The sequence below is a fragment of the Pristis pectinata genome, chromosome 7 (assembly GCF_009764475.1).
Source record: "Pristis pectinata isolate sPriPec2 chromosome 7, sPriPec2.1.pri, whole genome shotgun sequence".
NCBI classification, from domain to species: domain Eukaryota; kingdom Metazoa; phylum Chordata; class Chondrichthyes; order Rhinopristiformes; family Pristidae; genus Pristis; species Pristis pectinata.
In genome coordinates this window covers 86,512,508-86,656,686 of record NC_067411.1, presented here as the reverse complement: position 1 = coordinate 86,656,686, position 144,179 = coordinate 86,512,508, and the positions used below count along the sequence as shown (strand labels likewise).

The 144,179-nt window shown below is 40.4% G+C and overlaps 1 protein-coding gene across 1 annotated transcript; it reads left to right on the top strand.

Annotated features, from left to right (window-relative positions):
- The first annotated feature begins 25,050 nt into the window (after positions 1-25,050).
- On the top strand, positions 25,051-128,864 carry LOC127572527 (small conductance calcium-activated potassium channel protein 2-like). The gene is given in 10 exon segments (XM_052019893.1): positions 25,051-25,770; positions 26,074-26,169; positions 59,731-60,149; positions 100,659-100,800; positions 103,999-104,109; positions 111,723-111,850; positions 120,443-120,512; positions 128,470-128,554; positions 128,557-128,595; positions 128,598-128,864. Coding segments are annotated over 10 exon segments (1,968 nt in total). The 3' UTR covers positions 128,756-128,864.
- Positions 128,865-144,179: the final 15,315 nt, after the last annotated feature.

The following is a 144,179-nucleotide window of genomic DNA, read 5'->3' as shown; positions in this document are numbered from 1 at the left end:
CTTATACATGGCTCTTCGTGTTTCTATTGTTGCTGGTACGTAACATGCTTCACTGGCTCATTCCCTTCATTTTGGCAGACAACAAAGATGTGTCCCTGGTGGCCATCCATGCAACAACTTTGACTTAATCAGAGGTAGGTTCTTTCTGATATATAAAGACAGAAGCAGCAGCATGATACTCCCACTAACCAGTTCCCAATGCTTACATTAGGATCAAAGGCGATTATCTTCAGGAGACGATCAGAAGCAACTTCAATCCTTTGAGGTGCCTTGGAATTAGTAAAGTCTCATTGCATGAGTTAAGTGCCACAAACAATTAATTATCAAATACAGAAGTGGATTCAATTCAGTTTGAATATTATTTCTTTATTCTACTTGCTAAAACATTTTATAAAGGTTTTAAATTGGTTAAAGGTAGTGTTGGGTCAAAATGGCCTTGCAACATGTTAGAGGAGCAATATATTTTGTGTACTTTGTTTAAAGTAACTTGTGCAGTAACATCTTTCATTCATATGTGCATTCAAGGGTCACCTTTACCAAGGTTGGTTAAATCAACTCAAACGACTACAATCTAGGAGAAAGATGCTTGAAAGAGACTATAAATTCATTGAAAAACGTAAATTGAACACTTTCTGGCCCTTAAGTCACAATTTATATTAATGACAGAATAGTATAAAATAGTTTGAGCATTCCAAGATAAGTGGGAAACTGAGCAGTGAGGAGGATGCAATGATCCTGAAAGGGGATACCAACAATTTAAACAAGTGGCAAGAAGGTGCTGGACAGAGTATAATCTAGCAAATTGTGAAGTTATGCACTTTGGTAGAAAGAGTAGAGAAAAAAAACTATTTTAAATGTTGCGAAACTAGTAAGTGTTGATGTATGAAAGGATTTTGGTGCCCATGAGATGTAAAACATAAGCATGCAGATATAGAAAGCAATTAGGAATGTTAGCCATGGAGGTTGAAATACAAATGTAAAGAAATCCTAATGGGATTGTACAGAGATTTGGTGAAAGTCATTTGGAATACTGGGGGCATTATTGGTTTCTAACCCTCATGAATGATACTCTTGCTTTGAAGCTATTGACCTGTCAATACAGTGACACTACCTTGTTTTTTTTTGCACTATATTTATTTTTGTAATTTATAGTAATATTGTCTTTGCACTGTACTGCTGCTGCAAAACGATTCACATTACATGCCAGTGATAATAAATCTGATTCTGATATTGCAGAGGAGATCACTAGATTCATGGGAAAGGGATTTATTCCTGGGTTAAGGAGAGTTTCCTAAAATGAGAGTAGGATTGGCCAACATTCCTGACCCGGATCAACAGGGAAGGCACTGAAGATTCCCTCCATTTAGGAGCCCAGGTTGCAAACTGTTATCCACTGGCAGAAGGTGATTCCCAAAACCACACAACACATGGCAACTGCAGTAAACCCAATTCAGTTGCTTAAAACACACTCAATGGGATGTTGAAATTTGAATCCCAATATAGATGAAAATGCCTGGATACACAATGACATGATTGTTTTGCCTGTTATTTTGTAAGTAATGTGTGCATAGTTTGAACAGCTTGGCTGTTGAGTCAATTCACAAATTTAGCAAGGTCTCATCTTTGTGGCCCCAGGATTTGGTTGTTCAGAGATCCCTTTATTTTCTAAAGTGCTTTTATGAGACTGAGACTTTGACATTGAGACAGCTTTTCATCCTGGACTTTCAGAACAGTGCGGGATCTGAATTAAGTTGAAACACAGCAGCTGGCACTCAAATAGAAGATGTGCCATGTTCAAATATGGGGATCTAGAACTTCCTTCACACCACTAATTAAGACAGTGATGTGCAGTTTTTAAAAAGAAAAAAATTGGTTTAACCTGTTGATCAATATTACACTGGTATCTGTGTATCAAACCTTGATGCTTTCTAGGAAACTTGACTCCTGACTTTAAGGGGATTTTCATTTCCTCTTGATATCAACAATCATGCTTCAAGGAAATAAAGTCCTCCTATTAAGATATGAGGTTTTTTCCTGTGAGTGTACAAAATAACATGGAACTTAACTTTGACCTCAGGAAAAACCAAGAAAGTGTGCAAAACCAGACAAATCTCTTTTCTTGTGGGACTAAAGGTTAGAGCAGAGGGACATTTTGAGAAGGGCTGTTTAGCAGTTAAAGTGCTGTGCTTGAGATCTAAATGCAGAGGCTTTGATAAGGGAAGCTTCAGCAAGGAGACTGAGTGGTGACCAGGTATGGTAAGTCAAGGTAAGGTCTGTCCTTCTTTCTTTCTTTTAATCCGGTATTAACTTCAGAGGTAGAAATGGCAGTCAGCAGTGATATGCTCCTCCTGTGAAATGAGAGATCAGGGAGAAGTTGAGTCCCTGATGATTACTTTGCAGGAGCATGGAGCTCTGACAGCATGGATCTGTTGGAACAGCAATTAAACTCACTGAGAAGCAAACAGGAGGCAAAGTGTTTGAGACATGAGTTTCAGGGAGATGGTTACACCGTGGCTTCAGCCACATAGATGGGTGGCTGCCAGAAGGTGGCAGGTAGTGCAGAAGATCCCTGTAGCTGTTCCCCTCTCTGACAAGTACACTGCTTTGAATACTGTTGGGGTTGATGGTCTCTTGGGGGGGGGGGGGCGGTGGGGCAGGAGACTAGGAGCAACAGTAGCGACTAGATCAGTGGAACCACGGCTGGCTCTGTTTAACAGTGGGGAAGGTCAAAGTTTAGAGGCTTAGGTGAGCAATAATGACAGGGGACTCTAGCTGGGGGCATAGATGGGCATTTCTATGGCCATGAGTGAGACGCCAGGATGGGGTGTTGCCTTCCTGGTTCCAGGGTTGAGGATGTCTTTGAATGGGCACAGGACATCCTGGAAGGGGAGGGTGAATAGTCCATATTGGTACTAATGACATAGGCAGTAAGAGAGATGAGATCCTGCAAAGTTAATATGGGGAAATATGTAGTAGGTTAAATAGAAGGAGCTTGGGTTATAATTTTAGCAAGGGTAGGAATAGGAGGAACAAGGAAATGAGTGTGTGGTGGAAGAGCTAGAGCGGGTGGGAAGGCTTCAGGTTCTTGGACCATTGGGTCTTTTCTGGGCAAAGGTGACCTGTACAAAAGGGATGGGTTGCATCTGAACTGGAGGGGAACCAATATCCTGGCAGGGAGATTTGCTAGCGCTACTCGGGAGGGTTTAAAATAGTCTGGCAGGTGGGTGGGACCTAAAGTAGTAGTCTAACAAATGAGAAAATTGAAACAAAGGGGTTGGAGCAAACGCATCCGTTAGTTAGGATGGAATGCGGAAGATTGGATGGGCTAAACTGTATTTGCTTTAATGCAAGAAGACTGACAGACAAGCCAGATAAATGAAGAGCATGGATTGGCACACCAGATTGTGATGTTATAGCTATTATGTAAACATTGTTGAGGAATGGACAGGATGGACAGCTCAGCATTCCAAAGTGTGCGTCTGGTGTGACAGGTGAGGTTAGTGGAGTCATCGCACTACATATTAGGTAAAATGTCACAGCAGTACTTAGAGGATATTACTGGGGGGATATCAATAGACTATATGGATAGAACTTAGAAAAAAAAGGGGCTGATCACTCTGGGATTGTACAATCAGCCCCCAAATAGTCAGCAGGAATTAGAGGAGCAAATATATAGAGAGATCGCAGATAGGTGTAGGAATATAAGCATTGTAAAAGTAGGTGAATTTAACTTCCTAAAGTAGGTTAGGCTGCACTTGGAGTATTGTGTGCAGTTCTGGTCATCATTACTTTGAAGGCTTGATTAAGCTAGAGAGGGCGTGGGGAAAAAATTCACAAGGATGTTGCCTGGATTGGGAGGTTAGAGTAGTCGGAAAGTTTGCATAGGCTAGCTTTGTTGTCCCAGGAGTGGAGATGGAAAAGAGGTGACATGATAGAGGTGTATGAATTTAAGAGGCATGTATAGCCTGAGTCTATTTCCCATGATAGTGTTGTCTAAAAGTAGAGGGCATAGGTTTAAGGAGTTTAAAGAAGATCGGAGGGGTAAACTTTTCTGTCGAAGAGTAGTTGGTATCTGGAATGAGGTGGCAGCAGGAACAGTAATTTGAGAGACATCTGAACAGGACTTGAATTAGCAAGGTATTGAGGGATATGGGATTAATGCAGTCAAATGGAATTAGAAAAGGACAGTCATGATGGTTGGCATGGATGTAATGGGCTGAAGGGCCTGTTTCTATGCTGTACAACTCTATAAATAGGAAGAATGTAGGCAGAATACAAAATGAACAATTGCCAGATGCAGATATTGCCAGTGAAATTGTCCAACCTCCCTCCCAGTCGAGCAGTCCACAACCTTGCTGCCTTCAGCTGATTTGGAGGAAACAGCACCTTTTCAATGACAGTCTGTTACCAACTGGAAACTGGTATAATTTGACATGAAGGTTCTTGAGATTCGGCAAGCAGATACTATGAAGTGCCTAAATTTAAAAAAAATGCAAGGAGGGAGAATATATAACATGAATCTTTCTGAAACAGCTGTTGCACCTCTAATTTAATTGGCCGATTATGCAATATGAATGCAAAGTGTTTTTTTAAAAAATAATCACTTCATCCCAAGAACTGATCATTTTGCAGTTAACTTTCATCCTCGGTGTTCCTGAAATAATGTATCCTTGTGTTTGGTGGGGGGAGCATGTCTCAATTATCTTGTTCCAAATGTGCCTCCCTGCTTGTGACTAAATTGAGTAAGACCTGGTTCCTTGTTAGTCTGAAACATTGAAACATATCTTTACAGTAAATGATCCTGAACACTAATTAGTTACTTTTTTGATATGAAAGATCCTTTGTCTCAAAAGAAAATAAAGTCTAATTGAAACCACTCTGATATTAATGCTCTTCTAATCTGTGTTTACACAACAAATTAAATCCTCTGTTTCTTAATCCTACCCATTAAATTTCCCAGTGTACCTTCTCTTAATCACCAATGCTTCTCTTTTTTATCTCCAATATTTTCCCCTTTCTTTCTTGTTAATGATAAATGTCACTCCTACTCTGTCCTGTAGCCATATCCCAGCAATGGTCTTCATTGTTGTACCTTACAGTTTGACTTTGGAATTGCCATCCATTCCATTTGATCTTTATACTCAATGAACTTTTAAAAAATAATGCTCACTCTGTCCACAAACTCTAATCTGCTCTTCTGGTCCAATTTTTCACTTGAACATTTCTTATTTATCTCTCCTGGTTTAATTGCATCTTTTAGTCTTCTCTACCTCTCAGTGAAAGCAGTTTCTGTCTATTATTCTATTTTGCCCCTTCCTTGCATGGTGATTGAGATGAGGCTGATGGGACAGTAGTTGGGTCTGTGTGAGCAGGATACATCTTGGCAATGTTCCTTTTTTCAGATAGATCTCACTGCAGCTCTAATTGAACAGCTTTGCTAACCAAGTTCAGGGCTACAATCAGGATGATGTCTGGTACTACTGTCATTGTGGTATCCAGTGCTTTCAGATGTTTCTTTTTATCACATGGGGATACCACCTGCAAAGAACAAGAGAATTTAGACCAACATAAAAGATTTTGGAAGGTAATTTGCTCAGTCATTAATTTGAACTTTTGAGGACATACCCAACAGATGCTAAAAAGACATCAACAAAAGTTTATTGCAACAATGGCCACCAAGATAAAAGCTCTTGTAAAACAATACAATCAAGTAATGATTACTATGAAAATCCTTCACTTGATAATATATATTAAGTAGCAAATGGCAAGCAATAAACATTGATATGGATTGTTGCTTTACCACAAAATTTGCAATCTCATAATTTTAAATAAAGAAATTAAATGGAATTTATTGCTGACACATGTACTATGTCTAATATATTTAATGTTGCTGTAGGAGTATTTTTGGGGTTAGCACATCAGTATTATACATTTGTAATCCACAATTTGCATTAGTACATAAACAGAAAAATTGTTCATACCAGTCACGACACAGGAAGTTCAGAAAACACGGCAAAAAGATCCCACTTTTAAAACTGGTAGTAATAAAGGAGTAAGATCTGTCATCCAGAAATTGATGTGGTTGAGAAGACTCCTCACACTCCTCCTGCACCACTGATTATGGCAACTGAGATCCACTGGCTGTCCATATTGATGACTAGAAAAACATCCCTTTTTAAATTATCTTTGTGTAGAACAGTCCTGCTACCTCAAATTTTAAACTATTTCAACAACACAAAACCCATACAAGAGTTGTACTCTCCCTAGAAAATGAGTAAACTTACTAGTTGTACATATGGCACCTCAGATTTTCTACCTATGACATGGTACTTTATTTAATTCTGCTGTACAGGTGATCGGAGAAATGTGTAGAACAAATTATCCTAACTACTTTTGGAAAGTTGTCATGGTAATAGAAATAAAAACAATGCATAGTGCCTTGCTGCTATATCAAGATGTGGATGGACAAGGTGTAGCAGAATCAACATTAAAGACTGGCTAATATTTAAAAAAAATTAAAAATATAGCCTCAGGTGAGAGCCTAGCATTTCATAATTATGACCTAAACTCTTTAACTTTGCATACTAGCTAATACACTTAGATTGCATGTCAAACCTTGTACTTCCTTGTCTTGATGTTCTTCAAGTAAACATGGAATAAACTTATTGAGTCACCAGGGAGTTAGTTCATAAATATTAACTAAACTACATAGTTGTAACTCCTTTAGTAGCTTTGTAGATTTCTAATTATAGCTTCGACATGGAGATCAAGATGGTTGCAGATTTAACACTGATCCAAATGCTGGCTAACTTCAGCTGGCATACAGGTGCAAACACTTGTGGTTTCTTTGGTCCTGCGTAAGGGGAAAATTGCTATTTAGTGACCCCTGCTGGTAGTGTGTGGACATTGGGAAGAACAATCTTGTCCTTTAGTTGAACAGGCTGCTGGCATCACATGTGCTCACTCAAGACTAATGATCACTTCAAGGGTGCCAAACATTAGAGGAACTGTAAACCAATAAGAAATGGAAAAACTGTACACTTTCAGAACAGAAGAGAAAATTATCAAGAAAGATTAAAATGCATTTAACTAAATTTCTGTGATATTTAGAAAGAACTGTATACACTTGTTTATTCTGTCAGGGATTTTGCACAGTATATTTACCTTTTGACTTTTAAATAGGCTTATCTTTGGTATTTCATTAGCTGCTTTAATTCTTTAGTGTCTTAAAATTTTATTAATCATTATAAACATTAATGGAATATTGCACGAGGATGTCACACTGGCTCAATATAGCAGGTATAACAGGCATTATTTAATATTAGAGAATTTTGATCAAAATTAAACTCTAATGTCAAGCAATACTTTCGAACCATCTGTAAGATTTTCTTGTCCATTGACCCAAGGGTATCTGTTTGCTGCTTAATTATTGCTGTGTCTCCTCTGGGGCAGTGATAGTTGTAGAACACTGAGCTTCTCAGCAATAATTATGCCACACTCATTAAGCAGACATTTCATTAGGGTTATTGATACACTGCAGGGATCTAATGGTTTTAGAAAGGCAAAATTGACATAATAAATTAGATCTCTTTGAAGATTGCTTTTCCTTTTCACTTAAAAGTACACTATTCTTAATTCAAAAGTTACTTATGTCCATTTTTCTGATTCATTTTAGAACAAAAGATCTCACTGCTGTATTATTTACTCTAAGTCTTTGAATAATTACAATTTTTGGCTCTCAAAAATTGAGCTCATCTAGAGTAGAGTGTATTTAGAGTCCTGTTCTGTGGAACTTTGCATACATATGTATTGTGGTGACCTGCTGACTCTGACCTTCTGTGTCTGTGTTGGGTAGCCTGGGATTAGCCATACATTACATAATGTTCTGATGAACTTCAGTGAGCTGCTAAGGAGATTGATTTCACTGAGATCGATGAAGCCATGGGGACCACCTGCATGGGGATTTCTCCTGCTGGCACCATCGACCAAGTCTAATTTTATTTGTCTCCGAATGTGATGGATGGATATAGGGTTTTAGAGTGGAACCATAAACACAATTTCAGCACTGGACTCATCTTGTGCTTATTATGTATGAAGGATGTGAGTACCAGATGCTGTGCTGGCTCTAATATGTGAAACTTGGTAGAGATCTAACTTGTATAAATTTCCACATTACAGCAGGGCTAGCATGGACTGTCCAGCCAGCTTTGTCATTTATTTTTCTACAATCCATGCGAAGTGGCCTGTAGATCCAATTTTAGCAGGCTCACTGGCTAGATATTCATTCTTTATGGTGTTTGCTAAACATGCAATAGAGCAATGAATGCACATGAGCTTCACTTCTGAAATCTAGTTTCATTGGCTCCATGGAATGTCTGAAGTGGAGTTCAAAGTGCACACACCACATACATCAGAGGGCCAGTTTCTATCCCATTCAGTTCCAGCAAGGAACAACTGGTGATAAGGAGCCCTACAAAATTAAGATTTGTGTATTGAGTTGGTTGATATGTAGATGTTATGTTTGGTAAACCTGAAAGCCAAGAGCAATAAAAAGCTTTAAGTTAGGGTGGGGGTGGTGGAGTGGCATGTTGGATTGGAAGACATTGTACCACTCATCTAGCTAAGCCTATGAACAATTGTTCAGTTTTTCAAATATCCTTCAATTCTCTATTCGCTCCACTGACTCTTGGGGCAGGTAATTTTCCTTCTGTTTAACACAGCTAAATCAAAAGCATCTCTAAGGTATCCCTCATCTAGACCCAAGCCCATATTGTCTGGCCCAAGTGTCTGTTACAATTTGGTACACTTTGTTGGGAGCTGGCTTATGCTCCCTCTATGCTAGTATAATTTTCCCTTCCATTTCCTATGAATCCACATCTGAGTCAGATGGAACAACAGATGTGAAACAAAGCTACATCTGCCTTAAATAAAACGCTTGGGAATTGGGTTAGGATGCAGATTGTCTAGAATTCATGCCTACAACCTGCTCAGCCCATCAACATTCAAGCTCTTCATTAACTGACAGGGGCACTGCTTCATTTCTCATTTAAAAATAATGAGTTGTACATTGTTTCTACAATATGATTATCAACAATTATTTTAACACCTGCAAAAATGAAATCATGCCCTTTTAATTTAAGCAGAACATTCAGTGTGCAGCAGTAATCTTATTTTAATAAGACCATTGGTAATGGAATTCATTGAATTTTCACCTAAGTTGAGTTGAATGATAATATTAGCTTAATGTTGAAGTTTTGCAAAGTTCAAGATTAGGAGAACAATAGAGACAATGGATTAATTTAGAAAGATGATGCAGAGATATTTTTTAGCTGAAGGGAAGGGGGAAAGAACTTATTTGAAATAAGTAATTCAGGGCAGTGGGATTAGTGTTTGACTGTTTGAGCAAAGAGCATTCACAGACAAGGCAAAACAGCCATCTTCCAACTTGTACATTTTATGCCAGGGAATCCATTCTGTTTGATAGCACAAAATGTGCTATATCGTAGTGGCTGCTCTTTCAATGCACTTATCACTACCAACCAAGCATGAATTTTTGGGCTTATGGTCCTAGTGGATTTTAAAACCATAGCACTTTACCAGTTCACAGGAAATGTGTAGCTTTAGAGATGGCCATCTAATTTCCCATTTTCTCTATACCTGATGTGCTGCTCAGTTGGGTAGATACTGGTGATCACAGGGTCATCAGGCCACTTGTTTCAATCCACACCCACCCCAGCAATGAAAACACAGCAGAAGCTTGAGACATTCAGTGTGATATTGATGTCTAAGTACTCCCTCTAAGGACAATATGAAGAACTGCCTCATAAAATAATCCTTTAAAAGGACTCTACAACACCCACACAGCCATTACAAAATTCTAAATGGATGTTTTTATTGAAAAAAGAGATAGTGCTTAGCAACTGGAAGCCTCCCTGAGCACAAGAATTAGGCCCTGCTCCCAGGATGTACTTGACAGCCAATGAAGCCCCATCCCAGTCTCACAGGCTATCAAAGCTGCCATTTGGTAGTCACAAAATACAAAATCATTTAAATCAAAATTAAAAACAAGCACACATACATATAAATTTCAGTTGAAATTAAAGAAAGTAAATTTGCTTCTACTAGCTATTCTATGTAGAGCTGTTTCTTCCCATTGAGTGAAATGTATCGGCCAGAGCAGGTGCAGGTCTAACCTGGTGCAGACCATCTATAAATTCACCAACGACACCACTGTTGTTGGTAGAGTACAGGAGTGAGCTAGATTGGCTAGTTGTTGAGTGGTGTCACAACAACAACCTCGCACTCGGTATCAGCAAGAACAATTGATTGTGGACTTCAGGAAGGGGGAGTTGGGAGAACACACACCAGCCCTCTTTGAGGGCTCAGCAGTGGAAAGGATGAGCAGCTACTGCGCCCAACACGTTGATGCAATCGTGAAGAAGGCACGCCAGCAGCTCTACTTCATTAGGAGTTTGAGGAGATTTAGTATGTCACCAAAGATTCTTACAAATTTCTACAGATGTACGGTGGAGAGCATTCTGGTTGCATCACTGCCTGGTATGGAGGCTTCAATGCACAGGATCGCAAGACGCTGCAGAGTGTTATAGACTCAGCCAGTTCCATCACAGGCATGACCCTCCCTACCATTGAGCACATCTTTAAGATGCAATATCTCAAGAAGGTGGCATTTATTATTAAGGACCCTTGCGATCCAGGATGTGCCCTCTTCTCATTATTACTACTGGGGAGGAACCTAAAGACTCACACTCAGCTTCTTCCCCTCTGTCATCAGATTTCTGAATGGTTCACGAACACTACATTGTTATTCCTTCTTCTTTGCACTATTTATTGTTGTAATTTATAGTAACTTTGTCTTTGCACTGTACTGCTGCCACAAAATGACAAATTTCACTTCATATAGTTCAGTGATAATTCTGATTCTGAGACTCAATGAGTAAAGCTGAGAAGATCTGTGCTGCTTGATTTCCCTCCACAGAGAGTCCAACATGGGTGTGCAGGATCAGCATTGGACAGAGTGGAAAGCTGCACTGCAGCTTGCACTGTCCCCAACTTCTGCCAGTTAAATGGGTAAAGCCCCTTCGGTCCAAGAGGATTGGCTTTCAAATAGATGATCAGGGCCAGTATCACAATACAGTTTATTTTAAGATCTGGCAGTCCCTGCGATGTTGTTTTAACTGCAGAATATCTTCTCTATGGGAATGATGTCCTTGTATGATATGCACACACATCCAGGTCCATATCACCACATGTCTCCACATCATCTACCCATCAAACTAAAGATTTGGACTTAGCCCAGGGCAAGCCAACCAAAGGATGTTTATAGGATCTGGTGTATATTTTTTTAAAAATCCTTTGCAAAGATAACTGTAATTTAAGCACATGAGGTAGAGAATCCCCACCACACAAGTCCCAACCAATTCTTCCAACAGTAGCCTTCCACCCACATTTACAAGGGCCCTGATGTTGCAAAATCTGATGGAATCACCACAGAAGTGTGAGATTAGGTGGTAATTGTGCATTAATTCTAGAGGTCCAATCAGAAATCTTAGTTTCATTGTTACTTTCAGGAGGATTGACTCCCCAGACATTAGAAACCACCTTCTACTCACTCACTTGGTTATAGACTCCTTACCTGCTGTTTTAAGAGGAATTATTTTGCCGCAGACCAATGGTAAAAATGAATGGATTACTGCTACTCTGAGACATACCCAGGTTCTCTCTGAATGGTATCTTGGTTATTTCCACCAGATCGTCTTCAATTCATTCCAGGATAAATTATCTTAAAATGTCCATAGTCTTTGAGCACGTTTAACAATACACAAATTTTCTAATGGCAGTTTGTTTGCACTCAAGGGAAAAAGGATCAAATTACTGGGGAAGCCTAGTGGTGCATAGGAGTGGTAGGGGGAACAGTGGGCAGTAGAATTTTTGCCCCTAGCCTCTCCTCTAAGATAAATGGAGATTTAAAAAAAATCCAAGAGTCATGTGCTGCCTCAAAAGGGTTATGACCTATCTTGATCGGGAATGGAGTTTGAAGGGGTTAATTTAAGTTAAAAAATCATTTCAGATATCAGTTGGCTGTAGTTCATTCCCTGGATTGATTATTTTCCTTGCATGTGTAGTCTTCCTATAAATTTCCTTCACTTGTTATTTGCTGCTTCCAGTGCAAAGTGGAGTGGGGAACCCTATAGCAGGGCTGCCTTCAGCTGCCAAGATACTGATCTCTGGAATTCCTTCACCAAACATCTGCAAAAATTCTTCAAAACCAGCGATTTCTCCTTGTATGGTTTGGTACCAATGATTATTTATTTTACAAAACCTTGGTTAGTAAGTACATTTCTAGTTCCTGATTCAATACTCCATCCAAAAAAAAAATTAAAGTAGGACATTTTCATTCTTAATAGAGGAATGCAGCCATTTGAATGACATAGGTGTATGCAGCAGAGCAGAGTAGACGGCAAGCGTACTTGTTACGACACAAGCCATGTGAGCACCTTCGTGGTCCATTGCTTATACGATGATACAATCTGACAGGTTCAGTGCTTGGACTATGTGTGCTGCCAAGAGGATGTACTGATCCCTCCGAAGAAACAAGATAATAGTTATGACAAGACCATGCTCTGAGTGAGTTATTAGGAGAAGGACTAATTGTAGAAGATCTTCCATATTCCATCCTTACTGATCAAACTTGCTGAGGTTTGTGTCTTTTCCTGCCCTGGTGTTGAAGTTGCTCGGAAGGATTGCCTGTCCCTCCTGGGATGTTGAACAGAATTCTTTCATGGTAGGAACAGGAGTCCTCCTTGGTGGCATCCAAAGCTTCCAGTTTTGGGGTGTAGGCACTGATGACCATGGCATGTTGGTGGCATTTACAGTGAGCTGAAGGGTCTTTGGGCAGCTACTCATTCCTCAGGGAGAGTCACCGAGACACTGTACTAGCTTATTGTTGATGGCAGACCTCAAGATCACCTGAACCTCAGTAGTTGAGTTGCAATACATAGATGAGGATGGTGTTTGCCCACGCCAAGAGGCCGAGTTCCTAGCCATCATCGCATTGCTCATTGAAGCATATGAGAGTATGGGCCTTACACTCGACATCTGCCCACGTTGTACAACACCATCTTCTGTCAATAAAGCATCACAGTGAAACCCTGGAAAATGAACATCATTTGTCATATCTTTGGAGCTATCTCTTGACAAAGGCTGACATTGATGATAAAATTCATCACTATCTTCAATGCACACATGCATCCTTCAGTCAATTGAGCAAAAGGGTGCTTGATGATCAAGACTTCAGGCCTGGCACAAAATTCCCAGTCAACTGAGTGGAAATGATCCCTGCCCTCCTATATGTTTCCGAGACTGGGATAACCTACAGCTGGCAGTGCAAGGTACTCCAAAGCTATCCAAGGCACAAAGCATTGTGAGCAACCCTCATGTTGATGCCATTGTGTATCATGCAAAGGACAAGTTTTGGGTAATTCCAGGAGCATGGCAGAGCCCATGAGGAGTCACAGCTGAGGGGCGAGGTTGGTGTGGATTCTGAATGAGAGGAGGTATGTAAGAGAATGACCTGAATGGACATCCCAGACCCAAGCTGGGAGCCATGCAGGGATCTATATTATTACAATACGGTTGTTGTAAGAGTCCCAAACAACAGATGCACCAAAAGTCAACTTGACCCAATTTCCCATTCATCATGCTAAAGGAGATTCTCATGAGGAATTCCAATATTTTGACACATCTGACACAGAAAAGGCATCAGCACAAAGTGTATTCACGACTGGAATTGCCAGAGTGAACCCACATATTGTCACAGTTGAATTGCACTGAGGAAATAACCAATATTCATATGTAGCACAGAAAGTTAAACACTGTGTGTACTCATTTCCAGCCAGTTATCTTGTGGAATGCCACATAAACTTTCCATTGTTACTGGACCACTCATATCGGTAGTGTAGCGGTTAGCGTAACGCTATTACAGTGCCAGTGAACCAGGTTCAATTCCAGTCACTGTCTGTAAAGAGTTTGTATGTTCTCCCCGTGTGTCTGTGTGGGTTTCCTCTGGGTGCTCCGGCTTCCTTCCACATTCCAAAGACATCCACGTTAGAAAGTTGTGGGCATGCTATGTTGGCGCCGGAAGTGTGGCGACACTTGCAGGCTGCCCCCAGAACACTCTACGCAAAAGATGTATTTCACGGTGTTTCGATGTACATGTGACTAATAAAGATCTTGTCTTATATTAGATGGAGGGAAATTTCCACGAGTTTAGAGCAGTTTGCTGTTGTGTTGCCAGTGCTGGTGGACTTGAGCTAATTCAACTCCATCTCTTTCACTTTGCAAAAATCAGGGTTACTCAGCAAAAATTCCACCTGCCTGCTACTGTCTCAATTCCAGAAAAGAAAGCCATGTGACATTTTTCATTTTTCACTCAACTCAACATTCTGTAAATTCTCAAGATACTGAACCCTTATTGCATATTTCTCTAATTTCTATTCCAAAGGCAATATTTATGGGAATATACATATCTGAAAAATCATAAAATTAATTAACCACCATTCTGACTATATTTTAACTTGGAAGTAGAATTTTGTTCTGATGTTCATGGTGTTCTGCCGGTAATGTAAATAAAAATAATCCCAGATCAGTTCTCTCCCATTTCCTATTGCTAACACTTGGGTTACACAAAATTTGTGGTGATAGTAAGCTGCCTGTGCTTGGTCCTGATAACTGGCGTGGTGGTAGAGGAGGCAGAAGCAGCCCCAATCTCAATAAAGCTGCCAAAAAAAACAGTCACACTCCTGGTTTTGCCAGCTGTCAAAAAACAAGAATGTCTCTGAACGCTTCTGACATTCAATACTCAATTGAAAACCATTAAGAGTTACTCTATTAGAATATTCTGTGCAAAGATTTTCATTAGCTTCTATTTTAGGAGCCTCACTCCCTTTTACACTTACTAAATTGAGTAAACAAATGATTAACCCAATAGTTAAACATACAATATGAATATGGTTTCAATTTTGTAAATTTTTTGGATTGAATAAATTCATTTTATCAAGTCCTATCCAATCCAATATTTTCTTTCAACCATCCAGAATTGATTTAGTTTTTTCTTTATGGAAAATGAAGGGAATAACATGCTTTCATGATCTATTCATTGATAACTGTTTTTTGTCTTTTGAACAGTTGTCTAATAAATACAATTTGCCTAGATCATATTTTTTTCGATAGTTACAGATTAGAAATTTTTTAAAAGTTATTTTACCTACTTTTCCAATACCACAAAACTGAAATTACAGAAAAAATGTTAGGTTTTAATCCTTATCAGAAGGGCCTGATGACAATAATTTATGATCTGATTATGAAAATACATTCAGAGGAACTTGATAAAATTAATAATGAATGGGCTGGAGGTAAACTGGGCGCCTCACTTGGGCTGCTGAAGTTGGCGTCGGCCAACAGCAGGTGAATGTCGTCGGGCAGCTGTTCGAGGAAGGCCTGCTCGAACATCAGGCAGGGCTTGTGTCCCTCAGCCAAGGCCAGCATCTCGTTCATCAGGGCTGATGGAAATCTGTCCCCCAGGCTGTCGTGATGAAGCAGGCGGGCGGCGCGCTCATGACGAGAGAGGCCGAAGGTCCGAATGAGAAGGGCCTTGGAAGCCAGGTACTTATCTTCCTCTGGAGGAGACTGGATGAAGTCTACGTCCTGGGCAGCTGTCTCCTGGTCCAGGGAGCTGATCACGTGGTAGTACCGTGTGGAGTCGGAGGTGATCTGCCGCATGTGGAACTGGGCTTCGGTCTGGTCGAACCACACGCAGGGCCGAAGCGTCCAAAAGGTGGGCAGCTTGAGTGCCACTGCATTGTCAGTCACTGTGTGGGTCCAAAATCCATTTGGACCATCAGGGTCACCAATGTAGCGGCTGCTACTGCGATGCGAGAATAAAGACACGAGTCTGCAAGCTGTAGAACAAGACTGATTTATTTACCCGCCTTGCGTGGGCCTTTTAAGTGGCGTGGTTCCCGCCCTCCGAAAATGAAAATGACGTACGCACTAAGTCATCAAAACTTTTCGCGCGCGTGGGTTCTCTCCCGTCGCTCAGGGAAGACAAAGGCCCAGTGCCATCTTGGGCCTCACCGCTCCGATGATGCACGCCCCGACCGCCGAGCCGGTTCACTTGCGCGGACGGTGAGTCGCCACACTTAAGGGGGCAATGAGAGTGGGATGGGTGGGGGGGTGGGGGTGGAGGAGGATTGAACTAGGGAGTCATGTAGAGAGTGGTCCCTGCAAGTCACTGCCCCTACCATAGGTGCAACACCTGCCCCTACATCACCTCCATCCAGGGACCCAAACAGTCCTTTCAGCTGAGACAGAGATTCACCTGCACCTCCCTTAATATCATCTACTGCATTCGGTGCTCCAAGTGTGGCCTCCTCTACATTGGAAAGACCAAACACAGATTAGGTGACCGTTTACACAGAACACCTGCGCTCCATCCATAACCACGATCTGCATCTCCCTGTTAACAGTCACTTCAACTCCCCCTCCCACACTATCACTGATATGTCAGTCCTCGGCTTCCTCCGCTGCCAGGAGAAGTCCAAATGCAAAATGGAGGAACAGCACCTCATTTTCCATCTTGGAACCTTGCAGCCTAATGGCATGAACATTGAATTCTCCCACTTTAAGTAATCCCCACAACCCACCCCCCCCCCAACATCCACCCCCAACCTTGCCTCTCTTCCCTAGCCCCTTTTTTTCTAGCCCCTTTTTATTATCTTCCTTACCTTTGACCCATCCCCTGGTGGATCTGCGCTCCCCTCCTCCCCCGCACCTGCCTATCACTATCTCTTACCTGTATCTTCCTATCACCACCTTGTGCCCACAGCACATCCTCTCTTTTGTCCACCGATCACTGTTCTGCTTTTCCCTCCCATCTGCTCCCATCTCCCTCTGCTTCCCCTTTTCCTATCTTCAGTCCTGAAGAAGGGTCCTGACCTGAAATGTTGACCGGCTGCTTTTCTCCACGGATGCTGCCTGGCCTGCTGAGTTCCTCCAGCATCATAGTGTTTTTCATCTAGATTCCAGCATCTTCAGTCCTTTGTTTCTCATGTATTTAGCCCAGGTAATTCATTGCTTTGAGACTAGATCTCATGCTATTTTCTCCTTCTGCAGCTTCACAGGGGCTGTTTTTTGTCAGTGATAGCTTTCAAGTAAATTGTGTTGTTTAACAATGAGAATCCCCAGTGCATCTGTGTAATTACAGTGTGATAAATTTAATTTTCATTATGAATGCAGACATTAGGAATTTATAATGAAGATTGCTAGAACACAAAGATGAATGATTTTTATTATCAGATATTACCTAAATTACAGAATGTATGATATTGATATGATGACCGAATTATGCACGTACACACTGGTGAAATTATTCTTAAGCCCTCTAATTTTACTAGGCATTTTCACAATATTTCTTTGCGTCTCCATAATCAATGAAGGGCAAATACAAATATTGAGCTAAAAATGAAATTAATTAATTAATTATCCAAGTGAATTTTGATACCAAACCTATTCTACACCTCCACATTGCTGTTGTACTATATAGTGGGGAAAACTTGAATGTAACATATATAAAAACCTCCAAGGACAGAACAGGTTCCAAAATCATAAATAGCATCATGTTAATGACACATCTATTACTAGTTTACATCTAGAAACTGGAAGAACATTTACCTCTCAATATCACATGACACTCCAATTATGTAAAGAATCTTTTCACATTATGTCAAGTAAAACCAATAAGATTTCTGAGCTTTGCATCATTTCAGATATTTACATAAAATGTAAGTAGAATGACGCACGGGTAGTTTTTGCATGTGCATATTAAGTTTTCTCCATGACTTCAGAGTTTATTGTTGCTGAAGCTTCTAGTTGTCATTGAAAGTGATTGTAAGTGGATTAGGTAAGTGAAAAAGCAATATTATGTGAACAGCTTGTAAAACTGGTGGTGGTGTTTGTGAGAAATTGGTTTTGGTGATATGTTCAGGGACCTTGACAACATGTCTGAAGTCATTAAACTTATTGTGGCTTCTTCATTCACATCCTCCTGCTCAAATCCTGCCATCCTCAATGGTTGCCGCCTTCCACTACTGTTTCTCTGGAGGATCCTTGCCCCTAAGGGAGAGAACCACTCTCCTCCTTCCCAGTTCACCTATCAAGACTACCAAAATCATTTTAAAAGAAAGGGAATGGGAGCCTGCTCTTGCCCAAGTGTAGTCTGTTCCTCCCTGAAGCTGTCAAGACCCGTGGAATGACATCCACCGCAAGATGCAATCACAAGGCAGCTCCCCATTAGAAGGCTTGGGTTACCTTTGATCAGTGCCAATGAGCTTGAGCTGGTACCTTCGTGATCCCAATTCATGATCTGAGCTGGAGCCCTGAAATGGGTTAAACTGAAGTGGATTATTCAGTTGGTGCAATACCAGTGTCCTTTTTGCAGTGTTATCCAGTTCAGTCACCATCACATACAATTACCAAATCTTTCCAAGTAATTTACACACAGCTGGTTATGCATTATCTTAAAATATAAGTTAAAAATTGATAAGCAGGAAAGACTTCTGATAGATATTCATGCTTTTTATCATTTCATAGAACTTGTTCTCTTTAGTTTAACTCTCCCATTAATGCATTTGATCTTTTTATTAACATGTATTGACAAATCTAATTTTTACTATTTAGCTATGGGTGTAAAACCTAAAGAAATGATCCATGTCAGTGTTATATCTCATTACTACATTTATCAGCCAACATACTTTTCATTGGCTTTTCTGCATGGACTTGTAATTAGCAAGTTTTAGCAGTATATCGCCCTCTACAGGAGATCAGGGACATGTGTGAACTGGCAAATAACAATGTGTTTCTTCACTCACAGGCTGAACAATCCTTACTGAAATAAATGGAGTCCAAGCCAGGAAATACAAGTTAGCATATTTTATTTCTGTGTGAAATCTTCTTACAAAATTAAATACCAAAAGGGCCATTGAGAGAAAAGAAATTATTAAAAATATCCAACAAAACTGAAGAAATGAGGGCTACACAGTTTTCAATGTCAGTAAGCTTGGCAGTAAGTAAGAATTACCACAGTTTTACAATTGAAAGGACAATCTTAGGCTTTTCATTAAGACGAAAGTACTGTAGGTACTCAACATCTTAAATATAACAAAATGCTGGAGTGCTCAATGGTGTAGGCATCTTCTAACAACATTGTTAACATTTCAGGTCAATAATCTAACTGAACTCAAAGATAACCTGTTTTATATCTCAGACCTCAGTGCCATTGAACTGGGTGGGGCCAGGGAGGAAAGATCAAAAGGCATGGTCTGTGGCAGGGTGCTAGAAGTTAAATGACTAAGGGGATGATGGCACAAAGTGAAAAGAAATTTAAATGACACCAAATCTACAACCCTCTGTTGGATTGTTTTTGACAAAGATTAGAACAAGTTAGGATTGATTGTCATTGACCCTGGGAGTAAAATCATGTTGTGGATCAGCCACATTGTCAAAGCCCTTGGAAAATTCATCCTTAATTCTTTCTGTATCCATTTCTACTTTCTCTGTTAGCTTTCCGAAGTCTTTTTGTTATTACCTTCTCTCTCCCTCCAACCCCTTTCTCTGTGCCACTCATTTTTGTTCTCTACATACATCTCCTCATTTCTGCCAATGCTTCTCTTTCATTTATTTCTAACATCATTAAAATTAATATGTTGGATGATTCTGGAGAAAATTACATTTGTCCCTTGTACAGCAGGTTATTAAAGTGAAATCAGTATCATTAATGGAACTAACATATAATGAAATTGTAGACAAAGGAAATAAAAAAGTCACTATTTCCAATTAAATTTCCAACTAAATATTAGCAAATTATCACAGTTAACTAGTGAAATTATGTGTCAAGGAACTCTACATTGTACACAGATTATTTTTGAATTTATTTGAATATTATTTATTTCCTGCATTCCTGGTGGTACATAGGAATTTGAATTTGAACTCTTCAATTTATATTAATTTCCAGCAATTAATGAACAACAGGGAAGCTAAAATAAAACTGAATTATGCAGAGTACTTATCTGCTAATGGGAATTTGTATTTGAGAAGTGGAATTATTATTTAGCGAGCTTCAGTGCAAAAGTAGTAAATAATTCCTTCATTTGCTATTCTAAAGTTTGGCAGTACAGGTATATGCAACTGAGCTCCATTGGCCCAACTAGCTCATTGTTCAATTAAAATTTACAAATTACAACTAAGTTAGAACATTGCTTCTTCCTGAAAGACTCCAGAATTTGTCTCAAATGCTTTACCAGAAAGATTACTTCATTTTTTCCCCCATGAAGCAGGCTTTCTGACGTCAAGAGAAAATATCAGCATAGATGAATCAGAGGAAATCATATCTTCCTCTTTCATCTTAAGTGTCCTTCAATGTAATGGGAAAATTTTTAACTTGAGGTAATGATGCAAGCCTATTGGATTAACTGCCCATATACACCACATATGCTTCACCATCAAAATTGAGCTTTACTGCCAATAAATCTTAATTATGTTACAGTGCTTGTGTCTCAAGAAATGCAAGTGCTTATTAACTTGCGTCTTTGGGGTCAGAACCTACCACATACAACAAAAGATAGAAAAAATTGGATTGATTATGTGTCGTCCATGGCTTAAGGTCATCCCTAAGCACTTTACATCCAAATGTAACACTTTTGAAGTATAGTCACTGTAATTATCTAGAAAACTTGTGGCCAAATTGGACACAGCAAGCTTCCACAGACAGCAAAGGAACAATTACCGGTCAATCTGCATTGGTCAAGGCACTGGGGAAAGTTCTCCACCTCTTCTTTAAAACCATGGCATTTCTTTTACATCCACCTCTGCTTGGTTTAATGTCCTACCTGAAAAAGGGTGTTGCAGTCCCTCGGTACCACAATGACGCATCAGCCTATTTTTTTGTTTGTGTCTGTGGAGTGAGATTTGAAGCTACAGCCTTTAGTCACAGAGGCAAGAGTGCTACCAATGGATGGCAGTTAAAGTTTGCCATCATTGTAAGGTGCAGGTTTACTCATAAATTCTGAATGTGGTTTTGCATTGTTGTCACTTGGGTATCACTTCTTCAAATTATACAAATGTAATTTTGGAACCTTTTACTTGAAAAGCTGCTGCAAATTCCAAACATTAATGAAATATTCAACTTCACAAGTTAATTTCAATTACTGTTACTATGACAGCAATGAATGTAATCTTTTAGGAATAAACTATGAAAGATCCAAATCAACCTGTTCTTAAACAAAACAAATCTGCTGGAAATAACAGACTTTGAAAAGCTCTGTGAACAGAGCAGTATTGCTAAAGGTAAAGTAAATAGGATGTAATTTGAATTAATTGACATACTTTATGGTCTACAAATTGTTCTTATCACTTTCTCCATCATTTGTCCCATTATCATACTGCACACGACCGCATTTGTAACACAGCTGATGTGTCAATGGGGAGCTGCAATCGCAGTGTAGGTACCCATGCACGTTGGAGAAAAAAAGATTCTGTAATTCGGTACAAGACTAGGTAATGCATCATTGAGGTTCGATTGTGTAATCCATCACTGGGGTTATTTTAATATCATGTTATAAACTGTGACAATGACACTCCTCTCATCAATTTAGGTAACATTGTAGCATATATATGTAAAAAAATGATTTCCCCTCTTCCATTTGTGTTTCATTTTGCCAGTGGAGATTCACAGAGAACAGAATGGAACTGTTGCCTGTAGAATGTGCCGTTCAGCAAAAGTAACCTTGCATACCACACTGACAGAGTGAAGGACCACATACTGACTTTCCCCATCTCCTTATTCTCAGTAGTGTTTCCGGTTTACTGGCACATAATTAAGTCATAAATTATGTCACATTTTATTTTGAACATCTTCTTCCCCTCCACCATCAGATTTCTGAACTACTTTGTTATTCCTTGAACTATTTATTTTGTAATTCATAGTAACTTTATGCCTTTGCATTGTACTGCTACTGCAAAATAACAAATTTCACGATATACAAGTCAGTGATAATAAACCTGATTCACGTGTAAGGGATACTATACATAATCATACTTAATTCCAGTTTCTTTTCACTCTTTATCGTATTTAATGGTTATTAGCTTTAAAGCAAGTTTCTTGTCTCAATTTAAAGCGTTAACCCTGAATTAAACAGATTGTGGTTTAGAGCATTGATCGTCCTTTGCTGGAAAACCCTGCATAGGTAAAGGGATAACACGATGAGATTATAGACTGAATGGGACTTTTAAATCCAAAAAATTCCCTCCCTTCCTCAACACCTCCTCCCTCTAGTCCAAATGATCGCGATTTATCCACATTAGACGGTGGCCCCGAACACATGACCTCTCTTGGTCTGTCAATCAACTAACAGTCATCCGTTATCCCCGAGCCTCTTTCACGGCCTCTATTCACGATCTATGCATTTTTTTTCCTTCCCATATGTTCCACGTTACTATCAGACAGAGTAGGTTCGTTGCATAAATGTTGATTGAGTCAAAGATAAAACCCTACGGGAAAAGGGTCTTTAAATTTCACACCGATTTACTGAAAATATGAACCCACATTTCATGAACCAAACCCTCATTGTCAATAAGGGGGCTTGCATAGAAAGCATGGTTACACTGTTGTAATGTATTTCCCCATCAATAACTGCAACTGTCGCAGTTTACGTTTTGAACCTACTGTCAACTCTGTGTCAGGCAATGAGTTGGGAGATGGGGTGAGATGTCTGACTGCGCTCAAATTAAACAATTCACTTGGAAATCAGAGGCTATTTGAAAAAGAGCGAAGCAGGCAGAACTTATGACCAAAACTACAGGAACTTCACTCCAGAAAGGCAGAGGCTGACATTACTGCAGGTTGTCCAGCCCATTGAAAGTTGTTGTGGAGTTTGACGCCATCTAGTGCTGGAAGTGTCATTTGTTGTAACAACAACACAATAGTCTCAGGTTCAACGTTATCTTGCGAAGCTTGAAGTATTCTCCACTATCCACGCTGTAGATATTCGATACCGTTAATAGGTGTTGCATTATTTAAACATTTAGTGGCAGTTAAATACGGAACACGAACATGAGAACGTCCTAATCTATTGTATCTGTTTACAGAAATCGATTCATAATATTTTTGTACGGAAACCCACTTTTATAAGTGTTTTGCTCCACAAATGTGCCGAGACAAAATCATTTTAATCATCAATTTTTCAAAAAAAGGGGGGTGTGGTGTTGGGGAAACTCATAAGAAAATTTAAATCATTCAAAGACCATCTAAACAAAGACAAACCTTTTCAAGTGATTTAAAACATAATACGTTAAAAGTGGTAACACGCTTCGCTCGTTGAAATCCACCAGACCGTAAGGATCTTTATGGTTCATCAACAAAAATGTATTAAATTAGCACAATGATATTCTTAATTAGGCAGCTCCTTATAAAGGGCCGGGAAATACTTTACACATTCACATAAAAAGAAAATATACAATTGGTTTGCTTTACCTAATGAAGTGGTGATAACATGTTCAGTCGACTTCCAAATGGTAAAATGTAATTTACCTGCAAAGACTGCGGCGCTTCGGTTCAATATTGAAAAGCCTACCGCTTCTGTGGCTCCGCCATAACAGAAAGGGTTCCCTGCTTAAATTAATTATTCAGTGTCACTCATTGCAAAAACTTAAAAGCACCTAACAGCCGGTTACGATCCTTGCGGGTGACGCTGAATAGTTTATCAGGAAATCGGATACAGGTGAAGAATTCAATTACTTAATGGAACCTAAGGTTTGTGCTGAATCTTTTCCAGGACCCCCCCTGTAGATCAATTGCTATGCGTTGCATTGCACACTGAATAAACTATAAATCTTTCCCATCGTTATTCGCTCAGCAGTTTTAAATGAAAAACCGCAGTATTTTTATAGACTGGAGACAAGGCAGGGCGAACTTAATATAAGATTTATTGGATACCAATTTGCACTTGCCTTTTGACTGGAAAACCACCAATCTATAGCTTGGTTTAAAACGCAGTGTGCTTTATTTTAAGAAATTCATAAACGTGTGGGGATTTTATGAAAGATTTAATATGACACATGCTCAAAGTATGCCACACGTTAGCTTCCAATATTACGTCATCCTAGTTCAATAATACCGTTCAGTAACAGCATATATTTGTCTTAGACTGTCTACTTTTGGAATTATAACAGTGGTGTAACAATTCCCAATACATCGAAACATCTTACACACCTATCAGCTCAAAATCAACGCACCCATTCATAAAGTTTGGCTTCGCCGCCCAATTTTTAAGAGTTTATTTCCACGAAATGAACCCACTAATTTCCCCCGGAAATATCAGGTGCATTTAAAATGTTTGTGTGGCGCTTTTATTTCCCTCTAATATCATTCGGATCCTGTTGTCTGCTGCAGGAATCGATGAAGCCCGGACCGGACGATGGCTGGCGACTTTGGACTGCCAAGATATCTTTGTTGTGGCTGCTGAGGATGGTGGATTCTGTGCATCCAGTTTGATCGCCCTGCCTTGCATCGGAACAATCTTGCAGAAATAACAACTCCCTGCAAAACTGCGGGGGGAGGAAGGGGGCTGTGCATTCCCTATTTTGGAAGTTAGCTCTGCAATAATCCTCTTCGCTTGAGATCGGCTGCATTGAACTCCGGTGAGCAAGTTCCCGGGGGCTGGAAGCCCGCAGCCCGGTGCCAGCAGCGGCTGCAGCCCAGCACTCGGCCGCCAGTCCCATCGGAGTGCGCGCTTCTTTTTTCCCTCCCCTCCTCCCCATTACGTCATGCCGATTGTTTTGGTCCGCCCGGCCAATCGGACGCGCTGCTTGGATTCTACGGGAGCCGGGATGGGCCCGTCTGCGCGCCAGGATTTCCCCATCCGTACCATAACGCATTGCGCAGGGTGCACAGCCCGATCCTGCGGCTTTAACAGCTCTGACATGGAAACCCCATTGCAGTTTCACGATCTTATCCAGGAGCAGCAGCAGCAACACAGCCAGCAGCCGCACGAATGGATCAGGTGCAACTGCCCGCGTGTCTGCGCCGCTGGCGACAGCCGGCTGCTGTGTAATTCCTCGCCGGTCACTTTCAGGACCAATTCTCCCCTCTCCTCGTCCTCCAGGCAAGGCAGCCAGCTGAACGTCAGCGAGCTTTCCCCGTCCTCCGCCAGTCATGCCAGCTCTTCCAGACACTACCACCAGCACCGGCAGCCCAGCCCCACCAACAACCGCAGGGAGAGCAATCCCTTCACCGAAATAGCCATGAGCAGCTGCAGGTACAACGGCGGCGTGATGCGGCCGCTCAGCAACCTGAGTTCGTCCAGGAGGAACCTGCATGAACTGGACTCGGAGTCGCAGCCTCTTCAGCCCATCTTCACCACGGTCGCCCCGGAGATCGTGGTCTCCAAGCCGGAGCAAAACAACTCCACCACGGTCGTTTCTTATGGGGGCAGCGGGAGTGCCGGTGGCGGAGGAGGAAACGGTGGGAATAACAGTAAATCCAGCAAAAAGAAAAATAATAACATTGGCTACAAGCTGGGACATAGAAGAGCTTTGTTTGAGAAAAGAAAACGATTGAGCGACTATGCTTTGATCTTTGGTATGTTTGGGATTGTAGTGATGGTCATTGAGACTGAACTTGCGTGGGGGGCTTATCAGAAGGTAAGCAAAATACAGTAATTGGCTTGTACTTTTGACATATTTTGGGGGCCTTTTTTGGTCTTTATGCAGTTGCCTCATCACCAACCTGTAGTGCATCTGAGCAAACTGCTTTGTACTTTCGCATTGGCGGCAATGAGCAATTTAATTTTTAAACGCTTATTATAAAATTTAATCAGTGTTTAACTTTACATTGTGATATGCACTCCGAGATAATGAACATAACATCTTTTTTTTTAGGTTTTTTAAGGTTTAATTTTCCACTAATGTTCATCAACACTCAAATGTATTTCTTTTATATTACAGGGATCTCTATATTCATTAGCTCTAAAATGCCTTATTAGCCTTTCTACCATCATTCTGCTTGGTCTGATCATTGTATATCACGCGCGGGAAATTCAGGTAACTATATTTTTACTAAAATAGTAACTCTTTAATCTGACAGGCGGAGATTAGTAAGCATATGGTCGATTGTGTGGTTATTTGAATTATAGTTGAATCAGGACATTCAGATTCCTGGTCAATTCGGAGTTAAACATAAAGATTCACGAAAAGGGATCAAGATGGTAAATTGATTCAGTTGTACTGTCTTTTAAACTAGAGGCAATCAGAGGCGTATTACATTAATATTAAGAATATTCATAATTTAATTTTGGTTTAGAAAAACATGGTTGTTTCCAGAAACTAAATCCCATGGTTTAAGATATTTTAAAAAGACAAGTAATAAGAAATGGAATTAAACTGTCAGTGATTTCTCATCATTCTGCCTGTCTTGGATGAGGATTGAATGCACAAACCACAATGCTAGCATTTTTCAAAGCTTCCAATATTTCTAGTACTAAAATAACCACAAACAAACCATATTTAATGTTACGCATAATATATTGCAGATAACTGTATTTCATTCAGTGGAAGGTAAAATGATTATTTACTGTATACGTTGTATAATGATGTATCTGTAACCAAGAATACGTCCCATTTTCCTCTGTAATATTATTGATGCACCTTTCATTCATGATTTCCAGATAAGTATATTTCGGGCAGTGGTTTGTAAAGGAGTTAAATTACGGCAACTGTGGCAATTGTGCTGTTCTATTTTTTTATTTCGGGGGTGAGAATGTATTTTCATATTAAATTGGCAATTGCCTAACAGCATCAGTGATTACTTAAACGAGCAAAAGAAGCGCAATTAATCAAGTGCTTTGCTTACACGATTCTTAAATGACTTTCTATTCAAGTATAAAGTATTTCGAGATTTTTTTCTAAACCATTCTGGACTAGATACATTGTTAATGGGATACATTGTTTGATTCCGATTGAGCGCTTCCTTAGGCAGAAAGTAAATCCTCTGTTCTGTGTTAGGAAGTAAATTGGGCGCGTAAAACAGCTACATTTCCCCGAAGGTAGTGGTTTGATCTTAACCGCTCCATCATTCCATTTGTGCCTTCTTTCTGTAAAGTAACATGCATAACACTGAATGGCTTCACATGGAAAAAATACAACGCGCGACTCTTAGTTCCAGTGCAAATCATGTAAATACGTAATCTTTTTAAGTAGTGATAGAATATTTAAATGTGATAAAGAAACTATTCGCCCCTTTGGCAAGCAGATTTTTAAAAACGTCGGTGTCGCTATCTAAATGTTTGCATTAATGATTTCACGGAGGCGAGTCTTTAAATACAATACCAGCAGTGCATTCACATCGAAACTGCCATTGCAGATTTATGAAACATAGGATCTATAAATGACCTTCTGGTGATGTTAGAACACGAAGCAAAGTATTTAATAACGTGAGAATATCCCGGACAATGATAGTATTTACTTCGGGTGACTATGCAACCGACTTGCAATCTAACGTTGGTGCTAGATTGCTCGAGGTGGATCTGACGTTGAGATACAGGAGGAGAGGGGGCGGGCAGGGGGTACCTCGGAGCGCAATAAAGAATTAATTAAATAAGGCCGAAGGGAGAGGGACGTGCGCGACGCTGAAGCCGTTTTCAGTCAACTTTTGTGGCCGTGGGATGGTGTTTCCCTCCATTGGATTCCACACTGCGATCGAAGTTCGATAAAAAGACGCGAGTCGGCACCGTGTAGAACCCGTTGTTCAGTCGAATAAGTCAGAAACTAAATAAATGCCGGGGTGGGGGACACTGACATTCTTTTGAGTGTTGTAATAGTTCAAATGATTAACTTAACCACTAGAGAATGCATGTGATTCCATCACCAATGGGAGTTTCCTGCATCGAGCGCAGGGTCCCAGGTGAGCGGGGTATATCTACATGCTGTAGCATGAAGTGATGCCTCGCAAGGTGGGACCAATGGTCGCTTTCTGCCCGGGCTAAGTGAGCGGCACTAACCTGCTTTAATCTGGCAGAAGGGAAGTAATCATTGATAGAAAGAAGCAACACATTGCAGATACTGGAGATCTGAAGCATAAAGAGGAAACGTTAGAAATATCCTGGGAGAAAGAAGCTGCAAACGTCTGATGAAATATCTGACAACGAGCCGACCCGAAACGTTAGGTTTATCTCTCCTACAGATGGTGTCTGACCTGCCCCCAATTCCAGAGGTCTGACCAGTCCAGTCACTCTTTGAAGAAGTCTCATTAGCGTTGTTGGGAACTGGAGAATGAGGGAGGGACGTATTCCACCCATTGTCCAAGGACACGGGTTTGATTTACCATTGAGAGGAAAGGCATAGTTGACTAACTCCTATAATCTCGGCCAACAACACGGTGGGTGTGGATTCTAATTGCATTAACGGGTTTGGCTAAATACACTCTCTCCACATTGTGAAAGTTGTTAGTTCGACATATAAAGTCATCTTGGCGATAGCTCCAGTGAATAAGCATGACATTTTGACAAGCTGGAGGCGGGGATGATGTTTCCCCTAACTGGGGAATCCTGAAACCAGGGGCCACAGTATCAGGTTGGGGGAGTGGGGGGTGGGGAAGACATTGAGGTCTGAGATGAGGAGACATTTCTTAATGCAGAGGACGGTGACCCTGTGAAATTCTCTACCAGAGAGGCTGTGGAGGCCAAATTACTGAATGCATTTAAGAAAGAGATAGATGTCTAGACAAGAGGTAGCAAATGGTAAGGAGAGAGAGTGGCAGTTTGGCAGTGAGATAGAGGATTGATATTGATTGGCAGAGCAGGCTCAAAGGGCTGAAAGGCCTACTCCTGCTCCTTTGTTTTGATGTTTTTTAAAAATTGTTAGCTCGTCATTTAGTGAAAAACAACTTGCTCATTAATATCATTAATTAGACAGGGGAACCTGCAATCCCTTGCCTGGTCCGTGGTTGTGTTATACGGTAACTTTTATTGTCCTTAAGATAATTAAGAAAGGGCAATAACTACTGCTGGGCAGGTATCACTGGGATCCTAAATTACAAAACAAAATGCAGTAAGCAGTGGCTGATGTTTGAACAGTCAATGTAATTGGATTCTGAACGTTGGGAACTGCTTTCAGATGTGTTAGTGTTCTCATCGTAGCAGCTGATAGTGTCACCAAAAGAAAATTGAAACGTGGTTTGGAAATAAGTGGGTTCCGGTCATAGTTATTGAAGTGAACCTCCTCCTACAGTGGTTGGACTCAGAAATGATTAAATAAATGACCTCTGTGAAGTTTCCTGGGCATTTTGAGATTTGAAGCAGTTGTCCATTTCTCCCATCTTCCCAAGCCCCAGTGTGCCATAGTTGTCGTCCAAGTAAGAGAACGCCAGAGAAAGAGACATTGTGGCTTTGCCCATTTTCCAGATTGGGTACTTCCCATCAAATCTGTAAATAATTAAAAAGTTACTAACAATAAAGAACAGCCATTTTCAATCATTCAAATCTCATGATGATCAGAATTTTCTTTAGCAATTTTTAGTCTATTTCTGCTTTTGGTTTTGAATAATTCTGTTTGAATATTGAGTGTCCTGATTTTCAGAGACTGATTCGGAGACATCTGCTGCTACAAGAAAATTAACATTGATCACTTTCCATGCTTTCTGCTCACTCAGCCTCTTTATGTAGTAGAGGGGAGGAGATTCTCAGGTGGAGGTTATTTTCTGTATGTTATGGAGGAAAATCCAGACATTCTTTATAAGTGCTTTTTCCCCTTGCATTGCATATAAAGGAAGTAACACAACAAGAAATATTGTTTAAAATATTTAAAATCAATAGAATGACAGATGGGTGAAAATGTTTCAGAATTAAACAAAATTCATTGGTAGTTTTTGATCTTAAGACCTTTATTGTGAATTTTCTGATGGATAATGTTTTTGTGCCAGCAATTTGGAATTTAAATGTTAGCACACAGATTCCAACTTCATTTTAAGCTTCCATATTACAAGAAACTAAGAAAAAACCCTGAAAATATCTCATCTGCTTATAGTGCAGATTCATCCTTAAGTTCAATAACACTGACCAAAAAAGCATTTGAAAATCACCATGATAATTGGTGCTGGGTATCATCCACCTGGTCAGTAGTAATAGAGACATACTTCAGTCTAGAAACTTCTCTCATTTTTCTTTCCTAAAGCATCATCTTTCTGTCCCAACTGTTTAATTTTTCCACTCAATAATACATGGATTTGTTTCTTAAGGATGATAAGCTGTGTGCATTTCAGTTAAATAAACAGGAATTTAGGGTTCATGTGGTGTCAGCAGTGGCTTGCTGAGGGCATTTTCCTCTCCCTGAGCAGGAATCGTGGCGTCAAAAACCATTTGAGACATTTGAGTGTGAAATACTCCCAAACACTCCTGGTGCAGTACAATTTGAGTTGCCTTTTTGCATGGCCTACACCTGCTTCCAATTCTTAGTTTGAGGCCCATCTGCTTTCTCACATGTATGTAAAACTGAGACTATTTCATAAATGGTCAGGAAAATTCTCCTTGGTGTCTTAACCAATATTTGTCTCTCAACTCATAGTAATGACGTAGCATACGTCCACAGAGAGCCAATGGATAGACTGTTCTCAGATTGGATTCTGCCACTTCCCTTACAGAAGTGAGAATAGTGGGAAACAGGCTGTAAAGCACTTAAAGAAATAGTGCGGTTGCGTAAAGTTCCTTGTAAAAACAGGTTCTTTTTATATTTTTTTTACTATGTAAACCAGGCAAGTCATGAAGTTCCCAGATTAGGTGTTCATTCTCTGTTGAATGAGCGAATCTGATTTGTGTAGTAAGAAAATGTCATTGGTTTCAGTCTCCCAAGGGTTAGGAAAGGGAATGATGGCTGCCCAATGATCTCTCCGAGTGTGGACCCAAGGGTGGGAAAAAAAAGATTATGGGCTGCTGTTATTTATCTGTTTCTGCACTTCCGTTTGTTCTCACTGCCTAGCCTGTCAGATTTTGCAAGCAGAGCATTGTCTGACATTTTAAATGAGCCATTTTGGTTTGTGCCACCCAGGACTGGATTATTTAGTTTGTGTTGTGGCATTAAGTCTGAAAGGAAGGTAAATGTGTGGAGGTTTTTCTGACAAAAATACTTGACAACAGCCATTTGGTGATATTTATAAATTAGGTGTAAGCATCAAATTTAGCTGACAATTGGAGAAAATCTAATAAAGATAATTTTGATGTGGCTGTGCTTGTTTGTTGAGACACACCAATTATTAGGGGAGCGACTGGCCGCGTGTCATTCACACTTGATCTAGTGATAACATTGGCACTGATTGCATAGAACTGGTGAGCACACAGCAGCAAACTCTGGCTGTGTACCGTATATGTCATTCTGTGAAGTCTTCCACGGGCTGAAAGAATGTTTTTCCAATTAAATTACAAAGGGAAGCGGGGCAGCAGGCAACACCCCGTCATCGGGAGCGATTAATGTTTTCCTCAAGGGAATCATTAGTGAACCCCATGGACGAGGCTCTTTACTGCTTCCAGATATACAGTCGCCGAATTCTGAGCAATCTAATTCTTTTTTTTAAATTAAATCATCTGAGGCTTTTTGAAAAGATAGCAAAAAAAAAAGAATGATTGTGCATGCGGGCGTTGCATTATTGTAAAGTTGAGGTGTTGGAGCAATGTGAAACGTGCCAAACGGCTTTAGTTGGGCCCTTCCTCCGCGATTCTGGGAACAGATGCCAATCCTCGTTACAATCACACCCATCTCCAGAACTAATCGAGTCTGCAGTCAGCAGCGAGAGGACTGAGAACTTGAGGGATGGGAACAACCGCGCTCCTCTGCGCTTCAGATGCCGTGTGAGCCGAAGGGCACCAACTGGACGCGGGGTGGGAAGAGCGCTGGTCTCCAGAGACGGTCACCAGTGTTGTGGACATAGGTCGACACAAAGGGGCGATTTCACCGTAGCTCTAACAAGCCAAGTCTGGAAAACGTGAGATACTTCAACTGGAAGCAATACCTTAAAAATCTTTCTTGAAGCAAGCAATTATACTCGTGCATTTCACATGCATAATCTGGCAAGGCGAGGAGCCATTCCGGAGACACACATCGCCCCGAATCTTGACACCAATGAGGATGACTTGTAATCACATTTTCGCGATATGCTGGCGAACAGTTTAGCGCCAAGAGTTTGCACTGTCTAAAACTGACTGAACGCGTGCCTCATTCCGCAGTGTGTGGGTGCAGGAAACTGGCGGCTGGGGGTTTTGTTTTCTGTTTTTGCCAAACGAAAAATAAGTCAGTCCCCTCCCCCCGGGAAAGCTGTTTAGATGCATCGAGGATTGTTCGAGAGTCTAAGTAGTTTGATCTCATTGTGAAGTATTGCGGGCACGGTCTGCTGTCTACTGAAGTATTTGTCTTTGGCTGCAGTTCTGCTATGTTACGGTTAGCAGTAGCTGCAGAATCGGTTCACAGTAGATATTGTCATACTGCTGTTGCCTGACATACGATGAGGCAACAGGGCAAGAACCGCGCTCTCACTATTTAGCACTTGTGTCTTTAAACCTTGAGCAAGACCTCTTTCTGAAGTTCCCTAAGAACCACCAAGCGGGTTTCTAAACCTGGATAGGTGTTACTTTTTTATATAATCACAACTGAGTGTTTAATGCCTTCATGGACATAAAATTGGCCAGTTTATTTAAGGTGCGAGTTGGATGTTCTCTTAGACTTTTGTTGTCAAACAACTTTCAGTACCCTTCAATCTCAGGGTCCAAAATCATTTGCCTGCACTCCAGCATTCTGAAGAGTGGACGATGTCTCCACCTGGTTTATTTTAACCACTTATGCCTGTTGAACACCAGTAGCCAGAGGGAGTTAAAAGAGCCAGGTCCAATGGCAGGGAGGTCCACTATCATTGGAGACTACACTCTGGTGCACACTCACACACAGAAATACGGATACTTCAATATATTCTGACCACACACTCATGTGGATAAATAGGTACAACTCTTGCCCACACCTGCTTCCAAACCCTCGCCTCCCTCACCTTGCACCGTCCACCTCACCCTCTTTCCTAATCCCCCTTCCCTTGGTCCTCCTTCCCTATCTCTCGCCTCTCTTAATCCCCTCTTCTTCACTAACCCCTCTCTCAAAGTCGGTGTCAGTAACCATATCAAGTAGCGAGAACAGCCTTCAGTATATGGTTGGTGGAGTAGACACTGAAATCTGACTGCCACCCCAGTGAGTGAAGAACACAATGCAAGACCAAGCAAGGCAGGCTGGTCATATCGTATGATGTACTTGGGCATGTGATGGGCTGCTTTGAGTTTCAGATTAAGTTACAAATGAACATACAGATCAGGAATTGGAGTAGGCTAGTTGGCTCCTTGAGCTTAGTCTGCCATGGCTGATCTGATTGCAATCTGAACTCTACATTCCAGTGTAACCACAATAACTTTTCACCCCCCTCACTTATCTGTGTACCATTGCCTTAAGAATATTTAAAGATTCTTCTTCCACTACATGTGAGGGAACATTTTAAAGACATATTAGAGATTTTAAAAAATGCCTTATCTCTGTCTTAAACAAGTGACCCATTATTTGTAAACAATGACTTCTAGTTCTAGAAGCCCCCATGAAAGGAAACATGCTTTCTGCACCCATCCTTTCAAGAACCCCTCAGGTATGTTTCAGTCAAATCCCCTCTCCCTCTTCTAAACTGCAGTGAATACAACCCTAGCCTGTGTAACCTTTCCTCTTTGGAGAACTTACCCCTTCCAGGTATTAGTTTAGTAAACCTTCTCTGGAATGGTTCCAAACATCAACATGCTTCTTTAAATAAGGAGACCATTTTTGTGCGCAGAGCTCCATATCTGTGGTCTCACTGATGCCTGGTATAACTAAAGCATAATCTCCCTTCTTTTGTATTCAGCTCCCCTCACAGTAAACAAAAGCATTCTATTAGCTTCCCTAATTACTTGCAGAACCTGCACACAAGCTTTGTTAAAGCTCCACTTATCCTTGCAAGGGTTGACTGGTGGCAATCTTTAAAGCATGCCATTTATATCCTTGTGTGTTACAGCCGTAACATGAATATTACAGCTCCTATAATTCTTGACTTTTTTGAATAATGGAAAAACCGACAACTAGAACCAGATGCTATATGTGCGGGGGCTTGAGTTTCACTTTAATATAGCTTTACAATTGAACATACACCTTTCTGTTCTAGGAGAAACAGCATAGTTTTCTCTACAACCAATTATATTTGCACTAGATGATTAAAAAAAAGAACAAAATAATGGTGATATAGTTATATTAAAACCATGATTCTGTTTTTTGAAACTGGCGTTTTGAAGACAAATTTTAACAATCTATAATCACTTATGAATTAAGGATGCTTAAAATGGTAAATTGCATAAATTAATACTGGAGTAAGGATGCAGAGTACTGTGCAGACTATATTATGGTACTTCTTGAATTTTTGAGCATTTTTAGTGTTGTGGAGAATGATCCATTGCCATCCATTTTATTTGAAATTCACAAAATGGAAAAAGGACATCGACCGTTTATGCCCCTCAATGCCGTATTATATTTAAAGTCTTGTTAGATTATTGCAATTATGCTTCTCTAATCTGCTGTCTTTCCATTTGCACTTAGGGATATCCTTATTGTTAATTTTTTTGCAATATCTCCATTGCATTTATATCCTTTGTGAAACATAGCAAATAAAATTGCACAAGATGCTTAAAATGTGATATGATATATGATAAATCTGCAGCACAATCTCGGTAGATTCGTACTGCACAATTCTAACTATATTTTCCAGTGTCCCACAGTGAGGAAGTGGGACTTTTCATACTAATATTTAAAATTATACTTCTTCAGTGCAGTTGGAAAGCAGGTTTAAATTTAATACGAACAGGCTAGTTTTGCTGGGCTTGGAAACCTAAAGGCAAAATTAAGGCAAGAGCAACTGGGTTAAACAGTAATTGCTTTGAAACCAGAGAGGCAGGAGTTGTCCCTCTGTCTTTTGGAACACACAGAGGCAAATAAGTAATAACTTATATTGAGTCAAATTAACAAACAGTGTTATTTACTATATATATAAAAAAAGAAAAAATGCTAATTAATTCATTTACATGATTCAATAGACATCTAAACTGAGTTGTTATTGAAATGATGGAGCATAAGTTCTTGATATTTTAGATGCTTTGCGAAGCAACATTTATATTACATTAACTGAATGCAGAATAATGCATTGGGCCGATATAGATCTGAAAATCAGATCTAAATACAAAGCATTTTAGGTGGCAGTATAGCTGTACAAAAATGCAAGTAAAATGGTGGAATGAATGTAAAGGAATGTTTTGTTATAAGTATCTATTTCTTAGCTGTTGCGGTAGAACTAAGATTAACATTTCACTTCTGGGTGGAAACATTAATATCACTTGTTTGCAGTCCATCAAGCAGCGATGAAGCAATTTCATTTTAAAAATAAAACATCTTCATCTCTAACCTATTAGAGTTATACAGCACGGAAACAGGCCCTTCAGCCCAACTGGTCCCTGCCAACTAAGGCACCCATCTCAACTGGTCTCATTTGCCTGTGTTTAGCCCATATCCCTCTAATCCTTTCCTATCCACCTACCTGTCCAAGTGTCTTTTAAATGTTGTTAATGTACCTGCCTCAGCTACTTCCTCTGGCAGCTTGTTCCATATACAGACTACCTAATGTGTCACTGGTCTTTAAAAACTGAGGGATTCAATTAAGCAGGGTTTAAAATGGAAGGATCTTGGGTAACCAGTAAATTGCTTTTGGTCTACTGTCACCAAAACAGCAGATAGAAGAGAAAACTGTTAACTATGTGACTAGCTGCAGGTTAAATATGGTTTTGGATTCTAGAAGACTCTTAGTTCTTCAGATAATGACTTGATATCTTTTACATCTACCTTGTATGGTGCTTTGATTTAACAACTCATCCTGGAACCAGTTGTACTGGAAACACATCACTTCCTAGTGTATAGGTATGGCAGCACAGATTACACTCTCAAAAATGGAGAAGTGTCTGATTAACAATCTTTAGATTCAATGTGTGCAGCCAATGAGCTAAGGTTGATATATCTAAAACAGAAGGAAATCTCACCGTGATGAATGGTCAGCAAATCAATACATGAACATATAAGATAAATCCTGCAAAAATAAAGCAGAAAGTCACTTAGAAAATGGAATGCATTACAACATTGGCCATTGAAGTTGATACCCTCTAATTATTTAAAAGGAAACTGAAGAAAAAAGGGTGTAGAGAAAGTACAAGGGAATAGAATTAGAGTAGATAACTCTAATGTGAGACTGGGAATGGACAGGCATAATGGGTTGAATGCTCCCTTTCATCTTGAAATTTCTATGAATTCATCACATCAATGATCAGAAAACACTCTTGAATTGGATTTGAGGTTGAGACTTCTCAGAGGTTAATGTAGTGAAATAACACTCTACTTTATCATGGTACTCTTGAGATGTTCCTGTTCTATTAGATATATTGTTTTTCATCAAATGTTAAAGTCTATAAAAGACTCTTATTAATAAAGCTCAATAATCTAGGATAGGTTGCAAATGGATGTATAATGTGGTGAAGCATTGTTCATGGCTGTGCATGTAGAGATGAAATATTTGATCATTAGAAATAGAAAATTTTTGATACTGTTCTGGTAGTAGCAAGTTGGATATTCAAAAAGAAAACCCAGAAAATCCTGGAAAAACTCAGCAGGTCCTGGGGAAGGAGAAACAGAGCTAACACTTCAAATCAAAAGCCCTTTGTCAGACCTGGGAAAGAGAGAAAAAGATTATTTTAAGTTGCAGACTTCTAATCAACTTAAAGCTAACTTGTTTTTCTTTCTGTCCCAGTTTTGATGCAGGATTTTGGACCTGAACTGTTAACTCTATTTCTCACGGTGCTCTATGGCTTCACACTTATGCTCTTTGTAGTGTAGCGGTTAGCATAACGCTTTACAGCGCCAGCGACTCGGGTTCAATTCCTGCCGCTGTCTGCAAGGAGTTTGTACGTTCTCCCCGTGTCTGCGTGGGTTTCCCCCGGGTGCTCCGGTTTCCTCCCACATTCCAAAGACGTACGGGTTAGGAAGTTGTGGGCACGCTATGTTGGTGCTGGAAGTGTGGTGGTACTTGCGGGTTGCCCCCAGAACACTCTATACAAAAGGTGCATTTCATTGTGTGTTTCGATGTACACATGACTAATAAAGAAATCTTATCTTAAGTAGATTGAATATGATTTTTTTTGAAGTGGTGTGATTGCGGAATTAAACATTTTACAATAAAATTGATACTGATATAGTCATAAGATGTTCAGTGTCATATCTGTGTAAAGCTTTGACCTCAGCCTTCCGCTCAATAACAAGTATATCATTTTGGATTCTGCTGGTGGGGTGGGGGTGGGGGGGGGGTAGCCTTTCAGAGGAGAACAGCAGAAGCAGCCAGGTCTGTGTCACCACAATTGGCTCTGCTGCATAGCAGGGGTGGGTGAGGACAAGGAGAGCTGTAGTGATAGGAGACACGATAGTCAGGGGGACAGACAGGAGATTCTGTGGCAGAGAACGAGACCCCTGGGTGGTGCATTGCATCCCGGGCTCCAGGGTCAAGGATGTTTATGAGTGGTTGCAGAACATTTTCAAGACGGAGGGTGAGCAGCCAGTGAGCGTTGTAGACATTGGTACCAATGGCTTGGGTAGAAAAAAAGCTTGGAGTGAATGCAGGGAATTAGGCAGAAGGCTAAAAAAAGCAGGACCTCAAGGGTATAAACTCTGGATTACTCCTGGTGCTATCACTTGTGAGGGTAGGAATAGGAGGACAGTGCAGATGAATGCATGGTTGAGAGCTGGATCAGGAGGGAGGGATTCAGGTCCTTGAACCATTGGGATCTGTTCTGGGGTAGAGGTGACCTGCACAAGAGGGATGGGTTGCACCTGAACTGGAGGGAGACCAATATCCTGGCGGAGATATTTGCTAGAGCTACTTGGGAGGGTTTACACTAGCCTGGCAGTGGGCTGGGCCCAAAGTAGTAGTGTGACAGGTGAGAAAGTTGAGGCCAATATAGAAATTAAAGTGAGCAAGTGCAAGAGCAGAACAGGTAGTGAAGAAGGGGTGATAGGCTAAACTGCATCTATTTTGTGGATAGATACATGGGACTGGGATATTTTAGCTATTACAGAAACATAGCTGAGAGATGGGCAGGACTTGCAGCTCAGTGTTCTGGGGTACAGATGCTGCAGGTGTGACAGATGTGGAGGTAAGAGAGGGAGGGGGAGTTGCATTTATGATTAGGGTGAACATCACAACAGTGCTTAGAGAGAAGATTCCTAGGGGAATGTCAGTGAGGCATATGGGTAGAACTTAGAAATAAGAAGGGCGTGATCACTTTGATGGGATTGTATTAGAATGATAGGCCCCTAAATAGTTAGTGAGAATCAGAGGAGCAAATATATAGGGAGATCGCAGATAGATGTTGGAATAATACGGTTGTAATAGTGACTTCCCTAGTATTGACTTGGACTGACATAATGCTAGGGAATTAGATGGGGCAGAATTTGTTGAATGTGTCCGAGGAAGTAGAGGGAGTTACACTCAATCCCCTCTTGGGAATGAAGCTGGTCAAATGTCCTGAAGTATCAGTGGAGGACCACTATGGGACCAGTGACCATAATTCTATTAGTTTTAAATAGTTATGAAAAAGATAGGACTGGTCCACAAGTTAAAGTCCTAAATTGGGGCAATGGTAATTCTGTTGGCATTAGACAGGAACGTGCAAAGGTTGAATAGGAGAGGCTGTTAGCAGGTAAAGGGACATCTGGCAAGAGGGAGGCTTTTAAAAGTGGGATGGGGGAGTTCAGGGCCAACATGTTCCTGTGAGAGTGCAGGGCAAGGCTGGCAGGATTAGATAACCCTGGCTGACGAGGGACATTGAGACTCTGGTAGGGAAAAGGAGGCAAATGTAGGCAGCTGGAATCAAGTGACCTCTCTTAAGGAGTTTAAAGGATATAGGAGGACACTTAAAAAGGAAATCAGGAGAGCAAAAAGAGGACATGAGATATCCTTGGTAGATAAGGAGAATCCCACGAGGTTCTTTAAATATATGGTGCAAAATGGTAACCAGGGAGTGAATATGTCCCCCTAAGGATCAGTGTGGTCTTCTACATGTGGAGCCACAGGAGATGGGCAAGTCCTTAAGTGAATACTTTTTGTCTGTATTTACCGTGAAGAAGGTCATGGAAGCTAGGGAAGACGGGGAAGGGAACAGTGGTTTCCTGAAGCATAATGATATAATGAAAGATGTGGTGTTGGAGGTTTTGAGGTGCATAAAGGTGGATAAATCCCTGGGGCCTGACCAAGTGTACCCCAGGACATTGTGGGAAGCAAGGGAAGAAATTGCTGGGGTCCTGGCAGAGATTTTTGTGTCTTCCTTAGCCATGGATGAGGTAGCAGAAGACTGGAGAGTGGCTAATGTTGTGCCTTTATTTAAGAAGGACTGCAAGGAAGACCCCGGGAACTACAGGTCTATGAACCTAATATCACTGGTGGAAAAGGTACTGGTGGGGATTCTGAGAGACAGGATTTATCTGCATTTGGAAAGGCATGGATTAATAGAGATAGTCAGCATACCAATGTTATAAGTGTTCTTTCCTAAGTAGTGAAGTACTTTTATTCTATTAATCCTTTAAACATGGAATAGATTTCCTAAATGATCAAGAACATTATGCAATTGTTGCATCAGTCCTTACAGTTTATTAAATATTCTTTTGCATTTTCCATAGGGAAGGACTTCTTTAATGTCTGTTAGATCTTTTGGTAGTTATGTTGATGAATGAAATAGAACCAAATTTGAGGCACTTGAGGCAAGTTTCTTGGAATGGAGGCCAGAGACTAGTGGTGTGCCACAGGGGTCGGTGTTGGGACCCTTGTTATTTGTTATTTATATAAATGATTTGGATGTGAATGCACAAGGCTTGATCGGTAAGTTTGTGGATGACATGAAATTAGGAGGTGTTGTTGATATTTAAAGAGGTCATCGTATATTACAGGGGGATCTCGATCAGTTAGGGAAGTGGCAAATGGATTTCAATACCGATAAGTGTGGGATGATGCACTTTGGAAAGTCAAACCAGCGTAGGACTTATACTATGAATGGTAGGGCACTAGGGAGTGTAATGGAACAGAGGGAGCTAGGAGTACAAGTGCATAGTTCATTGAAAGTGGCGTCACAGGTAGACAGGATGGTGTAAAAGATGCTCAGCACACTGGCCTTCATCAGTCAGTGCACTGAGTATAGGAGTTGGGACATTATGTTGCAGTTGTGTAAGTCATTGGTGAGGCTGCATTTGGAGTACTGTGTACAGTTTTGGTCACTTTATTATAGAAAATATATGGTTAAACTGGAAAGAGTGCAGAGAAGATTTATGAGGATGAGGGCCTGAGTTCTAGGGAGCTATGGGGCTATAGAGCCAGGCTAGGTCTTTATTCCTTGGAATTTAAGAGAATGAGGGACGACTTTATAGAAGTGTTTAAAATTATGAGAGGCATAGATAAGGTGGATGGTTACAGTCTTTTTCCAAACTGGGGGGCACCCCCTTGGCCCGCAACCCTCTTCTAATCCCTCTTGTAATCCTGTTGGGTGGGACTATCCTTATTTAATCAGTGATCAAAGCCAGATAGTCACCTGCAAAGATCAGAGTTCCTGTTCTTGCATGATTACCTCTGGAATCCCCCATGGATTTATCCTTGGCTCCCTCCTGTTTCTTGTTCACATGCTGCTCCTTGAAAAAGCAATGCCAGCTTCAATATGTATGCTCACCTTGCCCAGCTATACTTCATCATCACCTCTTTTTATCCCTTTGTTGTCTCTGATCTGTTCTGTGGCTTGTCTGACATCATTGCATGAGTTGGAAAGAATGAAATCACTATCTTTGATCACTGCACAGACTCCGTTCCTTAGCCATTGACTCTAATCTTCCTTTTACAACTGTTTGAGCTGAACCTTGTGTTTGACACTACCCACTCCATAGTCAACACCGCCTCCTATCACCACCCCCACCAATCCAGTGCGGCCTTTGATTCAGCAACTCCTTAATTTAACAGTACTCAGCCTTGTTCTTAAATACCTTTATGGTCTCCCTTTTCCCTAACCCTTTAAGAACTCTGTGCTCCTCTAATTCTGGGCTCAGGTACATCTCCTACTTTAATCACTCCATTTTTGACAGACATGCCTCAGCTCTAGAATTCACTCCCTTTACCTGTCACTCCTCACACACCTCCCTTCCCATATGCTGCTCCTTGGAACCTACCTCCTTATTCAGCTGTCTTAATATATTATTTTGTGGCTCAGTGTCACACTTTTGTTTGATAATGCTCCTCCTAAGGATCTTGAGACATCTTGCAATGATTTAAGCTATATATATGTGTAAGTTGTTGGTGTTATAATTGTCATTTACTGTATTGAATTTTATATCAGCAAAAGCTCATTTTTGTCTATGGCTGTCTGTTCTTTTGGGAGTTACATTGTGATGAATAACAAAAGATTGTGTGAGGTATTGATAGTCATTAAAATGGCTATTGAACATTGAGAACATACATATAGGTCCAATACAGGTCAACATGCTGCCCACTGTCAGGTAGATGACAAAGCAAATCCAAGCAGCAACCACCCCTTAGTTTTACATAGATACAGTTGCCTCTAACTTCTCAGGATTAAGTTGTAGAACATAGAACAGTACAGCACAGGGACAGGCTCTTTGGCCCACAATGTTGTGCCGAACTAATTCAATTAGTAATCAAATGCCCAACTTCAGTACCGTATAAAATAATGGATTGATTATCTAGAATAAATTAGAAAACCATTGGAACCATGTTAATTTCTGAAAATGCATTAGAATTGGAGAGTTCTTGCATTATCACCCGCCAAGAGATCTCAGAGATACAACATATCATAATATTAATTTTTGCTGATAGGTGAAGCAGTGGCCAAAATGATTTCCAGTATTTTTAATATTTGGATGACCTTCACAACAAATGGCCAAATTAGCTATTGTAGTGGACTGTACCTAACAGACACAGACTTCACAAAGTTAGAGTAATTTATGCTGCCAGGATGGGCTAGTTGCCTGATTTGCTCACTGCTGGAAGAACTATCAGCAGATCAGTCATTACATTACCTGTTTAATGACTTTTACAGAAAATGTTGCTGATGAAACTCAAATGCAGCATTCTTGACAGTTTTGGCATTCACTAAATATCCCAGGAAAATGAGGCTTGTAACTTGAAATAAGGCATGAAATGTACTTTATGATAATATATTGCTTTAATTAGGTCTCCATGTGGAATTGAACTATTTGTTACTGTGGAATAATATATCTCTCTAATTGGAAGTTTTCAAGCCTAAAATAACCAGAGCTTCATAAATAGTTGGTGCTGAAGAATGAACATGCTGTTCAAGAGGATATGGTAATGTCATTTTGATATGTGTACATTTACTATGGCAAATAGCTTTTGGAGTTTAATCCATTCTCAGTGGAATATTGAAAAAGTCATTCAGAACACAAGAAAGGTCCAAATCCTGAGCAGAGGCATTGCTATAAGCCCTTCTTCGCAGCTGTATTAAGTAATTAGGGTTTTTTTGTCTGATAGCCTCAGATGTTGGCATTCCCAACAGACCACATTGTTAAAGAACTGTCATTTCCTAACATTACTTCTCTGACTGACTGTTGACGCCAGAGGACAGCAGGATGATAATGGATATACTAAGACAGATGTTTCGAAACTATGGTATATTTACCCCGAGGGGTACACAAGATATCTCCTGGGATATAGTGGAGAAAGTGTGCAATGTTCTTATATAGCTGATATTTACCATTAGGGTCACGATATTAGAGAAGTGATTGGGAAGATGGGCATTTTACTGTCACTTTAATGATGAGTCAGCCGTTGAAAAGGTGAAGTGATCTACTCTTACCATGGGTGATAAGTGGAAAGAAATGGAGCAGTTTTAAGAGTTTTAAGGATTATTTAACAACATATATATAAATGACATTTAAGAAGCTGGAACATAAAGCTTCTTCTAAACCTGGAATGCAATAAAGAAACGTTTTGACAACCTCTTCCCTGGGATAATTTTCGACATTTCTATATGTTTGAAACACTATACAATATTCAGGATGTTAAAATCCGTGCACTTTGTGTTGTGCTTTCATTTGGTTTTATGTCTGGTTGATGGCTTAAATGTAATATTTTTCTATTGAACAGAATGTTATAGTTAAACCAGTTAATTTAAACATCCTGTGCAAGAGCCATCCATCAGTTAATATTCCTCCTCTAGAGTGCACAAAATTGGAATCGTAAAATAATTTGCAAGGTATTATTTATCCATTTAGTCTTGAGTAAAGGAGGACTTTAATTGGAGACGTGTACTTTGTTTTCATTGCATAAGCTGGCTGAGTATCCTTGTGAAACTTGGATCTTGCTTCTTTAATGATACATTAACTAGCTTTAGTTGACTAAATTCAAAACAAAACAACAAACGCTATTGCTTACCAGTGCTCTGTGGCAGGCCATGCAGTTTTAGTTGTTCAGGAAGCCCTGTACATTTATAGGCTTCTTTCATAAATGAGGAAAGAAGCTTTGTCTCAGCAGAAAGAAACTGCTTTTATATCTGACAAAAAAAAGAAACGTGCACTTAAAAAGCTTCTTTATAATTTAGTAAAATATCCCAAGGTATTTCACAGCTAAATTGTAAATCAAATTTCAGCTGTATGCCATATATCTAGATATTAGATATAAAAATGAATTAATAAAAGCTTGGCCATAGAGGTAGGTTTTATGAAGTATCTGAAAGGAAGAGAGGATGAGGAGGTGAGTCTATGGAAGGAATTCCAGAGCAAAAGACATAATTGACTGCTGTATGGTGATGGAAACGAATTTCTATCTGTGGGATTTCTCACTGGCTTTAAATATAACGGCACAAGAGACTGCAAATGCTGGAATCTGGAGTAAAAAAACAAATTGCTGGAGGAACTCAGAAGGTCAGGCAGCATCCGTGGAGGCAAAGGGTTAGTCGAGGTCCTGATGCAGGGTCTTAACTTGAAACGTTGACCACCCTTTGCTTCTACAGATGCTGCCTGACTGAGTTCCTCCAGCAGTTTGGTTTTTGCTCTAAATATTATAGTAAGTTTCTATATTTTAGACACCTGAACAAAAATGGACCTTGGACAATGAAGTGGCAAGAAGTTTTTTCAGAGGTATTCTGTAGACTGAATTTTTTTTTGTATTTTTTTATTTACAGCGTGGTAACAGGCCCTTCCGGCCCAACGAGTCCGCGCCGCCCATTTTAAACCCAAATTAACCTACCCATACGTCTTTGGAATGTGGGAGGAAACCGGAGCACCCGGAGGAAACCCACGCAGACACGGGAGCACGTACAAGCTCCTTACAGACAGCGACGGGAATCGAACCCTGATCGCTGGCGCTGTAATAGCGTTGCGCTAACCGTATAATGTATAATGGAACATACCTTGAGTGAAAGTAAATCATATTTAATAGTAAGAACTGCATAACATTGAAAAAGAAAATGAAGAAAAACTGGAAATGCTGGAAACATTCAGCAGGTCAGGCAGCATCTGAGGAAAGGTGCTGCCTGACCTGCTGAACGTTAATATTTCAGGTCTCAGAATGCTCAGTTCTGAATGTAGAACAACAGAGCACAGGAACAGGCCCTTCAGTCCATCAAGTCTGTGTCGACCATGATGCCAATCTAAACTAATCCCATCTGCCCGCACATGGTCCGTATCCCTTTATTCCCTCGCCTGTTCATGTGTCTGTCTAAATGCCTTAAATGGTGCTATCGTATCTGCTTTTACCATCTCCCCTGGCAGCACGTTCCAGGCACCTACCACTCTCTGTGTAAATTAAAAAACTTGCCTCATAAATCTCCTTTAAACTTTCCCCCTCTCACCTTAAAGCTATGCCCTCTAGTATTTGACATTTCTACCTGAGGAAAAGACTCTGACTAACTACCCTACCTATGCCTCTCATAATTTTATATACTTCTGTCAGATTGCCCCTCAGTTTCCAACACTCCAGGGAAACCAATCCAAGTTTGTCCAACCTGTCCTTGTAGCTAATATCTCTAATCCAGGCAAAATCCTGATGAACCTCTTCTGCACCCTTTCCAAAGCCTCCACATCCTTCCTTTAGTGTGGCAACCAGAACTGCACACAATGCTCCAAATGTGGCCTAACCAAAGTTTTATACAGCTTTATATGACTTCCCAACTTTTGTATTCAGTGCCCCAACTGATGAAGGCAAAGATGTTGTATGCTTTCTTTACCATCCTATCCAATTTGGTTACCACTTCCAGGGAGCTCTGGACTTCCACTCCAAGATCCTTCTGTACTTCACTGCTCCTAAGGGTCCTGCCATTTATTGTATACTTTCCTCTTGCATTTGACCTCTCAAAGTGCAATATCTCACACTCGTCTAGATTAAACTTCATTGGCCATTTCTCCATCCAAATTTCCAACCGGTCTACATCCTGCCGTATCTCTTGACGACCTTCCTTGCTATCCACTACTCCACCGATTTTCTAAAAGAAATTATTACTCAGACCGCCTAGATTTTTGTCCACATCACTAATATATATTACAAACAACAGAGGTTGCAGCACACTACCTTGCAGAACGCCACTGGTCACAGACTTCCAGTCAGAAAAACACCCTTCCACCACTACCCTCTTGTCTTCTGTGACCAAGCCAATTTTGGATCCAAATTACCAATTCACCATGGATCCCATGTGACTTAATCTTCTGGACCAGCCTACCATGGGAGACCTTGTCAAATGCTTTACTAAAGTCCATGTAGGCAACATCTATTTGTGAGACTGGACCTCCCCCGCACAAAGCCACGGTGACTATCCTTAAGAAGTCCATACTTTTCCAAATGCGAGTAAATCCTGTCCCTCACAATCTTGTCCAATAATTTCCCTACCACTGATGTAAGGCTCACCAACCTATAATTTCCTGGTTTGTCTCAGTTGCCCTTCGTAAATAAAAGAACAACTTTGGCTGTTCTCTAGTTTTCTGACACCTTGCCTGTGGCTAAAGAGAACACAAAGATCTCTGTCAAGGTCCCAGCAATCTCCTCTCTTGCTTCCCTCAGTACGCTGGGATATATCTCATCAGGTTCTAGGCACTTGTCCACCTTAATTTTTTTAAGTCAGTCCTCCTCCTTAATATCAACATGCCAAAATATACCAACATACCCATCCCTAATCTCACCATCATCTATGTCCTTCTCGTTGGTGAATACTGATGCAAAATACTCATTTAGGGTCTCACCCACTTCTTATGGCTCCATGCATTAATTCCCTCCTTTGTCCATGAGGGGACATATCCTTTCGCCAGCTACCCTCTTGCTCCTAATATATGTATAAATGCCTTGGGATTCTTCTTAATCCTACATGCCAAGGACATTTCATAGCACCTTTTATCTAATTTGTCATCTACGTTTTGTCCTGCTTCCTTCGGAAGGGTCTCTGACCTGAAATGTTATTTCTGTTTCTCTGTCCATGTATGCTGCCTGACCTACTGAATGTTTTCAATATTTCTGCTTTAGTAACAATAAAAAAAGAACCGCTTTGCTGTATTTTGATCCACAGTAAGACATAAGCAGTTGAACTATTTTACAAAATCACAATATTTTATGATAACTAATGCCAGTACTAACATTTTCATCAAATTTTGTGCTTATTGGAATTTAGCATTGGGTGAAAGTGTTATTTCATTTTCAGGCCAGTAGTAGCACCAAGTCCCATTGGGTTAGGGATAACAGAGCCAAGTGTTGCGTAAAGCCACAACTGCTCTGTCCCAGCAATATGCTTCAGGGGTGTTTCTTGCAACCTCAGAGAAACACTGCCTAGTAGTAAAAATGTGACATGTATCTAGTTTTGCTCACCAATCATCCTTTCTGCATTTGTCAGGTTGTGCAAAATAAGGGCAGTGTGTGTATCGAGGATCCATTCCAATCTCTTTGTCCCAGAAAGAGACCTATATGATACATCAGAGTTTACTCCAACTGATTTTGCACACTTATGTCAGAGCACTGGTAAGAGGTCATTTACCAGACCAATACGGTAGGATTGGCTTCTCCAATAGCAGTCGTCAGATTGGAGAGCACTGGGGAGGCGACTGGCTGGGTTAAACAGTCTGCCCAGAAAGCACATTTGATTCTAAAGATTCTGGCAAGGCAAAGTTAATCAATTCTGCATTCTAGGTAAAGAATTGTACTAGAAGGGAGATTGGGAAGAGGACCAGGAGTTGGTTTAAAGCTGTTGAAATTACCTTCACGGGCCGGGCAGCTGAGTTCCTCCAGCATCATCATGTTTTTCATCTAGATTCCAGCATCTGCAGTCCTTTATTTCTCTTCTCTTACCTTCACGGGCGATAGTTACCACTAGAAAACTAGGAGAGTTGTCTCCTATCTGCTGAAGTTGATCCCAATTCCTAGAAATAAGCCAAGTGTCTATCCCACCAGAGCAAAGTTTGCATCTTTTAAATCATATGGAGGAAATAAATGTATTTTTATAATAAAAGCAGGTAATGCTGGATATACTCAGCAGGTCAGGCAGCATCTGTGGAGAGGGCAACAGATAGCACTTCATAGTCCATAGCTCCCTGAAAATGGTAACAAAAATGGATAGGACAAAAGGAATATCTGTGATAGGGTGAGGCCAGGGTTGCTGTGGGGATAAGCTGTTGATGAAGTTATCTGATTGAAAGGTTAGTGAGGGCCATTAGAGATAGAGAAGGCCTCCATTGCTGGTTTGAGCTGAGGCAAAATCATTTCTACTCTGGCAAAAAAATCATTTGCCTGGCTGAACTTGTTCTTACTCCAATTCTCTGGCCCCAACCATGGATATAGAATCCCTATACACCTCCATCCCACATCAAGATGGTCTGAAGGGCTTCTGCCTCTTCTTCTACTCATTTGCCTTGCTCAACTCATTTTCTCACATTGAGAAACCTTTCTCCACCCTCTCTGCAACTTAATACTAAATTCTTTTCTCTCTTTCTGAGTTCTGATGAAGGGGCTTTATCTTTCCTTATTGTTGACATAAGTATCCATTTCCCTGTGCAGCTAGTTTTCTTTTAACCTACCAACTCTCCTGCTGCTGATTCTCTGTGGGTTGAATCCTAAAATAAAATAATTTTGTTTTAAAGCAAATATTTATGATTACAGTCATAATTTTATATATACACACACATATATGTCTGATTTATATTTTAAAATTGTATTATAGCAAAAGAAATGGAGCACATACAGTATATGGGGAAGAAACTATTTGTGCGGAACAGCAATCCCCAGGCAGCAGCAATGAGAAAACAGCTACCTTTTTAGTTCTGATATTATTTATTTTCTAAAGCAGTGAGTCAGCATGTGTCCACCTGCCCATTTATTTTGAGGGACACCATGTGATTCTGAATCAGCCATGGATAAACCCATCACCAAACTGTAGTTGTTTCCCAATCCCAGGTTTAGAAATGAATTGAATATGTTGGAATTTTCAAATGATTGCATATTCTTGTGGCTGATAGATTTTTAAAAAAATTCATCAAAATATGCAATAAACTCACACAGATTGCTCACCAAACATAAAATGCCCTCACTAGAAATTGTTTTTTTTTTTCAACCGCCTTAGATGTAACTGAAGACAAGCAGTTGTGCGCCCAATATGAGTAATATAGTACTTCTTCGAAGTCCATGAGATAAAAGAATGAAAGGGATTACTAATTGTGTAAAACAGAATTATGATTAGTTAGCAGTGTTAAGAAAATGGTCTGTAAAAGATCAGATCATTTCAGCATCTCTGCATTGCATAAATTAGCAGCAAAGGGAATGAAGGTAAAGTTAATACAGTTGGAACTGAAACAGATCTATAATTAGAAATTGGTGAGTAATTAATGAGAGAAGGGATTTAGTTGCTGTGGTCACAATTCTAATTAATTACTTAGACAAGTTACTAGATTAGATAAATAATCAATCTCTTACTTCAGAAACATTTATCATAATTGCTCAATACTATCTTATTGTCATCTAATATTCCAAAATGCTTTTAACAGTTGATTTTTTTCCAAGTTAGTCATCTGATGATATTAGTGCTGGTTGCAACTGTTTTCCTTCATTGTACACACCTGTTGCATTGCCATCATCGGTAAGTCACCCGTTCACAATGTCGGAGAATTTACGAAGTGTTCCTTAGAGAAATTATTTGGAAACTCCATCACACCTCAGAGGAAATGAACCCAACGCTACAGGCCAAAGTCCAACAATGAACTTGTGACATAACAGTTGCTGGGAGGAAGGTACACCAGAGCTCCAGCAATTAGTTGATACTCACAACATGCGTGTGTTCTTCTTCAATGTCAGGACTATCAATGGCCCAAACACCCGAGGGTCCACCATGCCCAGAGGCAAGACAGGTCTGTGGTGGGTGTTTTGTTAGGATTACCTTTGATGAAGGATAGAGAGACAGTTAACACCTACTCAAAGGAACACCTAAAAGAACTCCTCAACCTCAACCTTGTCTTTGACATATGTTGTCTCCACCATACTGCGCACCTTCCGGTCCACTCTTGCCATCATTCTTTGACAACAAGATATTGAAATGGCCATATGCCAACAGAAAACAAAAATGTAGTTTCTGGAGCAGATGGGATCTCTGCGAAAGTTCCAACACTTCATGCAGAGGAACTTCAATCACAAATTCACGACCTCTTTGCCAATGTATCGGAAGTGAAGGACTCACCAATCTCAGAGGTACCATAAATGTGACTATCTTCAAGAAAGGAGACAAATCTGATTGTGGTATCTTGTCGTCTCCCTGCTGTATGCAACAAGGAAAGTCCTCATCTTGGTCCTCCTCAACCATCTCCCCCTGGTGGCTGAGGAGCTGCTTCCCAAATTATGTGCAGTACTGTCCATCTAGAAGCATAATGGTTGTGATTTTCACTGAACAACAGTGAAAGTGATTATAGCAGATAACTCAGACATGCAACTTCATGGGCACCTGGCTTGCAAATTGGGAAAGCCCCTAATAGGAACAGCACAGTGGTGCAGCTAGTAAAGCTGTTGCCTCACAGCTCCAGTCACCTGCCCAATTCTGACCTCTGGTGCTGTCTGTGTGGAGTTTACACATTCTTCCTTTAACTGCATGGGTTTCCTCCAGGTGCTCCGGTTTCTCCCACATGGTTGCCCCTAGTGTGTAGGTGAGTGTTGGAATTTGGAGGTAGTTGATGTTAATTTAGGATTAGTGTAAGTTGGTGGTTGATGCCTTTTGCCGACTCAGGTAAAGTTAACCAAAGGAAATTTCTGTGCTGTACTTCTCTCTGATTCTATGAATCGATGGGCTGTGCTGAAGCTACTGGTGCAGATTTTCAGCACCAAGATGCTACCTGTGAATTTTTAGCCTTTTCTGCTTGTTTATTTTTGAAAAAGGTTGAAGTTTACTTCTGAGCAGTTTCTCTACAGTGAGGGAATGAATTTAAGTCAAAAGATAAGATAAGATAGGATATCTTCATTAGTCACATGTACATCGAAACACGCAGTGAAATACATCTTTTGCGTAGAGTGTTCTGGGGGCAGCCTGCAAGTGTCACTATGCTTCTGGCACCAACATAGCATGCCCACAGCTCCTAACCAGTATGTCTTTGGAATGTGGGAGGAAACCAGAGCACCCGGAGGAAACCCACGCAGACATGGGGAGAACGTATAAACTCTTTACAGACAGTGGCTGGAATTGAACCTGGGTTGCTGGTGCTGTAATAGCGTTATGCTAACCGCTACGCTACCGTGCTATAATTTGGTAAAACTATAACAACATTATACTTCTATAAAAGACACATTTTTGCTTGACTTGGTGATTAGGTTTTTGAACATATGTATGATGAAGGATGAAAGTACCCTCAGGAGATATACATATTACACCTCCAAGTCTACCTCTCAACCTGGGCTGATCTTATATTGTTACGGGCTGACATTGGTTGAGGAGTTCTCAACTCAAGAAATGTGCCAGAAGGATTTCTGCTGCTTCAAACCTGAACTCAGATGGCATTGAGGGGAAAACATTTCAATGGTTAGGGTCATACCTTACACAAAGGAAGATAGTTTTGACTGTTAGAGGTCAATTATTTCAAGCCCAGGATATAAGAATATAAGAAAATAGGAGCCGGAGTTGGCCGCTTGGTCCCTCAAGCCTGCTCTTCCACTCAATGTGATCAGGCCTCATTTTCTCTTCTGTGCTGTTTCCCTATAGCTCTCAATTCCCTGATCTTTCAAAAATTCTCGAGATACCCCAAGTGATCTAGCCCGCACTAGCATTGAGAATTCCAGAGATTCACCACTCTTTGTGAGTAGAAATTCATAACTGCAGGAGTTTTCAAGGCAGTGTTTGAGGCCCATCCAGCTGCTTTGTCAATGGTCTTCCTTCCATCACAAGATGGGAAGTGAGAATTTCCGCTGATGATAACATAAAGTTCAATTCCTTGTAGAACCCCTCAGAAAATGAAGCAGTCCATGCAGCATGACCTAAACATAATTTAAGAATGAGCTAATATGTAGGAAGTTACATTAGTGCCACGCAACTGCCAGGCAATGTCAATCCTGGACAAAAGAGAATCTAATGACCTATCTTTGGCATTGAATGGCATTACAATTACTGACTACTCCACCATTAACATTCAGGGTATCACCATTGACCAGAAACTCAACTGGACCGGCTACAAGAATATCTGCAGGTGTAGGTTAGAAGGTGGGCATCCGGTGGTGACTGACTGACCTGACACACCTACATTAGCAAGATATAGGTCAGGAGAGCAACCGAATGCTCTGCAGCTGCCTCCAACAACATGCAAGAAGCTCGACATCAGCCAGGGCAAAGCAGTCCACTTGATCAGCACCCCATCAACTACTCTAAGCATTGATACCCTCTATGGCCAACACACTGTGGTCGCAGTGTGCACTAACTGAAAATTCACTGCCGTTAGGCAGCAAAGCTACCCTGACAGCACCTCTGAAAAACATGACCTTTGTCATCAAAACATATTAGCACTGCAGGGATTTGCAAACGCCACCAATTACAGGTTCATCTTCAAGCTGCTCGTTTTTCATCCCTGGGTCTAAATCCTGAGATTCCATACGCAATGGCTGGGGAATAACTGCACCCAGCAGGACTCTAGCAGGGCAGTCTGGGATGGGTAATAAGTGCTGGCTTTGCCAGACAAGCCCAAAGCCTGAAAAATAAATAAGTATATATGTAAGCCTGATTCAAATAATTAAATGAAGATAATACCAGAGAAACAAAGGAATGCAGATGCTGGAATCTAGATGAAAAACACGATGATGCTGGAGGAACTCAGCAGGCCAGGCAGCATCCGTGGAGAAAAGCAGGCGGTCAACGTTTCCTGCACTACCTATCACCACCCTGTGCCCACCCCGCCTCCCCTCTTTTGTCCACCTATCACAGCTCTGCTTTTCCCTCCTATATGTTGGGCTTCCCCCATTTCCTATCTTCAGTCCTGACGAAGGGTCCTGACCTGAAACATTGGCTGCCTGCTTTTCTCCACGGATGCTGCCTGACCTGCCGAGTTCCTCCAGCATCATCGTGTTTTTCAACTAAATGAAGATGATGTTTATCTTGCCTGCATTGTTAGTTTTTGCAACATTATTATCACCCAGTCACGCAATAGGGAAATACGCCCCTTGGTCCATTATGTTCTTGCTGACCATCAAGTACCCATTTATACTAATCCCACTCCATTCTCCCCACATTCCCATTATGATTTAAAAGGGACCTGAGGGGCAACTTTTTCATGCAGAGCGTGGTGAGTATACGGAACGAGCTGCCAGAGGAAGTGATTGAGGCAATAGTACCATTCAAGAAGCACTTGGATAGGTACCTGCAGGGGCGGGGCTTAGAGAGATATGGACTGAACACAGGAAATAGGGACAAGCTGGGCGGGCGCCGTGGTCAGCATGGACTCGTTGGGCCGAAAGGCCTGTTATTTGCGCTGTATTGCTCTATGACTCTATAACTCTCCCCAGACTCTACTACTCACCGACATACTAGGAGTATTTTATTATTCCTGGTATATTTTATTATTCTTTATGATTATCTATGCCATGATTGTTCTCTTGATCTCTTTGTATTACATGTACAATCATTGATGTTATATATTAATATGTATTAATTTGGAAACTAATAAAAAGATTGAAAAAGAAAGAAAAGAAGGGGTAATTTACAGTAGCCAATTAACTTACCAACTCACATCTCTTTGGGATGAGAATCTCTACACAGTCACAGCAAGTACGGGCAAACTCCACACAGACATCAACGGAGCTGCAATTGAATCCAGGTCTCTGTCGCTGTGAAACAGCAGTTCTACTAGTTGCACCACTGTGCACCCTGCACCCCTGATCATCTGTGAGAGTTTTTCATTGTTGCAAATGACAGAGTTACATTTCTTTAGTCACTCTGGTCATTAATATGCTGTCTTTCTGCACTTCTGATTGATCTGTTTGTCTGGTTTAGAGTTGAATACTGGTTTTGAATTATTTTATGTTACTTTCACTTACTGTTCTGGGGACCTAGCTTTTGTCAGGGAACAGCTCCTGTTGCAAATTCAGTGATTTGGAACATCCTCTTTACAGCAGCAGAACTCAGGTGCTGCAGCAGAATAAAACATGACCAGATCCACAAGGACATACTGTTGGGTCAGCTAATATAATTTTTTTTAATTTAAGTAGGTCTGACGTACAAAAAGAGTTTTGGTAGAGATGGTCTGGTGTATGTATTTTCCTGATATGCTGAGATGAAAGACATCTCCTTTTAACAGGTCTAGTAGTCTAATGGTTATAATCCTGCATTTGAAATCCAGTGTATATCAGTTGTCAGATTGTCTTGAGCAACCCTCCCTCTTCCATGTATCACTGCACCTAATCCAGAAGCTTCTAATTCTCATCCCAACTTTCTGACTTTGAGGGATTGAATTTACAGGGGATTTTCTTACTCATCCACTGTAACGGTCTTTATACCTTAAAGTTTCCCCAGTGCTTCATTTCACAACATCAACAATAACAGCAGACATGGAAAAAAGTCCACTGACAATTATCCTGTGGGTTTTCAAATTACTTGATTGTAAGGATGGGAAATAAACAATTTCGGAATGATTCACCTGCATTCTAAGAACGAATAGTAAAAGATGGATGAAAGCAAAAAGGAGATGAGACAATGAACAGAAGAGGTTTCTGATTTTTCTTTTGGTCCGTAAGGTTGGAGCCCATGGGATCCAAGGCAAGCTAGCAAATTGAATCCAAAATTGGCTTGGTAATACGAGACAGAAGTGTTGCTTTTATGATTGGAAACTTGTGACCAGTGGTGTTCCACAGGGATTGGTGCTGGGACCCTTGCTATTTGTTATATACATTAACAACTTGGATGTGAATGTTGAAGGTATGATTAGTAAGTTTGCAGATGACTCAAAAATTGGTGGAGTTGTTGATAGTGAGGAGGGTAGTCTTATGCTAGAGGATGATATTGGTCAGCAGGTATGTTGGGCAGAGCAATGGCAGATGGAACTTAATCCTGGCAGGTGTAAGGTGATGTATTTTGCTGGGTCAGATAAGGGTAGGACATATGCCATGAATTGTAAGGCCCTAGGGAATATTAAGGAACAAAAGGACCCTGGTGTACAAGTTCAAAGATCTCTGGAGGTGGCTGCACAGTAGATAAGATGGTGAAGGAGGCATACAGGATGCTCTCATAGACCGCCCTGCTTCATAGATTATAAAAGCAGGGAGGTCTTGATACAACTTTACAAAATATTGGTTAGGATACTGCTGGAATATTGTGTGCAGGAGATGACCTGCGATGGAATGTTTCAGCTATGAATATAGGCTGGATTTGTTTTCCTTGGATCAGAGGAGGCTGAGGGGGAACCTGACAGAGGTGTACATAATGATGGGAGGGATAGATAGAGTAGAATTTAAAAAGCTTTTCTTCATGGCAGAGGTGCCTAAGACGAGAGGGCATAGATGAAGGTTAAGAGGTTTAAAGGATATTTGAGGAAGAATCTTTTTATCCAGAGGTTGATTACTATCTGGAACACACTCCCTGGGAAGATGGTGGAGGCAGGTACCCTCAAAAAATATAAGAAGCATCTGGATGAGCATTTGAATTGCCAAGGCATAGTAGGCCACGGACCAAGTGCTGGTCCAAGATAGGTACTTGATGGTTGTATAGGTACTTGACCAAGATAGGTACTTGATGGTTGACATAGACATGGTGGGCCAAAGGGTCTGTTTCTGGGCTGTATTTCTCTGTGACTCTAAGGTGAGGAGATGAATTTCTAAGTACATTTTTAATGAAAAATCTTCCTTCCTATCCAACAACAACAATAACAACTTGCATTTATGCATAGTAAATTGCCCTGAGGTGCTTCATCTGGTGTGTTATTTGAAACCAAGTAATATACAACTGAAGGTGGGAAATTATAAAGATTGACTTGAGGTAGTAGAGTGATGGAGATATCGAAAAGTTTGTGAGAGAATTCCAGTGTCTGGCACCAATGCGGTTTCTGGCACTGTTACCAGTGACGGAGTCATGAAAATAAGAGAGAGTAAGGACGACGGGTGAACAGGATTTGGAGCAAGTTAAGTAATGGACGTCAGAGCTTTGGATGACCTCATTTTCCAAGACTGCAAAGTAGCAGGTAGGCCAAGAAGATTTTGGAGTAAATGAGCCCAGAAATATCAAAGACAGTGGATGAGGGATTTATCATTCTTTCACCCTCCAGAAATACCTGATTTCATCTTGAACTTGTATATACAGTCTGCTTTTATGGTCTGTCTGATAATGTTAATTGCCTTCATGGACAGCCTCCCTAAGACAATAATGTCGTTTTTGTGACTAGCTCATCGGATTGCACAAAATAGTCCCAGATGGTTTCATATCTCCACAAGCTCTCACCATCAAAACTTTTTCATGATCACTTTCTCCAGTTTTATATGTGCATTGTTTTGGCTCCTTCCTATTTCCAGTATCAGTTCAGTTATCTATGAACATTGAAACCTGCTGTAAAATATTTTTTATTAGTTTTTTAATGCTTTTTACAATGTTCAAAATTTGACAGATTGCTGTTTATAAAACATGATGCATTCGCTTTGGACCTTAAAGAACCGTAACGTAATAGAGATGAAACATAGACCTGGTTACCTTACCCCTGCCCAATGCGGCCAAGTGTTGGTGTCAGGTTGGGTGAATATTCTGTTGATACATTTTGATCTAGGTTAGAGTGATTTGCTGGGTATTCCTCATGTACCCTCTGTTGTTGTTCATTGAAACAAATTGGTAGCACATTTGAGGTTGTTATATTTACAACAATGGTCAGCCTGGGTTTAGAAAAAAAATATAAGTACATGGGCTTTGAGCGGGTTCACACTGGGTGTGGGCAGGTTGGCTTTTATATTGGGGTGGCCATTTATCATGGTCATTATTGCCATGGCAGATATTTTGTTCTTTTAAACTGTTGGTTAATAGAACACTGAACAGCACAGCACAGGAACAGGTCCCATGGCCCAGATTGTCTGTGCCGACCATGATGCCAATCCAAACTAATCCCATCTGTCTGCACATGGTCTGTATCCCTCCATCCCCTGCCTGTTCATGTGTCTGTTGAAATGCCTCTTAAATGTTGCTGTTGTATCTACTTCCACCACTTCCCCTGGCAGCCCACTCCAAGCAGCTCCCACACCCTGGGTAAAAAAAAATTCCTTAAATCTCCTTTGAACTACCCCCCCCCCCCACCCCATCCCCCACTTTAAAGCTATGCCCTCTAGCGTTTGACATTTCCACCTGGGAGAAACGCTCTGACTACCCTATCCATGCCTCTCTTACTTTTATAAATTTCTTTCAGGTTGCCCCCAGCCTCTTGACCTCCAGAGAAAATAATCCATATTTGTCCAACCTCTCTTTATAGCTAATACTCTCTAATCCAGGCAACATCCTGGTGAACCTTATCAGTATATATTTTGGTGCTGAATATGTAGCAGGTGAGGTGCAGAGATGTACCAGCATAAAAGCTAGAAGCCTGGAATAGACCATTTGGTTCTTTGCACTGACCCTTGTGACTGCCCTGCCATAGGACAAGATCATTATTGACCTTTTACCTCTGCATCACTTTCCACTAAACTCTATCCTTTGATTCCCTTAATATCTAAAAAAAATATTGATCTCTGCTTTGAATATTTTCTGTGACTGAGCCTTCGAAGTCGTCTTGGGTAGAGAATTCCAATGATTTGGGTGCAGAAATTTAAATTCTTCAATTTGGGCATTTCATTCTTCTATCATTGCAGGAATTCATCTGGTAAACCTTTACTGCACTACCTCTGTCACAAAGATATCCTTCCTTATGTAAGGAGTCCAGACATGTACACACTGTGGATATATGACAGTGGAACAAGACATCTTTGCTCTTGTACTCAAATCCTCTTGCAATAATGACGAACATATGGTTTGCCTTCTTAATCGCTCACAGTACCTGCATTTTAACTTTCAATGACTCATGTACAGAAACACCTTTCAATCTGTCACCATTTAAAAAAAACTCTTTCCCATTTTTCTTGCTAAGGAGGATGACTTCACATTTTTCTACATTATGTTCCTTCTCCAATGTGCATGTCTATTTAATTAACCCAAAGCCCCTTCAAGCCTCTCTGCATCCTCCTCACCACCCAAATAGCATCTAGATTTATATCATCAGCAAACTTGGATATATTACCCTTGACCCCTCATCAAATGATTAATATAGATTGTGAACAGTTGGGGCCTCAGCATTGACAACTGCAGCACCCCACTAACCACATTGCCTCTCAACCCTGAATATGACCCATTATTACTATTCTCTGTTTTCTGTACATTAAGCGGTCCTCAATCTGTGCCAGTATATTACCCCCAATATTGTGCGGTCTCACTTTGTTTAATAATCTCCAGTGTGGTATTTTAGGAAAGTCTCAAAGACCAAATACATACGTAACACAGCTCCCTTTTATGTATTCCGTTACAATCTCAAAAAATCTTAATATGGAGGTGTCACTGTGACCTCTTTTTAAGAGAAGCTACCTCAAAAGAAATCTTTGTCCTTCTCCGAGGGCTCATTTCTGTTTTGGACTCCCTCATATCCCCCATTGGACTGAACTTGTGCCCTGATTCTATATTGTGTAACCTTGAAGGTTCAGACGGGGATTTGATGCAGGGAGTCAGTGGCTTGGCGATGTCCAACTTTTATAACAATGGCCTTAGCAGATGTAAGTAGAATCTTTGTCCCCATTAGTCCCTCTTTGTAAGCTCATGCTCTTATCTCCCATGTTTAACCTTGGTTCTGGCAGTTTTCAGTATGCTGCCACTTAGGTTATGATGGTAGTATGTTGGAGCAGACATAGAATTACAGGCTGTTGTGTACAACTCCTACTTCAGATCTAATCATGCATTCCAGTCCTGTGAATTCATATGTTGGAACTATACAAAATCCAACTTTTCCTTTGCAGCACCAGAGAAGTAAAATTTCATGGTGTCACTAATAGTGTGCTGCCAACATTTTCAGCAGTTGGCTGCCAGCTTCCCCTAATCACCAGCTTTAAGGTGTAAAATATGGCATTGAAGCTCGCAATGAATTTACTTATGCACTTCTTGCTATCATAGTTGTCTTATTCAACTAACAGAATTTTAAAGGACAGAGGAGGCCACTTAGCCTGTCATATCAGTACTGACTGTTTGAAAGAACTGTCCCCAATTAAGGTAGCTTTTGACAGCACTCTACCTGCATAACATTATGAGATGATTCAACAAAGTGCACTTTCCCTTAGTGTATGTTTAGTTTTTGGCAATTTGTTGAAATATATACTTAACAGAAATGGGTGGATGTAAAAATAGTTTGGGAGATGTTATTTTATGTTTGCAATATCAGAATAAGGGAAAATTGAGACCAATAGATATTACCATTATCTACAGAAAGGAGGAGGAGAGATGAATTCACCTTCTGATTTGCATACTCAAAAGGGAACCTCATCTAATTTTCAGTTTTCCTTAATCAGTGAACTGGCAGCTACCTGTAAAAAAGAATTGAACAGAAAGACTAAATAAGAACCCTATGTGATTATTTAAATAAATGCTTGTTGATATTCGATATTAGCTTATACTTGAGAATTTTTAATGTTTAAGTTATATTGTCCATGTGTTTCATATCTAATCTTATGAAAGTGAAGATGTTTTGGGTAACATTGACTTTGGATGATAATTTTAAAATGATTCAGCAGCTCAATTATAGATCTCACCTGATTATCCTTTCCATTGAAGCTATTGATTTTTTTTGCTACATCAGATGAACAAACGCTTCAAAAATATGAGTCTCACCAAAGTACAATATTATCCATTATGCTGATTGAAGATGATTTCCTGGCATAAAGTGAATACTAGTTGTTGGTGTGAAAATTGATCAGCCTGGTGAAACTATGCTATTTTCTTGCAGTTATTCATGGTAGACAATGGCGCAGATGACTGGAGAATAGCCATGACTTATGAACGGATTTTTTTCATCTGTTTGGAAATATTGGTATGTGCTATTCACCCAATTCCTGGAAACTACACTTTCATATGGACAGCACGCCTTGCCTTTTCATACACAACATCTACAGCAATAGCAGATGTGGATATAATCTTATCGATACCAATGTTTCTTAGGCTTTACCTTATTGCTAGAGTAATGCTGTTGCATAGCAAACTTTTTACGGATGCTTCATCAAGAAGTATTGGAGCACTGAATAAAATAAACTTCAATACCCGTTTCGTAATGAAGACTTTAATGACGATATGTCCAGGAACAGTACTGCTGGTTTTCAGCATCTCATTGTGGATAATTGCAGCATGGACTGTCCGAGCTTGTGAAAGGTAAGTGGTTACTCTGTTGGCTTTCTCAATGTTTAAGTGTAAGATAGAGTTATCTATTATTTTCAAATTCTGAATGATAATTTAATAATCTAAATTTATTGTGCTTAGTTGTAAACATTACTCATATCTTACAATAAGTATTTCAATATCGTTATGGTCTTAATGGTATTCTTTTTACCAAATTTATTTTGGGATTGTTATTTCTTTTGTCAAGACAATTAAGGAAAGAAATTGAGAACTATCATTTTGTTATGCTCAAAATGTCTTCAGACATGGAAGAGTGTATGTTTAATTGAGCTGATTATCATTCATATTTTAGTGCTTCAAGAAGATTTTGTATAATTACACTGTACCACTGTATCAATCAACAATTTACAGTGCACCTCACCCAGAGGAAGGCATTGGACATTGCAAAGTACTTTGTAGGGTAGTGGACAAAATGGATCTACAAGGAGAGAGGGAAAGAAGAGCTTAAGAATTTTGGACAAAAACAAGGATTGGGGGCACCCAAAAGCAGGGATGGTATAGATGTTTAAGGATAACAATCCAAAAATCAAAGTGTCTGAAGACTAGTGTCCACCAATGGAGAAGAAGAACTGAGGTATATTGAAAGGTCAGAGAAAAGGAAAGGTATGCAAAGTTACAGGTTTAGAGAATATCCTGGGAGAGTGGGAGGAAGACTCTGAAAGGATTTAAAAGTGAGGATACTGATCTTAAAATCAGTCTGTAGGAAACACAGATGGCCAGTGGAGTTTGACAAGGGTGAGTGATGAAAGATCAAAACTGTGCATAAACAAGGATTCAGAATCCTTCTTTGTAGACAAGTTGTCATTAGTAGAGAGTGGAGGTTGGTAAGAAAGTATTGTAGAAGTCAGACTTGCGGGGAAGGTGAAGGAAAGTGACCTGGAGTAACTGATCTGATAGCGATAGGAAACTGAGTTTGGGTCAGACTAAAGACAAAAGATTCACATTTCCTAGTTTGTAGTGACCTGCGCTAAGAAAATTATCCTTCCTACAGTTTTAAGGAAATTAATAGTGTATCTGGTCAGCTGATTTTTGGTGTGCAGGTAGTTTAGTTTAAAAATAGTCAAAACATCATGTTCTGAGCACAATAATAATTTGCCAGTTCTAATTTCATTAGAGGAGAAACTTGTTAAATTTATTTTCATAATGCTGATATTCTCCACCTGTCATTAACATACTTTTCTTTCATATTGTTCTACCACAATTTAAGCTCTAGTCATTGATGAGAACAACGTTCATGATGTGAAGAGTTTAGGATGAGGATTTAAGAAAATGCTTTTTGGCCTTAAAGGGATAGGACCCCATTAAGACACAACTACACTTCAACACCAGTTGTATCTCTTGTGTCTCTGACTACACTTCAACACCAGTTTAAGATAATGCCCCAGAAACATCATGTTGTCCCTTTGGTGACTGTGCCACTATACAATCCCCAAAAGCCACATTGGTACCTTGCTAGTGCTCAGTTTGCATTCCCAGAAACAAAACCATGAAAGGAATCAGCACTAAGCAGGGTCATTACAGCATTACATATAGAGAGGTACATTACTGACGGTGCTGCTGTGCTGGGAACCTGACACGAATCACTGCTCCCTGCTGACACCGTCGCAGCAATAAATTACCCATGCTGCAGTGTTGACAGGCTGCTTGTGAGGACTGGTGTTTGGTGAACTGGACTGAGCTGTGTGGTCACTTCACGCTGAGGTGTGGGGCTCAGGGCTGCACTCTGGCTGGCACACTGAGTGCAGGCCATTGCTGGGTACTGGTAATACCTACTCCATGTGTTGATGGACTGTTTGGGTCTCTCATAACCTCCTGGTGGATGTGATGGAAGCCGTCATCTCCTGCTCTCTTTGTTTGACTGCACAGCTCTCCCTGGCCCAGAGATTTCACTATGGGAACAAGCTCAATGGCCGGTGATCACTCCTGAGCTCGTAACTACAGGGAAACCACTGGGTGATCCATTGCTGCAGGAGGGCATCTGAGGTCAGGATTCACACCAAGTTCCCGGCACAGCAATGCGAGTGTTCAGTCTGGAGGGCCAAGATTGCTATAACAAAGCAGCTCTCTGCAGGATAATGTTAAGTTACTGGTGTATTAGTTACAGAGCATGCAGGTCACTCACTTCTGGGCTTTTGTTCTGGGGTCTCCATGTATATGTGTGTTATGAGCATGGAAACCATTGGGAAACAGAGTTCATGACATGTTCTATGTGATGAGCCTTGTAATAGGTATGGTCCTTTGACAACATAGACTTGAATTAGAAGGTTGGGGTCTGATTGAATGTTATTTAGTGGGGTGACAACCTTACCTGGCTGTTGTGATGGAGTCTGAGATTTCCCTCTTATTCCCAGCAATCTCTTTTTGTCTTCTTTCTTGGAAATCATTCCATCATAGCCCCACCACTTCCTGAAGCCTTGCTCCTGCCATCTTCCAACAGCCTGGTGACACCACCTACCCAGTCCTCTGTCCACTGCCCACAGAGTTGTTGCTGCTCTGCGATTCTGCCCTCCCCCATTGATCCTTTCTTCTCCGCTGACTGCATCAATCCACTGCTTTATGGACTGCGTGCTGGGCTGTGCTGGAGCTTATATCTGAAGTCTGGTGACAGGCATGGCCTGTTTTATTGTGCACGATGAATTGGGTCTCAGGTGTCTTTGCTGGAGGAGCATGATGTAGGCCACCAAGCAGTGCTGCCTTAACACACTTTCTCAGGCTTATTACAATTTGTAGCCCATTGTCTGCCATGCCTTGCAGCAATACTTTCCATTCCTTTAATAATGTTTCAAATGATTGGGTGGTGCCTCACGGAAGCAAACAAAATTTGACATGAGAAGCAAAATACTGCAGATGCTGGAAATCTGAAATAAAAACAGGAAATTGATGAAAATAATCAGTAGGTCAGGCAGCGACTGTGCTGAAAGAGAAAATGAGTAAATGACCTCACATTAACACTGTTTCCATTTAAAATTGGACACAGATTTGGCATTCGGAGATAGTGGGATAGTCACCTAAAGCTTGGTTAAAGAGGTACATTTGGACAAGATGGTGATGGAGAAGTATGGAGTTTTAGAAAGGAAGTCTGGTGTTTGGGACCTTGAGAGTTGGAAGTGTAAAAGAATTCAAGGATGTTATAGCTAGGCTAAATCTTTCCTGATTGGGTACAATTGAAAGAAAGATGCTACTCTCTGTCTTTCTTGTCTTCCCTGTTACTTTGGGACAGGTAATGAAGAAGTGCCATTGGTAGTATTCTAGTGTTCTTTTAGTATGACCACTTCATCAGTAAAATATAACAGAAAGGTGATACACTCTAAATTGTGTGGCTAATAAGGAGTCTTACCAAATTGTGAAGGATTATTTAATCAGATAATATATATCTGAACAGACATAATTTAAAACTTTCACAATAAGCTCAGTTCTTCAGACAACAGAATCATAGGAATAGTTACAGCACAGAAGGAAGCCATTCAACCCATCATGGCCATGCCTGTTCTCTACCATCTGTTGACTGTTACTTAGCCAACTTAACATCTATGCTACCGGTGTCCTTTTTATATGATGTGCTTCATCTTTGCTTATAGGCTTGCTATGTGGCAACTTACTAAAAGTCTTCTGGAAGTCCAAGTACACCACATTGATTGTATTAACCTTGAACACCAATTTCCCTTAGTGAATCCATGCTGGCCTGCCTTAATTAATTAATGTTCATCAAGGTAAATATTAATCCTGTCTTGGATCAATTTTTCTAAAGGCTTTCCCACCATGAAGGTTAAACTGACTAGCCTGTAGTTACTCAGTTTATCTTTACTCTTAAGTTTTGTACACAGACATAGCATTTGCCTCCCTCCAGTCCCCTGGTACCATCCTTGTATCCAAGTAGTATTGAAAGATTATGGTCAGTGCTCCTGTGACTTCCTCCCATATTTCCCTCAAAATCCTAGGATGCATCCCATCTGGTCCTGGTGAATTACTTATTTTAAGTTCAGCCAACTTTTCTAATACTTCCACGCTATCAACTTTTAATGTATCCAGTGTCCCAACTATCTCCTCCTCCACTATTACTTTGGAAGTACCCTCTTCCATGGTGAATCAGATGTAAAGTACTCATTTAGTACCAGGAACTGTATGGAGAACTTTAGTACTTTAGTTTTATTTTCCTTTGAAATGCATTCTGCTAGATGAAAGTCCAATTTTAGAAACAACATTAAACTTCCATCATAATAAGTAAAATACAGTTGTAACTGAGGCATAATGAAACTTGTGAGATTCTGGAATCTGTGGTCCTCTGGTGTAGTCACTACTACCTGGAGGATTTAAGTGAATAGTACCAGGAAATTAACTGGCTCTTGGTCTCACCCAGTCTCTGAAAATACAGCTTGCACATATTTCCATTAAATGTGTCTGAACCTTATTGAGCATGCAGCATGTTAATTAAGACCTTTAGCAGGTCTGTGATCATATTACCTATATTTAGCAGATTTCTGCCTATTGTAGAACATAATACTGTGCTAAAGAGAAGATGCTTGGTTTAAATATAAAGAGGACATTTTTAAAATAATCATAGATTTGTTTCAACCATGTACAGAACTACTTTTTAATTTTGATAATTTTAATATTAATTTGACCCAAATGTTCACCCAGTGTTTACTATATTCTCCTCCTGATGATATCAATCTTGAGAATATTAGTGTGATGAATCATGTAGTTGAATCAGTGGTTATCAATATCAGTAAAAAACGATAGTATAGAAACCCAAACATTCTGCAGAATGGAGGCAGCAAGGAGCTTGGGACATGTTTTGCAGCATACCAATGCTTATCATTGTCAGTAATGTAGAATCACGGAATGGTTGTCGTGACCCAGAAGGAGACCCTTCACCAAATGAGTCTGTGCTGACTCTGAGGGGAGCAATCTTACCATTGTCACCACCACCACCGACCCCCCGCCACCTCTGCTCTTTCCTCATAGCTCTGCAATAAGTTCTCTCTCAGGAGACGATTCAGTTTCCTTTTGCAGGCACTTCTTGCTTGTTCCCATTGCCTTAAATATAGTGAATATCAGATCATAGCTGGTGACAGTGTGAAACATATGTTCTCTTACATCTCTTTTGCATTTTTTGCCCAAAAATTTAGGTCTATAGCCCTGGCCATGGCTCAAGAACTATTAATTATTTGGAGCAGCTTCCCCCTGTTGATCCCACCTAAACCCATCTTGATCTTATGCTCCACTGTCAAATCTGCTCACAACCTTTTATTGTTTCCTCACGAATAACCCTAGTTTCTCCAGTCCAACATTACAGCCGAAACCCCTCATCCCTGGGACGATTCTAATAAATCATCTTGCACCCTGTCCAACACCTTGACATCCTTTCAAAGGCTATGTGACCAGAACTGGGTGGAATTTTCCAGTTTTGGGTTTGACCAGTGTATTACAGCATCAAAATTTGTGACTCTAACTTTCTGGGAAGTTCCCATTGGCTTTTTGACTTGGGAAAGTTGACAGCGGCCCAATTTTCTGATCATTTCTCTTTATCTAACCAAAAATATTAGTTACATATTAAATTCTATTAAAATTCAAAGATTGGGCTTCTAACTTTTTAAATATAATTGCTAATTTCATGCTCCTCGGAGTTTGTAGCCAGTGTTTATTATGACTAACCCACGCACTCTCTCACCATTCCAAGAACCAAGCAATACTTCATAAGATGTGTCCATAGTGATTGGTTGATGATTATTTGTTGCTATGGTTGCCTGGTCTTGTTAAGGAGCTACCTTCAGTTGCTTGGTACCCTGGAACATAATCAGAGCTAATGAATTTCAATAACATCACAATTCAATGAAAAGAGCAAAAAGCCAGCCACAAATCAAGTATAACTCAAAGTATTTGATAATAAATGGTGTATCTAATTTTATTACAATCATATGTCTAAACTTCAGAGTAAAATAATATAACTTTATGTTGTGTACTGCTGTTCTCATGTTTAGCTGCATTTCTGTAATTCTCATCTGTGCCATAAACAAGCAAAAGACTAATCCCTGTTTTTGTTTGTGGTTAATATTTTTTTCTCTGTTGCTAGCTCCTCCTCTCACTATTTTTCTCTTTCTTTCTTGCTCCCTCTTTATTACTCTCTGTTTCTCTCTCTCTCATTTTGCTCTTATTTTTTCCCTCAGTCTTTCTTATCCTTTCATCCCAGCTCTATCCATGTTCTCATTTGTGATTTAATTCTTTATAATCTTAACTACGTCTTTCTTCTATCTGTGTTCTTGTATGTGGTCTGAGTCTCTGTCTGGCATCCCAACCAAAGGCTTCTGGGCTACATGCTCTTTCACACAGTGCAAAGACTTTGTGGTGTTCAAGATAATTTAGTATAGAATTAATAACTCTGTTGAATCACTGTGCGTGGGTCACACACTTTTCATTGTTGGTTCCAGGACCTTCACGCATGCAAATTTCTTCAACACAGGAGACGGTGGGTGTGCACGTTTTGACATCACTTGTATAAAGTTCATTTAGAAGATAAGAAATAGGAACAGGAGTAGGCCATTTGCTCATCATTGCCAGCTCCTCCACTTGGTCAGTCTTTTTACTCCATTTGCCACTTTTCTGTAATAACCTCATTCCTTGATTCCCTTCGCATTTAAAGATCTGTCAACCTTCATCATGATCAATGCCTGAGCCTCCACAGCCCTCTTCGGTAGAAAATTCCTCCGATTCACTGCACTCTGGATGAAGAAATTTCTTCTCAGATCTGTCTTGAAGAGCTGACCCATTATTTTGAGTCTGAAGTCCCTGTCAGAGAAAATATCATCCCTGCATCTACCTGTCAAGCTTTGTAAGAATATCAAAGTTTTCAATGAGACCACCTTTCATCCTTCTAACTTCAAGAGTTTATAGGTCCAGTCTGCTTAACACTTCCTCCTTTGACAAATCTGCCATCCCAGGAATTATGCTGGTGAACCATTGCTGCACTCCCTCTGTTGAAAGTTTCTTAGGTAGGGAGACCAGATCTATACACAATATTCCAGGCATTGTCTCACTGGGGCTCTGGATTATTGAAGCAAGACATCTCTACTCAAATCTTCTTGCAATTAAGGCCAATGTAGATTTGTTTTTCTAATTAGTTGTTATGCCTGCAGGTTAACTTTCTGTGATCTATGCATGAGGACACCTAGGTCCTTCAGAAACCAATACTTTTCAATACCTTACCAATTAAAAAAACATTCTGCCTTTTATTTTTCTACCACAGTGTAAGACCTCACTTTTTTTTACATTTATACTCTATCAACCATGTTCTTGCCTGCTCCTTTATCTATCTATCTATCCATCCATCCATCCATCCTTTTTCTTTCCATGAAGCTTCTCCTTGCAGCTTTGTACGTCCATGGCTTGTGAATGGTACTGGTCATGCAAACAGAATGACGTCTCAACAGGGGAATTAAGGCCTTCTTCTGCCTTAGTAAAGTGTAACAGCTTTACCTGGTCTGTGGCTGGGATGTCCAAAGCATTCATCTTCTGGCAGGATTTTTTTCTTGGTGATTGCTTTGCCGTCACCGCTTATCAAGGACCCAGGAACATTGCATGTTCCCAATAGTTATCTGCAACCTGTGACCAACCTGAGGGAGGAAAGATTTTTGTCAGTGTCTTTATGTACAGGGAGTGTCTATTGAGTACAATAAACTATCAATCCTGTGGGGTTGCACACAAAGTTGGCAGAGTTCCCCCACCCCACAGCGTTGGTTTAATGTACCTTTATAGAAGATGGAGAATTTCTGGCCATCTGTATTTGAGACTCTATCCTTTCTACGTGCAGCTGTGGCTTTATTCAATGTCTGTATATGGCTGCATCCTTTATGTACGTCTGCCTCTTCCTTCTCTTTTACTCTCCTAATATCTATACCATTCTGTCTCCAAATGTCTGAACAATTCTCTAACATGATTTTTGTCTTAGTCAATGAAAAGAATATACATTTTGTCTGAACTGAATTTCTCTCTAATTAAGTCACGAGTGAAGGCCTTAAAGATTATTTAATGGAGATTTTTTTAAAAAATGGAGGTGAATAAAGGGAAACTTCTTCTGGCTGGCAAGTCACTACTGAGTTGTTATCAATTTAACGTTAGCACAAGCATGCAATACTTCCCCATGGGTACTTGTTGTAACACGTTCTGTTATTTAAAGGAGCTTGGTTAATATTTCAAGGGCTAAAGCTTTGGGAAGGGGGCAGGGCAATGGGGTCATTTTAGGACGTTGTAGTCTGTGACATGCTGGGCAGGTTTCCATTTTAAATTTGATGGTTAGGCTTAATTGAGACAACCGATATCCAGTTTAAGATTAAATAAAAACAGAAAACACTGGAAGTTTCCAGATATCTCCCTCTTCCCTTACCTTGACAGCCTGAGTTTCTGTTTTTTTTCTTGCCTCTCTAATAGTGGGCATCAGATAAACAGATTAATGTGTTTGTGTTAGATAGAATAGACCAATGGACAAATTGAAATGCTTCAGTGCCAAATAGAAGATTTAGTCATTTGAGGGGGTCAATGATTTAAGCTGACACCAATGTGGTTAAGTTTTATTTGTTCTCAGATTGAAACACACAAGTGTTATAGTGATAGTTAGCAACACCGAAACACACTTTAAACTATATTACCCAATTACTGTACTAGGGAGAGCACATATGCCAGTGTTGTTTATCAGGACTGAGGTCTCCAAATGTATCCCAGACAGCACTCACCTCTCCCATGATGCCTAATCTATAGTTAGGCTCCAGCCCACATGGATCCTTCTTAAAGGCCCCAGATTGTTATTTTGTTATTCATTACCAGAAAGCTTTGCTTCTTCCATAAATATGTACTAAAATTTCACCCTGTGATAAACTACATTATAATTGAAAAGCAGTTTTTTCCTGAGCTGTTGGATTAATGGTGAGCATTGTGTAAATAATTTCGATCTCACTGGTTCTACAAATATGTGGGCCTAGAAAGTCTAGTGCTACCAAAGGGGTGCGCTATCTGGACACAGCAGGGGGGAATGATCACCCATTTTCGTCACTGGCTGTCCACTGAAAACTTATCGGCAAGTGGCTGGGCATTGCACATTGCCTGAACCAAAGTGTGCTGTTGAGTACTCCATGTGGAAGCTGGGATTAGGGGATCCTATTGGACCTGCCCTGTGGGGTGTGGTTTATTGGAGCCAGATATGGTGGCAGGTGTCTGATTGGGAGACCAGAAGGTGGAGTGGAGTGGGAGACCCTTTATTGGACAGTGGGAGCTGGGGAGATCAAGGGACAGGCAGTGGGGAGTCAGGGGAAGGATCAAGTGATTGCAACGTTGGTGGGTGGGCTGGAAAGTGGGGGTGATTGGGGACAAATGTTGATGCAGTGCAGGAACAGGGCTGTTAAGACCAGGTTGCCCTTGGTGCACCAAACGACTCTGCTCCATCGTATGCTTGAGTTCGGTTTTGCTTTGGGGTCACTTTGGCATTGAATTTCTGCAGTAATGGGCAGCTATGCAGAAATGGTATTACAGCTTTAACTTCAGAAAAAGGTTGACTTTCAGTTGCAAAATACTGAAAAAAAAAACAGCATTATGCAATTGAAGTTCTGGGCAATGATGTTTTGTGCAGCAGGCATTAAAACACTTCCTTGAATGTGGGTTGCCTGTCTATCTAAAACCTGCATTTATAAATGTGTTAGCATTTCATCTTTGGCTTTTCCAATGGCCTCTTTTCTCAGGAATCTCTTGTTTTTTTTCATTTTATGGTTACAGCCTTGTATATTCTTATATAGGAAAGTTGCATTGAATATGTAATGTATGGTAATCCAACATATTTAATTTTGGCTGAACTGCAAAATGTTTTCGAGCATGAGACTTAAGGCATTGTGTGCAATAGCCTTGCAATTTTAATATGCTCAGAGGGACTTCCCACTTGTCTGCAACAAGTTTTTAACTGAGTGGACCTACCTGAAGATATTTCTCAATGCCAAACTGTTTCCTTTTAGGTTATGGTTAAGTAGATCTCATATGAGCTTTGTAGGGCATGTGTAGGCACATTATTCCATGACTATGCTCCAGTGAAAATGACCGCAGTAGCATGTGATCATCATTGGGCACCACTGCACGTTTGCACTGTGTATCAGTACGTGATATGCATGGAGGGTCTGGAAGAAATACTGCCTTGTGGGCTTCCTGATTCATGTAGGAGGCCCTCAGTTTTAATTAAATATAATTTTTGAAATCTTATTTGAGTTGTGCCTAATGACATTGAGCTGTGCAATTGAACTCCTTGCTCCCTACCTTTCCATATACTTGTTTGAAACTGCTATGATGCACAATTAGATAATACAGGATAATAATCCAGCATTTGTTTTGTGATATTTTTGCCTTGTTTTCACAACCAGTTGGCTTGAACTATCAGAATAATCTTACATGACTACATGAATTTGAATCCAGCCACAAAGTCATTGATTTGATTGCAACAGGATACAAGTTGTTTGCAGCTTGTTAAACCAGCTTCGGAAGTTCTTTAGTGTAGGGTAATATTTTTATGAGCTTTGATTGTGTTTATGGGGTAGTGTTGGTTACCCTTACTGGGTGCTTGGAGGCATCTGGGCATGCACAATGGTGTCAAATATAGCTAGATGCTTAAAATTCATCTACAGATGCACAGCCTGCAACAGCATAGACATTTGTGAAGTTAATTTTCCTGATGCATGTGGGACCTGCTTCTGGGAACAGGCGAAACTGATCTGTAATCTTGCAGATAGGTCCAATTTCAGATTTTAACTTGCATGTTTTCCTCTCCCATCTCTATTCTCCCTGTATCTCTCTTTCCTTCTGTTGGACCCTGAGCACACCCCCACCGCCCACCCCCCAACCTCCTCCATCTGCACCACTCACAGCTCCATCCTCCAATCCCTCCCTCTGGCCACTTCAGTGAGACCACAACTAAAGATCCTTCTGAGCACAGTCAACAAAGGAAGGAACTTTGTGCACATTAAGTAATGCTGTTGCATGTCACAGCTTGGGCCTCAGGTGCTATAGAACTACGCAGCAGGGGCTCCTTGGCAAAGGGTATGCTGGTCCACCATCCCCAGGTGCCTTCTCAAACCTTCAGTGTATCAACTTACAGCAAGTTAATTGCCACTAATATGCTCAATCTAAGTGTTCCTCGATTAATGGAAGTTTACAAATTTTCTGTATAACACCATTGACTATTTGACAAATCATGGTTTGAAATATGAATCTGCTTTTTTCTATAGAAATAGTTCACCAATCTCCACCCATGGGAATGTACTGCACCAAAATGCCTATAATGCATTCTGCCCAGCCTTTTCAATTTATGAAATTTTGCTTAACAATATGTTTTCCAGAAATGCTTCCATTTTGTAAAATGAGGAATGGCTCAAGTCATTTTTTTGTGTGGTTAGAACACAGAAGTGATGATGAGTTGCAGAGTGTGAATTATCTTGTGAGCAGGAAAGCAAACAATCAGCCTGTGCTTTTAGCTCTGCCAACCTCCTTCTGGGGCTTGCAGTGATAAACACGAGGAGTACCAGTTGACTCAGTTTCCAGTTTTTCCCTACTTCTCTGTTGGGAAATGCCTGGCCTTCTCCCAGGCTCCTCCCGGAATGTACGGCTGACATCAATAACTAGCCATGTGGTAAAGGAGGCTGGCACAATGCTTCACTGTACAAATATCTCGCTCAGTTCAACCATATCAAATCACTGCTGACAGTGACACAGAAAGCACGACTTGCATTTGAGTCATGCTTTTCCCATCCTCAATGACGGTCTAATCTTGTGTAGTTTTTTCTTTTTACAGTATTTTTATTAATTCCGCAAAGAAAATACGGAGTACATGAATCGAAAAGGTAAAAGTACTACTAAATACATTGTGTTAAATCTTACCTGAAATCACAATACTCTATATTAATAATCACACATGGTAGTTAATTAATAACGAATAAATTGGAATAACTTCATTAAAAAAAATCTAAACCCACTACCAAGACTGAAGCTGTTTAATAAAGGAAAGGACAAGGAAAAACCCTTGACACATGGCGATATCAGCCAATATCTCTATTTTAGCCACCAAATCAAAGGTTTTGAAAATAATTCAAGAAAGGTCCCCACAGCGTTTGAAAATCTAAGTTAGATTCAGAAATTGAACAACGGATCTTCTCTAAATTTAGGTATGACGTAACATCCCCTAACCATTGAGCATGAGTAGGCGGATGACTTCCTTCCATTTAAGCAACGCAGCCCTCCTGACTATAAGAGAAATAAAAGCCAGAATGTGTAGGTCAGAAGCCTCCAAAGTTATATCTTTTTCTCCAACAATCCCAAATAGTGCAGTCAGAGGATTAAGTTTAAAATTTTTTTTGAAGAGCACAGAAAAAATTTGAAACATATCTGTCCAATATTTTTTAAGACTCTGACATGTCCAAAGCATGTGAGTTAAAGAAGCCTCTCCATTATTGCATTTATCGCAATTGTTTTTTTTAAATGGTCCCTGTGACTTTGTAGGATGATGTGGCAGCCACTTTGTACATGGAGTATCAAGTCCCAGCAAAGTATTACACAGCAAGAAGTAAAATGAAAGGATAATCTGTTCTTAGTGTTTATTGAGGGATAAATATTTTATAAGACACTGGGAGACTTGCCTCCTCTTCTTTAGATGGTACCACGGGGGTCTTGTGTGTCTAGCAGAGAACACACAAAAAGTCAGTGGCCCAGAATTTCCTGAGAAAATGAGGGTTGTTCCATGAAGATGGAAGTCTTTGATGTTCTGAAAGGTGCTCAAAGGCAATTTGCCAGCTGCATTCATGGAATCCAGCAGCAGAGCATAGGAGTCCTCCAGTTTCCCAACAGTCACATCGATTGCCTCCATTCTCTTCAGTAGAGAGGAACAGCTTTGAGGGAGAGAGATAAGTGTTGATTAGTTTACAATCTTTTTAATTGCTTCGGTTAGCTTCAATGCTTTGCATTAATTCTAAACATTTTCTGATGTTAATGCACTATTTAAAATTTTTTATGTATCTTTCATGGTTTTAATTTGTGCTTAATATACTTGAAGGCTTTTTTGCAAAGGTAAGAGACATTCACAAACATACCAATTATTTGGCAGCCTTGACAGTTGATTAAGCTTGGAGGCATGACTTAGCCAGCTGCATTAGAGTTGCTGTGGGCACAGAATGTTCAGGCCCCTTCACATAATGCCACTTCCAACCAGGACTGGGCCTCACTGAGCTTAATGATGTCAGCTTTGCTCAGGAAATCAGCCCTAGGTGAGTGTGTGTCAGGAGCAGGCAAGGGAGCAGCGAGTGAAAGTAGTTAATTGATCCCAGGAAATTTGGTATTAGTATTGGTTTATTATTGTCACTTGTATTGACGTACAGTGAAAACCTTTTCTTGCATACCGATCGTACAGATCAATTCATTACACAGTACATTGAGGTATTACATGGTAAAACAATAACAGAATACAGAGTAAAGTGTCACAGCTACAGAGGAAGTGCAGTGCAGGTGGACAATAAGGTGCAAGGTCACAACAAAGTAGATTGTGAGGTCAAAAGTCCATCTCATCGTATAAAGGAACTGTTCAATGGTCTTATAACAGCGGGATAGAAACTGTTCTTGAGCCCGATGGTATGTGTCCTCAGGCTCCTGTATCTTCTGCCTGATGGGAGAGGGGAGAAAAGAGAATGACCCGGGTGGGTGGGGTCTTTGATTATGCTGGCTGCTTCACCAAGGCAGCGAGAGGTATAGACAGAGTCCATGGAGGGGACACTGGTTTCCATGATGTGCTGAGCTGTGTCCACAACTCTCTGTAGTTTCTTGTGGTCCCAGGCAGAGCAGTTGCCATACCAAGCCGTGATGCATCCAGATAGGATGCTTTCTGTGGTGCATTGATAAAAGTTGGTGAGTGTCAAAGGGGACATGCCAAATTTCTTTAGCCTCCTGAGGAAGTAGAGGCACTGGTGAGCTTTCTTGGCTGTGGCATCTATGTGGTTGGACCAGGACAGGCTATTGGTGATGTTCACTCCTAGAAACTTGAAGCTCTTAACCCTCTCAACCTCAGCACCATTGATGTAGACAGGTGCATGTACACTGCAATTCCACCCTCCCTCCCCCCCACCAAAAGACTGAGAAAGAAACTGGCTTAGACAGAAAGTGAAATTAATACTTAAGATGGATAGAATTAGGCCTGAACAGCAGCACCAAAATTACAGCTGATTTTCTTTAAATCTAATTATATTAATGAGGTATTGATTTTCTGATCTTTATCAATTGGCAAAGCTCAAATTAAATAAGACATTTATAGAAATTCGCATTATGTGTTGTGAATGAAATTGTGTTTCTTCTAAACAGTGCAAAGCTGATCCTTTTCCTGCTTTAAAAGCTTGGCACTGTGTAGGTAAGGATGGAATGAAAAATTCTCATTGATTCTGATAGCCTGCCATAATAACCCAGGTGGCAGTCTATCAGAATGGCCAGAAATCAAATATGATGGATGCATTGGGTGCCTTGTGTTGGCAGATTCCTCACCGGCAGTCATTCATGATTTGGTGTAATGTCAACATAGGCACATGGCATCAGACCAGGTTTCATCAGAAGCCTATAGTATAAGGTGATCCAGGGTTGGAATGGGACCTCAACTATTTATTGCAAGTGCTTCTTGAACCAGGTTGCTGGAGGCAATATTTTCTTTTTTTTTCTGATCAGCAAGCTTGGGCAAGTGTTCTGTATCTCTTCAGTGTGGGAAGGGTGAAAATCATTCTAAGGGCTGCTTTGTGTGTAGGGTTAGTTGTTCAATGTGACTGTATTTTGTAGATTGTAGAAGAATGAGAAGAGATCGCATTGAAACATGCAAAATTCTTAATGGGCTTGACAAGCTCAATGCAGGGAGGATGTTTCCCCTAACTAAGAAGTTTAGAATCATGTGGTGCACATGAATCACATCTGAAACAGTGTTAGACCACTGAGAACTGAGATGAGGAGAAATTTTCTTCACTCATCTTTGGAATTCTCTACCACAGAGGCTGTGGAAGCTCAGTTGTTGTGTTCATTCAAAGCAAAGATCAATAGATTTGTGGCCATTAAAGCGAATCAAGGGATATTGAAATAGTGGTGAAAACTGGCAATAGAGGTGGAAGATCAGCCATGACCTTAATGACTGGTGGAGCAGGCTCCAATTGTCAGACAGCCAACCCCTTTTCCTTGTTCTTATGTGCATTTAATTTCAAAGTACATTGAAATCTTCTACCTTGATTCCCTTGTTGTACCTCTCTGCCTCTCTCCTCCTCTTTCTCCTCATCAAAACCAACCACTTTGTCCAAGGTTTTACCTGAGTTCTGATGTAGGGTTTCGACCTGAAACGTTGACAATTCCTTTCCTCCTGTAGATGCAGCTCGTCCTGCTGAGTTCCTCCAGCAGATTGTTTGTTTCTTCAGATTCCAGCATCTGCAGTCTCTTGTGTCTCCTTTTACTTGAGTACCTTGGTGTTCCAGTGTCGAATTTTGTTTGTAATGCTGCGAAGCATGGTGGGACGATCTGCATAAAAACAGACACCTGTTTTCAACAGCCTCTTATGGGATTCTTCAAGCTCACTGTGCCCAATGGAATGCCTGTGCGGCCTGTTGGTGCCAAACAGTGAAAGGTAATTCAGATGTTAATGGCGGAACTACCCTCTGCGCCAGCAGCTTTGAGTGTGTGTCTTCTATGCCTGGTCGCAAGGTTTCTCTGCCACTGTGTCAGAATATAAAGTTGTGCCAAATTCTTTTTAGGAATAAAAATTTTTGGTTCAGTTTGTTCCTGTCCCCACTTTTCCATTTTCAATGACCCTTGTGGTGGCATTCGGTCTGACTCAGACAATCTCTAAGCCCATTCAGCGATCACTTCATATATTGTATTGATCAGGGCTGAACTTGCAGACATCCCCTGAAGGAGTATTTCCATTTCACATAATCTATTCATATCTCTAATCTACTGACTCTGAAATGTCCAGACCCCTCCCAATGCCAAATTTTGTGGTTAAGCTTCTCCAGTGCAGCACATTGCCAGTCCTAGTGATCCAGTGGAGGGTGGATTGCTGGGCCTCTGTGATACTATGCAACCACTTTTGAACACAGGCACCAAGGTCCATGCTGGCAGTGGTCTGAATATACAGAGCTGTATGCTGACTTTGCACGAGAGCAGTTTGAGCTTCCACTCCAACACCCAGGTCCTGAGTAGCTTCTGCTCCTACTGCAGCGGAAGGTGAAGAGACATCAGTGAAGAGCTGTATTGTGGTTGGCTCCATGAATGTCCAATTGATTGAATGCCAATGGCTTACTAGAAAGCATCAGTCTCTTTTCCTGTGCAAGGTCCTGGTTGAGGTTGGTTCTGGACTTCCTCAAGCTGTTTGACCTTACAGCAGACGTTGCGCAGGGCTGCCAATGCACTTCACATTTCATTGTGTGTACTCATCAGCCGCTTTTTGTTGAGTGCTTCAACAAAGCCTTCTTCTCCTTCCTCTACAGAACAACTGCTATGACTTTGCTTTCCAGTGACCATACACTTGTGCTGTCCTTCCTATTTCCCAGGCTGCAGGCCACCAAGGGCAAATTCTATCTTTAAGTGACTTCTAAATTACGTGCATTGTTAGGGTCTGAGCTGGAGGCCGAGAGTGTAAAATTGAGTGAAGTTAAGTCTGTAGATGCTCTCATTCTGCCACTGTCCCCAAAAGGAGACACCATGAGGTTAGGATGACAATGGCAAGCTGGGTGCGAAGTTAGGCATAATAACAGAAACTACCTAGCAGACCAGGCAGCATGTTCAAAGACTCTTTGTCTGACCAGAAGAAAGAGAGAGAGCACATTAGTTTCAAGTAGCAAAGAAGGTGATAGACCTCAAATATTTATTGCAAGTGCTTCCTGAAACAGGTTGCTGGAGGCAATATTTTTTTTTCTCATGAACCTTCAAGAAGCAAAGAGGAAGTGTTGTAGAATTCCATATCTAGTTGGGAATAGATGTGTGCCCAAATGGAAAATGGTGTGCTGTTACTCAAGTTTACATTGGGCATTGTTATAACATCGTAGAGGCCACAGTCAGATAGGTCAGGATGTGAGTGGGATAGAGAATTAAAGTGGCAGATGATGGGAAGCCCAGCGTTGCTCATGTGGATTAAGCACAAGTACCTCGCAAAGCACTCACCCGATCTGTGTCTGGTTTCTCCAATGTAGGGGGGACCACATTGTGAATACTGAATGATTGGAAGAAGTGCAAGTGAATCACTGCTTCACTTTGAAAGACTGCTTGCATTCCTGGATAGTGGGAAGGGAAGAGGTAGAAGGACAGTGTTGCAACTGCATGGGAAAGTGCTGTAAGAAGGGGACGGAAGAGTGAATCGGGGAGTAACAAAAGGAGTGGTCACTTCAAACGTGACGAACTGGGAGGAAAGGGGGAAATGTATCTGGTGGCGGAATCTTGTTGAAGCTGGTGGAGATTATAAAGGGTGATTTTTTTTGAATGCGGAGGCAGGTTGGGTGGGGGATGAGGGCCAGGGGAACACTATCCTCGCTCTGTCCAGGAGGAGAATGAGTGAGAGCAGAGGTTGGGAAATAGATGAGATGTGGTCAAGGACCCTGCCATCTATGATACAGGGCAAGCCACGGTTCAGAAAGAAGGAAGACATCTCATTGGCACCTGTGTAGAAATTTTGTCATCGAAATAAATGCAATAGAGACAGAGGAACTGGGAGAATGGAATAGAGTTCTTACAGGAGGCAGGATAGGAGGAAATGTAGTGGGGATCTGTGAGCTTGTAATGGATGTTTGTGGCTGACCATCTTCTGAAATGGACATAGAGGTATTAAGAAAATGGAAGGAAGAGTCAGAGATGGACTATGTGAAGGTGAGAGCAGGATGGAAAATGGCAGCAAAATAATCAGATTTTCTTGTTCTGTATGAGTGCAGGAAGTTCAGGGTGCAGGTGACAAGGAGAGCTATGCAAATCTTCTATGGCCTCAGTCCTGCTATTGGCCAAGGTCTCAGTAATGAAAACTCTTAGAATAGTGAACAATGCCCTCTTAGAATCAGAATCATATTTATTATCACTGACATGTCTTGTGAAATTTGTAGTTTTGTGGCAACAGTACAGTGCAAAGATATAAAATTACTATAAATTACAAAAATAGATAAATAGTGCAAAGAAAAGGAATAATGAGGTAGTGTTCATGGGATTCATGGACCGTGCGGAAATCTGATGGCGGAGAGGAAGAAGCTGTTCCTCTGGGAGCGCGTGGGGTAAACTGATACCATTGGGCTTATCGTTGCCATTTACCCACTGCTCTCTGCAATAATGCACCATCCTGTAGTGCAAGAAAGGGGAGTGTTCCATGGGCATTGTGCAGTGTGTTTGGGTGATGCTTCTGTTGGCAGCGTGTGCAAGCTGTGAGCTGTGTGTGAGAGCTTTGCAGTTGTTCAGTGTGATGAATCAGCGGAGCCTTTGAATATCAGACACATATCTTGATAATCAGAAGTGCTCATCGGTGTGAAGTGGTTAGTGGGGTGGTGTACTGAGCAGTGCCTAAGGCTCGTGGGACAGCTGGTGGGTGCATCATTTGAAAATTCATTTGTTCTTATGCAAGGCCATTGAATTTCTTGCAGCATTGCACCCAGGTCTTTGGGACTTAGCTTTGGCTGTCGATGCTTGGTGTCAACTCCTTCGATTTCCTTCATAGTATATGTTATTAGGGCCTTCTAGTAGTCCAGAACAACAATCCTACTTCGAACTTACTTTACCTAAACTTCCAGGGCATCACCAGAGTACTGTAGATTCTCTTCCGTTCCATGCCATTATCAGCTTCACGCATCCCCAGGTCAGTTCATGTTGGAGAACACCTGCCAGCATCAGGCACAGTGCACCACTACTTTAAGAGCTACGGGCTGGCAAAACTGTCCAGGTTAACTTGACGTGATGCTAACAGCTTTTGACATTTGGCACCCTGCCGGGGCATGCAGCCAATGAATGATGCAGTTATTGCCAGCTGCATGCAGCAATCATGTAAATGATGTGCCTAAATTGCAATTTGTGGATGGAGGTTGATCGCACATCATTGTGGCCCTTTCTGGAGGCTGTGCAATCCCGGACTTGCAGTTGAAAGGCAGAAGTCAAGGTGTGGCTTAGGCAGACCTGAAAGGAAGACGGCAAGCTGGAGCTCAGGGGGACATGAAAGGGAGAAGGCAGGGTGGAGCTCAAAATGAACATGAGAAGGAGGTGGCCTAGTGGACTGTGTTGGCTGAACCAGGAGAAGGGATGGACAGTGTGAGGGGGCAACTAACTAACGAACGTGCAACAGTAATTGGCTGTAGGGTGACTGTAAGTGGCCGCAGAAGGCGAAGAGGTGAAGAACTACCCCTTATGAGGGCGATGAGCCAGCACACCAAGTAGGAGGATGCTCCGTAGTGGAAATGGTGAACTTGGAGTGGACCCGGCAGGGTGGAGCTCAAATGGATCTGAAGGGGTGTTGCTCTAGTGGACAGTGTAGGGTGAACGGGGGATAGGGATGGACGGAGCGAAGGCACAAGGGATGCACAACAGTAAACGGCCGCAGGGTGCAGCAGGTGGAGCAGTGTGACTGCAAGTAAACTGTGGAAAAGAGGTGCAGAGTGATTAGGCAGCACACCAGGGAGGGGGAAACAGTCTTGTGAAGACAGAGTGGGGCGTGAGTGAACTTCGAGGGTGCAGAGGCAGCAGGGGAAAGCGCAGAGGCAGCAGGATGATCCGGAGTGAAAATGGCGAAGTGGGTGCAGACTTGCCAGGGCGGAGCTCGAGCGGACCTGAAAGGGCGGTGGCTTGGTGGACCATGTAGGGTGAACCAGGAGCAGGAATGGACAGAGCGAGGGGGAAACTAAGCAAGGAATAGGCAACAGCAGGGTGATTGGATGTGGACTGGGCAATGCGACATGGCAGAGTGAAGCACCAATCAATGTGGGTAAATAGGAATAGTGTATAGAGGTGCAAAGGTGGCATAGACACGTTGGGTCAAAGGGCCTGTTTCTGTGCTGTGTGATGCTAAGCTATCAATGCTGTTTGAAGATATTCAAGTTTGGCAGAATTCATTAGCTTGTGATTTTTATTTATTGTGACAATGTTATGAATTAAGCAATCATCTTGGTAAAACACATATGTCCAATGGTAGTAAATACACATTTTGAGAAAATCTCATGGCAGATAGTAGCTGATTTTAGAAAGTGTAATCTTTGAGAAAGTGTTTCAATTTCCGAAAGCTTAAAGTAGATCAACCTAAATAGATGTTGTTCTGCACTGAATACCGCAAAGACACTTGAGTAACTGACACAACCTACTTGATTACAATTACCCTTTCTTGCCATTGTGTGGCGTTTTAAAATTTTCTAGACATGTTATACACACTGCATTGTTTCTTCACATTATGTTTCTTTAGGTTCCCAAAGTAATCTATCATTAAATAAACTGTGACTGACGCAAGATAATTTGATTCAAAAGTTTTGCAAATTTGTGCTTATCAGTTTCAGACCAGAGTTCAACACAAGAAAAAAAATTACTTAAAACAAAACAGGCAAATGCTGAAACTACTCGGCAGGTCTTGTGATATCTGTGGAAAGAGAAACAGTGACATTTTAAATCAATGACCTTTCATCAGAACTGGGAGTAGACAGACATAAGCAGAACTTCAGATGCAGAAAAGGGCAGTGAAGGAGAGAATAGGGATTGTCCATGATATAGTGGAAGACGAGAGGTTAAGTGGCATGGTAACGAGTCTAGAGGAGGTGCGGCAGGGATGCTGGAACTCAAAATAAATGCTCATTATTGGAAATTGTTGAAGTCGGTGTTGAGTGTGAAAGATTGCAATGGTCCAAAACTTTTTAGTTGTATCTTTGCTAAAGACTAACATCTGAAAATGTCTGCTCCAAATCTTCCTCATTTCAGCCCATGTGCTCTGCTGACTAGAAGCAAAACAAAAACTGGGTAGAAGCTGTTCTCCCTCTTGCACTCATAAATTACCCGTTGAGTGAGGCCATGGGAGGAGGATCTCAAGTGGCTGATCGACTTGCTCTAACACCAATTCTGAGAATTATTGGCGCCACACACCATTCCCCATGATTCTACCATGAAAGCTGAGCAGAATTGTTGAGTGGTGGTAAAAATTCTGGAGATTATGATCAGGAAAGAATGTTATAGAGATAAGTCCCCTTTAGACTTATTTTTCTTGTCATTTAAGTTGTCATGAGACTTTGTGCCAATTGAAATAAGTCATTCATTTTATCTACTGGCATGTTTACTGGTGCTAATGAATTTACAGATATAAATCCTCAAATCCAAATGCTGGGAAGAAGAAGAATAGCAAAGAAAACACATAAGATTAGCACATGTCTTATGAGGAGAGGTTGACCAAATTAGGGCTTTTCTCTTTGGAGCGACGCAGGATGAGAGGCGACTTGATGGAGGTGTATGATGGAGGTCACAAGAGGCATAGATAGAGTGGACAGCCAGCACCTTTTTCCCAGGGCGGCAATGGCCAATATCAGAGGACATCCATTTAAGGTCAGAGGAGGAATGTTCAGGGGAGATGTCAGAGGCTGGTTCTTTACACAGAGAGTGGTGGGTGTCTGGAACACACTGCCGGGGTGGTGGTAGAGGCTGGTACAATAGGGACATTTAAAAGGCTCTTAGATAGGCACATGGAAATAAGAAAATTGGAGGGTTATGGGCTGTGCAGGAGGGAAGGGTTAGATTGATCATGGAGGAGGTGTTCATATAGTTTGGCACAACATCGTGGGCTGAAGAGCCCGTACTGTGCTCTACTGTTCTATGTTCTATAAAGCAGCACCTATAATATAGCAAAAGCTTCAAAGGACTTCACAAGAATGTGAATCTGATACAGCCAGATAAGGAAATATTAAGGCAGATGATCAAAAAGCTCAGTCAAAGAAAGGTTCCAAAGAGTTTTATAGAGGTGAAATTCCAGAGCTTCGGGCATTGGAAGCTGAAGGTCCAGCTGCCAATAGTGACTCAAGAGTGAGCAAGGGGCCAGAATTGGAAATGTAGAGGTGTTTTAAGGACCATTAGGGCTGGAGGAGATTAAGATGACAGAGAGATGAGGCCTTGGCGATTTGAAAACCAGCCCAAAATTTTAATAACAAGGCACCAATTTACTGGAAGCCAACATAGATCAGCAAACACATGGGGAATTGGGACAATGCCAGTTAGAACACGAGAAGAATTTTGGAAAGCCTCTAGTTTACAAAGAGTGAGCAAGGGAGCGGACAAGTCTAGAGGGAGCAAAGACCTGGCTGAAACTGATGCCATGTTTCTGGTTGATAATGCAGAAGTTCAGCATGTAGAATGATAGAGAAGGGGTGTAGGATAGATTTTTGGGGAATAATGGTTAAGGCACAGGAAGAGAAGTCGCAGCAAGGAATTCTGTGGTTTCCACTAGATAGTGGAATGAGGGGAGTGTAGTCCCACCCAGATACATAATGCTGGAAAGGTGCTGGTCATGAATGGTGTGGTTATTTGTATCAAAAGGCACGGACAGTATGAGGACGACAAGGAAAAATACATTGCCATTGTCACAATCATCATTGTAAGACAAAGTCTATCAAGGGTTGTTTGAAGTTTAATCACTATTACAAGATGGCAACAAATTTATTAACTGGAAATACACAAATTGCTACTAAATAATCTGAGAGTCTGAAAAATGATCTTTGACCTTAAAAATAAAACTCTCTTTTTCCATAGAAACTGCCTGATCAGCTGAGTGTTTCCAACATTTTGTTTTGCTTTTATTTCAGATTTCTGTCATCTACAGTTTTTGAACATTTTTATTTAATGAGATAATCTATTTGTGATACTGGGGGTTGAGAGTTAAATATTGGTCACTGCACTAATTACTGCCCAATTCGTTTATGTTTACCTGAGAGGCTAGAAAGAGCCTTAATTTAATGTCCCATATGAACCTGCCGTATTCTACAATGCTGTACTGCTGGAAATCTGCACAGGAATCCTAGATTAATTCTTAGCAGTCATGCGCATATGCAATTAGTGGGAAAAAGAAAATACTATTTATTAAACAAGTGCCTATTTGGTTGCACTCTTGTAGATTTAAGGCTGTCCCAGGTTTCAGTGTGTTACCTGGGTGGATTCATCAATGCAATGATGAAGGAGTTGTGGGCTTTTGGATAAGACGTTAAACTCCAAGTCCTGTTGGGTTCTCAGATGGTGTCAAAAATAAACTTGCATTGATATAATGCTCTGAAAACTAGTGTAATGGAGGAAATGTATAAGTTTGAAACTTGTCCAGGGTGGAACAAGAAGCCACTTGGTTTGGTCTGCATTGATGCTGAGGAGTGTGACGATATGGATCTCCTTGTAAATAGGCCAACATACCTTTTGAAAATTATACCAACAACAACAGGATATCTGCTCATTTGCTGTTTATGAGCCTCAGCTATGCCAAGTTGGCTGCCATATTTGTCATACAAGTCACCCCAGTTCGAAGTAATTCAGTAAAGAAAATCAAATAAACTGCAGATGGTGGAAGTCTGAGTTAAAAGCAGTAAATGCTAGAAACACTCAGCAGGTCAGGCAGCATTTGTGGAAAGGAAAGCAGAGTTAACATTTCAGGTTGAAGACCTGCTGGGTTTTTCCAGTATTTTCTGTTTTATTTCAAAAATAATTCATTGATTGTAGATTGCTTTGGGATATGAAGAGACCATGATGTGCAGTTCACTGTAAATGCTTGTTAACAGTTTTATTGTATATATTTTCTGTGAATTTTGAATACAAGTTGGATTTAGCCACATTACATTTCAATTGCAATTCACCCTCACATTTTGATATAGTGGCTTCTTTTCAAAAACGGTATGTAGTGATGTTAACAAATGTTGCTTCTTACTTAAACACAAATTAGTTTTATTTGGATGTAAGATCTGGTCAATGATATTCATTCCAGATGGTTTTGTTTAAACATATCAATGTGGTGAGTGTTCTGTAAAGCACAACTATTGTAAAATAATCTCTTCAGAGATATTTAATTTGAAAATGAAGATGGAAAGCTAGAAAAACGATGAACCAAATATAATTAACTGAAACATCCCTCATCACTAAAGCTGCTGCTTACAATAAAGCAAAACTGACACTCAGTGACAGAGGTGTCTATCTAATCCATTTGGAGTTGGATGTTCCAATGACATGGGTGTACTGCATTATTTATCTTCTCACCAGAGTGAATGCTTTTAACTTTGTAAATTACTTTGAAACATGAGCTCTGGCTGTTGCTTAAGTAACAAAAATACTGCCAATCTACCTGTATATTTTACCTGGTTTCCCTCTTGTTCTGTATTTTTTAAGGTAGTTACTGTTGCACCTGACATTTCTGTCACTCATTCAGTGTATATGCTAATCTTTGTCTCACAGCTCAGGCTTTAGCATTAAATCCATTAAGGATGAAAATTGTTTGCTGACAATGTTTAGACCAACTGTTACTGCCTGCTGGAATATTCACCAGCAGTGCACCATTTTACAGTGAAGAACATTGGGCTGCTCAGCTCCTAGCTGGTGGCTCATCTCCAGGAGTCTAAAGTCTACTTTTAAAAATGTCTGAATTGAATATTGGATTGGATGCCCCTCAGGTGCACTTGAGGTACATGGCTTCAGTCCCCAATGCTAACTCATGTTGTGTCCATTTTACAACCACAAATGATGCACTGCTAAATTTCTATTCCATTTCTTTTTCATTCCAAATGGTTCGTTGCCATTCAACAAGCTCAGTCTTTTCACAGTATCTGTAAAAGCACGGAAAGTCAACATTCTGTGCTCTGCTGATGATGTCAGTCCAACAGCTGGGATGTCTGAAGGGCTCCCGGAACTTACAGAAATGCCGGGACAACACTCGAATCCAGGGAATGAAGATAATTGCTGAGAAAAACAAATTGATTGCAACTTGCATATTCACTTCCAGCAATGTTCTTAAGATCTACCGTGAAAAATTAGAAGGCATAAGTCTTAAGTATCTGGGACCAACAGTACAAAAGGCTTTGTGTCTAAAAAGGAAGTCAATACCTATTGCCTCCAGCCAATGACCAAAGCTAATGAATATCTGGAAAGCGACAATATTTCAGAGAAGGGAAAGTTACATCTCTGCAGTTGTGGTGACATCCAATATGCTTTGTGTTGTGAGGCAAACTTGAATTACCCGAAATGTACAAATTTAAGAGACTGATGTGGGTCTCATACACTGAGCACTGAGCCACTGAGATTTTTCAAGAAGTAAATTATATCAGAAATTGGAAGCTGCAAGCTGTTGGTGGAGCCATGTGACAATCTTGAGGGCAAAACACCTTTGCCAATGATATAACACAGGGCATCTCGGAAGAATAGAGGAAAGGAGGTAGGTCCAAGTGGAGTTGGGAAGCTAACATCAAGGATCAGATGGGACTTAAAGAGAAAGCTAGTCAAACACAGATTACAATGAGGGAAGGTTGCTGCAACAACGAATGTCCAATAGTTGCAGTGACTTCTGGACAGACTTGACATTGCAGAGCTTGGAACGCTTTTCCTGCTTCCATGTTTCATTCCTGGTTACACTAGTGTAACTATTGATTACACATCAGCAAGGGATACTGTAAAGGGATGACCGCCTGCTTTTCTCCATGGATGCTGCCTGGCCTGCTGAGTTCCTCCGGCATCATCGTGTTTTTCATCTAGATTCCAGCATCTGCAGTCCTTTGTTTCTCTAGTAAAGGATACAATTATTTTTGTTGCAGTTATCCTTTTGACCCAGATTGGTTTCAATTAACAGTCAGGTTACAAGATTTCAACCAGTTAAAAATGATAAAGAAATCCTTGTATTTTATGACATCTTTCATGATCTTGAGATGATCTATAAAAAAAACTACAGGAGATGGTCTAGGTGAACAGAGGATTCACTGCTTAGAGATGCTATGTCATCTTGTGTATGAATAGTTTTACAGTGATTCTCATTCACAACCAACCGCTGAAGCATTGAAAGCAACAATTCCCCCAAGTCTTCCAGTTCTGATGTATGGCTTTTATCCTAATACTTTTTTTAAGAATAATACACAAATTAGGGGCAAAATTAAATGCTCTCCCAAAGCCCCTAGTCATTGTTTCTGATGGAGATGGACATACATGCATCTGCCAGCTGGCCTGTATATACTTGCTCTCTCCTGGATGGAAGGACACCTCCTCCCTTCTCTCTTCTCACCTGAGCCTGACTGCATACCAAATCCAATTCCCAGTGCAAAGTTCCAGCTGTAAACCATGCACGTTGCTGATGCTCGAGTCTCACACCTACCCACACTCCTGACCCTGAGGCTCAGGCTGCACATGTGGCCCGGGTTCTTGGGCCCAGGCTTGAGCCACACACAGGATCCACTTCCCAAAAACCCTGGGCACAGCTGCACATCTGATCCATATTCTTGAGCCTTGGCTCAGGTTGAACGTGTGCCTCATGTTCCCAAATCCCTGGTTCCTGCTCCACACCTGGATGAGCATCTCGTCATCCAGATGTGGGAAGTATCTGAGGTGCTGTAATCATGAATATTTTTAAGAAAGGAGACAGGTTCCCTTGTGGTCACAACAGAGGACTCTCCCTCTGTCTGCCACAGGAAGAGTCATCATCAGGGTCCTTCTCAACACCAGTGGCCAAAGATCTGCTCCCAGCATCACAGTGTGGATTCCAGAGCACCATGGATATGATCTTCACCACACAATAGCTCCAAGGAAAAATGCAGGAGCAGCACCTTATTAAAGCCTCTGACTTCATCATTTGAGAGGAACTGTTGAACACCCTCCTCAAATTCAGCCAAACTCATCTCCATCTTACATTTTCTCCACAGCCATGCAAGCCACAATGGCATCCAATGAATCTACATCAGAACCAAGCTCAGTGAAGACTGGTGTCAAAAAAGGCAGTGATATTGGTCTCCTGCCCCCAACTTTTCTCAATTTTTCTCTTTGCAGTGTTTGCATCTTGCCTCCAACAAATATCCCGTGGGAGTGGAGATAATCTTCAGAACTGTGGTCAGTGCACTCCACAGTTAAGGTCACCCAGACCTCAGCAGTTGAGCTGCAGCATGCAGACAATGCTTGTGCTTGTGCACACTCAGAGGCTGAGGTCCAAGTCATTGATGACTCGGTCACTGAAGCATATGAGAGGATGGGCCTTACTAGGTGGACAGAGAGAAAGCTTCAAGGATGTGCTCAAAGCTTCCTTGAACAAGTGCAACATATCCAATGACTGCCGGGAATCTCTGGCCCATGACCACTCAAAATGGAGAAAGAACACTTGGTATGGTATTGCCAACTTCATGCATCAGGAGCACAAGCAGTGGAAAGAGTGTACCACCTCACAAACTAGCTACCCATAAAGGAGAGTGGGAGTAAGTCATCCTCAATCCTGAGGGACACGATTGTTTTTGATGCAAGCAACATGCCAACGTTATGCTGCCTGCTTATTTACTTGCAACTAGCGCTAACCAACTGTTCAATGGCTGCATGCTTCAGTATGGAGTTGAGTACTTTCATGAGTGGTTAACACCAGCTAAGACCAGCCTGCACTACTTAAAGCCAGCCAACACCTCTTCAAGTGAAGGCACATTGTCTTTGCAGCCAGTAGCAACACTCATTCTGGATCTTGTTCTGATCTGGGACAGATTGAAGAATGGCAACAACACATGTTAACGTCATCACCTGCGAGCTTCCCTCCAAGGCAAGTGCTATCCTGAAGTGGAAATATATTGCCATTCCCTTCTTGTCGCTGCACTAAAACCCTCTAACTCCTTAACAGTCAAGAGGCAATGGTGGGTCATGCTTGCAGCTTTGAATCAGAGAAGGTAGGAGAATGAGGGACGGGTAAGTGTGTAGAGATTAGGTATGAGGATATCATCTTCTCTGGCTTTAGCCCCACTGCTGGCCATGGACTCAGTAATAACTGCACCAGGTCCTCTCTGAGAACAAGGTGATATATGCTGCAGGTGACCTTGCATGCCAGCTGCTGCTGACTCTGGTCATCCTCCACCTATTCATACAAGGCACAAGGGAAGCATGCGGGGGTCATGTCATGTGCTTTGCTGATTAACTGGAGCATGTGCCTTCTGAATGAATTGACATGCAAGGTTTGCAGCAGTGCCAACTGTGTAAGGGTGCACTGATGCACACAGATGTTAGCTCGGGGTGTTTATAGAAAGTGGTGGTAAGTGACCATTGCCTCTTGACAGTTAAAGAGTTGCAGGGTTTTGATGCAGCAGCAGGGAAGGAATGGCTAAATATTTCCATGTCATGATTACGTTTGCCTTTTCCATTATCCTTGTGGCTTTTGGTTGCAAAGGTCATTGGATTGGAAGGTGCTGTTGAAGGAACCTTGGATAGTTACTGCAGTGCACTTGCTACAGCAACTGTCCAAGGTTTGTGTTGCTGGTGGAAGATGTTAATATTTAAGGTGGTGGATGGGTCGCCAGACATCCAGGATGCTTTATCCCAGATGATATTGAGCCTGTTATCTGTTGTTAACTGCTGGAGCCGCACATATTCAGGCAAATCAGATTCCTGACTTGTGCCTTGGAGAAGGCGGGAAGTCTTTGTAGAAAGGAGGTGAGCCACTTGTTGCAGAATACCTTGTTCGTGACCTGCTCTTATAACCGCTGTATTTAGTGATAGGATCAGTTCTAGTCAAGCTTGAGGTCAATGGTGACTTTATTAATAGTCGAGAAGCAGTGTTTAACAGTCTTTAGAATTTTCCCCATGTTACATTATTTAAGAATTGCTACCCATTTGCACTATCCCTACGGGAATGATAATGAATAAGACAACACTTCTCCTGTCAAATAAATTTATTGTCAGTGTACTCCATCACACTCCAACAGCTTTTACAGTGAAAATCAGTCTCTTTGGTTTTGTGTAAAGCACTGAAGCATTTATTAAGTCATTTGCTTTACAAGTTGATGCAGGACTTAGATGAGAACTAAAGCTAGATGGATGGAATTGCCGCCACTTCACCATGACCCCATAACACTCTTGCCTGCAGGTCAGCCATCACATCTCGTGTGTTTGGCCAAATCAAATTGTGTGCAGATCCTGGATATGAGAACTGCAAGTGTCACTAAATGCTGAGGTTTTTCCTGTTCCTGATGTAGTGGAAAATGAGCCTGGTTGTGTTACCACTGAACATTTCATTCCTTTGGGCCGTCCTGTACCACCTGTCACTCGTAGAAAAGTTGGTGCAGAAGGATATCTTGTTCCCAAAGTCAATCAAATTGATCAGAATGTGCCTGTGGGGAAAGGAGATGGTATTTCCTGTCAATGGTTCCCCAAGCAGACTGTAAAAATTATTTAGCAGAATACCTCATCAAATGAGCATCGAGACTTGCTTGATTGGTGTGAGAAGGGCCTTCCCTATCAGATCCTTAATGCACAGCTGGAATCTCAGCCCCAACTTTGAGGAGGTTGAGCTGGGGATGAGACCAATGTCCATCTCCTTCTGTAATGTGGGTTTGCCAAGGGAGAGCCTTTATTGATGTTGCCCCAAACAGCTGCATAACACAGACTCTGTCCTCTGTGAGCTGCTTCCAAGAGACATGTTGAGACAAACATCGACTGTTGCTGGAAAATTATCTGCTCAGTGAAAACAGCCCTCTGATCTCCCATTGAAGTTCGCTGGTCTTCCAGTGTAAAGAACCATCCACCATTGAGTGTTGCCGACTGACATGTTCTATGGATTGGGACTGTATGCTGCTGGACAGGCTAAAGTTAGGTGCCACTGCTACAGGAGCTCTTTGGCAAAAGACCATAGCTCTCCTGTGCTTGCATACTGAAAGACTGGAGCCTATTTGCTGAAGCCATTCATGTAAATGAAAAATTGATTAATGCAACACTGATAGATTATTAAACAAAATTAGAGTGTGTGGTGTTGGAGTAACATCCTGGCATGTATTGAGGATTGGTTAATGGGCAGAAAACAACAGTAATAATAAGTGGGTTGAGAATTTGTGACCAGGGGAGTGTCACAGGATTAGTACCGGGACCCCAGCTATTCATAATCTATATCAGTGAGTTGGAGGAGGGCATCTTGTGTAGTATATTCAAATTTGTTGATGATACAAAGCAAAGTGGATTATGAGAGGCTTTAGAGAGTTACAAATTAGTTAAGTGAAATGGCAAGGACATGGCAGGTGAATGTATAATATAGAAAAATGTGAGGCCATTCACTTGGAAGGGAAAATAGAAAGACCATATATAGAAAGACTGAAGCAAGTAGGAACAGAAAGCAATGAAGAAGGGATTCATTGCAAGAGAATTTAAATACAAGAGTAGAGATGTCTTGCTTTAATCTTATAGGGCCCTACTGGAAAATTGTATACAGATTCTTTCTCCCTACTTAAGGAAGGGTATACTTGTGATAGCAGAAGTGTTCATTGATTGAATGCATGGGATGGTAGAATTGTTGCATTCCATGCATTCAATCAATGAATCAGGCAGACTGGGTGTTCACTCTCCTGAGTTTAGAAGAATGAGAAGTGATCTCATTGAAATGTATGGAATTCTAATGGGGCTACAAAGGGTGGATTCAGGGATGATATTTCCTTTGGTTGGGTGTCTCGAACTAAACAAGCAGTTCAAGGCAGAGGTGGGAAGAATTTTCTTCACCCAGAGGGAAATGCATCTTCCGAATTCTTTACCAAGGGGGGTGATGGAAGCTGAGTATATTCAAGAAATAAGTGAATCAGTATTTAGATATTAAATCAATCAATGCCAATGAGGTTAGTACAGGAAAGCAGCAGTGAGGTAAAAGATTATTGAATAGTCTAGCAGATGGGGGTGGTGGTGGGTGGGGGGGCAGGTGGGAGGGGTTGCTGCAAATGGTCTGCTCCTGCTCTTTGATCTTGTGTGAATGGAATGACATGTCTTGTACTGAGAACGGTGAGGTAGGAATTTGCTGTTCTTGGTAAATACAAATTTTTGATAAACAAGTTATCGCTTCCTGCTGGTTCTAGACAGGAGACTAAGGATCAGGAGTTTAAATCCTCCAGGTCCCATCCTGCTGAGAGTACAGAAGTTTCCCACTTCCCATTTGTATGATTCCTGGCCTGTGTTGACATTGACTCCTTGGTGCAGATTGTACCTGCCCTGAGAGAGGGATGCTTCAAACTACAAACAAAGCAAAGGAAACAAGTCAAACAAATATTTACTTCCCCTTCTGTTACTTTACATCTTAGAATCATTTCCATGCTCATACTAGAATCTATGGTCTGAATGGTACAACAGCCTTTCATCGTCTTCATAACCCTATTAGGATTCCTAAGTGTTGAACTTTCTAGGCTAGATATTTAAACTTTCAGTGTTCTGTAAAAAGAAATTATAATAGAATGTTGGAGCATGCATGAGAGACATTCAAGTACAGAAGTCGGCATAATGGTATGGAGTTAAAATTTCATGGACAGAGAGGAAGAAATTTGGGAGAGAATTAGAAAACTGATCAATTGGAAATGGGTTTTTCCCAAGCTACACCCATTTTTGTCAACTAACACTGATTTATTCCACCCCCCCTCAAAAAAAAACTAGCAGGAATGTCCAGGCTCTTAATAGGCAAAATAACTTGACAGGAGGTTGCTAAGTGTCCCCACTTAATTTAAAAACTGGATGCCACTTGATCACAGTGTACACAAAAATGTGAAAATCGGTGATCATTTTTATCTTTCTATTTCAGCTTTGTAGGAAATCTCTGAGAAAATTGTATGATCAGGTTCCTGGCTATATCTGGTTCATTGAAGTAATGTCTTAATCATTATATGTTGTTCAGATTTATGAGCACTTTTGACTTCACGATGTGACCTGGCTGCAGCAGTTTGAGTGTGTGGGTCAGTTTAGGTTTCATATTGATGCCTTGTTCCGGGAATGGAAGAGCATCAACCTGAAACACTAACACTGTTTCTCCCACCACAAATCCTGCCTGGCCAATTCACAGTTCCTGGGATTTTGTGCTTTCATTTTATACCTCATAATTGCACCATATATTTTCTTAACTGTTAAATTTTCTGACTAACCACCATCAAGAGCTAATATTTACCAGCAAGAGGCCAAACACAATGAATAAGTCGCAGCAGAATTTGAAGACCAATGCATGCTCCAATTATTTATTTACACATGCGTATATAATCCACACATTCATTTACACTGCCTTACACACTATACCTAGCAACACACACAAAATGCTGGAGGAATTCAGCAGGTCAGGCAGGCAGCATCTATGGAGGGAAATAAACAGACGACATTTTGTGTTGAGACCCTTCATCAGGACTGCACCTGTTCTGATGAAGGGTCTCAACCCAAAACGTCGACTGTTTATTTCCCTCCATAGATGCTGCCTGCCTGACCTGCTGAGTTCCTCCAGCATTTTGTCTGTGTTGCTTCACATTCCAGCATCTGCAGAACCTCTTGTGTCTCTGTGACACTATACCTAGCATTGAGTTCCTGTGTTGTTGATAAATTAAATGATTTGCTGTTTTTTAATGATTAAGCATACATAAAATATAACGTGCATTGTATTTTTCTGTCAATAAATCCACCCATCCCTCGGTCCCTAATTCTGCTGCTACTTTTAGGCACTGCCATATACTGCCGAATGGTGCAAATGGAGCTGGATGCTGCAAGTGGAGAGTGTAGGCAAAGCAGAGGCAACTTTCTGTCTGATCACTTACCTGCTGAAGGCTTCAGTATTGGTACTGGGAGAAAGTCCTCTGGGAACCTACCATTAATATCTAGGGAACAGTGCCAAGGATGTGGCAGAGCTGGCACAGCAGGCAGAAATCCTGTAGCAAAACTGAGAGATTAGCACATCAAGGACTATAGTTTCCACACCTGGCAGATTAGGAAACAAGCGAAGGTACACCTCCATGTTCTTCACCATATTTAGCCATACATCCTCCTGATCTCTAACTGAAAACATTGACTGTCTTCAAGACCTGTTCGCCAATAAATTATCAAAAGAGTTTGTATTTCTAGATTTACCACAGGCATCTTAATACGTTTCATTTTGATTGCATATTGTCATTCCGGTACTTGCAGTTTGCACTCTAACAATAACTGAATTCAGTCAACAGCTACATAAAGTGTAGAATAAGGAAAGTGTAATTTGACTGTTGTGAAAATGTTTTAACGCATTTTGAGGATGGAGCAAATACAATCCCATGTGTAAAGTTAATTATTTTGCCACTAGATTTCTTATGTTTCGATCATTTAAAAACACATTGGCTGATAATAAGTTGTGCTTGAGCTTTTTATAGTCATTATTTAGAAATGCACCTTAATATTTAATTGGCTGAACATTCTGATGCTTCTGTAATTAGTTTGGTGACCTGTAGAATTATCAATGTTGTTTGGCATTTTAAAGGTCATCCCTCCTTTCAATCTTTCTTCAAATGGATACAAGCTCAATTTTATCAGTTGTTTGATATTAGAAAACTTTTAACTCAAGGAATCAATACTGTGAATCTTCTTTGAACTCCCAGTGCATTAAATTTCTTTTTGAAGCAGGGTGACCTATGCTGGACATGTTATTGTAATGTGGTCTGAGAAATGAGTTTTAGAGGGCTAAAGTCATGTCTTCAGTTTGTAATCAAATTCTGTCATGGTGCAGATAGATTGATTTGTATTGCTGATAAAAGCCTCACAGTCAGCTGTAGAGTTAGCCTTGTGCATGAATGATGATGTGTTCTTCTGCACAATGAAACCAAAACTGGAGCCAGTACAAGGCTAGATGTTGGTCTAGTGATTCGTACTGAAACCTTCCATCTGGATGTCCAATAAAGAGCAGGTAGGGCACAGTGGTGATAATTGCTGTAGTTCATTTGGCACTTGCAGTAGGAAACTGAGACAGTGCCTGTTTCTAGGGTGCCAGATGTGGCCTTAAAGCTCCACAATGGCATTGGTGGGATGCTTGCACATCTCTGGGGTGAATGACTTTGGGCTGTGATTTGTGAGGGGAATGACAGTCTGCCAGAAACTTGCTGAGCAAGCAGGTCATGTCATGATGGCATTCAGTGTTTGTCATTGATTGGTATCAGATCTATCATTTTGCACCTCTCTCTGAACAATATTCAGCAGCAGGAAGAATTCTCTCCCCTCATCCGAACTAGTACTACTTACAGGAATCATCAACTACCTGCAGGTTAGTTGTTGGCATATTTCTTCTGGGTGTTGATGCAGCTTCCTATGTTGTGTTAAGAGGAAGTGGTGTGGAAATATTGGCATCTTCAAAGCTTCATAGACACGGGTCCGTTTATGGGCATTCCCCTTGTGATATGATCACACTTGGATATCTAATTGACCATCACTTAGCCACAATACAAAAACAAATGTCACTACAAAATTATGCATGTCAAACTAAATTTAACAATTAAGTCATGATTATTGCGTACAAGTATCAGCCAATCATGTAGAACTGATTTGGCTCATCAGCCTTATGTAATAAACTGTCTTCTCATTACTACGTTATTCTTACAGGAAGTGACATTTGCCACAGAAAACAAGCTTCTTTGGTTCAATCAGTTGCTACGACTGCATCACTAGTGCTGGCCTTTTGTTCATTTCCCTCCTTCTGTTGCCACTTAGCAGGAGATGCCAATCCGAGGAGACAATTGGGAAAATTACTAGGCTCATACAAAATAGCACTGTCAATTGGAAAGAGAACAACAGATACTTAACAATGGTCACAAGATGGTAATTTCACTGATGGATGAGATAACTGTATAAATGAGGATGATTGCAGTAGTTTTAAATGAAAGGGTGAATGCCTAAAGAGGGGCAACCAAACACAGCTTTAATGACCAAGGGGACTGCAAGATAAGTTGGACAGTCAGCAACTTAATAAGAGCTATGTTCAAGATAACCCAAGGCACGGGCGAAACTAACTGGGAAGTTCATGAAGGGCAATAAGAGAGAAACTGTGCTAGTTCAAAGAGAGCTCTTGGGGAAGTTTGACTTTGCTGATATCAATTATTTGGGTGGCCCATAACAGAGGCATCTGTGAGTGCTCATAATTTTGGTAACAAAAAAAACTATGAGCTTGTGAACTCCTTGGCGTTTTGAGAGATTTGGTGCAGGATTTTTTCCAAATTTTGGACTCAGAAGGAAAAGGGTTTGGAACGGGTTGGGAGATTTAGTGGTATTGCTTTAAATCAGAGATGGCTTTCACCATAACCAAATTTAAGAGTTTAGAAAGGCCACAAAAGATATACAATACAACATATGAAGAAATGGGGTTGTGAAATTGGAGAAATAGTCTTGGGTGAGTAGCGAGTTTACAGGAGAGAGGACAAATGGAAATGAAATAGATATTAAAATTCACCAGAGGGTGAGGAAGGCACGGGAGGAGGATATCGATTTGAAACTTGGAGTGGGGATTGTGAAGGCTGCAGCCAGAGAATTTTATAGGAGAGGCGAAGTTCTCAAGAAAACGTGCAAAAGGAGTAGAGCATGTGGATGAGCTGTTCATGATGATGAGATCTACACTGCCATCGAGATAGTGTGGACAGGATGGGATGGGATAGGTCCAAGAGAACATGACACATGAAAGATAAAAGTGACAGGTTGGGATCCCAAGTGCACAAACAAACGGACAGTTATCAGAGGGGTTGGGTTCCTTCTGGATTTTTGTGGGTCTGCTGCCTTGGCAGAAATTTAGCAGAATTCCCCTTCACACGTGTAGCTAGGGCTTCTGCCAATGATGCAATGACAGAACAGCAGAAGCTTCAGGGAGCATCTGGTAATGGATATGACAAGAGAAAAGAAGGAAATTGTCTTAATAGTATCACAGCAGAAGGAGGACCCACTAAGCAAGAGGTGAGAAGAGAAGGAAAATTGCCAAAATAATACAGACCTGTTAAAGGAGGATTTTTATTTTCACCTGTTTGGAAGGAGAAAAAAAGATCACAAGCTAGTTGTTCATAAATAAATCATTCTCATGTATGTAGAGATTGATATTCCACCTAGCCAACGTCACTAAGCTAAGTATTTTTAGATGTGTATAAGGGAGGAAGTGCAGATCCCATTGAGTGAGGGGAAACATCTTCATTCTCAGATCCAATGAAAATGCTCCAACAAAGTTCAGAATGTCTGTGTGGAACCCATCTGATGGAGAGAAACTGCAGGGAATCCAAGCAGTAATACCATTTTTCTTGTACTCCTCAGGGGGCTATAAGGAAATGTGGGCACAATCATCTTTTTTCCTATCTTCAAGTAGTTTGTACACTTAAAAGTCCTTAATTGATGATGCAAATTTTTGGATGTTCTGAAGCATTATATCCAAATTCCTTTCTTTGTTCCTGTGTTTTCTTTTCTTCCCTCCTTCCTTCCTTTCCCCTTTCTTTATGTCCTCTCTTGAGTGCTCAGCATGGCTGTCACCAACTCTTAGCTTAGGACTGTAAGTGATGCAATTGTTGTACTTCCTTGAAACGGTGTTTCACAAAGATCTGCCCTCTCACCTCTTGCCAAAGTCTATTCAACTCCATATGACCTAAGGCCCCTCTGTTAGTTCATCACAATGAGCCATCCCATCCAGGAAAGTACTCGTTGCTGCTGACATTTATTGGATTTTGATAATTCATATCTGTATTTGAGAATAAATGCATGTCATGAACATAATTCAACCAATCATGCAGTGTGTGTTTATTTGAAACAAGCATTTTAGTTCCTAACTATTTTGGTCCTAATTCAGGATCTTGACCTGTCAACTATCCCTTTGTCTTCAGAGATGCTGCCTGACTCACTGAGTTCCTCCAGCAGCTTGTTTTTTTACTCCAGATCCTAGCTTCTGAAGGCTCTTAGGTCTTGGGTTTTCCTTCTCTTTTTTTTCCATAGTTTCAATGGACTATTATTTAAAGCTGCCAATTAATAATAGTCAATGAACACAATTATGCACATGGAAATTAAGCGGTTAACTGTTTATAATGCTGTCATTGTGCCTTTAATGATGGAAATATAAAAAGAATGTTTCAGAAAAAAATCACACTACCAACACCCTCTGTCTTGGGATCAGTAGGCAAACATATGTTGCAAGTCCTGATTGCACCTGAGATGCTCCCCTGTACTCCAAAGTCCACTGTGTGGAAAAAAATAATCTTAACTAAAGGTGGAATCACATCCATCACATTGCCCTGAAGCTGACTCTGAACTGGTCAATAAAACCCCAGGATGGACCCACCTACCCAGGCTGAACCCTGGCTCCTCCCATCTCTCCCAAAGTAAACTTGGTGTCTAAGTTTAACCAGAAGGCCGTGAGGGTACTAATAATGGGTGACACTGCAGCCAAAGGTGGAATGAAGGAAACCAGAGTGAGCAAGAGGCTGGAACTGGAGGAATGTGGAGATCTGATGGTCATAGTAGTGGAGGAGCTTGCCTGCAGAGATAGGGAAGGGCTGAACACAATAAGAAATATAATTAGGGCTGATATCGGTGAAACATTTTAGATTTGACCATTGAAAAACATTCGTCTTTCTCAAAAAACGAAAACTGGAGATGGTGGAAATATCAAGCACGTTAACCGTCAACCTGTAGGCAAAGAGAGACACGCACACACAGCGCTGATGTTTTCAGGCCATTGATCTTTCATCAGAATTGAGGAAAGCTAGAAATCTGTTGTAATGAACCAGTCACCTAGTGTTGCATTGCAGTGGGAATAAAGCCATAATTAACTCTTTTAAATGCTCAGGGTACAATTTTTGCTCTTTAGCCGTTTAAACTCAACAATAGAACACTCACCTGGCATCCCTCACACTGAAATAGTTGCCACCCAATTATTTAAATTATTTGCCCAACCAAATATTGTAACTGTGATGTATTTGAGTTTGGGAGGAAGACAATAATTGTGCTTTTTATGAAGCTGTGGCCACGCCTGATGGTTGTTTTAAAATGTTGCATCTTGAGAGATTCTTTCCTAGCTCCAAACCACTGCAGAACGTTTTGCAGGTGACAAAAGTTTATTCGAAGTTTAGTCACTGTTGGATGAAAGAAACGTGGCAGCCATTTTATGCACAACATCTGCAATTAGCCATCTGACGACAACATAAGTTTTGATTATGTTGATAGAGGGATATACGTTCGCCAGAAATGCCCTGTTCTACTTTCACATAATGCCACTGGATCGTTTATGCCCACCTGAGAGAGCAGATGGGGGTCTCGGTTTAATATCTCTGCCTTGGTGCTGTGCTGGAGCTTTAACTAAGACATTTGTGCTCTATTCTGTGGGGTGGTACTTGAACCTGTAACTTTCTGACCCAGACATGAGAGCGCCAATAACTAAGAGTCATAGCTGCCAAGATTCTGCCAGGGTTCTGTTTCAGATATACATAAATTCCTTTGAGTGTCTGGCCATGCTCAAGAATTGCCACCTTCTCAGAATAACCAACTGTGAACTACAATCATCATGGATTTTCACCTTCTCATCCCTTTGTTTTCTCCATTGAGAAAATGTGGTTTGCCAGAAACTCTTTAAACACCAAGGTTGTGCCAGAGAACTGGAGGATTGCAAATGTTATACCCATGTTCAAAGAGAATGCAAGGATAAACCCAGCAACTGTGGCCTAGTATTTTCAACTTTAGTGGTGGGAAAGTTGCTATAAATAATCAAGGACAAAATTAATAGTCAATTGGAGATGTGTGGGGTAATAAAAGAAGGTCGGTATCACGGTTAACTAACCTGACACTATTTGGTAAAATATTAAGAGAGAATTGATGAGGGCAGAATTATTGATATTGCGTGTACGAACTTACTTAAGATCTTTGATAAAGTGTCACATATTAAGCTTGTTTTCAGAATTGAAGCTGATGGTGTGAATAGGCAGCACCGAACAGGTATGGCAGTGAGCTGATAGAAGTGTTCAAGGTCCAAAAGGGACTGGGCAAAGTGAACAAAGAGAAACTGTTCTTGTTGGCAGAAAGGTCAGGAGCCAGAGGCCATACATTAAAAGTGATTGGGAGAAACCCCCAGCTGACAGAAGAAAAGCCCTTTTCACGCAGCACGTGGGCTTGGACTGCCTGAGAGGGTAAAAGGAGCAGAATCAGTCATTGCTTTGAAAAAGGGAACTGGGTTTGACACTTTAGGGAAAGTAAATTTAGGATCCAGGGAAAGAGCTGGGATATTGGACGGACGTTTACTTTTGCAGGAATGGACATGATGGCCCATGCAGTAAATGCACAATTCTTTGGCTCTAGGACCTACTCATTCGGGTGAAAATTCTTTGATAGAAGGGAACCTGGATGGCTTATACCCCAAGTAAAGGAGGCCTGTAACTATTGCATAGAAGATCACCAGATGGGTACACAAAGCATCGATGTACTTCTTATAGTTTTTCTCAATTATATGTGCTGATGTTGAAACTGTTATTCAAAAACTGTAACAGAGAAGTGTGAATCCTGAACAGCAGCCGTCTGTAATTGTAAGGCTCTTAAAAATGTATAGAGAAGCCATCCCTGTGACAAAATATTTGTTTATTGCACCTTGTATTTTGATGTGTTTTTATTAAGTATTGGTATCTAATTACAGGCTGTAATAATGTCACCTTGCTAGGCCACTCTGATTGATTGACAGTGCTGTAGTGATTTTTTAAAAGGAGAGATTAAAGAGCAGGGGAATGTATCAGGGAGCTGTATCAATTCAAACATATTTGAAATATTATTTTTTATTTCTTGCATGTTTCTTGTTTTCACCCGATATCTATGAGTTGAGCGAATGAATGTAACAGATTGTTGCAAAAAGAAAATTATTTCTTGGCTCACTAATTTTACTAATCTTTTGGAGATGATAACAATATTTTTGCAATCATGAGAAATATTAAAAATATTATTTTATAGTATCTCAAAATACCATAATATTCTATTATTACCCGCAATGTACATTGCATTTTTAGCTTTATCAGGTGACTCAGCACAAAAATGTTTATGGCTTTTGATAATTTTTTTAAATGTTAATTTTGTTTCCTTAATTGATTTTATTTCAACAAATGTTTTACATTTTGTATCAATAATGAAAGGTGTAAGTGGATTAAAAACAAATGATCTTTATACACATTTCTCTCCAAAGCTTCTGAATTGTAGTACCAAATTATACTGTTTGTTTCTATATTTCAGCCTTTCGTTTCATTCTAATTCCGTTGTATATATCTTATAACCTTTGTTGAGCTACTATTATGATTCCCATCATAATTCCACCATGTCCCAACCTTGGTTTTGGCTGGTTTAAGCTCACAATATCTCAAGTCAGATTTTGATTGAAATATTTAACCACATCATTGTTACCACCAAATAAAACAGTTGTACAAAGATATACATGCAGCAAATATCTTGTACTTCGCAAACAATGGAGGATTTTCATCCCAAAAGTAAAATTACAGGAACAATTGAACAGTCGGATGGAATCAACTGTGTAATGATATTCTAATTGGCTTGCAGATATCATGACAGCCAGGATGTCACAAGCAATTTTCTTGGAGCAATGTGGCTTATTTCTATCACCTTCCTTTCCATTGGATATGGTGATATGGTACCGCATACATATTGTGGGAAAGGAGTTTGCCTACTCACAGGGATTATGGTAAGTGATATATTTCAGTAACCCATCACAGTGTTGCACTGAAAGGACAGTAGGTTATTGTTTTGAGGGCAACCACAGTATATACCCTGTTGCAGATGGAAGGCCATTTATAATATAGATATCAGTCCCAAAAACCACATAGGCTTGGATTGCAACTTTTGAGGTATAATCTGCACAGTTACTGGTAGCAACGCAGAACATTAATCATTATGGCTGTTCACAGGCAAAGAGGATTTCAGTTTTGGCCACAGCATTGCCAGGTGGGTCATTCAAGGAAGGGAAAACGATTCAGAGGGGATAAAGTAGGCAACTGGTTTAACACTGCATACCACTCACCTGACTATGGAGCAAGGAAAGCACTCCACTTCCAGGAAAACATTATTATTAAAAACATCCCCTTTTTGTGGCAGTCTCCAGCAGTTCTAAAACAGAGTCCTGCTTTGGTTACACAAGGCATGTTTCCATGAATATAGCTGCCCCTGCTCCAACTCTGATAGGAGGTACTCAGGTTTACAACTTGGAATTAGGGAAAAGACCCTTCTGGTGTGGGTTCTGCATGTTGGATATTCTGCCTTTCTTTTATAATGTGTTTTTTCTTCGGGTAAACTGTGTTGGGTACTCAGATGTGACCACTTCAGGACTGTTTCATTTCACTTTGGAATTTTGAGTGGGCACTCTACTATTCGCTTTGAGGTGTTCTTGCTGTGCCTCATGAATGCATGTGGATGCATGCAATAGAACTGAAAGCTTTTATCTTCAGCTCCTTAGGGGAAATTAAACCAGCTTATTTTGGAGCGGCTGAAATTGAGCAGTCCAAGGGAAGCAAGGTCTTCACTGTTCCGCATTGGACTAGGATACCGTACTTGTTTTTTATTCTGTGGAGGACCCACCCCACCGCCATCCCTTAGAGTGCTGGCTGCCGCCCCACAATCCCATGAGAGACACAGGTTCTGACCTTCTCATTACCCAGGACCCTGACACGCCCAATGGCACTGCCACTTTCCCTCTGATAGTCCCATCTGTGGCGGCAAAGGAATAGTCGATGTTTTGGATTGAAACCCTGCATCAGGACTTTCTGTGATAAGCCCTGTTTGAATCTAACGAGTAATTACACCAGCTTCATGCTTTTCACTGGATTTCAATACCAAAACAGACAGTGAGATGCTGGTTTCACAAAGCAAGCAGTAGAGCACCACAATTTGTCAGCTACTTCTGGAATTCCATATTTTGATTACACATTTGGCTTTATGTGTATTTGCTGAATCATTTGCAAACAGTCGATCGCAAACAGCATTAACTGTGCCATCACTTTGACTCTAAACTATAGACGAATTATAAAGTATGTGATATACCAACATAAAAGTCCTGTATAACAATGATTTGGTGATTCATTAGATTGAATTGAAAGTTATTTTTATATACTTTTATATTGCGAGTAGGTTTCAAGTCAGTAGCTATTTAAAGGTATTGGAAATAGATAGCCCTTTCTCCACTAGCCATGGTTTTTTAAAAAAAAATTAAATCTGCTGACTTTTCAGCTTTAATAACTAGTTTTATATGCCTCAAGTCATTTTGTAATATTGTACAGCTAAAAGCATCAAGATCTCATGAATGCATTTGGCTGCATGCAATAGAACTGAGAGCTTTTATTTCATCTTCCACATGGATAGTCCTAGAGTGTCTCCTTTTTTCATTTCATGTTGTTTTTCACAATTCAGATTCTCAATGATAAAAATGCACAATGTAAGCATCACCTTGCAATTTGCTGTTTTTAAAAATCAGCTCTATATTTCAATAACACAACTGAACGGGAAAAAAGCTGCCAGTCCTTAACATAATTATTAACAGATATGTAGAATCTGTGGAGGGATTTTTTTGTCTTCATGATTTGAGCAAAATATAGAGTGGAAAATTGGGCACGGAGGCTCACAAGCCCAATCATTTAAATAGAAGGAAAATCAAGTGGGCTCCATAATGACCTCCTTTCTGATTTTTCTGAGAAGCACTGGAATGACCAAAAGGTAAAGATAAATGTATTGGTATTGGTTTATTATTGTCACTTGTACTGAGGTACAGTGAAAAACTTGTCTTGCATACCGATCGTACAGATCAATTCATTACACAGTGCAGATACATTGAGTTAGTACAGAGTGCATTTATAAACTTACCCTACTAGACCTGGTGAGGATAGAACTTGTAAAATGTCTTTATTTTTTTTAACCGGAGCAGATTTTACTTCCAGATGATTTCTGTCCAGACATAAAAGAAGACATGTTGTTCCACTATGTTGTACCATATATGAATAGTATGCTGTCCCGCAAAACATGGTGTAAAGTGTAATGGTTAAACTACTTAGTCCATTGGAACTAGACTATTCAGTTTGAGACATATGCACTATTTAAATGTATTAAATACATCTGGATTTTTTTAAGGCTATTAGTAGTGACTGTAAACCCACTGAATTGTTACAAAAATCCAGCTGGTGACCAAAGCCACTTTAAAGAAAAAAAATTGCCATGCTCATCCAGTCCGGCCTAGATACAAGGTCCACCCAGAGCAATGTGGGTTCTTTTCACTGCTCTCTAGCAAATTGATGAGCAATTGGGGATGGGTAATACATGCTAACCAATGACACCAACATCTTTATGAAGAAATAAAATGATTATATTATAAATATTTTGTTATAATATATTATATATTATGTATATTTTATGTTGCAAGATATAATTTTGATAATTTTTTATTTTATTATGGTGAAAATTTTCAACTGTTGGAGCTGGAGCACTGTTGTATATCAGGCACCAAACACTCCCAAGTCAGGTTGGCCAAGTGCTCCCAACAATCTTGCTATTCCTGCACTTATTTCCATTTTGATTGCTTTTGCCATCTAAGTGGGGTTTCCTTGTGGTGCCAGTTGTACCGATTTCTGTATAGTTTTGTCCTGTGGACTCAGAACCAGTAATTCCAAACCAACTTCATAATCACTTTCAGCTGCAGACAAAGTACTTGGCTCATAATTGTGACCTGGATTCATTTCCTATTTCAGAGGAAAGGATTGCGCGCTGAGCCACTGCCCTGTCACCCTTGCTGCTCTCCTACCACTCCATGATACACCTGCCATATTGATGGATGCAATAATATTTTTAACTGAAGTAATACCAAGAATTGTTTATGTTTACGAATTCTTTTTACTTGTAGGGTGCTGGCTGTACTGCTCTGGTTGTAGCTGTGGTCGCACGGAAGCTGGAGCTTACCAAAGCAGAAAAACATGTGCATAATTTTATGATGGATACACAACTGTCAAAACGAGTAAGCAATTCTTTTCCATACGTAACCAACATTTGATTAGGGAGATGGTGTTTTCATTAAAAGAATATTTCCTGCACATCCACTTCCAGTTCAATATCCATTATCAAATGGGAGAAAAAAATCAATTTGAAGACATTGATGACTACTGATGCCTTTGTTTTGATGCTTTCCATGCATTAGAATTCTGGAAGTACTTTGTGTAAGCAATTTCTGTCACCTTGCTGCATGTTTGTGCACACAACTTAGATGCAGTGAAATGGTCAGTCTGGCAAGGAAGATGTCTAACGAAAATGATGCACCATGTAACACAACATTCTTTTAAGGGAATGAAGAAGAAGATTCAATTTAATTGTAGTGGAGTTAACTGTAATGAGGGGAGGGTACTTTATAATTCCCCATGTGCTGGGGCAGAGGGGTTAGGGAAGTCCTTTCCAACGGATAGGAGACTAATTTGTATCGGAGCACATTGGTTGATTGCTTGCAATCAGTCCATTGTCCCTCCATTCCTCATGTTAACATTTACCTTTCTATTCAAAAGACATAATTGCCACAGGTTGGAAAGTGGTGTCAGACAAATATTTTTAAGTGAGTGCATGCATGGAAACCTAACACTCTATCATTGTGTAAAATATCCACGTGCCACTAAAATTCTTTACTATTTTCTAAAGCTTCTAACTTGTAGCAATCTCTGTAGCTTCAGCAAAGGTAGGCCAACTTCCTCTGGGTTTTGGTGCCTAGATGTTTCCTTGGCCTGCTGGAGTTAAGCAGAGAGACAGTATAGCATGGGTGGTCGGGGGTGAGAGAGGAATGGGATGGAGTGGAGAGGTGGGTAGGGACAGTAGTTGAGTAAAGCAAGGGCTCTGATTGTGCAGAACCTGGTACATATTGAAGCAATGATCGAGGCACCAAAAATGGCTTGGTCAATGCATTTCAGGCATGGCGAAGTGGCTTTGGTTGGAGAACTCTAGTGCTTCATTGATTGCATCTTCATGGGGGTCATAAGCCAGGCCTAGTGGGTAACTTTTGTTCTTCAGTTGACAACCTCTCAGTCAGCTTGGAGGTTGAATAGATTGGAGATGAAGGATCCATGGAAATTACCTGGTTGTCTTGTACACATCTGGGGAAACATCTTGGTGATTGCAAACCAACTGCACATTAGTTGAATGGAACCAGAACTAGATTAGGGAGATGGTGTTTTCTTCAAAAGAAAAATTCCAGCACAACCATTTCTAGCTCAGATTCCATTACCAAGTGGGGTAAAAAAATTAGTTTAAAGTCATTGAGCCTTTTGATTAATTAAAACTCCATGCTGCTCTGGGGGCACTGTACTCCATGCTACTCTGAGTACTGTCCGCTAGCCTCAGTACTTGTGAGAATCCAGTCGGAGTAGGAGATCCAAGTGTTCTTTCATTCTGGTTGGTGTTATCCATGGCGAAGCTAATGCCCTTAGAAGCAAACCACCTGATACATTGGTGAGCAGGCAACCGCAGAATCCTGTAGAAGACTGAAGAGATCCCGTGGAGTAGAGGTTGAAGGCTGTGGCCACCTTGACAGGAGGTTTCCCAGGACCCACAACCAACACGAATGATTCAAGCGTGCAACAAATCTGCCACAGTCTGGGGTGGTAGCCTGAGCCTCCAGAGACGCTGTGGTTCTGACGTTGAGCTCCCCTGTTGTCCAGGTACAGATGGGTCACCACTGTAGTACTACATGAACATCTTGATGGAGAATTGCTTAGTTCAGTAAGCAGGTTGGCTAGTCCGGAAATATAGAAGATAAAATTTAAAACATGGTTAGCACAGTCTTCTCAAAACTTTCTCTGGAATTTGCCAAGTGAAAAGCCAAAATAATAGTTAACAAAAGCTATCGGAGTTGCTCATGAGAGCTATGAAGCTGTGATATTCAAAGTGAGGTTTCATTGTCACCACCTGGAACCTGTCCATAGGCACTCGAGTCTAAGCAGGGTCTCCTGCACCTGGGTTTACTCCCAAAACCAAGTAGTCAATTCAAGTCGATTTTATTGTCATATGCACAAGTACATGTATGCACAGATGCAATGAAAAACTTACTTGCAGCAGCATCACAGGCACGTAGCATCATTTAAGCAGCATTTGCAAGAAAAATATAAATTAAACATAAATTATACATAATTTTACAAGAAAGAACACAATTAGAACAAAGAAAAAACAAAGTCCATTTTAGTGCAAAGTGGTCATAGTGTTGCTAAACTGTAGTGGTTAGGGTTTTGCCAGTTGGTTCAAGAGCCGAATGGTTGAAGGGAAGTAGCTGTTCTTGAACCTGGTGGTGTGGGACTTCAGGCTTCTGTACCTCCTGCCCAATGGTAGCTGCAAAAAGATGGCTTGGATGGTGGGGATCTTTTAATGATGGATGTTGCCTCCTGTAGATACTATCAATGGTGAGGAGGGATGTGCCCGTGATGTACCGGGCAGAGTCCACTGCGCTCTGCATCTTCTTGCATTCTTGTGCATTTGAATTGCCATACCAGACCATGATGCAACCAGCCAGGATACTTTCAATAGTACATCTGTAGAAGTTTGTCAGAGTGTTTGATGACAAGCTGAACTCCCTTAATCTACTAAGAAGGTAAAGACACTGGCACACCTTCCTTGTGATTGCATCTATGTACTGGGCCCAGGACAAGTCATCTGACATGTAACCATAGTCCAGATTGTTAATGAATGATTAATTCATTTAAATTACCAACTTTCAACTCTCCTGTGATAGTTTCCAGTTTACATTGTTTCTGACCTGACCTGCTCACTACTTTTTGCAGACATAATCCTCCACCCACTCTGATCTGCACCTGCTCTTGTGTCAAAATCTTCCTGTATGTGCCTGCAGTAGCATCTAATGCTTCATCAGTTGATAGGTCATCGTAAATTACTAACAGCAAAGAGCCAATTTAGAATATTGCATGTCTAAATTTATTCTGAAGTATATTTAACAAAAAACAAATCATTTTGCACCAAGAATAGACTGCAGCTGTTTCTTTAGTTTCATATTCCACCTCATAACAATTTGTATAATAATTTCCCTGGAGTGTAATACTTCATTCTAAATGGAAATTAATTTGTTGGTAGTATATCCCAGCCTGGAAAAAGCAAAGATCGTTAATTCCAATGATTTTCTGGCTGTGATACTGAAGACTTGTATTCCCAGAGTAAAATACTGCAGATGGTGAAAATCTGAAGTAAAAACAGAGAGTGCTAGGATTACTTAACAGACCCAGTTTCTCTCTCTGCAGTTGCTCCCACCCAGACCTGCTGAGTATTTTCAGGACTTTTCTGTTTTTATGTGTATTCCTCAACCAATTTCACTACTGCACCAGTGCTCTCTACTTGAAAGTAGAGCCTGTGGGTTACTTTATGTCGCCAGCTACAAAAACAAATCGACAGACAAGAACTATAAACAGCGCATCATTTATTGGAGGCACTAACTGTCATCTATAACTACAGTGTCTGGGTACAACAATGTATCAAGATTCATAAAAAGTGATGCAAACTAAATTTTACAGGTTCGTCACACACTACACTGACAAAATGTAAAATGATACCAATCTTCTCGATCCCAAGAATTCGCTGTGGGAGTTCTTCAATACAGTGTTCTAAAATCAAGTACCTTTGGTTGCTATATCATCAATCTTCCTTCCATCAGAAGTCAGAGGTGCTCTATTTGCTAACATTTGCATGATAATTAGTTGGTTTTGCAGTTAAACCAAATCTGACTCTAAATACAAAAATAAAATGTAATTGGAACAGTGAAGGTTCGGAGGTGACCTTGCAATGTCTCAAGATAATGTAAGCCTCGTTTGAGCAGATGGAGACATGTTATTCCCTTCAGTAAGTGAATAACTAACTAGGGGTCATAATTCAAATTATTGGCAAAAAAAATTAGAAGGGAGAAGAGGAGGAATTTTTCTGGAGTTATTGAAATTTGAAACAATCCAACTGGAAAAACGTTAGAAGCTAATTCTATAAATAATATTAAAAGGGAATTGGATGAGGATAAACCACTTGTAGGGTAATGCACAAAATGCAGGCACGTAGTACAAAGCAGAATTGCTCTTTCAAATGTCAGGACAGGCACAGGGGACTGCATTGATGACTCGTTTACTGTAGGTTTCTAGGATATGCTGAATGCATTTCAAATTTGTTCACCACAAATTAATAACAGCAGAATCAATGAAAGAAAAAAATATTAAGCTGAATAATGATGGATGTACAGAAGGAACATGAAGGTTACAACAGAGAGCAGAGGTATGTATCTGGAAAATAAACCCATTTGTTGGCCAATATTCTGCGAGTAGCTCCAAAACGTAATCCTTCAATATTCACTTGCAGTACCATAGGGCATAGCCTACTTGTGTTTAGCAAGCTTATTTCTGCTGTTTGCTCTCTGAGGTCTTGTAAACATTTCCTGCATCAGTCAGGCAGTAACAGAGCTCTGGAAAATGTGGAGGTGGGAAATGTTGTTGGTATTCTGAGACAGTGGTAATCGAGGTAATTACTCGTCTTATCCAAAACACAATACAAGGACCTCAATTTTATTGTCAACCCTGCAGTAAAGTTTCATGCTTTTTTTAACAGCACTAAAAATATTTAGCAGAATGGAACATTTTATTTCAGTCTCACAAATTTGATTGAGTTTTCTGAAGAGGTAACTAAGAAGATTGTTGAGGACAGGGCAGTAGACATTGTCTACATAGACTTTAGCAAGACCTTTGACAAGGTCCAACATGGTAGGGTTGTCTGGAAGGCTAGATCACATGAGATCATATGAGCTAGCCAGTTGGGTACCAAATTGTCTTGGTGGAAGGGGACAGAGGGTCATAGTGGAGGGTTGTTATTCATGTTGGAGGCCTGTGACCAGTGGTGTGCCACAAGAGTCAGTGCTGGGGCCATGGTTGTTGTCATCTATATTAACAATTTCGATGACAATGTTAACATGGTTAGTAAGTTTGTGAATGACACCAAAACTGGTGGTGTAGTGGACAGTGAAGAAGGTTGTCCAAGTTTAAAACAGGATCTAGATGAACTCAGAATCAGAATCAAGTTTATTATCACTGACATATGTTGTGAAATTTGTTGTTTTGTGGCAGCAGTACAGTGCAAAGACATAAAGACATAAAAGTTACTATAAGTTACAAAAATAAATAAATAGTGCCAAAGAGGAATAACGAGATAGCGTTCATGGTTAATTGATTGTTCAGAAATCAGAAAACTAGGGAAGTGGGCCAAGGAATGGTAGGTGGAAATTAACTTGGACAAGTGTGAGGTGTTGCATTTTGGTCAGTTAAACCAGGGCAGGACCTGCACAGGAAATAATAGGGCTCTGGAGAGTGCTATAGAACAGAGAGACCTTGGGGTACAAGTACATAGTTCTCTGAAAGTAGCGACGTAGGTAGACAGGGTGGTGAAGAAGGCGCTTTGCACAGTTACCTTCATTAGTCAGGGTATTGAGTACAGGAGTTGGGATTCATGTTGCAGCTGTACAAATCATTGGTGAGACCTCACTTGGAGTATTGTGCGCAGTTCTAGTCGCCCAGCTATAGGATGGATGTTGTTAAGGTAGAAAGGCTGCAGAAAAAGTTCACGAGGGTGTTACTGGGACTGGAGGGCTTCAGTTATAAGGAGAGACTGGATAGGCTGGGACTTTTTACCCTGAAACCTAAGAGACTGAGGGGTGATCTGATAGAGGTTTATAAAGTGCGCGATCACAATCTTGTTCTCAGGGCTGAGGAGTCTAAAACTAGAAGACATAGTTTTAAGGTGAGAGGAGAAAGAATTAAAAGGGATCCAAGGAGCAACTTTTTCACACAGAGGGTGGTGGGTACATGGAACAAGCTCCCAGAGAAAGCTACAGAGTAGGGTTCAATTACAATTTTTTTAAAGACTTTTGGACAAGTAAACGGCTAGAAAAGGTTTTGAGGGATATGGGTCAAATGCAAGGAATTGGGACCAGCTCGGATAGGTATCTTGGTTGGCATAGACGAGTTGGGCTGAAGGGCCTATTTCTGTGCTGTGTAACTCTGACCATGTTTCCTTTACCTCATTCACAAGAAAATGGAGATTTAGGCTGTAATTTGTTGCAGCAGGGCCCCATCTTCTATTAATTAGAGTTGCCCAACAAGAGTTGTTTTTTTATATTCTTTTGATTGACAGGTTACTGGTGAGGGAGGGAAACAAGACATTTGACACTTTTTTTTACTATTATTTTACTGTACGTGGGCTGTTGCTAGCAGGAACAGCATTTATTGGCCATCCCTAATTGCCCTAAAGAAATGGGCCATCCTTATGAACAGCTTTGGGAAGGTCTTCCCAATGCTGCAGGGTAGGGAATTCCAGGGCTTGGTCCCTGTGATGATGGACTAGCAATATATTTCCAGGTCAGTGTAGTGTGTGACTTGGAGGGGAAATGGCAAGTGATGGTATTTCCATGAGCATGTTGGCCTTTATGATGATGGTGGGTGCATTTGGTAGGTGCTGTTGGAGCAGTTAAATTATGTAAGTACAGTAATATTTGCAGTTGATGCACACTGCAGACACAAGCACTTAGTACGTGACTGAGCAAGCAAGAATTAGTTTTCTTAACCAGTCAGACTGAAGAATTGTGAAATTAATAGACAAAGGAGGAAGTATAATTAGAGCAGGTAAAATTTAATGCCAAATCACCCATTGGAAGAAATATAATGGGAGAAAAGATATTTGATTAAGACAGAATGGAAGTTAACAAAATTCAAAATGTTTCTAATTTTTAGCATGGTTTGGAATTTGAAGAAATGAGACTCCACACTTGCAACAGTTTATTAATGCTTATAAAATCATTAAAAGATTGAAATGTAGTTATTTAGACAAAAATAGATATGCATTAGCTTTTCGTGGCTGATTCAGTTCAAAGCTATCATTTAAGTATAGTGCCTATCCAACTTTATGCATTCAATGTTAACAAAATGAGTGGCAGTGTGCTAATTAAGCAGATGAGACTCTGCTTAACTGGGGGTCTGTCTTCTCTTGAATTTGCCATACCATGAACCACACCATTATTTTGATAGTATCTCTAGCCCAAAATCATTGTTGCAGATGAAGTAGTTGTTATATCTTGAGTAACTAAATGAATTTTAAATAATTTATGAGATACCTATTAGCTTCAGTTTCTCACTTCATAATATGTTCATGTCTTGTAAAATGTTGATTCTCATTTTGAATAGTTAAAATTTCTGTGTCTAAGTTGCTTGGTGAAGTTCAGTAATAATGGAATCGTTTAAAAGTTTCTGGCATACTGTGGCATTTCAAGGTTCCAAAACTGTATGCAAGCTACCATGTCAATTAATTGTGTGCAAATCCAGAGTTCCATTTCAATCACAAAATTGCAAACTGTTAGTAATGGATTTTGATGTTACTTAAACAGGTTATAATCAAATTTGTCCAATAATGTCGATATTGGATCTTATATTAAATGGCAGATACAAATGCTATTGGGATGAAGTAATCTTGAAGATTGATGTTCAGCTCATTTATTTAAATATTTTGTACTTTTAAAAACAAGCTGTACTCAAACATGCACAGAAAATGACACTGCACTTTTATATATAGGTGAAAAATGCAGCTGCCAATGTTCTCAGGGAAACATGGTTAATATACAAAAACACAAAATTGGTTAAAAAGATTGACCATGCAAAAGTGAGGAAACATCAACGAAAGTTCTTGCAAGCCATCCATCAGTGAGTATTGTTCATATATTCGCCAATGATTTAACTTTGAAAAACTAACTTAGGTGAAAAAAAAGGTGTAAAAGGACTGCCTATTCCTTCATAAAGCCAACTGTGAGGAAAACTGTCAAAGACAGGACTCTTATCTGCAGTTGTTTGTATCATCAGTTCTTAGTGTGCATGTTTGCTTTTAAATGGACTGTTTTTGTCTCTCACTTAATTGTTAATGTTAAAGTAGTATTTTAAATTCCAAATGATTAATCGTTTGAGATAACAGTCTTTACTGTATTTAAATCTTGTTTCTTTTGTATTTTTTTGTTTTAATAATGGATTCTTAAAGATATTTGGTAATTCTGTGATTGTGCACTCCCAGTGGGGAGCCACACTTACAAGGAGCATGGGTGGCTGAACTGGGTGCATAGTTCTAGCTTCGATTTATGCCTTCTTTCCAGCAAGGATCAGAGAACTACACCGACGAGAGCCCAGACAAAAATTTCAAATTGTTTCTATCCAATTCCCTTGTATGCAAACATACTAATAAATAAGGATTCTCTATGTACTGATGGATTTTTGAACAATGATGCATGTGTCTTTTACTTTCTTGTGTTAGGTTGGTTTTATGTTAGTTCCCTTGTTTAACCCTTTGAATATCATGGTAACATTTGTAAAAAAAAATATAAAATGATAATTCCTTGTGTTTCCAGCAGAGCATTATTCTGATGTAAAATTCTGTTGGCTTGTTGATCCTTCTGTTATAGCATAGTATCTCATCATTCAAAGTTACATTATTTCATTATATTGATTTTATAAAATTGGCTGATGAAAAAAGTTGGTTTCACAAAATCCTTTATTTTTCAAAGGGTTAAATTGAACGAATGTTATTTGCTTATACCCTAGTCTGTTCTAAAAAGAGTGAAACTATTGTCAGATTGATATTATTTTATGCATTGTTTTATGGTGTACCTTATTTTATATTTACTTTCTTTTTGTTTGTCTTCTTGTATTTCTACAAAATGAAACTAGAGCTCGAAAGTAAGTTATGTGTGTTGTATTCCAATGATCTTTCAAATCCCTATGCATGCAAGAAAGAGGTATTATCATTGTGAATTTAATGGTTTGACCACCTCCATGGAAACCTGATCAGAAACCATGATCTAATCTGTGATAAGTGAAATTCATTTGGAATGATGAAATGGTAAATGGTTGATCTTAAAAAGATAAAGCTTTGGCCTAATACTGATTTTATCTTATTTGTTTTGTTCTTGCAGCTAAACTTCCCTGTGAAGAATCTATAAATCAAAATAAGAAACAGTTTTGCAACAAAATAAATGATATATTAACATAATTTAACAAATGCCACTAACAGCTAGTAAGCATTGGGATAACTCAATCTATCAATGAAGATTCACTTGATAATCTTGAATTATTGGCACTATATTATTGAGAAGATTGGCATTCTTAAAGTTAGTTATAATTTAAATAAATAAATAACAACACGCCCTTTCAAAAGGAAATATTATGGATATTAGATTTTTAACAAAATAGAAACAAAAGTGCTGGAAATCATTAGCTGCTCAGGTAACATTTCTGGAGAGAGATAAAAATATTAGTGTTTCAGGTTTACTACCTTCTTCCATCAGACCAAGAAAAAAGTTGTAAACTAATAGGTTTTAAGAAAATACAGGGGCAGGGAAAGTGCAATGGGAAGGGAAGAACAAAAGGAGGTGTCTGTGATGTGGTACCAGACAGGAGAACTTGACTGGAGAAAGGATGATTGTACAAGGTGAAAGTAGATTGTATTCTTTTAAAAGCAAAGATGGTCTAAAGGTTTATAAATGTCCTATGCAGAATCAATACCAACACTGGCTGTCTGATAAAATGGTGACAATGATAATCATCTGAAATTGTTGAACTCTGAATGCAGAAGGCTGTAAAAAGCACCTGATTCAAAGCTGCTGTATTCAATTTTATGTTGAACAGTATAGAATGACCAAAAAGGTAGAGCGATCAGAGTGGGAATTAGACAAGGAAATAATGTTGACAAATGACTGGAAGTGGGACTAAGGAGAGGAATTTTGCAAACTGCTCCCTTTGTCCATGTTTGGTCTCCTCACTGCAGAGGAGGATGCATCCAGAGTAGCTAATAAAGTACACTAAACTGAAAGAAGTACAAGTAAATCAGTGTGCCCTGCAGGGAGACCCCAGTCTCTCACCCACTGACCTGCCGACCTGAACCTCCCCCTTCAAAAAGCAGCTTGCACTTCACCAATCCACACCCCACCACCCCCCCACCAACTGCACCCCTCCCTGGCCACTGAGCACCATTTTCTAGCCATATACAAAAAACAAGTTTGGATTAAAACCCACAATTACATGCAGTTTCCCTGGATAGGATGAAGAGTGCCTGAACTAGGACCTAATCAGCTTTGTCGATAGGCAGGTAAAAGAGCATGACCGAGATGCTTGTATCTTTCAATCTATTTTCCTGGGCCTCTACTTAAAACAGACCCAAATATGACAGTTCCCGCAGCAGCTTGGTCTTTGGGGCTGAGGCCCATCAGGCTTGGAAGCATCAATAAACCTGGTTCCACAAATACTGCTCATGTCTTTTCCTGCATTGAAGTAATGCTGGGAGTATTACAATGACCTGAACCTCTTGGTACGAATGGATTCATATCTTGTTGGGACAACTTTGGTGCATTATGGTCTACTTACATTTAGAGAAGAGAAGAAAATTGGCCTTTGTAGCTAGGCCGTAATTGATGGTCCAGTCTATACTGTCTTAGACATATTATCCATACTTGCAGCCAGAGTTCTTCATTACCCTGAACCAACCAGAATTGAATACAGAAGCCCAATATCGCATTCTTGGTCAGTCCAGAGCTAAGCGTCGAGGCCCTGAGCTCTGTAATGGAGTCACATGAGTGAACCAGAAAGTCCTGTGGAAACATCTGACAACCAGCAAAGTTCTGCCCCAGTTTTACCTGCTTTCAAAATTTTCAAGGTTTTCTGATATTTCCAAATGCCTCTGACATGAAGTATTTAAAAGCTATTAACAATAATTACAATTTAAAATTTAAAATTGACTAAACATTATTAAATTGAAAAATGTTACATAAAGCACTCCACTTCTTAATAATGAAAAATATTAAGCAAAACTCAAATGTTTATTTTTAAAAAGGGAAGTTATCCTCCCTTTCTTCTCCACAGTCCTACAGTCCTGATTGAAGTTAAAAGGAGTCCAGTAGTGGAGCAGAGCCATGGAATCACTGGAGGAACTTGCCCTGCAAATCTGAGACTTCCATGTCCATGTGGAACTTCTGGCATTCTCTAGCAAAATCTGGGCCATCATGTGATTTGAGAGTGTGGCAGTGTTGCTTTGCACTGTTCTGCAATTTTTATATGAAAAGGAGCAAAAGAAGACCATAAGCCCCATCAATAATGCTCCATCTAGACTTCTGATCAAACTTGCACACTGCTTGGCCATCTATCTCTTATTAGAACTATCTCTTGAGAGTTGGATCTTGTAGGGGTAAAAAACACAAAAATAAAAATTACATTAACTGCAGGGAGCTGGGGTGGGGGGAACTCAGGGAAATTTTCAATTGTTCTTCCTGAAGGTAATCATGAGTTACCTTGAACATCTTCAAGGGAACGCTGTTGTTCATCAGTAATCACAGCCAATAGCTAGTTTATTTGTCCATCTTAACTGGTGGACTTTCATTCTACTGGTTTCCTTTTTCAAAGACTACAGTGGCCTCATGGACTCAACAATCCTGCTAATTTTGGATGAGAAGTAGGGCAATTGAAAATTTCATGAAATTATGTGCTGGTCCCTTAGTGAAAAACTAGGTGTCTAATGCCTCAGTCATACTCTCTGGTCCAACTCGTGCACCACGTGGATTTCATTACCCAGTGAAAAGTCTGAAGAAGTAGCCTTTTCTGTTCCCTTTACCCTTTTGGTAATAGCCCTACTGATGGAAATAATAGTTTTATCAAAGGTGATGATACTGAGTTCACCAGCACACTAGGTTGGAACAGTATTAGGATACGTAGTCCTGCAAACAGTAACCATGAAGTGGCCCAAGCAAACAGTAAACATGACAAGATCATGCCTTTACACAAGGTAGCTTTCTCATTAATAGGCTATTGAGTTGAAGTCACTTGTTTTTTTAAAGTGTCTGAAGACTAACTGAGTATATAATTTCAGGAGACTAAACATACCATGAGCCATATTCATAATATCTAACTATTTCTTAACTTAATCCATTTCTGTTAGTCTTTAATAAGGGAGGTCCTTTACCAGTGATAATTAGCACATCTTGGAATATTAAAGTTGCATGGTAATAGATTGTATGGCTAGCAAAATATGCATGTGCCTTTGTGTAACATGTAACAAAGAGCAGGAAGTGCTGAAGAGAGATGGCCAGATATTGGTATTGGTTTATTATTGTCACTTGTACCGAGGTACAGTGAAAAACTTGTCTTGCATACCGATCGTACAGGTCAATTCATTACACAGTGCATTGAGGTAGTACAGGGTAAAAACAATAACAGAATACAGAGTAAAGTGTCACAGCTACAGGGAAATGCATTGCAGGTAGACAATAAGGTGCAAGGTCATAACAAGGTAGATTGTGAGGTCAAGAGTCCATCTCATTGTATAAGGGAACTGTTCAATAGTCTTATCACAGTGGGATAGAAGCTGTCCTCCAGCCTGGTGGTATGTGCCCTCAGGCTCCTGTATTTTTTGCCTGATGGAGGAGAAGAGAAGAGAGAATGATCCAGGTGGGTGGGGTCTTTGATTATGCTGGCTGCTTCACCAAGGCAGCGAGAGGTATAGACAGAGTCCATAGAGAGGAGGCTGGTTTCCGTGATGTGCTGAGCTGTGTCCACAATTCTCTGCAGTTTCTTGCAGTCCCGGGTGGAGCAGTTGCCATACCAAGCCATGATGCATCCAGATAGGACGCTTTCTATGGTGCATCGATAAAAGTTGGTGAGTGTCAAAGGGGACATGCCAAATTTCTTTAGCCTCCTGAGGAAGAAGAGGCACTGGTGAGCTTTCTTGGCTGTGGCGTCTACGTGCCTGACTAGTGTCTATGTTGCCTGTGTGTTTATAATTGCTCTGGATCTGAGAATCATGTAACTTATTTCAATTAATTTTGTTCCAATGGAGTCCTGAAAGCCTGTGTGTTGTGATTAGAAATGTTTAAGGATCCCATACAATATCTCAGTATTACTTTTTGATTCATTTATAGATTATAATGTTGTCCAAAGTGCTGGGGCATTAATTCAAGGAACTGTTGATTTTTTGATGTTTGTGTGAATCGCTCAAGGTTTAAATGAGCATGAATTTTTGGTGTGTTTTTTACTGCAGCTTTGATAGTATTATTTGGGGATGGTGATAATTTAGACAGTTGTCTGGTATGGATGGAATCAGCGATGTCAGAGAGATGTGGAAATGTTACTTGTGTTCAGAGTTTGAAATAAGGTTGGTGTTGAAATATTAGGGTCAACATTTTACCTGCCTTCCCAGTGAGAAAGATGCAAATGTAAATTTAATGTCAGGTTTGGGAACTGTACCAGTAGAACCAAACTGTTTTCATGGTTGCTATTTTAATTGGTGCAAAGCAGAGGAAATGTGGGCCTTTATATATAAGGTTGACTTTGAAAGGTGAAGTCGTCTTCTGATAACATTATTCAGACACACACTCTATTTTAACTGTGGCTGACTCTATCATTGCCCTTGCCAGTAATGTGAGAAGATTAACATAATGTATTTTTGAAAACACTTTTTGAAGTTCTGTCTGAGCCAGGATGAGCAGGAACACTCTTTGGGCCAACACAAATCCATAGCATAATTTTCCAACCTGGCAGAATGTCTGATGTGTGCTCTAAGTGACAGGATAGCAAGGTCAGAAAAATAGTTTGTTTCAATGGGGTTTCCGCCATCTTTATAAAAATATTTCCTCCCTGGTTCTAAATCTGGTTTTCAACAACAAAAGCATGCATTCATGGAATAGCTTTTCAAGGGAAGATTATCCAACTAAAATTGACACTGAACTGCATTAGATATTGGGACAGATCACTAGCATTTGGTCAAAGAGATGGTGTCAAGGAGGAAAGAAAGTTGGAAAGATGTAGAGATTTAGTGGGGAACCTGTACTCAAGGAGGGAAACAATAACCACAGTTGTGAGGGAAGTGGTGACAACAAAGGAAAAAGGAAAGAAGCGGAAAGCTGGGATGGAGTAGACAAATGTGCTTTGTTCTTGTATTGCTTATACTTCAGAATGTGAAATGGCCTGCGTTATTACATTTGGAAATAGTATTCATATAGCTGTTAAGCAATTGGTGACTCGTACTCAACTGTTGCCTAGTTTGTATCATTTCCCTGATTGCATGCATGAGATCATCTCCTACTATTATTGGACACGTGTCCTATACCTCTGATCCATGGATGCTTATGCTTGTGTAACTATTTAGCAGATTCCTGAGAATGAAATGAATGTGCTGTCAAAATGTACAGGCAAATAACACAGTTTGGAGTTAATAGTCACAGAAGAAACATATTGTTTTTTTTAAGACATGAATGCATGTTTAAGAATTTAAACTTAAAACCTGAAACCACCCACTACAATTAGTGGAATTAGAATGAGGGAGTTCATTCATCAGACTTGCTTGGTTTTAATCTGCAGAATAGTGAGATGTTTTGAGGAACTCACTAAAACTTAAGGATAAAAAGGCTTTTGAATAGATTGATTGTTGCCTCCCAGACTAATTAAATTTTTTTTCTGCAAGTGAAGTATGGTCTTCTTCAAAGACTTACCTTAAATTTATGAAGAAAGTAAATTATTGTGGAGAACTAACATGCCACATAAACTAATATTCCATAAGTGAAATCATAATGTAATTGTCTTGGAACTAAATTTTCTATAATTTGTTAACAAACTACAAGTATTGTTTATTTATAAAAATATTTAATTTGAAGCTACCCTCAGCTTCTCATATCCCGGGATCATGTAAAAATGAATAAGCAAAGCTTTAAAATATATATATCTTGTAGAAAATAATATAGAAAGAATAGTCCCACGAAACAATTCTGTATTGGCAAAACCTGTGTCAAATTGTACTAGATCACACCAATCTAATTGCAAATTTAAAAATGTACAGTGATACATCGTGTGCAATAATAAATTAGATGAAGGGGATGTCATTCTAAACAGGTTATGACTAGCTGCAAGATGTTTATAATGTTTTCATTTTAATAGGACTCTCACTTATCACTGAGTTACATTGAAAACAAACTTATCTTGATCAAATCCATTTTGCAGGACTGGTATCAGGCCAGACGGACATAGGAATATTTCAGATACATGGGGCCAAGGGACCTCTGGGATAGTGTTAGAAATATCAAAAAATCATAACTGAGTTTGGACTGAATTTGGCCCACTGCTGTATTTATGTTGTTGGATTCTGAAAGTGGACAACTGGTGAATCAGTCAGTTATGGAAGTAATATTTATGATCATATCAGAAGTTGTATAGCCAAAGGTGTAATTCAGATAATTCTGTAATTATTTTTTGCTTTCCCTGATCCTCCTGATAGTATCCCAAACAGAGTATTTAGGTTTGATCTTTACTAAGTCATTTAGCGGCATCATTAATTAGAAAGAAACAGCAACATTTTGGTAGTGAAATTTAAGACACAGATTTATGATTTTGAACATCACTATAATGTGCTTAATCAGAAATTTAACTCTTGAAATTCAAAAAAAACAAAGTGCTAAAGATTTGTTTTTAGAATTCACCTGTTAGGAATGATAAATAAAATGAATATTGGGATTGTCAACAGTTTCTAAAATTTGAGGTTAGTTAGTGACAAATTTATTTCCAGAATCCAGGGGAGGATATTGCAAATTATCTTAGTTCATAATTGTAAAGTCAGAATTTTCTGAATCAAAGTTAAAATGGATTTTGGAAATTGAATGTCAATATATAGGCTGTGCTCAGTTCAAGGTGGGGAATGCTTGTTTCTTTGTACATTTGTTCTTTGTATTGTTAAGTACATTTAGAAGATATTGACAATCCACATCTTTTTATTATGTGAATGTACATTGTACAACAAATTAATCTGTTGTAGAGCAGACTATAGCTGTCCTTCAGAGTCCAATTGAATCATCACTAACATACTTAGTTTTTAGGAAATGGGCCTCAAGTTGTAATAGAAAGTATACAGAACTTTGGGGATGGTCTCGTACTGATCTTTTCCCATCCTATGTCTAGTGGTCATGATACTTAGGCTTTTTATGAATGCCTAAACTTTGGTCTGACATTTGTAAAGTCCTCTTATTATTTTTTTCTCATCTGAAGCTGTGTCTAATATATTACAAAATGCACACATTTTTTATGCTACCAACTATTTCCATATCAAGGAAGCATGCTTCTCATTTAACAGACAGATGAGTGGTTTTGAACTTTTAAAAGTAAGAAAATCATTGTTCATGCAGGTGGTTTGCTCTGGTGAATTTTACTGCATGTTCTTTTTTGAAGATGACATTGCAGAATGAAATGAAATTGACCAACTAAAATGAATGTTGCCTTCAGGTTACGAAGTGTAAAAATGGAACAACGCAAGTTAAATGATCAAGCAAATACTTTGGTGGATCTTGCTAAGGTTAGTGGGGTTTATTACCAATTTGTGAATTTTCTTAAAATCTTGCACCTTGATTTTTGTTAATTGATAGATGATTGTTCTAACAAATTTCAAGTATTCTCCTCAACCAGTACAGAATTATTTCTGTTATTTTTTAAATTTATTGTAAGACATCATAAAAATGCTTATTTATTATATTTCACATACAATCAATAAAGCAGGTAATCTAACATGGGAAATCACTGGCATGTTTAGTATTTACGTGATTTCTCCCTCACTCACTCTGTGTACTTCATCCTGTCCTGTCTCATTCTTTCTCCCCAGTCATGGGAGGTAGTCTCGCAAGCAAATGGACACAAGTCACAGCAGATACTTCAGTAAATGAAATGTTCCACTATTTTGCTGCTGTTACTTTGTAGGCCTTCCCTGGAGCAGGTGGACCAAGTTCAAAGCTACAGAAATGGCAAGAGGCTACTGAAGTACTTTCTATTTATGATGTTTTGTCCTTAATAGAGAGTTCCTAAAGAAAATCTGTTGTTGATTACAGGACAGAATTATGGCTGGGCACTACTGAAATTCAATTAGGAACTTAGTTAAGCTTCTGGCTAAATAATCAGTCTAAAGAGCTGCATATGTGTGCTACTTTGTCAGACCAAACAGCAACCAACAAGGTTGTACCCAATCTCATGTGGTGGAGGACATGTCAGAGAAACAGTCCAAAGCCATAGTCCAGTCTTGTGTAGTATTTTATGAAGTGCTGGCACCATATCATCTGTAAATGTTAGTATTGCGCATTTTTACTTGGGTAGCAAACACTGTCACAAAGAAATGGGGGATGTTCTCCAAAAGTCTCCATTTTCAGATAGCTTCCGTGAGACATGAACATTTCACAAAAGGAATCCGTCCATGGTATTACTTTATAGGAATTAAGTTAAAGGTAGTCCCACTGATGACATTTCTGCTAGAGGAAGAGTTCTATATGTCCACACAGGTTAGCATAGGCTTCAAGAACTTCCCTCATTTTCCTACATAGATGGCAGGAACCTTCTTCGTCATCTTGAATATAAGATTTTTTTTGAGACACCATTGCATAAACTCTCTTCTACAGATCAACTGAGGTAGGAAGAGACTGCATCAACAGAAATTCAGGGATGGAATGGCAGGGCGAGTATATTCGCAGGTATCAAACAGGAGTAGTGATCATAAGGTAACTCTAACTATTGTGTAAAATATATAGGTATATTTTATGTGAATTAAAATTCCCAGTGTGAAGTTTTGCTAGATGGGAGCACATTATCAGGAATTTGAGTATGGGAGGACACAGAAATTTCATAAATGCGTGCAAATTTTTCAAATAACTTCTGCAGACTGCATGAATGGTTTGGAGCCCTTTACACATACGTTTTTTTTAGATCATACGTTTTCCAACACAGCTGGGTCAGATTCACTGGAGTTGTTTCTTTAAAATTTGCCTTTGCTGAGATCTTCTGAAACCAAGAAACAAAATGTTGTATTTTGTTTAAAAAAAACTGACCACATTTTACAGAAGAAGCGTTTGCCTTTATTTTGTATAATATTACCACTTATACTAACCTCCCTGTATTATTGTTCATTTGTCCTCTTAAGGAATCACAGTGAAATATAAATAAGTAAGAGTTTATGTTATTGTTTAATCCTTTCATCCTTCCAGCCACTAAGGTAAGTAACTTCTTCTGCAAGCAGGCAATACACGATGGAAGAAGAATGGAGAAGCAATTGACATCTGTCCTCAATTGTCTGTTTAACACAAAGACATAGTGGAGTTGCACATTGTTTTCCACTTCCAAAATTTGGATCTATTGCCTCCACTGAAAGCAAATTTCAGAAACTGCCAAAAGTATCTTGGAAACCTGGTGAATGTGACCAAAGACAATTTTCTACAATACCGTATCTGACCTTTTTGTTGCAATGCTTAACAAAAAAATGGTGATACAAAAAAAAAATCATGCTCAGCAGTAAAACAAGTCGTAAAACAAAGGGTTGGTATCAGCTTCCTGGGATGGTTTGAATCTGCAAAAGGTCCACAGTGTTGTAAATGGAACTCTTTCTTTCTGGTATTGATGGCCAACTGAAGACCTTACTAGCAAATATCAAAGCATGGACTGAATCTAGCAGAGCTCTTTATACTTTTCAACCAATTTCTGACATAGTGTAAAAAAAACACTCCATATTATCTCAAGGTGTCTAAATTGATCATAAAAAAAAAGATTTTAGATGTCTCCCTCTTGCAACTTAACAGCTGCATTTTCCAAGTAGATAAAAGTTTGAAAGGGTGATCTGGCAACCAGCACCTTCCAATCATAAACTATTGATTTTGTGATTGGAATAGATAGAACAGCCAGTGTATACTGTTTCCCTTGTGATTGCAAAAGCCCATGCACTCTTGAATCAAATATCAAGTGTAAGTTTTAATTAGCTTTAAGTTTGATCATCGTACATTAGAACTCTTTAAAGGACCATGCCAGACAACGAAATCCACTGGATGAGAATGGAGATGTTGATTCGGTCTGATAATGGGTTGCACAAATCTGAGCCTGAAAGGTATATTTTCCAGCTATAACAAATTTAAGGGATGCCTTTAAAACTCATTTGCCTGAAATAGTTTGAGTTTTCTCCTGCCTGATAAAGGTGAAGAACTAACAAGTAATCGGGGATTTCAGCTCACATTACCAGGGACAGGATTGAGTGTCTGCAAAGCAAAACCAAAGCCTAGTTATTGACCAAGGACAATCATTATTAGAATAGAATTGAATAGGTCTTAAAAAAAACAAAGTATAATGAAGTGAAGATGTTGGGGGTAATTTTGTTACCCCACACTGCCAACAAGTGAGCTCTACTTCCAAGGAGTGGGGACTAGAGAGTTGGAGTCAAAATATTGTTTTACTATCTAAAAGAATAGTTACCTACTGAGAATGTGGAATTGTTCAACCTTGTGTAAAAAAAACTTTATTGCCTCATTTTTAACCTTTTGATGGTATTTTAAAAGAAATTTTCAAAATAGCTCTTTTCTTTCTACTGCTAGGGTTGCTGAAGATATTTCCTCTCCTGGAAATCATTTATTTAAATCTATTCAAAATGTTCTATCAGTGGTGCTGAGTATTAACAGGAAAGGGGAAAGAAAAAGGAAAGACTTGCATTCTTGTATCATCTTGCAAGCTCCTAACATCTCTTAAGTGCCTTACATTCTTTTAAGTAATATTCGGATGTTGTCATTTTGTAATGAGGAACACAGCAGAGAGTTTGTGCACACCACCTCTCACAATCCATAACATGATGATGATCTGACCATTTGTTTCAGTACTGTTGATTGATTGAGGGATAAATATTGACCAGAATATTGTTCTTCTTTGAAATAACACAATGGATGATTTTTTATATCCACCCTGGTTAGTACAACGGGTCTCACCTGACAGTGCAGCACTCCCTCAGTACTACAAAGGTGTCATGCACTGTCTTTTTAAGGAGTTCCTCAGGATCAAGGATGATTTACTTCCACTCTGGTTTGGGGCTCTGAGGTGGTTAATGAAGCCCATGTGAGAACTGCAGACTCTTCCAGAAATGGGGCACATGGTGTCTGACAGGTTAGCTGATGGGTAGTTTGAAAGCTTGTGCAATCCTTTCATCAATTACAAAGAGCTCCTGTTGCATGGCCATGAGGTTTTCCATACCATTCCAAACACTTTGAGTGGTCATGTGCCAGGAATTCCCAGAGGTCAGTGGTACAGATCCTCAGGGAAACTTTGTGCGCCTTCTTGAACCATTGTTTCCGTTCACCTTTAACCTGCCCCCAAGACAGAGCTCAGAGTGGAGTAACGCACACAAAATGCTGGAGGAACTCAGCAGGTCAGGTCAGGGTGGAGTGTTTGTTTCGTAAGCCTACTGTTGGGCATGTGTTGAAGTGGCCAGCCCAAAGTAGCTGACTAACTAGGGCCTTAATGCAGGGAATGTGGCCTGCTAGAGGACAAAGACATTGGTTTGCGTATCTGCAAAAGAAATTACTGTCCCAACCCATGTGGTTCTATGCTGATTATTAATGCTTTGTTATATGTTATACCCCTTTGGAATTTTATGGACTTTTACAGGCTGTGGCACTCATTGCTGTGTGTCAATGCATGATTCATTCCTGTGCAACTCTATGAATCTGTGTGCTAGTGCACCCATGTGTTGTGCTGCCACTCTTTGGATGTGTACACCCACGTGTTGCCTTCTGCCACTTTTTGGTTGTGTGTTTCTGTACTATTAAGATGCAATGCCCCTCTGTGCTGAATGTTAACGCTCATCTCTCATGCCACTTAGTGCTGTTGTCATCAACCGACTTTAATCAATAAACTGGAACCATATTTCAGTATGTACTGTACTCACCATAAACCATTTTCTTTATCTTCACTGATAAAGTTCCAGCTTTACACTCCAAGGTGTTGACTATGATGTGTGGTCATTTTCAGTGGATAGCTCACAGAATGTGCAGCACCATTTTCTAACATGAAAAATTTGCTGTTATTGTTCATTAAACTATTGCAGTAGTGCATTGCATTTTTGGCACTGTAAACTCAGTGCATATTAAGGCAACATTATGAGCTGTGATTCCCAGTATGGAGCTTTGATTGTGAAGATTGGACATTCAGAAAGAGACATATTTGATGTGTTGTCCTGCTGTGAAATCTTGTGGGCAGTCCACCTACAGTTATAAAATAAGCCTAATCATATAAAGCTGCAACTGCATAAAAAAAATACAAAAATCAATTCTAAATATAATAAGCAGTGAACAAGTGTTCAAATTTAAAAGCTGCAGTGAAAGTGTCACCCGGTAAACCCTAAGAAGTTCTCCTTGCTCACATTTGAGAATTGAGACAAAATTAGTATAGCAATCCTATAGTTTAGCCAGACAACAGTTTGCTAGAGCTGTACTTTCAATCATGCCTCTCAATCAACATCTCATAATCATCACAATCCCTGGGGATGTCAGAGTCATAGAGCAATACAGCATAGATTCAGGCCCTTCGGCCAATGATTCTATGCCGACCATGGTGCCCACCCAGCTAGTCCAGTATCCTCTCCAGTATCAGAATAAATGCACCAGAAGTGGTGACACAGCCTCCGACATTCAGGAGGGAATGACACTGGGAGTCCTCAACAATAGATGCTTGGATGCTGTGAAGTCTCCTGCACCTGGTCAAATGTGGACAGGGAAACCTTCCTGCTGATTAATGCCTTTTGTCCAGTCTTTACCCGGTGAATCAATGCTCTTGCGAACGTCCACTCAAAGGCGGTGCTGAGTGTAGCAAAAGAAGGACCATTCTATCAAGAACCACAGGATCTTGTATGTTTCCATCAAATCCCCTATCACTTTTCTAATCTTCAGGGGATACAAATCTCACCTGTCTGATCTTTTCCCTCACTACACAACCTGCCCATTCTAGGTATTAGTCCAGTAGAATTCCTCTGAACATCCTTCCTTAAAACTAAAACTGTAAGCAGTACTCCAAACGTGTTCTCACCATTGCCCTATGTAAGTGAAACATTACCTCCTCATTTTGTATTCAAATCCCCTAGTAATGAATAATAATGTTCTGTTTAGTTTTCTAATCACTTGTTCTGCTTGTCCAGTAGCCTCTTGCAAATCAGACCCTACTTCAGGTTCCAGAGGTCTCAAATATCACCAACCAGCCTTCTTAAGCAAATCAGATCCTTCTGCATCCTAGAGCTCTGCAATTTTTTTTATCTTTCAGCTATTCTTTTTTAATTTTTTAAAATTCTTTATGCCAAAATGGATGATTTCACATTTAGCCCATGTTGTACTGCATTTGCCATTATCTTTACCCTCTCAATTAATCCATCTATATCCTGTAGTCACCTCTTTGTATCCTTTTGCCATTTACTTTCCTATGTTTCTCTCATTCACAAATGTAGCAACCATTTCATTGATTCCATTTGTCCAAGTCATTCATATCCATTGTAAATGTTAAGGCCTTAGCACCAATCCCTGCTGTACATCACTGTTACATCTAACCAAACAAAAAGAAAAGTCCCTTTGCCTCATTGTTATCTGCCATTTAAGCCCTTTGTTTTTGTGTGTCCTCTGTAAATGTCTTGACTTCAATACTACTGGATATTAGGTAACCGTTTTGCAGAAGCACCTGCACTCTGTTCTCAATGGCCATCTTGAGCTTCCAGTTGCAAGTCACTTAACTCTCCTTCCCACTCCCACACCGACCTGTCTGTCCTCGGTCTTCTCCAGTGCTACTGAGAGGCAAAATGCAAATTGGAAGAACAAACATCTCATATTGTAACTCACACTGCTATATACTGGCAATCTTTTGTCTTCCCTCTCTGTCCTGATGTAGGGTCTGGAGCTGAAATGTCAACTTACGCCTTTTGCCTCCACAGATGCTGCTCGACCTGCTGAGTTCTTCCAGCACTCTGCTTGTTGAGCTTTATGCCAATGTTCTAGCCCAGGTTCCAGAGGACTCCATATCACCAAAGTTTTAAAAAATTGAATGTCACGTCTGTCAGAATGTCATATATTTGGCTTGAAGCAAAGGTGACTTGGTGAATTCATATATTGGCTTGAAGCAATTGTGACTTGTTGAATTCATAAGGCTGGATATGGACCTATCTACTGATCAGTTTACCTCAAATCAGATCAGATCAGATCAGATTTTATAGTCACATGTACATCCAAACACATAGTGAAATGCATCTTTGCGTAGAGTGTTCAGGGGGCAGCCTGCAAGTGTCGCCACGCTTCCGGCGCCAACAGAACATGTCTAACAACTTCCTAATCCTACGTCTTTGGAATGTGGGAAGAAACTGGAGCACCCGGAGGAAACCCACGCAGACACGGGGAGAACGTACAAACTCCTTACAGGACAGCGGCGGGAATTGAACCCTGGGTCCTGGACGCTGTAAAGCGTTACGCTAACCGCTAATTGTGACTTGGTGAATTGTCGTAATATCAAATCACTGTAGCAGATGTTTGGCTACTCAACACTGCTGCTTGTTGCGGTGTCAGCGGTTGAGATAAATTTGGCATTAACGGAGTATTTCCTGTTCACATAATCATATAATCCTGTTAAAATTACCAAGCCTTGTCACTCTAATACAACAAAACTGTTGAACAGCTTGCTTTAGTAAGCAACACATCAGTGGTTGCCAAATAATTCCATACAGTTGACTCAGAAACATTGGAAGTATCCCCAAAACAGCTGGTATCGAACCTATTCAGTATAGTGATTACCTACAAAGAATTTATTTGTATTTTGATTGATCAAAGAAGGCAAACTCCAAGGAAGTAGAAGTAGAAATTGGAGGAATAATTGTGATATTTTAACTTCCTTTTGTTTGAAAATTTGCACTGAGATAAACATCCATTTTTAGTTCTATGTATTTGGTTCTAATCAATCAAACTTGCTTATTTTGGTACTGTACTTCTGAATTCATTCCTTTAATTCATTCGCATTGCATAAATAGTAATTGAACCTTAATGTAATTAATATTTGCAATCAAATTACTTTATTTATCAGCAAATACTTGTTAAAATAAAAGATTTTGTGAAAAAAATCTAACTATGATCAATGCTTGCAAAGAGATTGCCAAGAATTGGGACTGGAACCTGTGAGGATTTGTTCACTGATAAATTTGCAACATTGATGTTTGATTTTAAAATTGAAATGTCATGCCTGTCAGGATGTCATATATTAATTGTTCTATAGCTGATTCTTTTGATAGTCTCCAAAAGGATTTACTGTGTTTTCCTGTTGAAGCAAAATACGTGGATTTTGTTTACCGTGGGTCATTCATTGCTTCTGCAAAATGGGAGATTTCTTTTGAATATTGCAGTCTTTACTGATTGGTGTTAGCTCGGTATAAAAGCATTTGTTTCTTGAAAAAATAGTAACAAGTGGTAAAACTTTCAAATGTGTTCTTTTCCTCCTTTTAGACGCAAAACATTATGTACGACATGATCTCAGACCTGAATGAAAGGAGTGAAGATCTTGAGAAAAGGATTGTAACATTGGAGACTAAATAGAGACATTAATAGGAACTATCCAAGCTCTACCTGGACTTATAGTCAAACGGTCAGCCAGCAGCAGAGGGAATTTCTGGAAGCTCAGATGCAGCACCATGATAAACAAATACCTTGCAGTGCTGAGCGATCACGATCATCGACCAGAAGGAGAAGGTCCTCCTCAACAGCTCCACCAACATCATCAGAAAGTAGCTAGAAGTGAATATTTTAACCACTAGAAGAACTTTTTTTTGCCATCATATGGTTGATATTTTAGCTTTTATTGTAAAGCCCTAACAATACTAAACAGTGTTATCCGGATTCTGATGTCAGAATCCAGGGAACCTGAAAAATTATTTTAGGCCAAAAGGAGTGAGTGCTCTCCCTCAGATGCACATTGAATGCACCTAACCTGCTATATAGATAGTTTCTTCTGTACAACTCACTTGACTTTTTACTTGCGCACTTCAACTGACTTTATTAATATATAATATAATAAAAAGAACATTTCTGGATATTTCTGTCTGGTCAGTTTAAACCCTTCTGTTCATGGGCATAGAACTCAGGTGCTCAATCAATAATGAATAAGAAAGTGTATCTTGTTTCAACTATCATTACATAAGTTTTAAAAAGAGAAACACACGGATGACTAAAATGTTAAGTGAAAGCAATACTCACTATATCCTACTGCTTAAAAGAAATGTTAAAAGTGGCCTGTTATAGAGGATTTTATCAGTAATCATACACCATTTTTCTGACATTTCTATGATTTTCCATGTTACTCCCTTAAACCCACAAATGAAAACAGAAATGAAAATAAATTACAAAGAATGTAAATGGTCAAAGCAAGTGGATTACACAGTAATATTGCATCTTCAAACTCCTACTTTTCCTAGTTCTCATGAAAGATCTTTGATCTCAAACATGAACTATTTTTCTCTCTTTGAGTGACCTGTTGAGTATTTCCAACATTTTCCAATTTTTTTCCAGATTTTCAGCAATATTTTCAGTATTTTGCTTTTGTGATCATCCAGGAAATTTTTATTTACAAATTATTAAGATCAGAATCCAACACAGATCATCATATTCCACTGAAAATAATGATTCTGATAGTACGCATCATGGTACTCCAATTACAAAGTTAAGTAGAGAAATACTATATTTTACTGTTCCTTATACTCTTTAAAGTTAGGTTGCCTATTACAAGTTGGATAACACTGGAATGTTTAATGTAAAGCATCATTCATTGAGAGTTTGTTTTCTCTTCATTATCACACAAATCTAGGCTTTTTTAAAGAATAGATGGCAAAAATATATTGCTTAATGTAATATTGACAAATATATATTGTACATGAGTGAACACCCCAAAAGTGCCCCATTCTTCTTTGAACCACAATACTTCTCAAACTACTATTGACTGCCCAACCTACGTGATCAACATTGTTCTTAGTTTTCCATGTTGAACATGTTACCTTCCCCATTAAGTAATTGAAGTTGTGGGTTTGCAAAAACCTGATTAGGGACCATCAGGAACAGTCAATGAATCCTAGCTGTCCAAATAAATAGAGACCATTTAATTATCTCCATTTCTTTCAACGTGATTTTCAACATTTTGAAATAAATGGAGACCATTGAATGCATGCTCGTTGGGGAGAGAAGATTTATATCATTACAAGAACAATTTGTTAGCCAATCACACTGTTGGCCGAAGGGAAGTCTGCCTGTCCTGAATTGCTGAAGGATGCTTTATGAAAGATGTAACTTAGCTTTTAAACGAACAACAAATTCATGGTAAAACTCTAAACTACAATGGTCTGTTAGCACAGCTTTCAAATTTCCAAAAGCAATAGTGTCTTCACTAATACCATGGTCTAGTTTCCACTATTTTTATACTGCATTGGGCCAAATCACAGTCGTGCTTCCTTCACTTATCTTTTTACCCAGTGAATGAGTCCAGTACAATGATTGAGCAATATGATTTTGGCACCAACATCCAAAGAGAATTAAGGATAGGAGAGTTAACGTGGGAAAAATTTCACAGTTACATCAAATGTTTGCTAATGAATCCAGTCTATAAATAAGTAGCATAAATGAGTGTCCCTGTCACCCAGATGTGAAATGCTTAACATATCCAATCAGCATTCTATTCCCACCCAAAGTCCTAATTTCTTGCCCATAGCAAGCATTAATCTGCCTCCAGGTTTGCAATTCTCAAGGATATGAACCAAGGAGTGTCAACAAATCATCTGCTATGATTGTTAAAATGGTGCATCACAGTCCACCAGGTGTTCTAATTGGGAGTGAGGATATTCCTGTTCATCCATCAATTTTCATTGTGCTGTGAAACTAATCAATGATAAAGCAACAGTTTCAGAGTGCAAGATGTGCTCAGATGAACTGGCATCCTAACTGTGCTTTTTGAATCTTTCCTTATCAGAAAAAGATGGTGATATTACACTGAAGCTGGTAGAAACTCTGGCCAGAGGATGTATAGAATTAGGCTAATGAAGGCATGAGAAAACATTTGAACCAAAAAAACAACAGTGCTCTACAGCATGGGAAGTCTTAGAGTTATCAAGCAACTGGAATAACTGGAGAAAACACTGAACAGATCAGAGCTTGTAGAGTGTGGACAGAGTCAGAGGCACAAAACACAATCTAATTAATTAAACTCCTCGACTGAATTGTTGCTTCCATAGTGTAATGCAAAATATTTCCTCAAAGAATAAGAGCCCAGTTAATTATATCATGTGTGTTTTAATGTTAAGTATGAAGAAAACATATGGGGCCTCAGATAAATAAAGAGACGTGGATGAAGAGGGGTAGTGAAAATGTGCATGCCAAGTACAAGGGCAATCTATATTTCACCAATGAGTTAAAACAAACAGAATATAGTTTTGTTAAGTCCCCTTTTATTTAGCAGTAGGTAATCAAAACTGCAGGGTGCCATTTGATTGATTTGTCTGAAACAAATTGAGCCACCTGGATTAACAATTCATGGCCCTTTCAGCACACTCTTCAAGACTTGTTGAGAACTTGGCAGAATAGTTGTTTTCCAAAGATTGTGATTCTCAACTTTCCCTGGAGTTTTGCATTCAACCGTGTCTCCGCTCACACTGAACAAGAGCAGGTAGTCTTTGTCCTCGGTCTAATTAAAAATTGGAAGTGCCAGGATCAAAATGTATCCTGGGCCGCAAGCAGAGTGGGCTCCAGAGCAGCACCTCCCAAGCAATGGGTCATGACCCCCACTGGGGTGGCAACTTCTATGGATGAGGTCACAATTAAAAGGGCTGTAAAATGCCGCTATCTGCAATTGATATAATCACAAACTAGAGTTAACTTTTAACATATTAACTGCACAAAATGCATCAGAATTATGAAGAGAAGTGACAAACCTCCATTCAACTGGTCATTTTGCTTTGGAGATTAGACACCTCCCCATCTGCTGTTAAACTGCCTCTTCTTGCTGTCAAGTCCCCTCCCCACAATAATGACCCCAACATTGTCAGATCCACTCTCCCACACTTTCAGATGCTCCACCACGCATGCTGTTGTCTACCCCTCCTCAATGCCAATGTCTCCCCCTCCCTTTCCAACGCTGTCCAACCCTGACCACAAAGTTGAACCTTTTCCCTACACTAGGCTCCACAACATGTTGTCATAACACTCCCCTCCCGCTATCATATCCCTTCCCCTCTCTCTTGTATCCTCCTCCCCACAGAATTGTATTTCTCCTCCTCACACTGTCGGATCCCAGCCTCTCCTCACAATTGTATTCCACCTCCCTATGCTCAGATTGCCCCTCACTCCACTGTCATATCTTTCCTTCTTACACCATCAAACTCCCTCCTCCTTGCACTGTGGGATCTCCTCTCCCACTCCTGCTGCCTTGACAGTCTTTGATAAATATGAGGCACATCCAGCGACTTCAGGTAACGGAGCTAATAGTTAAGTCTGGCTGGCTTGTGATCCAGAGCCCTGAGGGAGGGAGGCAGGGGAGTCAGAGGGAGAAAGAGAAGGCACCTGAGCAGGGGTGTGGTTGGAGAGACATAGAGAGGGGGAGAGGGAGAAAGGTGGAGAGGGTAAGAGTGGTAGGGCAGGAGGGGGTGGAGAGTACATAACATATATTCTGTTCCGTAGTTTGTTTCTACATACTCTGATATATTTTTTTGTTAGTTGTGTTGTTTGGTAGTTCTTTTATTTCCTTTGGTATCTGGGATAATGTGAAAATTCTTAATTTTGGATTGTATCGAAAAATAGTCTGGGAAACATTGTATTAGAGTATTGGCTCACATAGTATTCCCTTCCCTATATTCAGTTCCATTGGCTTCAAGAGCTGGGTGCAATGGACCAGTCAGTAGTCGAACAGTATTTGACACTCATGGCCAAAGATGAATTTCCAGCTGTCTTTGCACAAATGGCTGAGAACAATATAAAGAGGCAAACTACATTGTTAATGTTTACCAGCAAAGTAAACTTTGCTTTGTCTCAATAATAAGAATATCCCTTCTGTAAAGTCTGCTTTCTCCACGCTGCTGTTTTTTTTGGTTAAAATTGACTTCTGTTCCTAAATTCAAAAAATAGACTGTTGTGCACAGCCAGGGTGTGACAGGGATTCTGAGGCTTATGCTGGGAGTGATCCTGAATCCAACTAACATTTCTTCTTCTTCAGGCTTGGGGGAAAGCTACCTGGCTTCTGCAAAATAAAGGTTTGGAGAAAAATATACTTTTTAAATTTGATCAGATATATTTTTTTACCAAATGCACAAAAAATGAGTGACTGTTTCATCTTTAGATTGACCTATTAGGGCGTTGTGTGAGTTTGTTAGTCACATTTAAATGTAGATCACTTAGCAGTAATCAGCATCCCAGATAGATTGATGGATGAGTACTGTTACTTTATAAAATTCATTCAACCCATAGAAATATTAAATCAACAAAGGTAGAGTACAGTTTGTAAAATCTAGTGTGTGGTGGCCATTGGTTTCTTTAGCGTGTATTACTTCTGTTTATCAATTGCTCTTCTTCACAAACAAAAAGTCTGGCTCAACTGGCAAAGACTGAGTTGTAACTCAGTTCCAGAGAAAATTCTCCCTACAAGGGATGTTGTATTTAAGATTCATGTATACATCTTTAAACACATTATTATGACTGAATTGCACCTATATGTTACGTAAAAATGCTAAATAGATTGGTGGTGTTAACATACTATCCTACAATCATGCAGTGCCATGCTTTTACTTTAGATTGAAGAAGTGTCAAATATAATTATACTCTGTGATGTTCTCTACCAAAATTATTTGATGTTTGGCTGCAGATTAAATAGAAATGCTACTAAAAATAAGCAAATAGGAATTCATAATAAACTCCAACCTTAATGGTGCTCCATAAAACAAACAAACTGCAGTTAGATATAGTTTATTCTTCCCTTGAGCATGTTATTTGTTATTTTAAAAATGTTCATTTTATAACAGAACTAAACAAACTTAATTTTGCTGCAATGTAAAGCATGTTAGTGTGAGGCAGAACGAGGTGATCATGTCGCATGCAGTTTAAAATACTTCAGTGCTGACTGAGCTGTGTGTGTTACAGAAATATTCACATTTCCAATACTTTGTAGAAGCACGATAGGAATTTTGATTAATAGCAGGTGAATATTAATCAAACGTTAAACTTTACTGGGCTCTGTCTGTTGAGTGAAAAGGATTAAGGAGTATTTTATTTTGTGATTGTAATGACTTGCATTTGTGATTTATTGCAGTAAATTATAATATGACTTTAACCTTTGATAAATCACTTTAGAAAATAGCTTCATCTACAAAAACATTATTTTGACAACGATTCAAAAGGTTTGTCAATCATACCCAGCACCACTGCTTCGTGAAATTGAATAGGTCATCTTCCATTGTTATTATATGTTAATCAGTCTTCCAAATGTTGAGCAGATGGGTCATATATAATTATGGTCTTCAGGTGAAAAGGCCAGGATAGTGGTGGATGATCAGTCTGAGATATGCCAGAGTTATCCCACGTTGGCTCTTATAAAAACCTTTGATTTTATACCACTTGAAATTAATTAAATGGAATAAAATTTAATGGAATATGGCTAATATGGAAGTACCCAACAGGGCTTGTTGCAACAAAGGAGTTTATTAGCAAAATGGGATTGTTAAATCTGGATCACCCTTGTACTCTCACTGGCAAGAGTAAGGAAAGCAAAATTTGCTGCTATAAATAGTTTCATTATAAAGAACCCAACTTTTATTTATTAACTCCTATAACCCACATGAGTATTGCTTGATATTGAGCTATAAGTAGATACTGTGGCAGATGACCAATAGATGACTTGAGGATGGATTTCAAGAAACATCTTAAAGGAGGAAAGAAAGGTGGAGAGGTTTCAGGAGAGAGCGCTGGTGACTCTCCGCTGCCAGGGGTGGAGCAGTTGTGGATGGTCAAGAGGAACACAGGGAACTTTGATGGATGCAGGCCTGGAAAGGGTTATGGAGATAGTGAGAGTGAGAGCATGGAGGGATGTCAAAGGAAGAATGAAAATTGTAAAATACATGATAAATATGGATATATGCCTTCAAAAGGAAAAGGTTGATGCAAATCTGTTCATAAATGTAAGATTTTTTAATATGGTCAAGGTATATTTGAATTTTTAGCATTTTGTCCATCATGTTCTGTAACACATAGCAGAAGAACATGCACTGATAAAAACTGGATTAGGCCATATAGTCCTTTGTGCCTCTCCGCCATTCAGTTTCTAATATCTTAACTGAACCCACATCTCAGGTCCACTTCCTCACCTAATTCCCCCTCCCTTAATTGCTTTAGAGTTTCCTGAGAGAGGGTTCAAGAGTTAGTTTTTGAAAGTTGTTGCTCGACAGTGCTTGACGACTGAGAACCGTACTCAATGTCAGATAAGATGAGAGTGAGGAGGAGAGCAGCTGTGGGGACTAGAGTTGAGGAAGCGTCATGGAGATATCATTGGACAACTTGTACTTGGAGAAGGTCCAGAGGAAGCTCAGAGAGAAATGATAATTCAGGATCAGGGCAGAGAGGAGCATAATGGTTGCTTTTGTCAGTATTAATTTAACTGCAGGTTCTGCAATGGCTACACACTGGGTCTCAGACGGGGACCTTCACAGCTCTCTTACTTCCAGCATGAATCTTCAGGCTGCTCCGAGGAAACTCGCAACCCAACCATCAGCCATTTGGGATTCCTTTCCATTTGCTCTTCCTTCTGTGCTGTACCAGTTCATGATTTAGGATGTCCTCAGAGACATTCACTTGGCAAAAGATGTGGGATGACCCATATAGAGCTAGAGTGGCCATGTGCCTCATACATTTGATAAAGCTGCATCCATGTTCACACATGCATTCAGAACCATAATGTAAATGTAATTTGTGACTTCATTACAAGTCTCAAGTTCTGTGAACAAATCCATTAAATGTACCATTGTTTATGTGCCAGAATCATATTAGGATAGATTTGAAATCCTATAAGGGATGGGATTAGGAACTAAAAACATAACTGAAACTCTGAACCTTTTGGCCCAGGATAAGTCATTTATGTTTTAACACAAACACATTGGGAAAAGCCAGAGACTTGTTCTGCACTGTTACAGCACCAGGGCCCTATGTTTGATCCTGATCTTGGGTGCTTCCTGAGTGAAGTTTGTATGTTCTCCTTTGACCAGATAAGGTTTCCTCTGGGTATTCAGTTTCCTCCCACATCCCAAAGACATGCTGGTAGGTGAACATGCTGGTAGGTAAATTACCCCTTAGTGAAGGTTAGGGGGAGAGAAGAATCAATGGTGGAGTTGATGGGAATATGTGAGAAAGAATAAAGTTGCAGGGATGCAGGGAAATAAGGAGAGGGTGAATGGGATCAATGGGATTGCTTCCCTGGCAGCTGGCATGAACGTTATAGGCCAAATGGCTTCCTACTGGGAATATGAGGATAAGATTAAGTTTGAAGAATACATTGGGCAATTCAGCATTGGCCCAATGATGATGAAGAATCGGTGATATACTTCCAACTCAGGGTGGTCTGTAAATTGGATGAGAGCCTGGTGTGCTGGTGTTCCCAAACACCTGCTGCCCTTAACCTTCTTAGTGATAGACTTTGCAGGAGTGAAGGTGCAGTTGGAGTTGCCTGGATGAGGAACTGCAGTGTATTTTGAAGATGGTTCACACTGCAGTCGCAGAGGAACCAGTGGTAGAGAGAACGAATGTTCGTGTGGTGTGAAGAGTGGCAATCTGGCGGGCCAGTTTGTCCTGGGTGGTGTCGAGGTTCTCCAGTGCTGTTGGAGCTGCAGTCATCTGGGCAAGTGAAAAGTGTTCAAAAAGAACGTACAACATAAGAAATAAAAGCAGGAAAGGGCATCCAGCCCTTCCAGCCTGCTTTGTCATGCATCAAGATCATGGCTGATTATCTGCCTCAGTTCCACTTTCCTTGTACTATCCCCATAACCCCTTGATTCTCTTCATATGCAGAAGTCAATTGGTCTCTGTTGTGAATGAACTCAGTGACAGCCTCCACTGCCCTCTTGGGAGTACGGAATTCCAAGATCCACCACAATCTGACCCCTAACTATTCCACGTTATTCTGATTCTGATCTGTGACCTCTTGGTTCTAGACTCCTCAACCAGGGAAAACACACTCCCTGCATCCAACCTGCCGAGCTCTGTAAAATTCGTTGCAATCTTAGGTACCTTTCTTCAATGTCCGCTATACCACCAGTTTTAGTATCATCTGCAACTTAAGGTAAGATATCTTTATTAGTCACATGTACATCGAAACACACAGTGAAATTCATCTTTTGCGTAGAGTGTTCTGGGGCAGCCCGCAAGTGTCGCCACGCTTCCGGCGCCAACATAGCACGCCCACAACTTCCTAACCCATATGTCTTTGGAATATGGGAGGAAACCGGAGCACCTGAAGGAAACCCACGCAGACATGGGGAGAACATACAAACTCCTTACAGACAGTAACCGGAATTGAACCCAGGTTGCCGGCACTGTAATAGCGTTGTGCTGACTGCTACACTATCGTGCCTGCCGTGCTTACTAGTCTATTTTAGTTAGACCTCCTCTCCTTCTTTTAATCTCTCAAGAATACAGGCCTGGCCTAGTCAATCTCTCCTTGTACAGCAAACGCACCAAACTCTGAACCTTCACTGCACTCCCTCCATATCAAGGACATCCTTTCTTGGGTAAGGAGACAAAAAAACGCACATAATGTTCTAGGTGTAGTCTCACCAAGGCTCTGTAGAGTTGTAGTGGGACTTCTTTACTCCTGTATTTCAGACTTGTGAACTCAGACAGAGACCTGTGACCAGCAGTGTGCCACAGGGGTCAGTGCTGGGCCCACTGTTGTTCCTCATTTACATTAATGATTAGATGAGAATGTTGGTGATGTGGTTAGTAATTACAGATGACACTAAAACTGGTGGTGCAGCGGACAGTGAAGAAAGTTATCTAAGATTGCAACAGATCTTGAATAACCGGGTTAGTGGGCCAAGGAATGGCTGATAGAATTTAACTCAGACAAGTGCAAAGCGATATATTTTGGGAAGGTAAACCAGGGCAGGACGTACACAGTGAGTGACCAGGCCCTGGTGTGTGTTGTGGAACAGAGAGTCCTAGGGGTACAAGTACATAGTTCCCTGAAAATGGTGGCACAGGGAGCTGTACAAGATGTTGGTGAGAACACACCTGGAATATTGTGTTAGTTCTGGCTGCCATACTACAGGAAGGATGTGATTAAGCTGGAGAGGCTGCAGAAAAGATTCACAAGGATGTTACCAGGACTTGGGGGGCTTGAGATTCAAGGAGCGACTGGACAGGTTGTGAATATTTTCCCTGCAGTGAAGGAGGCTGAGGGCTGACCTGATAAAGGTGTAAAAATCAAGAGGGGCACAGGTAAGCTGGATGGTCACAGTCTTTTCCCAAGGTCGGGATGTCTAAACTAGAGGTCAGAAATTTAAGATGGAAAGATTTAAAGGGGACCCGAGGGGAAAGATTTAAAGGGGACCTGAGGGAAAAGATTTAAAGGGGATCTGCGGGGAAAGATTTAAAGGGGACTTGAGGGGAAAGATTTAAAGGGGACCTAAGGGACAGGTCTTCAACACAGAGGGTGGTGGGTATATGGAATGAGCTGCCAGAGGAAATGGTGGAGGCAGGTACAATTACGATATTTAAAAGACATTCGAACAAGTACATGAATAGAAAAGATTAAAAGTGATATGGGCCAAACATAAGCAAATAGGACTATCTCAGGAAAGCACCTTGGTTAGCATGGATGAGTTGAGCAGAGGAGCCTCTTTCCTTGCTGTATGAGGACATACCTGGGCAATGTTCTACATAGTGAGGACGATGGCATTATTGGAACTGTAGTGGAACAACTCGGCTAGAGGCATGGCTAGACTGTAGAGTTCTGTAGTTCTTCAGTACTACAACCAGGATATCTGATCCCATAGCTCTGTTTTCAGTCCTTTCTTGATCTCATAGTGAATGAATCAAATTGGCTTCTGTGATGATGGGGACCTCAGGAGAAGGCAGAGATGGATCATCTATTTGACACTTCTGGCCGAGCATGGTTATAAATGCTTCAACCTTGCTTCTAGCACTCACATGTCAGACTCCGCCGTCACTAAGGATGGGATAGCCTTTTTTTCCCATTAGCTGTTTAATTGTCCACGACCATTCACAGTTAGACGTGGCAGGACTGTACAGCTTCTAGCTGACTCATTTGTTCTGGGATTATTTAGTTCTGTCTGATGCATGCTGATGTTCTGAAATCCTGGGTTGCAGATCTGTCAGGTTGGCCTCTCATTTTTAGCTGACCTAGCATACCTTGCTACCGTACTCATTGAACCAGGGTTGATCCACTGGCTTGATAGTAATGGCAGAGTGTGGGATATGCTGAGCCATGAGATGACAGATTGCGGTGATGTCCATTTCTGCTGCTGATGATGGCCCACAACACCATGTGGGTGGCCAGTTTTGAGCTGTAGATCTGTTCTGTGTCCATCCCACTTGTAGTACCTTGCAGTTTGATGGAAAATGAAGATGGGACTTTGTCTCCATAAAGACTGTGTGGTGATCAATCCTTTGAACGCTGTCATGAACATCTTGATCTACCATGGTAGATTGGTGAGGACAAGATCCCTCATGTTGATTCATCACTACTTGCTGGAGGCCCAGTTGGGCAGCCATGTCCTTCAGGTTGGTAATGGTGCTGCCTTTGAAGTCCTCTGCCTGGAGTACATCCTGTGCCCTTACTACTTTTAAGGCGTGTTCAACTTGTTGGATTGATTCAGCAGCTGAGTGAGAAAAGGTGGGTGGTAGTCAGGAAGAGGTTTCCTCATCCAAGTTTGACCTGATGGTAAGAGAATTTGTGGGTTCTGGTATCAACGTGAAGCATTGCCATGACTCCTCCCATCTGCCTCTACACCACTGTCGCATTGTGAACATGTGAATTATGAATTTCAACTGGCTTAAAAGCATTAAGTTTGCAGTGCTGGATCATTAATTAACTGGAAACTGAAATATGATAGGTGTATGTCCATGGTTTTGCATCCCTCTGCTTGTGAGTGCTCTGTAATTAGGTTTTACTCAAATTATGTCAACTTTATCTCATAAACTGAAACACTGCAGATGTCTTCATGATTAGAACTCTGCAAATACAAGGCTGGCTTGCAGAAACTTACTTCAATTGACAATGCAAGAGAAACATTGTAAGAGAGAATCTTGGCAGCACCATGTACCTTCTGTATTTTTAATTGAGACTGGGTATTAAAGGGATCATCAGAAAAAGTGCTAGTTGACATTTTGTGTAGGACACTGCAGAACTCATTTTGTTACGTTCCATTTTCATCTTTTGTTCTTCAGATATTGCTTATTATGCCTTGAGCCAGCCAAACATGGTGGAAAGTCACTTCTTATTCTTCATGTTATTAACTTGTCGAGGGCAATTAAAATCTAATATTTTTTCTTCTGCTTTCCCATCCAACACGTTTTCCTGCAATGTGAGAATCTGTTGAGTTACCTCATTCTGAACATGTAAAATATCTCTTAGTGGGTAGACCTTTATAAAATTTCATTTAATTCAGTTTCTTTCTGATGGCAAGAAACCATTTGAAAAGAACATGTTGCTTTCGAGCTCAGACCAACATAGAACATAGAACATTACAGCACAGTACAGGCCCTTCAGCCCACAATGTTGTGCCAACATTTTATCCTGCTCTAAGATCTATCTAACCCTTCCCTCCCACACAGCCCCCCATTTCTCTACCATTCATGTATCTATCTAAGAGTCTCTTAAATGTCCCTAATGTATCTGCCCCCATAACCTGTGCCGGCAGTGCGTTCCACAGACCCACCAATTATATAATGCCTATTTATCAAATTTTGAAGTAAATTGTAAGCTTAGGTTCTGACATCAGGTTATATTTAAACAGAAAATGGAGCTGACTCCACACATTGAGTGGTAAAACACTAGCGAGTTAAGTCTAGTTGGCGACACAAATTATTTAAGCATTGCTTCTCACTACGATTCATGTGGTATTCTATTTGTTTGACTAATAGTATTTGTGAAAGCTTTATTATCTATGAAGAACAATGAATCTTGTTAAAAATGGAGCTTATATCCATGCATGGTGCTGTGGAGGAATATGACTGTTACTCTCAGGGTCTGGATTTGTGCACTGCCTTGTTGACACCGTAGCTATGATTAAAGATGAAGTATTCCCATATTGCTGTTGTGTGCTTCAGTACAGAATTGGGCACACAAAATAACAGAAGGATAATTAAGGTGGAGATGGGACCACTAAGGAATGAGTAGGTAAGCACTTGTGAATACTGAATAGGCAAGGACAATGAACAAATTGGTAAATTGGTTTATTATTGTCACATGTACTGAGGTACAGTGAAAAACTTTGTTCTGCATGCCATCCATGTAGATCATTTCATCCCTTCAGTATACTGAGGTAGTAGTACAAGGGAAAAGCAATAACAGAATGCAGAATACAGGGTTACAGTTACAGAGAAAGTGCAGTGCAGGCAGACAATAAGGTGCAAGGCCATGACGAGATAGATTGTGAGGTCAAAATCTAATTACAAAATCTACAAACAAATACTTTGCACCATCTTTTTCAGGAAGAGGCCAAGAAATGGAAATAACAACAGCAGGAGGGATTGAGATGGTCTGTCATAGTAGACTGGCTGGTATCTTTGTTGCCCAGCATGTACGTAAATGATTTGGATAAAGGAAATATTTGCTTTATATAAAGGATGCTATATTATGGAGTATAGGTAATAAGCGTTATACTGGTGAGAAATAGAGGGAGTGCTTATAGAGTGGGCAATATGGCAAAATAATTACAGGAGGGTGCAGTTGGATATTTTGGTATGAGGAATAAGGTCACAAGGTAGGTCATATTGTCAGGCAAGCTCATTGTAGAAGGTAGCTGCTGGTTAAGATAGTGGTCGCAGTTTGCTCAGACACAGAGGGACAAAGATATGGAATAGTCCCACTGGGGTATTGTACTCATGGTGGCACAGAGATTCAGGAGCTAGTAGTGTTGCCTCACAGTTCCAGAAACCGAGGTTCAATCATGACCTTGGGTGCAGTCTGTTTGGAGTTGGCACGTTCTCTCTGTGATCACATGGGATTCCTCTGGGTGCTCCAGTTTCCTCTCATGAGCCAAAGATGTGCTAGTTAGTAGGTTAATTGGCCACTGCAAATTTCCCCCAGTGTAACAGAGTGGCAGAACTATTGGGGTGGGGGAGGAGTTGATGGAAATGCAAGAGGAAAAGAAATACAATTATGTAGATGAATGCTTGATGGTCAGCATGGACATGATGGACCAAGGGGCCTGTTTCCACAATTTATCACCCAACAATATTGCAGAGACAGGTAATGAAGAGGTGTAAATGGGAATGCTGAATGCTACCTGATGCGCATCTGAGCAAGATGGTAAGGATAGAACATTTAAGGTACGATATTTTCTGAGGAAGCCATAATAAGCAATAATAATTCATTGATACAGCAGCAATTTGTTCTGTCCTGGGAAAGATGTTTAACTGAAATACTTCAAACACTTAGAGATTTAATAAAACTATCTTGGCCACATATGCATGAGGACCTTCTAGAGGTGACAGTGAACTGTTGGGTTGCCAGTGGAGAGATGGATTCACTAACCTGTTGTAGTTATGGGCCAGGTGAGTGTATCAGCGATCATAGACAGAAACACAAGAAATTCTGCAGATGCTGGCATCTGGAGCAATACACAAAAAGTGCTGGAGGAACTCAGCAGGTCAGGCAGCATCCATGGAGGGAAATAAATAGTCAACATTTCGTGCCAAGACCCTTCCTCAGGACTGGAAAGGAAGAGGGCAGAAGCTGGAGTAAGAAGGTGGGGGAGGGGGACGAGCACACGCAGGCAGGTGACAGGTGAGGCCAGGTGAGGGGGGAAGGTAGGTGGGTGGGGGATGCCAGGGAGGGGAAGATGTAATTAGCTGAGAAGCGATAGGTAGAAGAGGCAAAGGGCTGAAGAAGAAGGAATCCAGTCGGAGAGGGCAGTGGCCATGGAATATAGGATGGAGGAGGGGAGGAGAGGAGATGGGCAGGTCATCAAGGTGGGGGAAGGGAGCCACAGGAATAAGGGAAGACAAAGGAGTTGTGGGGGGGTGGTGGGGGGGAAGAAGGGGTGGGGTTACCAGAAGTTAGAGAAATTGATGTTGGGTCATCAGGTTGGAGACTCCCAAAGCAGAATATGAGGTGTTGTTCCTCCAGCCTGCGTCTGGCCTCAACGTGGCAGTAGAGGAGGCCATAGATAGACATGTCAGTGTGGGAGTGGGATGTGGAATTGAAGTGGGCGGCCACCAGGAGGTCCTGGCTGTTGCGGCGGACGGACCGAAGGTGCTCAACGAAGCGGTCACCCAATCTGCGTCGGGTCTCACTGATGTACAGGAGGTCACACCGGATGCAATAAATGATACCCTCGATCATAGGTTTAGATTGGATTGAGTGATGCTGACTGAGGGACTGTGTGTTTGAAAGGTTCATTACATTTAGCAGTGAAAAGTTAAGAAGTCACTCAGAAGCCACTCAGACTTTGGGATCCAGTTGGTCGTGAGAGTTAACAGGAAGTCTCCAGTTTGCAGGCATTGGCTGATCAGGGTGACAGGCTACAGCTTCACTGAAATAATGATGAAAAATGATAGTTGGATGGCAACCATACAATGACCTGGGACAGTGAGAGAAAATGCAACCTGGAATGAAAGGACAGTGAATGTGGGTAGCTCTCTCCATGAGAGCAGGTGTAGTATTCAAGGCATTGTTTGTGATGTGCTGGCACCATTGCAGATGGAATTTGATGACAGTCCACCTGATGAGAAACATGAAGCTTGGGCTGAAGGGAGAGCTAGTCTGTTCAGGAGATCTGTTCAGGAATCAGGAGATAAGCCATTTGCTTGGCTGAAGCAAAACGGATATTGTTTGCTAAAGAAATCGAGAGAAGGTTATGCAATGTAGAGCCAGGGGTTGTGGTGAAATCCCGCTAAGATGAATAGCAACTTGAAATCCCCAGAAACAGGTTTGCAATGAGGCAAACAAGTTCCCTTGA